This window comes from Erinaceus europaeus, chromosome 20 (genome assembly GCF_950295315.1).
Source record: "Erinaceus europaeus chromosome 20, mEriEur2.1, whole genome shotgun sequence".
Classification (NCBI taxonomy): Eukaryota; Metazoa; Chordata; class Mammalia; order Eulipotyphla; family Erinaceidae; genus Erinaceus; species Erinaceus europaeus.
The window spans coordinates 16001711-16103756 of record NC_080181.1 but is presented as its reverse complement, the minus strand read 5'-3'; the positions used below and the strand labels follow the sequence as shown (position 1 = coordinate 16103756).

The following is a 102046-nucleotide window of genomic DNA, read 5'->3' as shown; positions in this document are numbered from 1 at the left end:
TCGAAGGGTGGAGGGCCATTCCTTTTGTTTAAAATCTCAATGGGTTGATTATTGATGATTATCTGATATTATTCACAGTAATAAAAATTTATGGCCAATAAATCGCCGTAATTAATCCACGTTACTGTAAATTCTGTGAATGGTCTTTCTCATATTCTAAATTTAAAACTTTCTTTTTAAGTCCTAACGGCTCCATAACCATCTTGAACTACAGATCCCATAGTGCAACGGGACACGTGCTGCAAACCTCTGCGAGCGACGGGACTTCTGACCAATCCAATGCCAGAACTCTCATGCAGCAACCTATTGGCTTCGAGCAGAGGCGGGACTTTTAGTTGCTAGGTTGTTACCCTTTCCGGACGTGGTTGTTGGCCTCTGCAGGGCAACACCCCGGCGTCCCTAGAAGCGGGGAGCCGGGGTGGTGCTGGGGAGGGCACGCAGCTGCCGGAGCCGTCGTCCGGAGCCTCCAGGGGTCGGGGACAGGTGAGGACCTCCCCGAGGGAGGGGTTGCGTGGCTGGTAAAGGACGACAGCGGGAGAGCTGCGGCGTGCTCTGTGCCCGCGGGTGGGATGTGCACGACTGTAGGCGGGAACTGGAGGGAAGTGAGACCACAGGGAGCGGCGGCTCCTGCTTCTGTCCCAGTGGCTGCTCGCCGGCTCCTGAGGGTAGCGGCGGCCCTGGCGGGGCGGGGCGGGCCGGGCCGGGGGCGCTGATGGGGCTGGGAGTTGAGAGCTGGAACTGCTGGGGCGCTTGCCATTTGTCAAGCAAGGCCCGGCTTGTTAAACCGTGCTCGGACATCCTTGCTGGGGCAGTTTTTCTCCGGCCCCAGGGCAGCTCCTGGCCAGGCCAACCTTTGTGCCCAGCTGGGCAAGTTAAGAGTTTTTTTTAAAGATACTATTTATTTATTAATGAGAAAAATAGGAGAAGAGAGAGAAAGAACTAGACGTCACTCTGGTACATGTGCTGCCAGGGATTGAACTCGGGACCTCATGCTTGAGAGGCCAATGCTTTATCCACTGCGCCACCTCCCGGACCACAAGTTAGAATTTTTTTTCTGCTTCTCTCTCTCCCTTCCTTCCTGGTACCTCATCTCTCCCTTGGCTCTTCTGGTCCTCCAGACTCAGCCCTCCTCCCCTCCTCCTCCAACCGCCTTTGCAGACCCGTCCTCGCTACAGAGTTGGACTTAACGGTCACTTCCCAGACTGTATCTCCCGCCAGGCTTCTTGTCTAAGCTCAGACTTGCTTATTCATCCTCTCGAAATAATATGGTTCCGCCGCCTTCCCTGTCACCCTTCCACCACTCCTTCCCCCCCCCCCCCAATCTTTTCCTCCTCTTGTAGTTCCTGTTGCAGCAAAGGACTTTCTTGACTGAGTCTGCCGCAAACGTTTGTTGGCATGTCCAGTATTCTGGGCATTATGCTGGCTGGGGCTATCAGGCAAGCGACACAAGTGGAAATAGCGCTTGACTGGCAGAATATCAGGCTTTCATGTCTAGGGGATCCCCAGTTTGATCCCCAGCATCAGCATGTACCAGAGTGGTGCTCTGGCTTGTCTCTTGTTTCTCCTCTCTGTGAAATTTCATTTTCTTTTTTTTTTTTTTGTTTCATTTATTTTATTTAATTATTTTATTTTATTTTATTTTTTTCCTCCTCCAGGGTTATTGCTGGGCTCGGTGCCTGCACCATGAATCCACCGCTCCTGGAGGCCATTTTTCCTCCCCTTTTGTTGCCCTTGTTGTTGTAGCCTCATTGTGGTTATTATTATTACCATTGTTGATGTTGTTCGTTGTTGGATAGGACAGAGAGAAATGGAGAGAGGAGGGGAAGACAGAGAAGGGGAGAGAAAGACAGACACCTGCAGACCTGCTTCACTGCCTGTGAAGCGACTCCCCTGCAGGTGGGGAGCCGGGGGCTCGAACCGGGATCCTTATGCCGGTCCCTGCACTTTGCGCCACCTGCGCTTAACCCACTGCGCCACCGCCCGACCCCCCATTTATTTTATTTTAATGAGAGCAAGAGATACAGAGAGACCAGAGCACTGCTCAGCTCTGGTTTATGGTGGTACTGGGGAATTGAACCTGAGACCTCAGAGCCTCCAACATGAAAGCCTTTTGCATAACCATTATGCTGTCTCCCCAGCCCGAAATTTTATTTTCATATACAATTAACTAAAATGTAAAAAAAAAAAAAGTGTGGGGTGGGGGTAGATAGCATAATGGTTATGCAAAGAGGCTCTCATTCCTCCTGAGGCTCCAAAGTCGCAGATTCAGTCCCCCTGCACTACCATAAGCCAGAGCTGAGCAGTGCTGTGGTGGAAAAAAAAATGGGGAGGGGACAATCTAGGACTTGGTGACTCCAGGAATAAGACAGTGAGGGGTCCCTGTGCACCCATTGTCCTGTGGTGACCTCTGATGGAGCCTGTTTCCACAAGATCATAGGCTGCACTTTAGCCAAGTGGCACCAAATATAAAAGTTTTTTTTTTATGGAAAACAAAAAGTGGACAGGTAATCACAGTCTTCTTGCTTCAGTGCCAGGATTCCACTCCTCCCTCTCCTTCACCTGATGTAGACACAAGCCCTGCCCCAGTTAAGCGCATATAGTAGAGTGCACATAGTACTAAGCAAAAGGACCTGCACAAGGACCATGGTTTGCGACCACACTCCCCTAATGTAGCTGAGACTCTTCACAAGCGGTGAAGCAGGTCTGCAGGTGTCTTTCTCTCTTCTTCTGTTTCCACTCTCCATTTCTCTCTGTCCTATCGATGAAAAATAAAAATCCAAAAACCAGACACAAGCCTTCTAACCCTTCTAGAATCTGACCCTTGCTTTCCATTCTTATCATCACTGACTCAGTCCACAATCCCATCCCTGGTTTTCAGAATAACTTCTGAAGTGGTCCCTTGGCCTTTGATTCAGCCTTCTTCTTAGCACTTTTGCATTACCTGTAAGAAGCATCTTTCCAAACTGCAAATCTGACCCCATCAGTCTTTGTAACACTTGAAATGGCTCCTGACCTGCACAGGACAGGATACAGCTTCAGTCCTTCCTCTCTTGATAATGTGTCCCTTGCCTTCCTTAGAACTCCTGCCACCCTCCCGTGCCTCTTGCATTCTGGTCATGCCAGAGCACTTAAAAACTAGGGTTTTGCAGTGTGTATGTGTGGATGTATGCACAATCTATAGTGTCGTGAACTGTGAAACCTTGGACAAGTGTTTTTTAACTTTACTTGCCTTACTTGAAAATAAAGATATGTACAATTCTGTAGCTAGCTGAGAGGGTGAGGTGAGAATACATATGCAAACTGTTCATCCAGTTCTTAGAATGTTAAGGGTGCATTGACAGTAGACTTTTTTTTTGTAATGGTTTTCTGCACCTACCGTGCTTTTTCCTGCCTCTCTGCCTTTGTGCTTGCTGTTTCTTCTGCCGTAAACTTCCTCCCTCCCTCATTCTGGTGAGCCCCTGCTTAGCATTCAAGAACCATCTCTGGCCCTCTATTCTGTGAGACCTTCCCTACCCTTCCAAGGTTCATTGTCCTTACTTTTGTACCTGTTTTCTGTTGCTCCTTTTAGTGAGACCAATACCTTTTGTAATCATGTGTTTACATCTTTGGCTTCTCAACCAGGATGAGCTAGGTTTGTAACCAGGTTTGTGACCCAAATAACTCAGTGTCTTGACATGGGACAGGCAGACAGTAAGTGGTTGTTGAATGATGGCCTAAGCTTACATTCTGCTGGAAGACCTGTCCTCTGGAGAATGCAGAAGTCCTTTAAATATGTGACTAGTGATAATAACAACGCTCAGTGCTTATTGAGATCCGATTATGCTTGAAGCATTTCATCTTTCCCGCCCTTTGAGGTAGACATTGTCTTTAAAAATTTTTTTAATCTTTATTTATTGGATAGAGACAGTCAGAGATCAAGAGAGAAGGGGAGATAGAGAGGAGAGACAGAGAGACACCTTCGGCATTGCTTTACCACTCGAAGAGCTTTCCCCCTGCAGGTAGGGACTGGAGGCAGGAACTTGGGTCCTTGTACTGTGTAACTAGTGTGTCAACCAGGTGGGCCACCATCCAGCCCCTGAGGTAGACATTGTTAGTATTCATACTTTCTGGACATGGAGGCTGCTTCCTTAGCTGCTAATTTTTAGAGAAAGGGTTAAAGCCATAAGCCTTCTAGAACCTGAGCTCATTACCATGACACAGTCAGCTCTGATGTCTCCCCTCTTCCCGCTGAATATTTTCAGTATTTTCAGTGGTGGGAGTAAGGTGGTGGCACACCTGGTTGAATGCACATGTTATTTTACAGTGTTGCACTGACTTTGTGTTTGTTCAGAATAGGTGGAAGAAACAGGGAGCCAGGGCCATGCATATGTGTGTGCTTGCTCTGTTACTGCACAGCTGTGTGAAACTTTTTTTTTTTTTGCCTCCACGGTTATTGCCGGGGCTCAGTGCTTGTACCACGAATCCACTGCTCCCGGAGGCCATTTTTTCCCTTTTGTTACCCTGGTTGTTTTACCATTGTTGTGGTCATTATTATCATTGTTATTGATGTCGATGTTGTTGGATAGGACAGAGAGAAATGGAGAGAGGAGGGGAAGACAGAGAGGGGGAGAGAAAGATAGACACCTGCAGACCTGCCTCACCGCCTGTGAAGCGACTCCCCTGCAGGTGGGGGGCCGGGGGCTCGAACTGGTCCTTGCACTTCGCGTCATGTGCGCTTAACCCACTGTGCCACCACCCAACCTCCATGTGAAACTCTTAATTGTGCAGGCAGTTGAGCCTTCACAGGATGGTTGGTAAATGATGGCTTGCACTGAATAGGAGACTGGGGGCATTTGATTGGACTAGGGACCTTTGGGCCAAACAGGACAGATTGTGTGTGCAGGGAGGGAGGAGCCGGGAGATTTCCCTAAAAACTTGAGTTTTGACTTAATATGAAAAATGCCTTTTCATAGTTAGGAACGACCTAGCTGTGGAATGGCAGTATCATCAGTACGTTACTTTTACTAACGTGTACTGTGTACCAGGGCTGTGCTAGGCATTTTGTCTTGTTTTCTTTGATGGGGGAAAAGTTAAGAGAAATTATTAACTTGTATACCTCCTGTACACATGGGAGAGGCCCAGCAAACCTTAGTAACCAAACGAGTGGTCTCAGATTCCATCTTTAAATGGCTTAGCTGACGCAGAGGACTTTGGGAAGCAGAAAGGTCAGGTCAGTCAGGAGGGTTATGAGAAGCAGCTGCCAGCTCCAGGTGACAAGGATTACGGTGATTGCACGGGGCTTGCCAGGCTCAGGCAATTGACCAAACTTAGCTTCAGGCCGTCCGGCTGGTGAGAGCGCGTGGGTTTGAATGGAGGTGTTCTTGACCTGTTCTGTTGTTCTGACCACCAGGCTGCCACTGAAAGCTGAGAGGCAAAGTGTGGCCCAGGAATGCTGGGACCCCTGACCCCCTGGCTTTTCTGGCTTGAGAGTCCTTTCTGTGTGTAGGACACAACACTGAGCAGGCTGCTACACCTCACTTTAGGCTCACTTGGAAATACAGACAGAGGTGGCATGGCCCTGAGGACTATCTGGCTTGACAGGGAAAGGTGGGGCATGTTTCTACGGGGGAGGGAGGGGGGGATAGAAGTGATACTGATATAGAAAGGTGCCAGTGAACACATAGGAACTGTGTCCTTGGTGCCGAGGAGCACAGGTTGAGGTCAGTCAGGGAGGGCTTCCTGGAGAAGGTGTATATAAGAGTCTCTAGGTTTTGTTGTTATTGCTAGATCCTGGGATTGACAGGAGATGGTTGAGTGCAGTTGGTGACCTGCTCCCACAGTGACTGACAGGGTCTCAGGCTGTGGGGAGTGCAGTGTTGATGGCTCTGGAGCCATGACTGAATAGCCAGGGTCCTCATGTGTTCAGGCTTGGAGCAGATGCTAGGACTGGAGTCATGCCTTTGTCACCAGTCACCCCAGAGCTGCCTTCCAAAGGTCAGTCAGTCTGTCTCTTTTCTCATTTTTTATTTGTGATTAATAGTGAGTTACCAGATTATAAGATCACAGGGTATAGTCCCACACTACACCAACCACTAAGTCCTGTATCCTGCCCTCCCACTTCCCAAAGTTAACCACCATAGTTCTCATACAATCTTAGAAACTTTGTTTGCTCTAGTGTGTGTGTTGTTGTTGTTATGCTTTGCTTTGCAAGTTCATGTGCGTGAGTTCTCTAGATATCACACATGAATGAAACCATCCGGTAGTTGTCTTTATTCTCTTTACTTGTTTCATAAGCATAGTCACCAGCAGAACCATCCATTTTATCCCAAAGGACACAATGACATCTCTTTTTTTTTTTTAAAATTTTTTATTTATTAATGAGAAAGGAGGAGAGAGAGAAAGAACCAGACATCACTCTGGTACATGTGCTGCTGGGGATTGAACTCAGGACCTCATGCTTGAGAGTCTAATGCTTTATCCACTGCTCCACCTCCCAGACAACGACAATGCCACCTTTTTTGATGCAGAGTAGTATTTATTCTATGGAGTATATATCGTAGAACTTCTTTAGCTGAAGGCCTCTTCTTGCCCACTGTCACCACCCTCATCCCAATTGTTACCCTCTCACCTCTGCTGACCCAGGATTCCTGCCTTGCTTCCTGCAGCCACTCTGACCCTCTTCCTTCTGCTCTGGCTGGCATTGCAGCCTGTATCCCCAAAGGCTAGAGAGGTCCTCCCCTTCCTGCCCCTTCCTTTATTGTATAGAGACAGAGAAATCAGGAGAGACAGAGACGGGGGGGGGTAACTGCTTTATGGCTCATGAAACTACAGGGATGGGGATTTGAACTTGAATCCTTGTGCATGGTAATGTGTGCTCTACTGGGTATACCACTGCCCAGTGCCTTTGGAGAGACCTTTCTCCTGGCTTCCAGTGCTCTGTGGCTGAAGGTAGTGTTTCTAGGGGGCTTAGCGCAGCCCACCTCCCCAGAATCTCTAGCTATGCTGCTTCCCTAGTGGGGATTCTTGTTGAAGAATGTTTGCACTTGCTGCTGCTAAGGTTTTTGTTTTTAGATTTACTTATTCTGAGAATAGGAGGGGAGAGATAAGAGGACCGGAGTACTGCTCAGCTCTGACGCAAGTGGTGTAGGGATTAGCCAGCAGCCGCAGGCATGCAGTGGGTGCCCTGACAGGCTGGTCTCCCTGGTCCACGCTGATGCTTCTGTTAGAGCACATTTCCTCCTCTCTCTGCACAGTGAGTCCCTTCAGTATGCAGCCCAACCTTTATCCAAAACAGGCTCATTCCAGAGCTCCTACTTCATCTCTAATTATATACTGTAATTCTCTAGTTATGGTTATCTGTGATGGGTAGGCTTGCCTCCAGGGTAGCAGCCACCGAATCTGTTTCTAATCACTACTGTATACCCAGTGCCCAGTTAGAGCTGCACTTAGGTGCTCAGCCAATCCTCCTTGAGTGAGTCAGTGTTCTCTGCCACTCTTAAGCAATATGGTTTCTCCCTCACCCCCCTCTCCCCCCAATTCCTCTAATTTTCTGCCTTCTGACCCTGCCTTGCCTATCTTTTCTGCTTGCTGCCAAACAAGCAAGGAAATAAGGTAGATTCTGTCCACCTCTTTTCATGTAGTTTTCTGGCAGAAGGTTTGTTTGATAGCTGAGTGATCCACAGCTTCAGAATTTCCTTGACTTTAAGGTAAGATTAGTGATGAGTGAGGGTCACTGGGCACAGAGGACGGGGACTTTCCCAGCTGCTGGAGATGGGCTGACTGTGCACTGCTCAGTGAAGGAGAGCCCTTCTTCCTGTGCTCTTTCTGCCTGGAGCCATTGCAGCAGGAATGAAAGCAGGCAGAGCCTGGCCTCCTGGGAACCCCTGGTCTGGCAGAAGGACCCATCCCCGGACATCTCCTCAGCCTGTCTCTGAGCCATCAGGCTGTGTCAGGGCCTCCTCTCCAGGGCCCTCTGGAGCCACCAGCTCCTGTCATTTCCTCAGCATTCATCTCAGGCCACAGCCCTGTCATCCTCCATGATGACAAGGTCTTGCAGTTCACATCCTGGCCTGCAGAGGCTTGTGCCATGCTTGCTGCTCCAGAGGGAACAGTGACAGCCTCGGAAGAGGTCAGGCCTTGCCCTTGGTCACCCTGAGTGGGCAGCATCTCTTGGCCTGGGGGTGAGATTCTGAGCAGGGCTGTCCATATAGCCACTAGGGTGATGTGTCCTTGTGTCATTGGGAGTCAGGGTGAGAGATGCTGGGGGTGGGTGGAGTTGCATATCTGGGGACTCCGAGGTAGTTTCAGGAGGGGGGAGGAAGAGAAATTCCAGAGCTGCCCTGGCCTGTCACTTGCTGCATAGCACAGAGCGGTGCTATGTCCTGCAACCAGAGGCCTGGGACTGATCCTCCCCTCCCCCCTTCACCAGAGCACTGCTCAGCTCTGACTTATGATGGTGCGGGGTATTGAAGCTGGGACCTTGGAACCTCAGGCATGAGAGTGTTTTTGTTCTTTCTTTTCTTTTCTTTCTTTCTTTCTTTCTTTCTTTCTTTCTTTCTTTCTTTCTTTCTTTTTTAAAATTTTCCCTAGGCTTGGTGCCTGCAAGATAAATATACTGCTCCTTCTTTCTTCCCTTTTCTTTCTCTCTCTCCCTTTTTCTTTTTTCTTTGTTTCTTCTCCTTTATATTGATAGGACAGAACTTGAGATAGAGAGAGAGAAAGAGATACCTGGAGCACTGCTTCACCACTTTTGAAACCATTCCCCTGCTGGTGGGGACCTGAGGTTTAAACCAAGGTCCTTGCACATGGTAATGTGTGTGCTCAACCAGCTTTGTCACCACCTCTCCCCTTGAGACTCTTTTTTGCATAACCATATTGCTGTCTCCCCTGTCCCTGCCCCTGCCATTCTTGGCTTCCAAGTCCTGGCTTGCACAGCCTACTGTCATAGCACTTCAGGTTGTGTTCCTGCATCTCCATTCCCTTTGCTTTGTCCCCATCAGGTGTCAATTCTGTCCCCACCTCAGTTCTCTAGTTCCTCCAGGCCACTCCTGCCACAGCTCCTCATCTGAAAGAAAGGCCAGTCTGCCAGCTTTTTCTCTTTTCCCCTTAGTCTTTTTTTTCCTTCCTTCCTTTCCTTCCTTTTTTTTTTTTTTTTTTTTTACACCATAGATTTAGGAGCCTCCTCACACATGAGATTCTCTTTGCATAACCATTATGCTATCTACCCCTACCCCTGTCTAGCCCTCAGTGGTATCACACTGTTGGGGCAGAGTGGAGTTCTCTGTCCTGGTCCAGCAGGATCTGCGACCAGCCCCTATCCAGTTTTCCACCCCAGCTGTGTGTCCCCAAACCTGCCACCTCCTGCATGTGGATGGACTTCTGCTTGCCTGTCAGACTCCTCATTCACAGTGTCAGCTCCTTGACGCAGCCTTTTCCACCCCTTGGTGGGAATGAGACTTCTCTCTCAGTCTACCCCAGGAGGCTGGCTTCCCCTCCTCTCCCTCTTCAAGTTGAGGAGCCACTTCCTCTACATGTAAGCCACCTGAGGGTACTGCTGACCTTGGTGAGGTCTCTGCCGTCTTGGCCTGTGGGAAGCGCACATGTTGCCAGTCACTGGGTGCCTCAGCAGGGAGTTTTCTGGTGGAGGGCCCTGTGCTGTGAATTCTCTCCTATGGGGTGGGGGTGAGCTAGGAAGTCAAGCCATTGACACAGGCTTCCAGATCTTCTGTGGTCCATCAGGTGTTCATCAGGCTTTGCTTTCAAAGTATCTCAGAGTATCTGGGTCTCAGGGCTTTTCCAGGTGCAGATCCTGAAGGGACTGAGTTAACTGAATCAGCTGTTCTTGGCTGAGATGACTTTACAAAGTTTTATGTGATCCCAGTGCTGCTCTTACAATCCAGCCTCAGGTTTTGCCTTTATAACCCAAGTCTCTCATGTTCTCTCTGGATCCGGCATCTAGGCATTAGAACCCAGACCAACCATGGCGGGAAGACCCATCCGCATAGGAGACCAGCTGGTCCTGGAGGAGGATTACGACGAGACCTACATACCCAGTGAGCAAGGTAAGGCTGTGGCCGAGCTCAGCAGGAATTCGTTCTGGTCTGTGTCAGGTAAAGTGTGGCACACGAACAGACTGCTCAGTCTGCCTGAGTTAGGTCATCAAGGGTTGGTTAACCTGACCTGCTGTTTGTTTTTGTAGTTTTATCAGAAAGTAGCTACACTTACTTGTCTGTGAGCCACCTAGGTCTGGTGTCCTGCACAAGACTAGCACTGAGCAGCTGTGACAGACTCCAGAAGACCCACAAAGCCAGAAATGGTTGCTGGCCCTTGACACAGTCTGTTGACTGGTTGAGATCAATGATTTGTTTTATTCTTTTTTTTTAAATATTTATTTATTCCCTTTTGTTGCCCATGTTGTTTTATTGTTGTTGTTATTGATGTCGTCATTGTTGGATAGGACAGAGAGAAATGGAGAGAGGAGGGGAAGACGGGGAGAGAAAGATAAAAACCTGCAGACCTACTTCACCGCCTGTGAAGTGACTCCCCTGCAGGTGGGCAGCCGGGGGCTCGAACTGGGATTCTTATGCCGGTCCTTGCGCTTTGTGCCACCTGCGCTTAACCTGCTGCATTACCACCCGACTCCCTGTTTTATTTATTTATTTTAATATTTATGTATTCCCTTTTGTTGCCCTTGTTTTATTGTTGTTGCTATTGATGTTGTTGTTGGATAGGACAGAGAGAAATGGAGAGAGGAGGGGAAGACAGGGAGAGGAAGATAGACACCTGCAGACCTGCTTCACCACTTGTGAAGTGACTCCCCTGCAGGTGGGGAGCCAGGGGCTCCAACCGGAATCCTTCAGCTTTGCACCATGTGCGCTTAATCCGCTGCTCTACTGCCCGACTCCCTCCCTGTTTTATTCTTAAGTTTTATTTTATTTATTCCATATGGAGGGAGGAAGGAGATAGAGAGAAGGGCCCCAGAGCACCACTTCTGGAATTGAACCAGAAGTCTGAGGCATGCAAGTCCTGTACTCTGCCCGCTAAGCTCTTCATTACCCACTTTTGTTGTTGATTTAGTTGAGGTCAGCAGAGGCAGTATAACAGGGTAAGGGATCAAGAAGAGAGGCATCAGGAAATAGAAGCAAAGTTTCAAAGGCTTTGGTACTGGGAAAATACGGATTTTAAAGAGAATAGGGAAAGTTCCTTATGGTCTTAGAGTTTAAAGAGGTAATAAATAATTACTATTAAAACCATGTTAGTTAGGAGCTTGTTTTTCTTTGAAAAAAATCTCATATTTAGGGTTATCATACTATATTTGTCCTTACCATGCTTTATGTCAGTTAGTGATGCCAACTTATAACAATACCTTTGATATTGACAGGAATAAATGATTCTGATCTATCTGGTCTAAGCTATATATGTAACTTAGTTCTTTTTAAAAAGTTATTTTTAGGTGGGGGTAGATAGCATAATGATTATGCAAAGAGACTCTCATGCCTAAAGCTTCAAAGTCCCAGGTTCAATCCCCCGCACCACCATAATAAGTCGGAACTCTGGTTAAAAAATAAACAAAAACCCAAACTTATTTTTGGACATGTTTTAATAATTTAAGGCCAGTGTCAGAGTTCAGTCAGTTTACAAATTAGAAACATTAAATGCTTAGATTAAAGAAACATATACTCCAAAACATATACTAAAATCTAGGCAGAGAACTTGAAATATTCTATTTCCCCCTGACATATTGAATTAATAGTGGATTTTAAGATTATGAGTTAATAGAGGTATGGTATGGTTTCATACCACTCCTACTACCAAAGGTCTGTGTCCTCACTCCCAACCCCCTATGGTGATTCTGAAAACTCCTCCACCCAGAGTCTTTTACTTTGGTGCAATACACTAAACTCAGTCCAAGTTCTGTTTTGTGTTTCCCTTTATGTTCTTATTTCTCAACTTCTGCTGTCCATGAGTGAGATTATCCCATATTCATCCTCCTTTTTTTGGTTTAACTCACTTAATATGATTCCTTCAAGTTCTGTCCAAGATGAAGAAAGGAAGGTGACTTCATTATTTTAATAGCTGAGTACTATATGTACCTCAACTTACTCACCCACTCATCTGTTGTTGGGCTCCTGGCCTGAATCTAGGTTTTGGCTATTACAAACTGTGCTGCTATGAACATACGTATATACACAGATTTCTTAGATGGGTTTATTTCGTTCCTTAGGATATATGCTCAGGAGAGGAATTACCTGGTCATAAGGCAGGTCCATTTCTAGCCTTGTGAGGATTTTCTAGACTGCTCTCCATAGGGTTGGACAAATTTACATTCCCACCAGCAGTGCAGAGAGTTTCTTTACCCCCACAACCTCTCCAGTATTTGTTGCTGCTATAATTTGTGATGTATGACATTCTCACAGGATTGAAGTAGTATCTCTCTCTCTCTGTCTTTTATTAGTGTTTTAATATTGATTGACAAAATTACAAGATAACATAGGTACAACTTTGTACCATTCCCATCACCAGAGTTCTGAATCCCCAATCTCTCCATTGTAAACTACAGCAGTTCTCCTACGGTTGCAGATATGGGCTAACTATTATTTCTACAACTATCTTTCTATATTTGTATATATTTCTCCAATTAAAAAAATTTTTCCCTTTTGTGGCCCTTGTTTCATTGTTGTTCTGTTTATTGTTGTTGGATAAGACAGAGATAAATTGAGAGAGGAGGGGAAGACGGGGGGAGAAAGACATCTGCAGACCTGCTTCACTGCTCGTGAGGCAACTTTCCTGAAGGTGGGGAGCTGGGGGCTCGAACTTGGGTCCTTACGCCGGTCCTTGTGCTTTACGCCATGTGTGCTTAACCTGCTGTGCTACCACCCGACTCCCCATATTTTCCCATTTTCTAAGGTCCTATCTTCTCTTCCTTTTTTTTTATTTAATTTTTTTAAAAAAATTATTATCTTTATTTACTTATTGGTTAGAGACAGCCAGAAATTGAGAGGGAAGGGGGAGATAGAGAAGGTGAGAGACAGAGAAAACTGCAGCCCTGCTTCACCACTTATGAATCTTTCCCCTTGCAGGTGGGAGCCAGGGGCTTGAACATGGGTCCTTTTGCACTATAACGTGCACTCAACCAGGTGTGCCACCACCCAGCCCCCCTATCTTCTCTTCCTTTCCAAGTCACACGTAATACCTATTACTACATCCAGATGTCCATCCCTTTTTCCTCTTCTCACTCCAAGTCCTGGGAGTTCGAGTTCAGAGTCCTCTGTCTTCCTCCCTATCATTTCTCCTCCACTGGGATCAAAATTCTTTTTGGGGGGGGAGTTGGGCGGTAACACAGTAGGCTAAGCACAGGTGGTGTAAAGCACAAGGACCGGTGTAAGGATCCCAGTTAGAGCCCCCAGCTCCCCACCTGCAGGGGGGTCACTTCACAACCAGTGAAGCAGGTCTGCAGGTGTCTTATCTTTCTCTCCTCCTGTCTGTCATCCCCTCCTCTCTCCATTTCTCTCTGTCTTCTCCAACAACAATGACATCATCAACAATAATAATAACTACAACAATAAAACAAGGGCAACAAGAGGGAATAAATAGATAAATATTAAAAAAAAATCTTTTCAGAGTACAGAAGGTAGGAATTCTGGCTTTTTTTTTTTTTTTTTAATTTAACTGTTCAGCTCTGGCTTATGGTGGTGCGGGGGGATTGAACCTGGGCCTTTGGAGCCTCAGGCATGAGAGTGTGTTTGTATAACCATTATGCTATCTACCCTCTGCCTGAATTCTGATTTCTGTAATAGCTTCTCTGCTGGACATGGGTGTTGGCAGGTTGATCCATATCTAGCCTGTTTCTTTTTATTTTATTTTTTTATTAGTGATTTAATAATGATCAACAAGATTGTGGGATAAGAGGCATACAATTCCACACAGTTCCCACCATCACAGTTTCACATCCCATCCCCTCCATTTGAAGCCTCCCTGTTCTTTATCTCTCTGGGAGAATGGACCAAAGATCTTTATGGGTGCAAAAGGTGGGAGGTCTGGCTTCTGTAATTGCTTCCCTGCTGGACATGGACATTGACAAGTTGATTCATACCCCCAGCCTGTTTCTTTCCCTAGTGGGGTAGGGCTCTGGGGAGGTGGGGTTCCAGGACACATTATTTAGGTTGTCTACCCAGGAATCAGGTTGGCATCATTTAGCATCTGCAACTTTATGGTTGAAAAGGATTAAGATATAAAGCAGAACAGTTTTAATAATAAGGGACCTAGAGTTAAAAGTGTAGCAGATGAAATTTGTCGTCTTCATGTTAAAGAAGCTAGGAACTCTAATTTAGGTATATTCCAAGGGGCCCATTACTTTACTAATTTTTGACTGAGTCCAACAGCTAACATGCAGGTGGGCTAGGAGTATTGTCTGGGAAGGTGGTGTCAGAGTCGAGGATAGGAATGGAACTAGAAAGCTGGATAAGGGCAGAGAGAAGCTCCCATATATGGGAAAAGTAAATAAATACTGTTAACTGTAAACCCTGTCAATCTGACCTATGGCCCATGCCTATTTATATTTAGCACAGGAGTCTGTGTAACTTCTGCATCCCTGTCAGTCTGAGCTCGCATCATGGTCATAGCTAGGAACATTCTGGGCTGCACTCATTTCAGAAGCAGTCTTCCTTGAGTGGCAGAGTATATTGACCCAGCCTCCCTTTGGAGAGGGGCAAGTTCTACCAGTGTTGCTTAATATTGAGGGCAAGGTCCTGTATAGGCCCACAAGAGAGTTTTTGATGTTGTTCCTGATGGAGATGACCAGTGACAGTGGAGAGAGGAAATCTGCTAGAGTTCTAGGCCCATTATATCTGTGTGGGAATCCTAGGATTTCCTGACTAAGGCCTGAATAATGGAGCGGCCTAATAGTGACCAAAAGGGCCATTGTTAAAGTATGCTAGTCTCTTGCCTTTTTCCAGCTTTTGTAGTCCTTACTTGATCTGACAGAGCAGGCTTAGAGTGACAGAAGGAAGTGAAATAAGGAGTAGGTGGGAAGGGTATCTAAGTAGAAGATATTTGATTAAGTACCTTATGGTGTCTTTTTTAGGTCTTTCTACTTGTTTGTTGCACTTACTGAATCACTGTTAGGCTATTGTGCACTTATACTTTAAGGTATATATTTCCCCCCCAGTTTATGAATACATGTGCACATGTGCCTTATCTCCTGGGCCCTGGTCTGTATCTAGGTTCTGTAACTTGGTTAGGAGGTATGTCACCTGAAATGGAATTAAGAAGTCCTATGAGCTAGGAAAGGTCTCACCAAAGTATTGGAGCCAGAGGATTGACATCCCATGCCTAGTGTGTCTGGACACAGTCTGAAGTGAAACATGCCGAGGTGGTACTGCTTGCACTGATTTGGTTGAGATTAGCAGATGCAGTATCAAATGTTACAGGTCAAGAGAAACATGAAGGAAATGAGCAAAATCCCAGAGATGTTCCAGGACTTGAAGAAATATGAGATTATAGAGAATGAATAAGGTTCCTTGCTGTCTTAAAGTTTAAGAAGGCAATAGATGGGAGTTGGGCGGTAGCACAGTGGGTTAAGTGCAGGTGGTGCCAAGCACAAGGACCAGCTCAAGGATCCCGGTTCGAGCCCTGCCTCCCCACCTGCAGGGGAGTCCCTTCACAGGCAGTGAAGCAGGTCTGCAGGTGTCTGTCTTTCTCTCCCCGTCTTCCCCTCCTCTCTCCATTTTTCTCTGTCCTATCCAACAATGATGACATCAACAACAACAATAATAACTACAACAACAATAAAACAACAAGGGCAACAAAAGGGAAAATAAATAAAAATAATAAAAAAGAAGGCAACAGATAATTATTATTATAATATGTTATTTGGGAACTTGATTTACTTTGAAAATCCCATGGTTAAGATTTACTGTACTATCCAAGACCTTACCATTATTTATGTTATTTAATACTATTTACAAATCTATATCTTAGATACTGGCAAGACGATTTACTTCTGGTCTCCTTGGTCTAAGATTATAAGTGATTTAATATTTCAGAAAAAGTTATTCTTTCTTTTTCAATTTTTTTATTACCTTTATTTATTTATTGGCTAGAGACAGCCAGAAACCCCGAGGGAAGGGGTGATAGAAAAGGAGAGAGAAATAGAGACACCTGCAGCCCTGCTTCATCACTTGTGAAGTTTTCCCCCTGCAGGTGGGGACTGGGGATTCAAACCTGGGTCCTTGCATACTGTAACATGTGTACTCAACCAGGTGTGCCATCACTCGGTCCCCAAGAAAAAGTTACTCTTTTTAAAATATTTATTTATTCATTCCCTTTTGTTGCCCTTATTGTTTTATTGTTGTAGTTATTATTGTTGTTGTTACTAATGTTGTTGTTGGATAGGACAGAGAGAAATGGAGAGAGGAGGGGAAGATTGGGAGAGAAAGATAGACACCTGCAGACCTGCTTCACCGCCTGTGAACCGGGATCCTTACGCCGGTTCTTGCGCTTTGCGCCACATGCGCTTAACCCACTGCGCCACCGCCCGACCCCCTTCAATTTACATTCTCACCAGCAGTGCAGGAGGGTCGGGTCCCTTTGCCCCCACAACCTCTCCAGCATTTATTGTTGCTATCATCTCTGATGTATGACATTCTCACAGGAGTGAGGTGACATCTCGTTGTCTTTATTTGCATTTCTCTGATAATCAGTGACTTGGAACAATTTTTCATATGTCTATAGGCCTTTTGTATCTCTTCCGTAGTGAGTATTTTGTTCATATCCTCTCCCTACTTTTGAATTGGGTCATTTGCTTTTTTGTTGCTAAGTTTGGTGAGCTCTTTATATATTTTGGTTATTAGCCTCTTGGCTGATGTATGGCATTTAAAGATCTCCCATTCTGTGAGGAGTCTCTTTGTTTGGGTGGTGGTTTCTTTTGCTGTGCAGAAGCTTTTCAATTTGATGTAGTTCCATTGGTTTATTTTTTAATTTTTATTTATAAAATGGAAATATTGACAAGACCATAAGATAAGGTTTATTTTTGTTTTCCTCTTCCTTGCAATTGGATCTGTATCATCAAAGATGCCCTTGAGATTTATATGGAAAAGAGTTCCACCAATATTTTCCTCTAAGTATTTGATAGTTTCTGGTCTAACATCCAGGTCCTTGATCCATTTGGAGGTGACTTTTGTTTTTGGTAAGATAAAGTATTTCAGTTTCATTCTTCTGCATGTTTCAATCCAGTTTTCCCAGCACCACTTATTGAAGAGACCCTCCTTTCTCCATTTAATAGTTTGGGCTCCTTTATCAAAAATTAGATGTCCGTAGGTTTGAGTGTTTTATTTCTGGACTTTCAGTTCTGCCCCACTGATCTGTGTATCTATTTCTGTCCAGGTAGTTTTGATTACTGTGGCCTTATAATATAGTTTGAGATCTGGGAGTGTGATGCTTTCATTTCTGTTTCTTTTTCCCAAGATTGTTTTGGCAATTCTAGGTGTTTTCTGTTTCCAGATAAATGTTTGTAATTTTTGTTCTAGTCTCTTGAAGAAAATTGGTGGGACTTTGATGGGTATCACATTAATTTTTTTTGAACATTTATTTATTCTCTTCTGTTGCCCCTGTTCTTTTATTGTTGTAGTTATTATTGATGTCATTGTTGTTGGATAGGACAGAGAGAAATGGAGAGGGGAGAGGAGGAGAGAAAGATAGACACCTGCAGACCTGCTTCACTGCTTGTGAAGCGACTCCCCTACAGGTGGGGAGCCACGGGCTCCCCTGGGATCCTTATGCCGGTCCTTGCGCTTTGCGCCGTCTGTGTATAACCCGCTGTGCTACCACCTGACTCCCTCACATTAAATTTGTATATGGCTCTGGGTAAAATATTCATTTTGATGATATTATTTTTCCAATCCATGAGCAGGGGATACATTTCTACTTCTTTGTATCATTCTCTATTTCTTTGAATAGCAACTTATGGCTTTTAATATACAAGTCTTTCACTTTTTGATTATGTTTATTGCTATATATTTCATTGATTTTGCTGCTATAATGAATGGGAGTGATTTCTGGATATCTTCTGTTTTAGTATTTGCGTAAAGGAGTGACAGTGTTTTGTTTTGTTTTTTTTGTAAATATTTATTTATTTTTTTCCTTTTTGTTGCCCTTGTTGGATTTTTGTATGTTAATTTTGTAGCCATCCAGTCTTGGACTTTTTATTGTTGGGAAGGTTCTTAATAACTGTTTCGATTACTTTGTCTATGATAGGTCCATTTAGGTTTTGTAGTTCTTCCTGGCTCAGCTTTGGAAGGGTAGATGTTTCTAGGAATTCTTCCAGGTTCTCTAGCTTGGTGAAATATAGTTGTTCATAGAAGCTGTGCATGATATTTTGGATTTCTGTGGTGTCTGTTGTGATATCTCCCCTATCATTTACCATTCTATTTATTTCAGTCTTCTCCCCCCCCCCTTTTATTTTTAGTGAGTCTGCCCACAGCCTGTTTCTATCTTTCCCTAGTGGAACAGGGCTCTGGAGGTGAGGTTCCAGGGCACAATGGTGAGGTCATCTGTCCAGGGAAGTCAGGATGAAATCATGATAGCATCTGCAACTTGGTGTTTAAAGGTGGCAAGATATAAAGCGGGACAAAATTGATTAATGAAAAAAAAAAATTAATGAACAGGAACCAAAAAGTAGGACAGACTAGATAAGAATAGGGATCTTGGGAATCGGGTGGTAGCCCAGCGGGTTAAGCGCACGTGGCGCAAAGCGCAAGGGCCGGTGTAAGGAACCTGGTTCCGGCCTCCAGCTCCCCACCTGCAGGGGAGTCGCTTCACAGGCTGCAGGTCGCTGCAGGTGTCTGTCTTTCTCTACCCCCCCTGTCTTCCCCTCCTCTCTCCATTTCTCTCTGTCCTATCCAACAACGACGACAACAAGAATAACTAATAAAACAAGGGCAACAAAAGGGAATAAATAAATATTAAAAAAAAAAGAATAGGGATCTTAGGGTGGAAGAAAGATAGGAAGTCTATTTTAGGCATGTTTCTAGGGGCCCATGACTATCACCAATTTTGCTCAAGTTTGATAGCTAAAATGAAGTTGGATAAAAATATTGTCTGAGAAGATGGTGTCAGAGTAGAGAACAGGGCTGAGAAGTTGGGTTAGGGCTGAGTAGTTCTCAAACTTGAAGTAAATTTATGAATAATATTAAATGTTTGGGAGTTGAGCGGTAGCGCAGTGGGTTAAGTACACGTGGCGCAAAGTGCAAGGACCAGCGTGAGGATCCTGGTTTGAGCCCCCGGCTCCCCACCTGCAGGGGAGTCACTTCACAAGCAGTGAAGCAGGTCTGCAGGTGTCTATCTTTCTCTCCCCCTCTTTGTCTTCCCCTCCTCTCTCCATTTCTCTCTGTCCTATCCAACAATGATGATGACATCAATAATAATAATGACTAGAACAATAAAACAACAAGGACAACAAAAGGGAATAAATAAATATTAAAAATACTATTTATTTACAGGACAGAGAGAAATTGTGAAGCGGAGGGGAGATAGAAAGGGAGAGCCCGGGGGCCTGGTGTTGGTGTACCTGGTTGAGTGCATATGTTACAGTGCACAAGGACCAGGGATCAAGCCCCTGCTCCCCACCTGCAGGAGGAAAACTTTACAAGTGTTGAAGCAGTGCTGCAGGTGTCTCTCTGTCTCCCCATTCCTCTCAATTTCTGGCTGTCTCTATACAGTAAAGATAATAAATAAATAATAAGTAAAGAGCCCTAGAGCACTACTCCACCTCGAGTAATGCTTCCCTCCTGCAGGTGGGGACAGGGTACTTGAATTTGGGTCCCTTTATATTGTAATGTGTGTGCTTAACCAGGTGCACTGCAGCCTAGCCTAGGTACAATTTTTTTATACATTTATTTTCCCTTTTGTTGCCCTTGTTGTTTGACATTGTTGTGGTTATTATTGTTGTTATTGATGTTATTGTTATTGGATAGGACAGAGAGAAATGGAGAGAGGAGGGGAAGACAGAGGGGGAGAAAGACAGACACCTGCAGACCTGCTTCACCGCCTGTGAAGTGACTCCCCTACAGGTGGGGAGCCGGGGGCTTGAACCGGGATCCTTAAGCTGGTCCTTGCACTTTGCACCACGTGCGCTTAACCAACTATGCCACTGCCCGACTCCCCTAGGTACAATTTTTTATTATTATTACTATTTTTATTTTTTATTTTTTAATTAAAAATTATTATTGGATAGAGACAAAGAAATTGAGAGGGGAGGGGAGGTGGAGAGAGACAGAGACAGAGACAGACACACACACACTTGGAGCACTGCTTCACTGCTTGTAAAGCTTTCCTCCTGCAGGTGGGGAGCAGGGGCTTGAACCCAGGTCCTTGCACACTGTAGTGTGTGCGCTTAACCAGGTGTGCCACTCCCTGGCCCCTTTATTTTTTCTACCAGAGCATTGACAGGCTCTGGCTTATGGTGGAGTAGGGGATTCAGCTTGGGACTTTGGGGCCTCAAGCACGAGAGTGCCTTTGTATAACTGTTTTCTCCCCCGCCCCAGTATTTTAATTTTAGATAGAGAATGAGAGACAGAGTGGGAGAGGTATAGAGATAGAGACTGAGACAGAGAGACAGACCACAGCACCATCAAAGCTTCCTTCAGGGTTCTGGGATTGGGCTCAAACGTGGGTCACACATACAAAGCAGCACATTGTCCAGGTGAGTTATTTAGCCAGCCCTATCTTTTATATTTTTCGAAAGAGGAAGAGACAGGTGAGGCACCATTGTACTGCTCCTCCTGGTGTGCAGGCTCTAGTTCTTCTACTCAGTGCCAGCACTTGAACTCAGGGCCTCACACACTGCCAGGCATGTGCTCTGCTGCGTGACCTAGCTCTTGCTTTCCAGAGGTTCTTTTTGATTCTGTTTTTTGATCACCCTTTCCCTGCCCCCCTTTTTTTAGAGCACTGCTCAGCTGTGTATTATGATGATGTGGGGGATTGAATCTGGGACTCCATAGCCTCAGGCATGAAAGTCTCTTATGCTATCTATCCCACCCTCCTTTCATTTCATTCCTTTCCTGTTTTCTTTTCTTTCTTTCTTTTGCCACTGGGGTGCTGGCACTATGAACCCACTGCTGCTGGTGGACATTTTTCCTTTTTATTTTTTCTTTCTATTTTATTCAGTAGGGCAGAGAAGTTGAGAGGGGGAGATAGATAAGAGAAAGAGAAAGAGAGAGAGAGAAAGATAGACACCTGCAGACCTGCCTCACTCCTTGTAAAGCATCCTCGCTGCAGGTATGGAGTTGGGGCTCAAACCTGGGTCCTTGCAGGGATCCTTGAGCTTAACTGGGCGCACCACTGCCTGGCTCCCTTGATCACCCTTTTCAGAAGGAGTGTCCCATTGCCTTTGACCTGTACCTTCTCATGACCTTGCCCAGAAGCTTTGAGTCCTCTGTTTATCTGTTCACTTTTTCCTGAGTGTAAGCCTTACCAGCACAGAGACCATCTGTCTCTTACTCATGGCATGGAATGACTGGCACATAAAGAGACACTCCAGTCATTTGTGAAATCAGTGAATAAATTAGTCACTGGCTAGCCATGTTCCAGCTGGTCCTCTGAAGAAGTGTGTTTTCTTTCCTATTTTCCAGGTAAGTCAGTCTCCTGATTCTCGCTGAGATGACCCAGTTTGGTAGTGCTCATGTCTTGATGCCCATTGATTGGTGATAGCATCGTTTCTAGTAGCTTCAGTGACATCTTTTACCTCTCCTATCTTTTCCCCTCTTGACTAAATAGTCTTTTTTTTTTTTTTTTTTTTTTGCTTCCAGGGTTATCGATAGGGCTTGGTGCCTGCACTCTGAATCCATTACTCTTGTGGCCAGTTTTTGATTTTTTGGATAAGACAGTGAGAAATTGAGAGGGAAGGGGGAAGATAGGGGTAGAGAAAGACAGACACCTACGGGCCTGCTTCACCACTTGTGAAGTGACCCAGGTGGGGAGCCAAGAGCTCGAACTGGGATCCTTGCACAGGTCCTTGCACTTTGTACCTATGTGTGCCCAAGAGCACTGTGTAACTCTGGTTTATGGTAGTGTTGGAGATTGAACCTGGGTCCTCAGAGCCACAGCGTGAAATTCTTTTGCATAACAGTTAAGCTGTCTTCCCACTCAGTTATCTGAAGGCAGTTTCTCCCCTACTCCTCTGACAAAAAAGCTCTACTATTGATAAATGCTTGGCTCTGGAACATGATAGCCGGTCATAGAAGCTATCATGTCATAGAAGCCATAGTAGATAGTAAGGTTGAAAAAGGAGAAGAGGATTTGCTGATGGAGAAGACTGCTTTCCTCTCACCCCTCTACTCAGATCCTCTCACCTCCTCTACTCAGATCCCCCTGGTCCAGGGCAGAAGGAGAGCTGACTTTCTCTGTTTCCATGGCAACAGCACTCCCCTCTCCCTTCTCCCAAATAGCACTTCTCACCTGGCTGTTCTCTGTTGGGGTGTTGGAAAGGGTCCTGAGGCTAAGTCATCTGTACTTGTTGGGGTGATGCTTGCTGACTGAATGGTGAGCACTTTTTTTTTTTTTTGCCTCCAGGCTTATTGCTGGGGCTTGGTGCCTGCACCATGAATCCACTCCTCCTGGAGGCCATTTTTTTCCCTTTTTGTTACCCTGGTTGTTTTACCATTGTTGTGGTTATTATTATCGTTATTATTAATGTCATTGTTGGATAGAACAGAGAGAAATGGAGACAGGAGGGGAAGACAGAGAGGGGGAGAGAAAGAGAGACACCTGTAGACCTGCTTCACTACCTGTGAAGCAACTCTCCTGCAGGTGGGGAGCTGGGGCTCGAACCGGGATCCTTATGCCGGTCCTTGTGCTTTGTGCCATGTATGCTTAGCCCGCTGCGCTACCGCCTGACCCCCTGGTGAGCACTCTTGTATCAAGATCTTGTAAGCCTTGGGTCTTGGCCAGGCTGCTCTCCATTCTGGATGTGGTAGTGGGGGAGCTTTCTGAGACCCTAGTTCCATTGAAGTCTTAAAAAAAAGACTTGTCTCTTTATAAAGGAGAGAGGAAAAAAAACCAAAGCATCACTCGGGCACACACAATGCCAGGGCTCTCACTTGAGTCTACTGGCTTACCAGTCTGGGTTCTTCAGCTGCTGCTTCACTTCCCAGGCTGCCCCCACTGAAGTCCTGATCTTAACATTTTCTCCCCTTTACCTTTGCCATGTTGGCTTCAGATTATATTCTTGGTGCTTGATTTCATATATGACATTTTCAATGTAATTTCAGAGAACAATTAGATATGTCAGATTTAGAAAAGTAAAACTGCAAGAACATTGAGAGAAGAAAGGTAGTGAAGTGAAAACAGTCATTTTTTTTTTCTTTATTCTCACAGGCATTCTTCTGACACCAGATGAGGGTTTTTTTTTGACACACCACTTCCCCCAACACCAGTTGGGTGTCCTATGGTACAGTTCAACTCCGGTTCTCTGTCTGGAGGTTTGGTCACATTCACAGATGCCAGCCACAGGTCCCAGGTGACCCTGATCAGCAGTTGGCAAAAGAGGTCCTAGGACACCCCCACTGTGGTCCCTCCCATCCTTTGCTAAGAGCAGTTCATGAAACTCAGGGAAATCACTGCTTATTTTCACTGGCTTATTGTATAATAAAGGGTATGCTGTGGCCCAGGAGGTGATGCAGTGGATGAAGTGTTAGACTCTGTTTACATTTAGCATGGGCAAGTGTGCCAGAGTGATGCTCTGTTTCTCTGTCTCACATTTCTCCCTGTCTTCTTCATCTTCTCCTTCTTCCTTTCCTCCTCCTCCTCTATTCGTTTTTTAAAATTTTTTTATTTATAAGAAGGAAACACCATGGTCCTGGAGGTGGTGCAGTGATAAAGCTTTGTACTCTTTTTTTTTTTTTTTTTTTTAAAAAAGATTTTATTTATTTATTAATGAGAAAGGAAGAGAGAGAAAGAACCAGACATTACTCTGGTACATGTGCTGCCGGGGATTGAACTCAGGACCTCATACTTGAGAGTCCAATGCTTTATCCGTTGCGCCACCTTCCAGACCACAAAGCTTTGGACTCTTAAGCATGAGGTCCTGAGTTCGATCCCCGGCAGCACATGTGCCAGAGTGGTATCTGGTTCTTTCTCTCTCCTCCTATCTTTCTCATTAATAAATAAATAAAATCTAAAAAAATATATAAAGGAAACACTGACAAAAACATAGGAAGGGGTACAGCTCCACACAATTCCCACCACCAGAACTCCGTATCCCATCCCTCCCCTGATAGCTTCCCTATTCTTTATCCCTCTGAGAGTATGGACCCAAGGTCATTATGGGATGCAGAAGGTGGAAGGTCTGGCTTCTGTAATTGCTTCCCCACTGAACATGGGTGTTGACAAGTTGATCCATACTCCCAGCCTATCTCTCTTTCCCTAGTGGGGCGGGGCTCTGGGGAATTAGGGCTCCAGGACACATTGGTAGGATTGTCTGTCCTGGGAAGTCTGGTTGGCATCACGGTAGCATCTGAAACCTGGTGGCTGAAAAGAGAGTTAACATATAAAGCCAAACAAGTTGTTGACTAATGATGAACCTAGGGAGTCGGGCTGTAGTGCAGCGGGTTAAGCGCAGGTGGCGCAAAGCACAAGGACCGGCATAAGGATCCGGGGTTCGAACCCCGGCTCCCCACCTGCAGGAAAGTCGCTTCACAGGTGGTGAAGCAGGTCTGCAGGTGTCTATCTTTCTCTCCTCCTCTCTGTCTTCCCCTCCTCTCTCCATTTCTCTCTGTCCTATCCAACAACAACAACAACAATAACTACAACAATAAAACAAGGGCAACAAAAGGGAATAAATAAATAAAATAAATATTTAAAAATAAATAAATCAATTTAATGATGAACCTAAAGGCTTGAATAGTGCAGATGAAGAGTTGGGGGGGGGTGTCTCCATTTTGTAGATAGTTCTATTCCAAAGGGCTTGTGACTATACTAGTTTTTTTTTTTTTTTTTCTCCAAGCCTGAAACCTAATATGCAGGTGGATCCAAGTTATGGTCTGGGGAGATGATGTCATGGCTGGAAAAAGGACCAGAAAGCTGGATCAGGGAAGAGAGTAGCTCCCAAATGTGGAAAGGTGTATAAATATTGTTGACTGTAAACCCCATCGATTTGATCTGACCTGGGGTCCCAATAACCCAGGAGGCAAAAAAAAAATGAGGACAGGGATTTTTTTTTTTGGGGGGGTGTTATCACTGGGGCTTGGTGCCTGCACTACGAATCCACTGCTCCCAGAGGCTATTTATCTCATTTTATTGCCCTTGTCACCCTTGTTGTTATTGTTCTTATTGTTATAGCTATTGTTGTTGGATAAGACAGAGAGAAATTGAGAGAGGAGGAGAAGACGGCGGGGGGGGGGGAGAGAAAGATAGACACTTGGAGACCTCCTTCACCGACTGTGAAGCGAGCCGCCTACAGGTGGGGAGCCGGGGTCTTGAACCTGGATCCTTATGCTGGTCCTTGCGTTTTGCTCCATGTGTGTTTAACCTGCTGCGCTACTGCCCAGCCCCTTTTTTATTGCCACCAGAGTTATCTCTGGGGCTTGTAAGATATGGGACCCAGATGTGCCACCTCCTGGCTCCTGTATTTCAGAAAATTCTAAGGGATTTAGGAGCTTTGAACTATAGCCAAAGACCAAATTTTTTAAAAAAATATTTTTATTATTTATTTTCCCATTTGTTGCCCTTGTTGTTTTATTGTTGTAGTTATTGATGTCATCATTGTTGGATAGGACAGAGAGAAATGGAGAGAGGAGGGGAAGACAGAGGGGGAGAGAAAGATAGACACCTGCAGACCTGCTTCACCGCCTGTGAAGAGACTCCCCTGCAGGTGGGGAGCCAGGGGCTCGAACTGGGATCCTTTCACCAGTCCTTGTGCTTTGCACCACCTGTGCTTAACCTGCTGCGCTACTGCCTGACTCCCACTCTATTTATTGTTATGCTGTCATTGCTGTTGTTGTTGTTAGATATGACGGAGAGAGGAGGGGAAGATGGGGAGAAAAAGAAAGACACCTACAGACTTGCTTCACTGCTTGTGAAGTGACCCCCCCCCTTCAGTCGGGGAGCCAAGGGCTCAAACCAGGATCCTTAGCCTGTCTGTTTGCTTTGTGCCATGTGCCCTAAGGCCACTGCCCTACCACCCAGCCCTGAGATCACTATCTAGATGTCTTATTATCTCATAAGGCTGACTGATCTTCTTTTCATTCTTGCCCACCTCTTCCTTCCCTGCCCTTTTACCTTTCTCCTCCTCCTCCTCTTTTAAAAAAATATTTATTTATTTATTCCCTTTTGTTGCCCTTGTTGTTTTATTGTTGTAGTTATTATTGTTGCTGTTATTAATGTCGCCATTGTTGGATAGGACAGAGAGAAATGGAGAGAGGAGGGGAAGACAGAGAAGGGGAGAGAAAGACACCTGCAGACCTGCTTCACTGCCTGTGAAGTGACTCTCCTGCAGGTGGGGAGCCGGGGGCTGGAACCGGGATCCTTACTCCGGTCCTTGCGCTTGGCACCACTTGCATTTAACCCACTACGCTACCACCTGACTCCCGCCCTTGTTGTTTTATTGTTGTAGTTATTGTTGTTGTTATTGACGTCGGCGTTCTTGGATAGGACAGAGAGAAATGGAGAGAGGAGGGGGAGAGAAAGATAGAAACCTGCAGACCTGCTTCACCACCTATGAAATGACCCTCGCCCTGCAGGTGGGGAGCTAGGGGTTTGAACCGGGATCCTTACACCAGTCCTTGTGCTTTGCGCCACTTGTGCTTAACCCGCTGCGCTACCGCCTGACTCCCCCTCCTCTTGTTTTTCCATTGGGGTTAATGCTTTACAATAAATACAGTTGTTGATACATGTGATACATGTATAAAATTGAGACATTTTCTGCAAACCTACCCTAAGACCCAGAAATTCCTCTCCTGGGGCTATATCCTAAGGAACCAAACACACCCATCCAAAAAAAAAAAAAATCTGTGTATACCTATGTTCATAGCAGCATAATCTGTAATAGCCAAAACCTGGAGGCAACCCAAGTGTCCAACAACAGATGAGTGGCAGACAAGTTGTGGTCTATATACACAATGGAATAGTACTCAGGTATTAAGAATGATGAACTCGGGAGTCGGGTGGTAGTGCAGTGAGTTAAGTGCAGGTGGCACAAAGCACAAGGACTGGCATAAGGATCCTTGTTAGAGCCCCTGGCTCCCCACCTGCAGGGGAGTTGCTTCACAGGTGAAGCAGGTCTGCAGGTGTCTCTCTTTCTCTCCCCTTCTCTGTCTTCCCCTTTGCTCTTCATTTCTCTCTGTCCTATCTAACAACGACGACATCAATAACAACAACAATAGTAACTTCAACAACAATAAAAAAATAACAAGGGCAACAAAAGGGAATAAAAAAAAAAGGATAAATTTACCTCCCTGCCTTTCTGCCTTTCCTTACAGAAATTCTTGAATTTGCCAGAGAGATTGGTATTGACCCCATCAAGGAACCAGAGCTGATGTGGCTGGCTCGGGAGGGCATTGTGGCCCCACTGCCCATGGAATGGAAACCATGGTAAGTGGGCATGGGCATGGCCCAACAACATGTCCCATTGCAGGCAGATGAAGCCTGACCACAGAGGGCAGCTGTGTTGTTTTATATGATGCTGCAGAATGCACCCAGGGCCTTGTGCATGTGTGATCTCTCTGAGTGGCTGCCCTGATCCAGTCTCCCCCCTCTCCCCTCCCCCTCCTCTCCTCCTCCTCCCATCTTCTAGCACTGCTTTACCATCTGTGGAACTCCTGGTCCTGCCCATGGTACTATGGTACTTCCTTGTAGTGCCAGGGTTCGAACCCAGGATCTCATGCACAGCAAGGTGTGTATGCTACTGGGTGATTGTCTTCTGGCCTCTGGAGGTGAGCTCTGCAGAGTTGGGGACAGCATAGGCCACCTTTCTGCTCGACTGCAGGTACTTTGGACCTGAGCAACGGCACCTGAGTGGTCTTTGGGAGGGGTCCACACTTTACCCAGAGTCCTGGGTGCTGTTGCTCTGGGCCAGGCCTGTCAGCTTCACTGAGGACATGGTGTCATCATCCCTTGTAGACTAATAATGACAGTGATTATATATACATATATATTAGATTTCATTGATTTTATTTATTAATGAGAAAGATAGGAGGAGAGAGAGAGAACAAGATATCACTCTGGTACATATGCTGCTGGGGATTAAACTCAGGACCTCATGCTTGAGAGTCTAATGCTTTGTCCATTGTGTCACCTCCTGGACTACAGAGTGATAGTAATTATTATTATTATTATTATTTGCCTCCAGAGTTATCGCTGGGGCTCAGTGCCTGCACTACAAATCCACTGCTCCTGGAGGCCATTTTTCCCATTTTGTTGTCCTTGTTTTAGTTGTTATTGTTGTTGCTGTCATTGTTGTTGGATAGGACAGAGAGAAATGGAGAGAGGAGGACAGAGAAGAGGAGAGAAAGAAAGACACCTGCAGACCTGCTTCACTTACCCTGCTGCACTCCCCCAAGAGTATTTTTTTATGACCTTATTGAGATAGAATTGACATACAGTACAGTGCAAGCATTTAAAGTGTACAGGTTCAGGTTCCCTTTCCTCCCTCCCTTCTTTCCTCCCTTCCTCCCTTCCTCCCTCCCTCCTTCCCTCCCTCCCTTTTTTCCTTCCTTCCTTCCTTCCTTCCTTCCTTCCTTCCTTCCTTCCTTCCTTTCTTCCTTTCTTTCTTCTTCCTTCCTTGGCATATTTATAGTGTTAGACAACATTGTTGCCACCTTACCAAGACCCTATAGCCACTGGCCATCACCCCAAAATTACTTCTGTTCTCCCCAGGCCCAGATAACTGCTGGTACACTATCTGGAGAGTGATGGTGTCTTGTTGAAAACAGCCTGGAGCTTGTGGAGCTTGTGGAGCTTGTGGAGCTTGTGGAGCTTGTGGAGCTTGTGGAGCTTGTGGAGCTTGTGGAGCTTGTGGAGCTTGTGGAGCTTGTGGATGACTGGTTTAACTTAACTTCCTGGGTTCACTCGCATTCTCAGTGTCAGTGTGAGGTGCAGACATGCAGGCACTTAGCTCAGGGAAGTAGAGGTGCTGTGGTGGAAACAGACTGGCCCTGGCGGAGGAGCTAAAAGAAGTCATGGCAGCTACCGGGGTCTCCTCCTCCGCAGCACTGCAGCCTACCCCACCCAAGGTGGCACTTTTCTCTGCTCTGCTCTGTCCTGCGTAGAGCTCTCCCTTCACCAAGTGCCCTGAGCACACGCCCATGGCACAGGATTTCCCTGTGACTGTCCCAAGCTTGCCCCAGATGTCTCAGGGGCCCCTCCTCTGCCAGGAGCCTGTGGCTTTTGTGGACATGGTACAGTTCTGCTCTGAGATATGAAACCTGTTGGCTGTCCTTCAGAATGACAGTCAAGAGCTGCAGTCCTTTTATGTATTGACAGCTTTTCTGTGCATGGCAGGCTCCCTGCACTCTGATCCCTGTAGCTGCTCTTCCCTGGACCATCTCCAGCTTCATGACATCCTTTGTGTAATAGCCACATCAGCCTTGCTCCCAGAGTTCCGGGTGCTGAGCTTGGAGGATGCTGGCGTCCACTCTGTCTGTGGCTCTCACCCTGACCCACATTTGCCTGACATCTAGCATCTCAACTCCTCTCTCTGCATCTTTTTTTTAAAAAATTTTTAAACTTATTTATTCTCTTTTGTTACCATTGTTGTTTTATTGTTGTAGTTATTGTTGTTGTTGGATAGGACAGAGAGAAATGGAGAGAGGAGGGGAAGACAGAGAAGGGGAGAGAAAGATAAGACACCTGCAGACCTGCTTCAACACCTGCAGGTGGGGAGCTGGGGCTCGAACCGGGATCCTTCCGCCAGTCCTTGCGCTTTGTGCCACCTGTGCTTTACCCGATGCGCTACCGCCCGACTCCCCCTCTCTCTGCATCTTGATGAGTTTGTCTGCATCCATCCATGTACTTTGTTTTTGGTACCTTTTCTGTTTAAGAAGCACAGGAGGAATATCGTCAGTATAGTAAGACCTGGGTGAGCACATGCTACATAGATGGTTGTCATGATGTTTTTTTAAAAAGGTGGCTGGCAGGCAGGGAATGTTGGTTGGTTACATGCCGGCTGTGCCAGTCCTGTGACAGCTGCTGTCATGCACTAGCTAGTGGTGGCTCACACTCCCATGTCCTGTAAGGAAAGTGTCAACAACTTTTCCCCCTTTCTTTTCTTATGCCTGGGATCGAGCCCAGGCCCTCACATATGTAAGGTACTTTCCCAGCTCTGTATCTCATTATTTATTATAATAAAAGTTCTTAAATTTTAGATAGGGGCTGCTGAAATACCTGATTTAGATAATTCTGTTCTTGCATCTATTGCCTACTTTTACAACAGTACTATACTCTCTCTTTAATTACCACCAGGGCTATTGATGGGGCTGGGTGCCTGCATGACAGACCCACCACTCCTGGTGTCCTGCTTTCTCTTTTCCTCTTCATCTCTCTCTTCCTCCCTCCCTCCCTCCCTCCTTTCCTCTCTTCCTACCTACCTACCTACCTACAGAAATTGAGCAGGAAGGATGAGATAGAAAGAGAGACATCTGCAGTACTGCTTCGCCACTGTGAAGTCTGCCCTGGGGGCCTGGTGGTTAAACCTGGGTCTTTGAGCATGTGCCACTGCCTGTCTCCCCAGAATTATACTATCTTTTAAAAAAATATTTATTTTATTTATTTATTCCCTTTTGTTGCCCTTGTTGTTTTATTGTTGTAGTTATTATTGTTGTTGTCGTTGTTGGATAGGACAGAGAGAAATGGAGAGAGGAAGGGAAGACGGAGGAGAGAAAGATAGACACCTGCAGACCTGCTTCACCGCCTATGAAGTGACTCCCCTGCAGGTGGGGAGCCGGGGTTCGAACCGGGATCCTTATGCCGGTCCTTGTGCTTTGCGCCACCTGCGCTTAACCCGCTGCGCTACAGCCCGACTCCCAGAACTATACTATCTTAATTACCGTAGCATTATTATAAATATTAAAAAATAAATATTCACATTTTCAAGGGTGATTTTTATTAAACCAAAAAATTTACTTAAAAAATTCAGTATGTTTTTATTTATTTAATAGGACAGAAAGAAATTGAGAGGGAAGGGGGAGGTAGCGAGGGAGAGAGAAACCTGCAGACCTGCTTCACTGCTTGCAAAGCACGCCCCCTGCAGGTGGGGACTGGGGGCTTGAACCTGGGTCCAAGCACATGGTAATGTGTATGATAAACCAGGTGCACCACTGCCTGGCCCCCATTTTATTATATATCTTAAAGCCATTTGGGGTAAATCTGCTGCCAACTTTGCTCTCCATTTTCTCTCTCTCTTTTTCCTTCTCTTTCCTTCTCTCTCCCTTTCCCTCCCTCTCACTGCTTTTTACAGGTTTTTCATTTTCACAATTATAGGTTCTTTGCATTTCCATACGGATTTTTAGAATCAGCTTGGCATTTTCTTTTTAAAGATTTGATTTTCCTAGGGGGTGGTGCAGTGGATGAAGCATTGGACTTTTAAGCATGGGGTGCCAAGTTTGGTCCCTGGCATCCCATGTGCCAGGGGCTCCCTGGGCTGGTCTGTGGTTTATGCAGTGCTGGACATCAAGCCTGGGACTTCATGCATTCCAATTCAGTGTTCTACCCCTGTGCCACCTCCCAGACTCCTCATTACTTCCCTCCCTCCTTCCCTTTCTTATCCTCTCTCTTTCCTATTTATTTATTATTAAAATTTTTTTTATTATTATCTTTCTTTATTGAATAGTGACAGCCAGAAATCGAGAAGGCAGAGGAGATAGAGAGGGAGAGAGAGAGAGAGATACCTACAGACTTGCTTCACCGCTTGTGAAGCTTTCCCTTTGCAGGTGGGGACTGGGGGCTTGAACCTGGGTCCTTGAGCATTAAAACGTGTGCTCAACCAGGTGTGCCACCACCCGGCCCCTCCTTATTTTTAATTTTTATGAGAGAACAGAACACCACTTAGGTCTGGCGTATGGTGGTGCTGGCTGTGGAACCCGGGACCTCTGGAGTTGAAAGCTTGCCAGCCTGGTGCTTTGCTGCTGTGCTATCACCATAGCTGATGATTTTCTTTACCTTTCTTCCTTTTTTTTTTTTTTTTTTTAGTTTTTTAAATTTAATTTATTCATAAAATAAAAAAATAGAAAATATTGACAAAAACCATAGGATAAGAGGGATAAAATGCCATACGTTTCCCACCATCAGAGTTCTGTATCCTATCCCCTCCCTTGAAAGCTTCCCTAATCTTTATCCCTCTGGGAGCATGGACCCAGGACCACCTTCTGGGGGTGCAGAAAGTGGAAGTTTTGGCTTCTGTAATTGCTTCTCTGCTGAACATGGGCTTTTTTTTTTAAATTTCTTTATTGGGGAATTAATGTCTTACATTCAACAGTAAATACAATAGTTTGTACATGCATAACATTCCCCAATTTCCCATATAACAATACAACCCCCACTAGGACCTCTGTCATCCTTCTTGGACCTGTATTCTCCCCACCCACACACCCACCCAGAGTCTTTTACTTTGGTGCTATACGTGGATTTTTTTTTTTTTTTTAAAGAGTTTTATGAGACTCAGACTCTAGGCTAGTTTCCACTTCTAAAATAGGAGACATAGAGTTTCTTTTTTCTTTTTCTTTATCTACTGGATAGAGACAGCCAGAAATTGAGAGGGAAGGGGGAAATAGACACCTGCAGCACCTGCTTATCTCTAAGATAAATTTAATAGTGTACATGTCTTGCCCATATCTTGTCACTTTTATTCCTAAGTAGCTCATATTTTAGGGTGTCCTGTAATAGTGTGTATGTATATATTTTTTGTCCATTTTATTTTTAATTTCCTTTTTTATTTTTTATTATTTTTAAATATCTTTATTTTCCTTTTTGTTGCCCTTTTAATTTCCTTTTTTTTTTTCTTTCTATTTTTAGTAGATAGGGCAGATAGGGATTAAGGGGGAAGGGAGATAGTGAAGAGTAGGGAAAGGTTGAAACCTGCAGACCTGCTTCACTGCTCATGAAGTGTTCCCCCAGCAGGTGGGGAGCAGGGGCTCGGACCTGGGTCCTTGTGCATGGTGATAATGTGTGCTTAACCAGGTATGCCACCACCTGGACTCCTGATTTTTTTCCCCACTAGGCTTATTGATAGGAGCCCCCCTTTATCCTGGGAGCTCCCCCACTTTATCCTAGTCTCTATCTTTGACAGAGGTAAATGGGGAGAGAGACAGGGGAGACACCTGCAGCACTGCTTCACCTCTCATGAAACTTCACTTCTGCAGATGAGGACTGGGGGCTTGAAACCAGGTCCCTGAGTGATGATGTGTGTGTTCTTCTTGGTGAGCTACCACCTAGTAGCCCCAGCTGATTTCTTCTTTTATGTGTTTTATAGTTTGAGGTGCAGTATCCAGGTATTTGATCTATTTTGAGTTGGTCTTAATATTTGGTGTTGAGTGATGGTCTGTCTGGTTTCTCTCTTTTTTTTTTTTTTTTTTTTTAATTTCTTTCCCACATATGGCTGTCCGTTTTCCCAGTACTGTTCTTTGTCTGGATGAGGAAGTCCCCTTCCATTCCTATCTTGTTGAGAGCTTAAATCAGAGACAAATATTGCATTTTATTTTTCCTGCATATATTGATAGTATTATATGATTTTTATATCTTTGTCAGTACACTTAATTGATTTTTTAAATGTTAAACTGTCCTTCCATTTTGGGAATAAATTCCTCTTGGTCATGAATGATACACTATTGGATTTAGTTTTGTAAAATTTTGTGAAGTACCTTTGTTCCAAAACAATAGTTTGGAGATTAGGCAGATGGAGCTTGGGGAAGATATATGTTCTTTTCCTTGAGCTAAGCTAACTAAAAGAGGAGTTGTTTTCACATGTTACGTTCTTTCTCTTATTTGGCTGGCTCTTGTCACACAGAGGAAGGCAGTGCTAACACTGAGAGAAAAAGTTTTTTTTTTTTTTTTTTTAAATATGATTAGACATACTCCTTGCTCTACAAGTTGTGGTTCTGCAAGTGATTCCATTTATTTGCGTTCTGTAAATATCCTGTGTGTTTGGTAAGTGTGTGAGGTTTCTGATTGTGGAGCATAGTCTTCTGAAAATGCCCTTTACATGAAGCATGCTCATGTTTCTGTCTCTCTGCACCCTTCGTGTTTTTGGTCCCTAGGAAGAGTAACTGCCTGCCACACAGGGCACAGGTTTGAGTCCTGGCATCACATGGGAGGTACCACAGCACTGAAGGCAGCTCTAGTGCTGTGGGGTCTCTCCCCACTTGTCTCTCTGAATGAATGAAAAGTAGTCTGAAAATGTTGAAATATTGCGTGTGGAAGGCCCTGGATTGGATTGTCAAAACAAAACAAAACAAAACAAATCAAAACAAAACCAACAACTGTTAAACAGCCTTTGGACAGATTTATATGCCCATATTTTCTGGCTTCTAGTTTTGATGATAAGATGTTCTCTTGGTTCCATTTATTGTTCTTTGTGGGTAATCAGTGTTTTTCCATCAGTCATTATTTTTACTGTTTTGTTATATATTTGGTGTAATTTCACTACAGGTGTTTTTCTTTTATTGTTTCTTAATATTTTATTTATTTATTAATGAGAAAGATAGAATGAGAACCAGGTACTGCTCTGGTACATGTGCTGCTGGGGATTGAACTCAGGACCTCATGCTTGAGAGTCTAATGCTTTATCCACTGTGCCACCTCCTGGACCACTATAATGTGTTTTTCTTGGTGACCTATACAACATGTAGTCATAGTATAAAGGGAATATACAGAAGGAATCAAAGGCAGAAAGTGTTTAGTATTGCCAGTGCCTAGTCATAGTGTCACTGTAGAAACAAAGGCAGTTAGAGTCCGAGGAGAGTGATGGGATTAAGAGCATTTAAATTCTGTTCTCTTAGCAAATATCAGGAATACAAACCAGTGCTAACAACTTGAATTTGTTTGTTAACTAGATGGGAGAAGTTAGTAAACTGTATGTGTGTGTAATGAACTTGTATACAACTTTATTTGCCAGTTATACTTAAATAAAGCTGAAGAATGACGGCCTTTGAGAAAAAAGTTACTAAACCAGGGGGTGGGGAATCTAGGTGTGGGTTTACTTTTATTAGCCATGTTCTGGATTTGGAGTACTTGGAGGATTTATGTCTGTCTTCAGTTTTACAAGACCAGTGCTGTAATTCCTGAGCTATAGGGTGCCTGATTTGTCATGCATGAAACCCAGTTCCTCCCTTCCTCCCTCCCTCCCTCCCTCCCTCCCTGTCTCCCTTCCTTCCTCCCTTCCTCCCTCCCTTCCTCCCTTCCTCCCTCCCTTCCTTCCTTCCTTCCTTCCTTCCTTCCTTCCTTCCTTCCTTCCTTCCTTCCTTCGATTTAATATTGATTTACAAAGTTACACGTAACGGGTATAATTCCACACCATTCCCACTACCAGAGCTCTGAATCCCCAATCCCTCCATTGTAAGCTACCGCAGTTCTAAGGTTGCAGACATGGGTTAACTATCATCTCTACAACTATTTGTCTACATTTGTACATAATTGCCCTCTTCTTCTTCCAGGTCCAGTCCTCTCTTCCCCTCCAGGCCACTCATGATTCTTATTACTACATCCAAATGTCCATCCATTTTTCCTTCTCTCTCTCAGGGTCCTGATGGAGCTGGAGTTCAGATCCCTCTCTTCCTCCTCTCCCTCCTCCTATCACTTCTCCCCCCCCAAGAGTGTGGATCAAAATGTTTTTTTTGGGGGTGCAGAAGGTAGGATGTCTGACTTTTGTAATTGTTTCTCTGTTGGATATGAGTGTTGGCAGGCCAATCCATAGCCCCAGCCTGTCTCTTATCTTTCCTTAATTGGGTAGGGCTCTAGAGAGGTGAGGTTCCAGGACATGTTGGTGAAGTCGACCACACAGAGAAGTCAGGATGGAGCTGCAGATGGTAGCATCTGCAACTTGTTGTCTGGAAGGTGGCAGGGCATAAAGTAAGACAAAATGGTAAAAAAAAAAAAAGGAACAGGACCGGCGTAAGGGTCCCCATTCGAGCCCTGGCTCCCCACCTGCAGGGGAGTCTCTTCATAAGCGGTGAAGCAGGTCTGCAGGTGTCTTTCTCTCACCCTCTCTGTCTTCCCCCTCCTCTCTCCATTTCTCTCTGTCCTATCCAACAATAATGACAGCAATAATAACTACAACAATAAAACAAAAGGACAACAAAAGGAATAAATAAAATAAAATAAAATATTTAAAAAAAGGGATATTAGGGTGGAATAAAACTAGGAAGTCCAATTTAGGCATGTGTCTAGGGACCCACAACTATGGTAGTTTTGCTTGAGTTTTATAGCTAGCATGAAGTTGGATGAGAATATTTTCTGAGAAAATGGTGCTGGAAAATACATATATATATATATATTTATTTTATGGTACCAGAGATTATATATAATATATATATATATATATATATATATATATATATATATGGCACCAGAGATTATATATAGCATATATATAATATATATAATATTGTTTGAGGAAATGGTGCTGGAATATATATATATATATATATATATATATATATATATATGGCACCGGAGATTATATATAGTGTATATATATATAAATATATAATATATATAATATCATCTGAGAAAATGGTGCTGGAATGAATATATATAGCACCAGAGATTGTGTAACCTCTAAGTCCCTATTGGTCTGAGCCTGCAGCTCATGGTCACAGCTGGGAACATTGTAGGCTGCACTCATTTTAAGACCAGCCTTTGGAGACTGGGGCAGTCCTTATCATTATTTTATGGTGAGGGCAAGGTCCTGGGAAGGCCCACAAGAGGGCTTATGATGACATTCCTGATAGAAGTGACTAGTGGTGTTGCAGAGAGGGGTCCATTAGAGGTCTAGGCCTATCATGTTTGTGTGGGGATCCAAGGATTCCCTAACTGGAGTCCCAGATGATGAGGTGGTGTGATATTGACCAAAAGGGCTGTTATTAAGTGAGCCAGTCTCTTGCCTTTATCCAACTTTCGTAGTCCTTTTTAAATGACAACCTTAGACTTTCTCCCAGTTGTTTAAGCACTAAATGTTATTTTTTAATTGTTGTTGTGGTTATTATCATTGTTATTGATGTAGTAGTTCTTGGATAGGACAAAGAAATGGAGAGAGGAGGGGAAGACAGAGGGGGAGAGAAAGATAGACACCTGCAGACCTGCTTCACTGCCTGTGAAGCGACTCCCCTGCAGGTGGGGAGCCGGGGCTTGAACTGGGATCCTTAAGCCGGTCCTTGTGCTTGGCGCCACCTGCGCTTAACCCGCTGCGCTACTGCCCGACCCCCTAAATTTTATTTGTTGAACCCAGCCAGAATTAGTTTTTTGAAATCTGTCTTCTTTGGGCCTTTCTGCTAGATTGCCAAGCTAATTTGGTCTAATTGATTAGAGAATTTATGATGCCTTCTTTAGACACTTTAACTAGGATTCCAGGTTTATTAGGTCTAGGGCTAATCGCCGAAGACTACTGAGTGCTTTTATTTTGAATTATATAATTGCCCCTTGGTTATGGATACATGTACACCTGTACCCAGTACCCTAAACCCTAGCCTATATCTACTATCTGTAACTTTATTAAATGTAGTGCCATCTAACCTGGATGTTAGTCCCACATGTTACAGAAGGTTTGAAGTGTCATACAGCCCAGTTTCAAGCCTAGTCTCCATCCCACTAGGGAAATCGCTGGTACTGTGAGGTCTTTTGCTTTGTCTGTTTCTGAAAAAGTCAGCCTAGTCTAAGGCCATACCACCCTGAACACGGCCGATCTCATCTGAAAGCCCTGGTGACAGAAAAAAAAAAATCCCGGTGAAATATATGTAATGGTAAAAATGTATGGTTTGAACTATTTTCAGACACCTATCTCAGTGGTATGTACACTCACCGTGCTGCACAACTGTAAGCTCCGCACATTCTAGAACTTTTCAACTTAACCAAACTGAAGCTCTACATACCCATTAAACAGCAATGACTCATTCTCCTCTTTGCCCATCTGCTGACTGCGAATCTGTTTTCTTTCTTTCCTTTTTTAAAATTTCTTTATTGGGGAATTAATGTTTTACATTTGACAGTAAGTACAATAGTTTGTACATGCATAACATTTCCCAGTTTTCCATATAACAGTTCAGCTCCCACTAGGTCCTCTGTCATCCTTTTTGGACCTGTATTCTCCCCCCCACCCGCCATCCACCCTAGAGTCTTTTACTTTGGTGCAATACGCCAATTCCAGTTCAGGTTCTACTTGTGTTTTCTCTTCTGATCTTGTTTTTCAACTTCTACCTGAGAGTGAGATCGTGAGATCATCCCATATTCATCCTTCTGTCTCTGACTTATTTCACTTAACATGAATTTTTCAAGGTCCATCCAAGATCGGCTGAAAACGGTGAAGTCATCATTTTTAATAGCTGAGTAGTATTCCATTTTGTATATATATCACAACTTGCTCAGCCACTCATCTGTTGTTGGACACCTGAGTTGCTTCCAGGTTTTGGCTATTACAAATTGTGCTGCTAAGAATATATATGTACACAGATCTTTTTGGATGGGTATGTTGGGTTCCTTAGGATATATCCCTAGGAGAGGAATTGCAGGATCATAGGATAGGTCCATTTCTAGCCTGAGAGTTCTCTAGACTGTTCTTCACAGAGGTTGGACCAATTGACATTCCCACCAGCAATGCAGGAGGGTTCTTTTGACCCCACAACCTCTCCAGCATTTGCTGCTGCTACCTTTTCTGATGTATGACATTCTCACAGGAGTGAAGTGGTATCTCGTTGTTGTCTTTATTTGCATTTCTATGACAATCAAAGACTTGGAGCATTTTTTCATGTGTTTCTCGGCCTTTTGGATCTCTTCTGTGGTGAATATTCTGTCCATGTCCTCTCCCCATTTTTGGATGGGGTCATTTGTTTTCTTGTGGTTGAGTTTGGCAAGCTCTTTATATATTTTGGTTATTAAACTCTTGTCTGATGTATGGCATGTAAAGATCTTCTCTCATTCTGTAAAGGTCTCTTGGTTTGGGTAGTGGTTTCTTTTGCTGTGCAGTAGCTTTTTAATTTGATATCATCCCATAGGTTTGTGCTTGCCTCGAATCTGCTTTCTGCCTCAAGTAACACCTGTCCTTTTACATCTGCATCATATCAGCAAGGTTGATCCATGTTATAGCATGCATCAGAATTCAGTGTTCTTATGTATGCAGAGACTGTACTTCATCTGTTCAACTGTTGATGGATACCTGAGCTGTTTCTCCCTTTTGGCTGTTAAAAATAATGCTGCTATGAGAATTGGTGTGCACAGATCTCTTCTGACCCCTGCTTTCCATTATCTTGTCTTATATATCCAGAAGTGGGATGAACAGATCATGTGCCAATTCTATTTTTAATTTCTTGAGGAAATGCCATACTGTCTTCACAGTGGTTTTACCATTTTACGTTCCCAGCAGTGTACAAGGTTTCCAATTTCTCCTCCTCCTCTTTATTTTCTACTGTTTGGATCATAGCCACGCTAGGGGTGGGAAGTTATATTTGGTGTGATTTACTCTGCATTTCCCTGATGTTTCCTGATGTGCTTGGTTATGTCCTGTGGTTATTTAATTTTTTTTAATTTGCTTATTTTTTCTTTATTGGAGGATTAATAGTTTACATTCGACAGTGAAATACAGTAGTTTGTACATGTGTAATATTTTTGTTTTCCACATAACAATTCAACCACCACTAGGTCCTCCTCTGCCATTTTAATTTGCTAATAATAGAAGGTTACAAGTTTGTAAGGTTGTAGTGTTTAGTTCCACACCACACCCACCACCAAATTTCTTTAATCCTACTCTCCTACTTTCTTTGAAAGATAACCACCATAATCCTCACAAGTTTTAGAAATAGTTTGCTTGCTTCTATTTTTTTTTTTTTATGTGTATCTGATCTCTAGATTCCACATATGAATGAAACCTTCTGGTAGTTTATTTTATTTTATTTATTTTGGTAAGTTTAATCACCTCCAGTTTATCCCAAAGGACACAATATCATCTTTTTATTGCATAGTAGTATTTCATGGAATATATATCCCATAACTTCTGTAGCCAGTCATCTCTTGATGGGCATTTAAGCTACTTCTGAACTCTGGCTATTATGAGTAATGCAGCTGTGAACATAGGGGTGCATATGTCTCTCTTCTAATTAGTGTTTCAGTGCCCATTTTAAGAGTGATATTGTGGTGCATTGCACCAAAATAAAATACTCTGAGGTGTGGGGGGGATTCTGGTTCTGGTACATGATGACAGAGGAGGACCTAGTGGGAGTTGAATTGTTATGTGGAAAACAGAAATGTTACACATGCACAACCTACTGTATTTTGCTGTCTCAGTAAACTATTAATTCCCCAATAAAAAAGAAAAAAAAAGAGTGGTACTGCTGGATCATAAGGTAATTAATTCCATTTTTGTTTAAGGTCTCTCCATATAATCTTCCAAAGGAACTGTGCCAATTTGCATTCCCACCAGCAATGTAGCAGAGTCCCTTTCCCCCCACAGCCTTGCCAACACCTGCCATTTCTTGGTTTGTTGACATAAGCTATTCTCTCAGGTGTGAGATGCATTTCTCTAATGATACACGAATTGGAGCATTTTTTTCCTCTGTGGGCCGTGTGTATCTTTGAGAACTGTCTGCTTAGTTCATTGGCCTTCTTTTTTATCTTTTTTTATTTTTGGACAATTATTTTGTAGATCTGTACCAGTTCTGAATAGATGTTTGATGTTAGCGCATGTCTGATGTGTGATGTGCAAATATCTTCTCCTATTTTATTGGGTTGAATGGTTATCCTTGTGTAGTTTGCTGTTGATGTGTAGAGGCCTTTTAGTCTCATTTCATCCTATTTATTTACTCATTTTCATTTCCCTCGCCCAGGGGGTTAAGTCTCCAAATACACTTTTTTTCTTCCCCCCTAACCAGAGCACTACTCAGCTCTGGCTAATGGTGGTGTGGAGGATGAATCTGGGACTTTGGAGCCTCAGTCATGAGGCTCTCTTTGCATAACCATTATGCTATCTACCTCTTCCCTCTAAATGTATCTTTTAAAAAATATTTATTTATTCCCTTTTGTTGCCCTTGTTGTTTTATTGTTGTAGTTATTATTGTTGTTGTTATTGATTTCATGGTTGTTGGATAGGACAGAGAGAAATGGAGAGAGGAGGGGAAGACAGAGAGGGGGAAAGAAAGACACCTGCAGACCTGCTTCACCGCCTGTGAAGTGACTCCCCTGCAGGTGGGGCGCTGGGGGCTCTCGAACTGGGATCCTTATGCCGGTCCTTGTGCTTTGCACCACGTGCGCTTAACCTGCTGTGCTACCACCCGAGTCCCAGTATACCTTTTTTTAAAATTCTTTTTTCTTTTCCTGCCTCCAGGGTTATCACTGGAACTCGGCGCCTGCACTAAGAATCCACTGCTCCTAGAGGCCATTTTTCCCATTTTGCTGCCCTTGTTGTTATTGTTGCCATTGCTGCTGTTGTTGTTGGACAGGACAGAGAGAAATGGAGAGAGGAAGGGAAGATGGAGGGGGAGAGAAAGAGAGACACCTGCAGACCTGCTTCACCGCCTGTGAAGCAACCTCTCTGCAGGTGGGAAGCTGGGGCTTGAACTGGGATCCTTGAGCCAGTGCTTGTGCTTTGCTTCTGTGCATTTAACCTGCTGCACTACCGCCCAGCTCCCCTCTCCAAATATACTTTTAATGTGAAGTTCCTGCAAGGTTTTATTAATGTTTTCTTCTATAAATTTTAGAGTTTCTGGTCTAATGTCCAGATCTTTGGTCCATTATTTACTTGACTTTGGATGCTTGCTTGACTGTAGGTGGTGATTTAGTTTTACTTATTCCATGTGGCTGTCCAGTTTTCTCAATACCATCTGTTGAAGAGACCTTTTCTCTATTGAATGGTTTTGGCCCCTTTGTCATATATTAGGTGGTTCTTTTTTTTTTTTTTTTAATTTTTAAAAAAATATTTATTCCCTTTTGTTGCCCTTGTTGTTTTATTATTGTTGTTATTAATGTTGTCATTGTTGGATAGGACATAGAGAAATCAAGAGAGGAGGGGAAGACAGAAAGGGGGAGAGAAAGATAGACACCTGCAGACCTGCTTCACTGCCTGTGAAGGGACTCCCCTGCAGGTGGGGAGCTGGGGGCTTGAACTGGGATCCTTAAGCTGGTCGCTCGAACTGGGATCCTTAAGCTGGTCCTTGTGCTTCGTGCCATGTGCGCTTAACCCGCTGTGTTACCACCCAACTCCCATTAGGTGGTTCTGTATGTGCGGCTTCATTTCTAGGCTTTTAATTCTGCTCCATTGATCCAAGTGTCCGTTTTTTAATCTAGCACCATGCTGTTTTGATGACTATTACTTTGTAGTATAGACAGAAGCTGGGGAGCAGATACTTCCATAGCTTCCCTTTTTTCCCTCAGAAGTGCTTTGGCAATTTTTTTTTTTTTTTTGTGGTTCCACACAAATTTTTGGACGAGTTGTTTAATTTGCTTGAAGAATGCCACTGAGGTCTTGATAGGATTTGCATTGAAATTGTAGATTGATTTTAGTAGAAACAAATTTTTGAAATACACCTACATATTGTTCTGTTGTTACCCCTCTCCCCAGTTTGGATTATTATTTTTTGGAAATGTGTAATGATTTGCAAAGCCAGAACTCCCACAAAGCAATTTGTTTCTCAGACCACTTAAAAAAAAATTAATCAAGGCCTATTCTCCCATTTATTGCTAAGATACAGTCCCTATCCATATAAATACAGCTCTAGAATCAACTTCATTCCTACTCTAGCATGAATTCCCAAGAGCCACATGATTGCACATCTTTTTTTTTTTTTTTTTTTGCCTCCAGGGTTATTTCTGGGGCAGGGTGCCTGCACTATGAATCCACTGCTCCTGGAAGCTATTTTTCCCATTTTGTTGCCTTTGTTGCCATTGTTATTGTTATTGTTGTTGTCATAGCTGTTGTTGTTGGATAGGACAGAGAGAAATTGAGAGAGGAGGGAAAGACAAAGAGGAGGAGAGAAAGACACCCACAGACCTGCTTCACGCTTGAGAGGTGACCTCTTGCAGGTGGGGAGCTGGGGGCTCAAACTGGGATCCTTACATCGGCTCTTGCACTTTGCACCATGTGCACTTAACCCGCTGTGCTACCGCCCAGGCCCTGATTGCACATCTTTTTTAAAAAAAATATTTTATTTATTTTTGTGAGAGTTGCGGAGGGAGGGAGGGAAAGGAGGAGGGAGAGAAGGAGGGAGGGAGAGAGGGAGAGAGAGAGAGAGAGAGAGAGAGAGAGACACCAGAGCACTACTCAGCTCTGGTTTATGGTGGTGCAGGGGATTGAACCTGGGACTTTGGAGCCTCAGGCATGAGAGTCTGTTTGTATAACCATTATGCTATCTCCCCCGCCCCTGATTGCACATCTTTATCTAGAGAAGTCCTTAGGTATTTCAGTTCTTTGTCTTTATATCTAAGTGAACTCCTTATTCATTTTGGGTCTATTTTATTTTTCATCAGTGCACCTCTCAACTTTGACTGTTGGTGGTGCTTGGGGTTGAACCTGGGGCCTCTCTCATTCAAATTCTGTGCTGTTTCTCCAGCCCTTCATTTCTTAGTTCTGACCATTTCTTCATTTCTTAGTTCACTCCTGTCTTAATTCTTTCCTCTCTTCCTCTTCTCTCTCATTGCTTCTCCTCTCATCTTCTCTTTTCCCCTTCTTCCTTTTTCTCCTAATCTGCCTTTTCTTACTCTTCTCTCTCCCCTCCCCCTTTATTCTTAAGTAGCTTTGGATGTGGGTAAGGGCTAATTACATCTGACCTCTGCTGCTCCCCAGCCAGGACATCACAGGTGACATCTACTACTTCAACTTTGCCAACGGGCAGTCCATGTGGGACCACCCATGTGATGAGCACTACCGCAGCCTGGTAATCCAAGAGCGAGGCAAGCTGTCAGCTCTTGGGGCTGTTAAGAAGAAAGACAAGAAAAAGAAAAAGGAGAAGAAAGACAAGAAGGACAAAGAGCCACCCAGAAGTCCCCTGGTGAGTCAGTGGCTGCTAGCCCAGGAGAAACCAAGGCTGAAACCTGAGGGGTGGTAGGAACTCCAGATGTTTGCAGCTGGGAGGGTGGGGAGACTGGCAGTGATGCAGCCATGCTTGGTGGTGCAGCATCTGAACTAGGCTTTGTCTCTAAAATAATTCCTTTCTCCCCTCTTCAAAATGACATCTCCACTTGGATCAGTGTGCTGCTTTGCCTTGTATATAACCCAGGTTTGAGCCTGGGCCTCATTGCATTAATGGAAGCATTGGTGCTGTGGTCTTGGTTGGGGTCTCCCCCCCCACCCCCCGCACACCTCTCTGCCTCTGTGACAAGAAGTGATGGCAGCTGCCCCCTGCAGAATCAGCCAGCTCTTTTCTCCTATAGGTTCATTATTATTCTCAGGGGCATGGATTTCTGTATTTCCGGTGCAGCCATAATTCACTTCTCAGCATACTAGGGCCTTCAGGATCCCCAGAGAAATGCTTTGGCCTTTGTCCACTCCTATGGGTTGTCCTTGTTACTGGTGTCCTGGTTGAGTGGCAGATAACTGGAATTCAATCTCAGTGTTTCCACCTTGGTCTCAAGCAACATCTTCCTTAGTGTTGAGTGTGCTCTCCCATTGCTGTCCTGTGTCTCCCCTGGGTCTGGACTTGGAAGGCCAGAGCTCTTGTCCTCATCTCTAGAGCTGTTCTGAAGGCAGCCCCAGGCTTTGCAGCCACACAAGGAGGAGCTGGGGGCACTGGGAACTCTGTTGAGCTAGGTGTGGAGTGCTGGGAATAGCTTTCCATCCCGTCCAGTGGCCCAGCTGGTTTTTCTCTTTTGTCCACTGCAGTCTATTTCCCACCTGCTGTTGTTTCTCAGTGGAGACTTCAGTCTTACTTCCTCCTCCCTTCTGTCCATGTCTGTTCTGATGTTGAACAGTTGCTGATGAATTATCATTCCTAGGCTCTACAGGGATGCCTTGGCCTGGTCTGTCCCTTCTCCCATGTCTGCCTTCCTGTCTGCCTTCCTGTCTGCCTGTCTGTCTGTCTGTCTTTCTCTCTTTCCTTCTTTCTTTCTCTCTCTCTCTTTATCTCCCTCCCTTCCTTTTTTATTAGTGATTTAATATTGATTTACAAAATGACATGTCAGCGGGTATAATTCCATTCCATTCCCACCACTAGAGCTCTGAATCTCCAATCCCTCCACTGCAAATCACTGCAGTTCTCCCAAGGTTGCGGACACGGGTTAACTATCATCTCTACAACTATCTGTCTACATTTGTACATACTGCCCCTTTTTTCTTTCAGCTTCAGTTCTCTCTTCCCCTCCAACATACACATAACCCTATTACTACATCCAAATGTCCCTCCCTTTTTCCTCCTCTCTCTCCCCAGGTCCTGATAGAGCTGTAGTTCAGAGCCCTCTTATCTTCTTCCTCCTATCACTTCTCCTCCCCTGGGAGTATGGATCAAAATAGTTTTTGGGGTGCAGAAGGTAGGAGGTCTGGCTTCTGTAATTGCTTCTCTGTTGGACATGGGTGTTGGCAGGTCGATCCATGCTCTCCCCCCCCCCCCATCTCCCATGCTTTTCTAATTGTGGTTCTGGAGTAATAGAGCAAGCCATGTCTCCAGAGCATGAACAGGGGAGCAGCCATTTCCAAGTAGGGCATAGTTTCTCATGGCTCTGTTTGAAAGGCAAAAGACAGCAATGGCTTTTTCACTCTCCCATGTGGTTTCAAGTGGGAATCAGCAACTGGGCAGGCTCTGACTTCATTTAAGGTAAGGAGGGGAATGAACTCAGGATTCTGGAGTGTAGACTTGGGGAATAGACTGAGCTCCTGGGGCTTCCCTTTAAGAGGACTTTGTGTTTCAGGAGCTGAGGGCAGGTGCAGTGGCTGGGCTGCTGGTGAGGATCTTAGGGCTCAGGAGGGCCAGATTCCGGTGGCTGACATGGACTCAGGTGCCGGAGGCTGTCTGGAGTCCTGTGCTCAAGGGCAGAGTGGCATTGGCACAGGTGTTTTCAGGGTATGGTTGATCTTTGGGTGGATTTTATCTCTGAGATTCTGCGAGTGTGTGGACCTCTAGCACCAGTGCCGGTGCCTCTGCTAGAAGACCTGGCTAGAGCATTCATGGCTCAGCTCACTGGTTCAGGTGGTCCATGGTTGGTGGATTTTGTAGAAGGGACTTGTGATGGAAGTGAGAGCTTATTTCCTCAGGGATTATTTATTTGGTGGTGTTCACACTGTGTTACTGTCTGGCAGCTCTGTCTTCCAAGTCACTTCCTCCATGAGGCCCATTACAGAGAGAAGAAGCCAGTGCTGGGGGTATGGGTTGTGGTGACACTCCTGGCCCCTCACTTCCCTCCAGCTGTGTCCCCAGGTGTTATGTGGAAGTGAGCCCAGGTTCCATGGAGCGTGGCTTCTAAGCCACTAACTAGCCCAGCTTCCTCTCGGCCTAGGAAACCTGGGTCCAGAGAACAACGTGTCTTCACCCCCAGGGAGTTTCTGTCTTTTCTGCCCTCTATGGTTCGGGTTTTACTTTGAATGAGAGGGTGAGCTTGCACTAAGGGCAAGTGTAGGCCTGTGAGTTTAATAAGTGTAAACCAGAAGTGCCTTGTCTTCATTTTCCCTGCATGTTTATATGCCCATCTAGGAAATGCAACCTGAGCAGGGACTTCTGCCGCCCTCCTCCTTCCTCCGTGGCCCGTGCGCGCTCCCAGTGCCTGGGCTTGCTGACCTGGACCTAGACCGCGAGATGCAGGCCAGGAGTGAGAGCTTGTTTAGGAAAGCACAGAGCCCGTGCATGCTGGGGGACCACCCCTGGCCCCTCATGGACACCCTGCCCAGCAAGCTGCAACCTCTTTCCAAAAACCAAGCTTCCCTGTCCCCCCAGGTCTTTGCTGACATGGAGAAAATCTTAGTCAGGGGCCCCGCTCCATACAGGTCATTAGGGGACCCCCAGGACCTGGAGAGGCCCCAGATGCTGGCAGAGAAAATGTACCTGGGGTTTTCAGACCCTGAAATAGAAGAGCTGGAGATGAGGGCAAGGCAGCAGAGGCCAGGTCTGCTGGGCCCCGAGAGCAGCAGGCTCCCCTTGAGTGGGGAGGGGATGTTAGAGAGCCCAAGCCAGGCCTCCATCCACTCTCGGCTCCTGGGCGCCCTTAGGGGGAGCCTGCCACTGAAAGGGGAGCAGCACAGCCCCGGCCTGGCCCCCTTGAGCTCCACGGGCCCCGGGGGGGATAAGGGCCAGAGCCTTACACCCTTGGTGTCCCCTGAGCAGCAGCCTTCCTTATCCCCCTGCTCCTCTGACCATGTGCTGCCCACCCGCAAGAGCAGGCTATTCTTGTCAGATAGCAGCCCTGCAGAGGACCAGAGCTGGCAGGGGGTTTGTGGGGAAGGTGGGGGTCTGGGCAGGGGGAGGAGGAGGAGGGAGCCCCCAGAACTGTGGATGGGTCAGGTCTCCCAACTTGTCAGCAAGCATGCCCCCAGGAGCTGTGAAGACACAGAGCCGGGTGATGCTGAGGCTCCGGGCATCACTCCCCAGCTCTGCATTCCCTCTGCTGGGCCCCCACCTCAGGGACTCTTCCTCATGCCCCCTCACAGCCTAGCCTCAGAGCCTGCTCAGAGAGGCCCTTCCGGGACTGCCCAGGCAGCCTCCCCCAGTGAGACGAGGCAACTCGCAGAGTCTCCAGAGTCCCCTGAGAAAAGCATGAATCCCAGTGTGTCTGGGCCTGACTTGGAGCACAACCTGGCCACCAACCTAGGCTTGCAGATCCTGGGGAAGTTGGGCAGTTTCCCTTGGGACGTGGAGGGTGCCCTGGCCTCTGAGCAGGGCCTGGATCTGCTGGATCCCAACCCCAAAGAGCAGCACGGCAGCCCCTCCTCTGAGCCCCTACTATCCCACTTGCCGAGTTCCGGGGACGAGCAGTCTGACAGCGAAGACTACTCGGATGACCGGCGGTTCTACCAGCACATCCTGCAGATGGTCAAGATTTCCCGGCGGCTGGAGGGCCTGGGGCTGCCCGGGAGCGTGGGGCAGGAAGTGCCGTGCAGAGACGTCGCCAGCTTGGTGTGCTGCATGGCAGCTGAGTCTTCCAGGCTGCTGGGCCAGGGCGAGCACGAGGCCATCAGAGCTGAGCAGAGGGACACAGGGTTTGTGAGCTGGGGACCAGAGCTGCCAGAGCCTCCTCCAGAGGCCGCCCTCAGCTCTGCTGGGCAGGAGGCCTCCCCACAAGCTGGTGCCCAGCCCAGCGGCAGCCCCTTCGGGCAACAGGGGCTAGACGAGCCGAGCCCCAGCAGAGGGCCCACTGCAGAGCCAGGCAGGACACAGCTTCTCAACCAGGTAGGCGTCTTAGATTGCAGGCCCTTGGGCCGACTTGGCAGGGAGGAGGGAGCATCATGGGCCTGCAGCACCAGGGCTGCCCTCCTGTCACTTGTGCTCATGGGCTGGCATCCTTAGCCACCTGGGATGCCCGTCTTGTGGATTGCACTGCCCCCTGCAAGATAGGGCTGGGGTGTCTGGACTTCTCTTATCCTTGTATAAATCAGAGTGGAGTGGGGTCCACATGCTTAAAAGATGATCAGTTAAAAAAAAAGGTGGATGGTATCGCGGTGGGTTAACCGCATGTGGCACAAAGCTCAAGGACTGGTATAAGGAACCCGGTTTGAGCCCCTGGCTCCCCACCTGCAAGGTGGTCACTTCACAAGTGGTGAAGCAGGTCTGCAGGTGTTTCTCTGTCTTCCCCTCCTCTCCCGATTTTTCTCTGTCCTATCTAACAACAGCAATAACAAGGGCACAGCAAGGGCAATATAAATGGGAAAAATGACCTCTAGGAGCAGTGGATTCTAGTGCAGGCACTGAGGCAAAAAAGAAAAAGAAAAAGATAAAAGGAAAAAGACCTATTAAAAGATGACAATTTAGGACAAAACTGATGGAGCTGGAGGTGGTAATGCTAAGTGTGGTAAGAGGTGAAAGACAACTACTTGTGCAGGGATATAGTTAACTAAAGCAAGCAAACCTGTGAAAACAAACAAAAACCAAATTCCAGTGGTAACCAAATAGACACTTGGCCTCTGAAAACTGATGGTTACCAGCTGGGGGAATAGGTGCTGTAAGATGTATATATACCATGCATACAGGTGTGATATGAGTACTCCTCAAATCTTATTATAAACCAATATGAAATCACTAAGAAAAAAAAATACAGTTTTGAGGTGAAGCTGATATACAGGGTTGGTTGTTCCAAGGGTATAATTTCACATCTCTTCCTATGCTGTTACCATACCACCCTCACCTCCAGTGTACCAGTATTTCTCCACCAAAGTCTGTTGGACACCCCTGCCCCCCCAACTTTGGAAGTCAGAGTCTAGGGCTGGTTTTCCTTTGTCCCCTGGCTGTGCTGCTTTATGTCCCTCATGAAAGCATGAGGAGGGTGAGCAGGCAGCCCTGTCCTCACGCAGGATCCAGGTACCCTTCTGGAGATTTGGGAAGCCCTTCCCATTGGTAGAGTGATATCCTGCCTCGTGGCTCTGAGCTCAGCCCCTTCTTGGCATTATTTGGAGTTCAAGGCTGGAGCCCAGAACCTCACTGCCCTCATGAGCTGCTCAGGCTTCTGGCAGCCCTGTGTTCCTATACACCGTGTGGATAACCCAGATCAGGCTCGTACAGACTGTATTTTTACCTTCACTGCCCCTCCCCTGCTGTCATTCACCAAAGGGCTGGCTTGCCCTGTTTGCCCCTTTGAAGAGTCACATCACACTCTTCCTTCAGAAGAAGTCAAGTTGGAGCAGAGACCACGGGGGTCCATCTGAACTTCCCGGCTGTTCTTTTGCTGCTGCCCAGCTGTGGCTTTACCCAGTTGTTACCTCTGGTTCCTAATTGCTGGCGTGCTCTGCTGCTCCCTTAGCTTAATGACTACTGTAGCACTATAAATATCAGATAAGCTGCAGATTACCCTGGAAGTTTTAATTAGCACAATGGCAGCAAGTTTATCCGCTCCAAAGGACAACGCCACACACAGCCCATAGTCAGAGTTAATGGCCATCTATAGAAGATGATCAGCCAGGCGCCAGGAATGTATAATTTCCCTGCTAACCACTGATTTGGTAAAGGCCTGGGAGAACAAAGCCCTCAGCAGGCCTGTCTCCCTTCCTCCAGCCCCCAGCACGTTAGCAGATTAGCTGTGTTAGGAGTCTGTAATTTTCCATAAATACATCGTGGGGAGAATCCTGCTCGCCCTTCCACTGCGGCTGGTAGGAAGGGCTGAAGCGGGAGGAGAGGCCGAGTTTGCAGGAGTCACTTTCCTGGGCGTCTGCTTCAGCTCAGCTGGCTGAGAGCTGGCCCTGGCTTCTGTGATTCTGGGCAGCTCTGTTTGCTAATGTGGGGGATTTTGAGAGTAAATTGAGGCAGGGCATTCATACTGCCTGACCCTGTGTTTGCCAGCTGCCTGGGTGATGTTGGCTAGTGGGGTTATTTTAATATAATTTAATTAAAAATTTTTTTTCAACTTTTCCATGTTATTTATTTATTTATTCCCTTTGGTTGCCCTTGTTGTTTTATTGTTGTAGTTATTATTGTTATTGATGTCGTCATTGTTGGATAGGACAGTGAGAAATGGAGAGAGGAGGAGAAGTGAGAAGGGGAGAGAAAGACAGACTCCTGCAGACCTGCTTCATCATTTGTGAAGCGACTCCCCTGCAGGTGGAGAGCCGGGGGCCCGAACCAGGATTTTATGCTGGTCCTTGCGCTTTGCACTACATGTGCTTAACCCACTGTGCTACCGCCGGACTCCCCTCATTTTATTTTTAAAACCTATTTATTTTATGTGATAGAATTTCAGATAAGAGTGAGTGGGAGAGAAGTCAATATTCTCTGCTACATGCAGCACCAGGGATTGAGCAAAGCAGAACACCAGGCACACATGCCTTTTAAATTTTAATCAGTTTACTTTAAAATATTTTATCTATTTATTGGATAGAGAAATCAAGAGGGAAAGGGGAGATAAAGAGGAGGAAGATGAGGAGGAGGAAGAAGGAGAGGGAGAGAGAGAGAGAAAGACAGAGAGAGACCTGCAGTGTTACTTCACTGCTCAGGAAACTTTCCCCCTACAGGTAGGACCAGGGGATTGAACCTGGGTCCTTGCACATTATAACATGTGCGCTTAACTGTTGTGTAACAGCCCAGCCCACACCTTTTAAATTGTTATCACTGGCAACTTCCTGCATAACAAAGACCCTCCATGATGGGTTAGATGATGGGGCTCTTCAAAGGTTCAGGAAACAGAGCTGTGTCAGCTATGGGATACCCTCCCCCTGCAGACACAGGCCCTGTTGAGAACCTGCCTGATGGTCTGGCACCTTGGCCTAGGCTGGAGGAGGGGAGATGGGCCCTCCCCCCATCTTGGTCTCTGTGGGTTCTCTCCATCTCTCAGGTGCCTGTGGGATTATTATGCCACTTGATACATTTGGTGTTTGAGAACTGAATCTGAAAGAGCCCTTTGTAAACTGTTCCTGGAACACTGTCCTTGCCTCTGTTCCTGCTGAGCTCCAGCTCTTGGGTGTGAATCCCTGAGCGAGTGAGTGACAAGTGATGGCAAGTGTTGGTGTGGCCCAAGCTTTGTACATCCATGGTCTCCCCAAGCCATCAAGAGGTGCAAGACACACACCATCTATGCCTTGCAGACTGGGAAACCAAGGTCACCTGCAGACTGGCTGTCAGCCTGGCTTCTTTCTGTTCCTGGCTCTTTCTGGCAACAAGCCTTCTCTTGGCCTTCCTGACAACAGGGAGAAGGGCTCGCCTGGCTTGACCAGACTTTTGACCAGGCTCCTTCCAGCCTCCTCCATCAGTGTAGCGGGGAAAGTTCATTGTGGCTCCTATATGTTTTTCATAGTTGATGTTTCATTATAGTTGACTTTTTTTTTTTTTTTTACCCCTTATGGTGCTAGGCCCTCGTGTATGTCTGATTTCACAGTTACTGGGCTGTCTTTTTTATTCTTTATGCTTGAAGGAGTGAGAGAGGAGACATTATAGCTTAGAACATCCCTTAGTGCCATGATACCATGATATTCTCTGTGGTGTCCAGGGCTGGAACCCGAGCCACGTGCCTATCAAGGCATACACTCTACCAGGTGAGCTGGCCCTGTTGATGTTGTTAGTCAGTAGTACACCCTGTAGTCAGACAGAGCTAAGCAGCACAAAGAGACATACAAACAGACTGCTTCCCCAGAGGCCACCACTTTCTTCCAGTACTTATGCCCATATTTGCAAATGACAAGCTTAGCCTGTTTTTTCCTTGGTGCATCGGCCTCCAGCACTTCCTGTTGCGACATCTCCTCTTACTAGATGAGGCCTTTGTCTCTGCTTTCCCCAGTCCCCCTCCAATGCCTGTGTGGTTTCTGGAAGGAGGCTGAGCCCCAGGCAGCATCTGCCAGATGTGAGTGAGCATGGGTATCAGGAAGCCAGCCTGTGACTGCTCACAGTGGTCATTTCTGGGTGTTGTGTTTCGCTGTTGGCCTCTTAGTTTAAATTTGAACAGGTAGGCTTTAGAGGTCTTATTCTAGCACTCTGAGACCTACACTGTCTCCTGGGTTTGTAACTCAGTGTTTTTGTTGTTAGGCCCCGGGCTCCTCGTTAGCCCCGATCCACATTCCCCCAGGGGGCCTGGCTCCATTACGAGGTCCCGTGGATGGCCCCCCCTCTGCACTGCGCGGGCCTCAAAGCTCAAGCCTGGGCAACTCGGTGGAGACCAGGCAGCCTGAAGAACACAAACTGGTAAATACTTTCTCTTGTCTTCAGGACAAAAAAAAAGCACTTTTTCTTGTTTCTGAATGACTTCCCCCACACCAGGCTAGGAACTCGGGTGCATGGATGAGAAGTTCAGGGCCTGGGCTGAGCCCTCAAAGCTTTCACTCTGATTGGGAAGACAAGTCAGACCTGTTTGATGTTGAACTTGTACTCTAGGCAGAGGGGGACAGACCTGTGCCTCTCCCCGCCCCAGAGCACAGTGCCCACTTCTAGTCCGTATACCCTGGACAGTTGGGTTGGAGGAGGGGAGGACCAGCTTTCCTGGAGCTGATGGATTTGGTCTGGAGATATTCAACCAGAGGGGAGTGAGGAGGGGGACCATTCTGTATGTCATTTAGACGATCCTCCTAGCAAGGCATTTAGTTTCCCCTTCTCTGTTCTGGAGCCTTCACAGGGTCTCAGGACTTCTGCTTCCCAGAAGGATCTCCTGGACTCCATGCACGAGACCAAGAATGCTCTGGGCCTTCTGGCATTAGGGGAGGAGGCCAATGAAGAGGATGAAGTGGAGAGTGACAACCAGGTAAGAATGAAAGCCCTCTTAGTGTGTGTGTGTGTGTGTGTGTGTGTGTGTGTTTTGATTTTTTATTGTGGTAAAGTATGTCTAGCATGAACTCCAGCATATTAACTGCTTATAGTGGAGCTGTTTTGTGGCTTCTGCTCTCAGTGTTGTGTGATCATCACCACCATCCAACTCCAGAGCTTACCTTCCCAAACAGAAACTCTGTACCCACGAAATGAAACAGTCATTCCCCAGCCTCTGCTCTCCATTCCCTGCAGGTGTAGCACACGTTACAACTTCGTTCCTTCTTATAGATGGGCAGTACTGGGCTGTCAGAAAAGTTATAACATGTTTTTTTTTTTTCTATGCAAAAATGTGGCAGGACTTTTCTGACAACCCAGTATTTCACTCTGTGCACAGTCATGTTGATTAGCCATGTTTTAGTCAGCTGGTCCCCCTGGGCTGGGTCCTAGAGTACTGGGTCACTTGATGTATTTCTCAGGTCATGTCTCCTTCGTTAAGTGACATGTGACCATATTCCACACTTTGTTTTTTTTAATTCCTCAGTGAATGGGCACTTGGCTGGTTCTCACCTCTGGCTTAGCTCTGTTACTTGGGAATGGCTGTCCCACCTGCAGCTTCATCTCTTGTCTAGTCTACGTAGCACCTCAACCTAACCCAGAAAGCAGAACCCACCCGAGCTTCTGCTATGGCCCTCACCCTGGGCTGACCCAGCTCCTTTGACTTAGCCTCTCAATAATTGTTTTTGTTTTCAGAGTCTCCGCAGTTCCACTGAGCTCCTTAAGAACCTGCACCTGGACCTGGGGGCACTGGGGTGTGACTTTGAATATGAGGTAAGAGTGTAAGGTCCTGGCAGGCACCTGCCTTGGCCTCCTGTAGCCTCCTTCCTTCCTCCTGTAGCCTCTGTATCCCTGTGAGATGCGTGCTTGCAAAGAGAACCACTTCTCTGGTCCTGCCCTTTGGAAGATGGGGCTTTCAAGGGTGTGGGGAAGGACGAGAGGCTTCACCCCTTAACCAGATAACTGCTATCCATTGGATCTCTGTACGGGTGGCAGGGAGTCTTGGTCCTTGAGTCTTGAGTAGGTGAGTTTTGGATGTGGAGGGTGTCTGAGGCGAGTGAAGGACATAAGCATTGGTGTGAGGGTCAGGAGATGAGAATACAGGTGGGAGCAGCATCCAGAATCCACCCCCATAGCCTAATAGTTCTGGTTTCTTGTTTATTTCTTTGTAGCCGGGGCTTCACACATGCTTGATCTCACTGCTCTGGGCCACCTTTTCTCTCTTTTTGAGAGAGAAAGACACACAGAGAGAAACACCACCGTACCTGAGCTTCCTTTGGTGCTGTACCTCCATGTGGTGTCAGCTTTTAGACGTGGACTGTGCCCTTGCACTGTGGCCGACTCAGTGAGCTAACCCTCTGGACCCCTGCTGCTTCTGATTTGGCCCCCTCCCAGCCCACCCCCATGGCCTGTCTTCCTGTACTATCAGAGTATTTTTTTAAATTTTTAAAAAATTTTTGCCTTCAGGGTTATTGCTGGGGCTCAGTGCCTGTGGCACAAATCCACTGCTCCTGGAAGCCATTTTTACCCCTTTTGTTGCTCTTGTTGTTTTGTCATTGTTGTGGTCATTATTATTGTTGTTATTGATGTTATTGTTGTTGGATAGGACAGAGAGAAATGGAGAAAGGACAGGAAGACAGAGGGGGAGAGAAAGATAGACATCTGCAGACCTGCTTCACCGTCTGTGAAGCAACCCTTTTGCAGGTGGGGAGCCGGGGGCTCAAACCTGGATCTTTATGCCAGACCTTGTACTTTGCACCATGTGCACTTAACCTGCTGCACTACCACCCAGTCCCCCTATCAGAATGTTTCAAACAATAAGACCCAGAATTTATCTTGTAGTACCTAAAAATTTCTGACACATTTTTGTATTGAAAGGAACATTACCTACTATACTGTGCCCAGTGTCCATGTATAATTTAAAAAAGGTTTGTTTGTGAGAGAGGAGGAGGAGGTGGGAGAATCAGCATCACTCTGGCACAGGTAATGTCAGGGATCAAACTCAGGACCTTGTGCTTGAGAGTCTAACACTTAATCCACTGTGCCACCTTCTGGGTTGCCATACATATTTCTCTATTCCTGAACCTGAAGTATGCATGCAAGTAGTAGATCATGATGTCACCTCAGATTTCTCCCAACCATTAAATATTGATTGTGAAATTAATTAAATTTTTCCCAAATCTGACATGTCAATTTTTAAAAAATACTTTAAACTTATTTTTTATTTTTCTACCAGAACATTGCTCAGTTCTGGCTTGTGTTAGTGCTAGGAACTTGAAGCTTCGGTCACAGAATTAATCATTTTAAAATGAAATGAATTACTCATTTTATTTGAATGATTATAAAACTGACCTCAAGGATGCATAGTAAGTAGAGCACTGAACTTTAAGTAGGAGGTCCTGAGTTCGATTCCCAGCATCATGTATGGCAGAGTGGTGCTCTGGTCCGTCCTCTCTCTCTCTCTGTCAAATAACCTTTAGAAATAAACCTGACCACTCAGACAAAAGGGCCCATGTTATGCATTTAAAATGTTATCTCTTATCATCTGTTTGTATTATCTCTTGTTGTATTCTTATTATTTCTGACTGATTCCTTGGTCACGTGAGAGTCAGGGTTAAGGCCAGTCTGACCAACATTGGGGGTTGACTGACAGGCTCTGGCTTGGTGTTGGGATGCAAGTTGTAGGTGGTTCTGGATCTGATGCTAGATGCTGGGCAGACCCCGCCCTCCAGTTTGCTGCCCTGGGCACTGTCTGGGTCTTTGGCTCTGCACATTCAGATATATTGTGACTGTGACTTTAGCACTTTCTGCCAAAAGTAACACGTTACTCCCCCAAGTCTCCTGGTTGGTCAGCCAGATCTGTGTCTGCTTTGAAACTCTTCTTTCTCAGTAGGGCCAGGCCTGGTTGGTTTAAACTCAGACTTTCAGTCTGTTGGTTCCCTGTAGTGACACCTTAGCTGCTGTCTACCTGCCCCCAGGAACTGATATTCTGATATTCTGACACAGGCAGGAAAGATACACAAGTTTGGAGCCTGGATGAATGGGCACAGATAGCAAGGGGGGTGGGGAGATGTCAGGAGGATGCACTTGGGTTTTGGAAAGAGAGGTTTTTTTTTTTTGCCTCCAGGGTTATTGCTGGGGCTTGGTGCCAGCACTACGAATCCACTGCTCTTAGAGGCCATTTCCCCCATTTTGTTGCCCTTGTTGTTGCCCTTGTTGTTATTATTATTGTTGTTATAACTGTTGTCATTGTTGGATAAGACAGAGAAATTGAGTGTTGTTAAATTTCGGACGGCTCTAGCTGGCCGGGCTAGCTTCACGGGCGGGTAACAGAGACGACCAGAGATAACGGCTGGGCAGGGCAGCTGTATTTCTTTATTCAAGAACAACGATTCATAAACTAAACCAAACTAATCACCAAACAGAACTCTTCTGCCTCTTTCCCCGCAGCAGCGCCAAGCACTCTCTCTTACTCTGCAACTCTGAAACTCTCTCTTACTCTCTGAAACTCTGAAACTCTGGCGGGGTTCCTTCGGGGCGGGGCCAAGCAGGCCCGCAAAACTAACTGGACTGATCCAATCCTCTTGGCGGGGGAGAACTACCCAATGTAAAGCATACAACAATTGAGAGAGGAAGGAAAGACAGGAGGAGAGAAAGATAGACACCTGCAGACCTGCTTCACCACTTGTGAAGTGACCCCTCCCCTCCCGCAGGTGGGGAGCTGGGGGCTCGAACTGGGATCCTTATGCCAGTCCTTGTGATTTGCGCCATGTGCACTTAACCCACTGCGCTACCCCCAGCCCCCAAGAGAGGGCATTTTGAGGGTAGAGGCTGTGCTCAGTTAATGTCTGTGTGCCCAGTGCTTAGCCTGCTGGCTGGAAGCGGGTGAATGGACTTCTCTCTCTTATGCAACAGAGAGGATAGACAGGCTGGAGAGTGAAGGCACTGCCTGGGACACAAAGGGTATCATGGCAGGTTGCCTTGCTCTAGTTTCTTTGCCTGGCTTTGCCAGGTCCTGGGGACAGTGGTCACTTGGGCCATGCTGCCAGGGGGCAGACAGGCTGAGGATCTCGGTGTAGACCCGTCACAGTGCACTTGACCTTGGCAGTTTCTACTCATAAGGGATTGTAAATGTCACAGAGAGCAGTTTTCTTCTCTGACTTGTCTGGATTACCAGAAGTTTTTCCCTCCAATGAGTGGATGCTTTTTGTGGGGAGTAGGAACTTTACACATACTTTTTTTTTTCTAACTTTTTATAACCTCTGGCCTATAAATAGGCAGCCCAGCGTGAGGCAGGAAATGCCTGCAGTGGGAGGTGTCAGTACACCTCCCACCCCATCTCCAGCATCCCAGCAGATTTAGTTCTTTTTGCCACAAAGTGTTGGGTTCCTGTGATCTAACCTCAGGCAGGAAAGAGAACTTTGCCAGGTGGGGCAGGTGGGTGGTGGAGTTTCAGGACGGAACTGCCCCTACTTAGCCTGTGCCTTTGTGTGTGACTTGTGCCCTCCTGGTGCCCACAGTGGAGCCGCTGGTGGCCCAGGCAGCCCTGGCTGGACACGGACTGGCTGTCAGCAGGCACTTTGCGGGTGAATCCATGAGGGGGCAGTAGGAGGGTGAGAATGCTGTGCTGCCCCTTCCCCTGCCTCCCCTCCTGCAGCTTAAAGCCACTTCTCACTTCTCGTCTATTATGGAATCAGAAGGGACAGGTTAACGGAACAGACAGGGAGCATGGGTATGAGTGCAAGCGAGCTAGCAGGGAGGCTGCAGGGTAGGCGGGGCCTTGCTGAAGAAGAAAAGCCCTCAGCGGATCAAAGCGGAGGGAGGGAGCTGGCTTGTGAAATAACAGATGATGTCAGCAAGATCAGTTAAGGACTTGCATTCACAGAGGAAGGAGACCCACCGGGTGTGAAGAGACCTGTAGAATCAACAACCTGATGGCTGGCATGGTGGTGCTCCCCCAGAGCTGGCTGGCTTTAGGATCCCCTGCCTTTGTGCCCAGGCTGGACAAGGGAGTGCCTCCTGATGCCTGGGGACTGTTAAATACTCATGCACAGGCTCTCACTGGCTGCTTCTGCACCCCTTCCTTGTGCAGATGGCAAGGGTTTCTCTCACTTTTTTTTATTAATTTTTAAAAAAAATATTATCTTTATTTATTGGATCGAGACAGCCAGAAATTAAGAGGGATGGGGTGATAGGGAGGGAAACATATATCTGCAACACCACTTCACCACTCACAAAGCTTTCCCTCTGCAGGTGGGGGTTGGGGGATTGAACCTGGGTCTTTGTGCACTATAACATGTGCATTCGTGCACTCAACCAGGTATGCCACCCCCCTTTTTAAAGCAACAGGAATTTGCTCTGAGTCATGGACGTGGGGTCAGGACAGGAGGCAGGAGCAGAGCACAGATAAGTGATGTGAGGGCTCAGTTTCCATCCTTTCAGGGACTGCACCCATTCCAGAGAGTGCTTCCTGTCTGGGCCTTGGGCCTGGAGGGAAGAGGAGTGATGAGTTGGATAGGGCTCTGCAATATGAACTTGTGTTCACGGCACAAGTGGGTGATATGCTGGTGGCCCTTTCCCTCTACCCACGGCTGTACTGTTCTGCTAGAGAAAATGAGTAGGAAAGAAATGGCTGCACTGAGGCTTTCCCCAGTGCTGTGGGGGCCAGGCTCAACCTAGTCACATTTTTTTTTTTTTTTGCCTCCAGGGTTATTGCTGGGGTTCGGTGCCTGTACTAAAAATCCCCTGCTCCTAGAGGCCATTTTTCCTCTTTTGTTGCCCTTGTTGTGTATTGTTGTTATTGTTATTATTCGTTGTTATTGCTGTCATCATTGTTGGATAGGACAGAGAGAAATGGAGAGAGGAGGGGAAGACAGAGAGGGGAGAGAAAGATAGACACCTGCAGACCTGCTTCACTGTCTGTGAAACCGGCCCCCTTTTAGGTGGGGAGCTGGGGGCTCTAACTGGGATCCTTATGCTGTTCTTTGTGCTTTGCACCATGTGTGCTTACTCCACTGTGCTACCTACCGCCCACCTCCCCCCAGTCACATTTTTAATATGTTGTTAAGTAATCAGTCACATTCAGATAAGCTTCATCCTGTGACAACCTTCTTTTTAATTTTTTTGTTAGTGATTTAATACTGATTTACAAAATTATGATGTAACAGGTATAATTCTGTACTGTCCTAACCACCAGAGTTCTGTGACCCCACTCCTTCCACTGGAAACTGCAGTAGTTCTCCCAAGGTCATAGATAATGGGCTGACTATCTTTTTTTTAATTCTTTTAAAAAAATATTCCCTTTTGTTGTCCTTGTTTTTCATTGTTGTTGTAGTTATTGTTGTCGTCGTTGTTGGATAGGACAGAGAGAAATAGAGGAGGGGAAGACGGGGAGAGAAAGACACCTGCAGACCTACTTCACTGCCTGTGAAGCGACTCCCCTGCAGTTGGGGAGCCCGGAGCTCGAACTGGGATCCTCATGCCAGTCCTTGCGCCAAGTGCGCTTAACTCTCTGCGCTATCGCCCGACTCCCGGGCTGACTATCATTTCTGTAACTATCTATACTTATATATTATATTTGTCAGTTTTTTTTCTATGGTTCTGCCTTCTCTTCCACTTTAAGTTACATCTACTAAATGTGTTACTGCTTCCAAATGTCCTTTCTTTTTTCCTTTTCTGTCTCCAGGTCCTGATGGGATTGGAGTTCAAAGCCCTCTCGTCATCTTCCCAAACATTTCTCCCCCTCTGGGAGTATGGACCAAAACTTTTTTTGGGGTGCAGAAGGTGGGAGTTCTGGCTTCTGTAATTGCTTTTCTGCTGGACATGGATGTTGGCAGGTTGATCCACACCTCCAGCCTTTTTCTACCTTTCTCTAGTGGGGTAGAACTCTGGAGAAGTGAGGTTCCAGAACATGTTGGTGAGGTCATTTGGCCAGGGAAGTCAGGATGAAATCATAGTAGCATCTGCAACTTGGTAAAAAGGTGGTAAGATATAAAGCAAGACAAAATGTTTAATAAACAGGAACCAGAAAGTAGGAATAGAGCAAATGAAAATAGGGATGTTAGGATGGATAGACGCTAGGAAGTCTATTTTAGGTATGTTCTTAGAGGCCCATGACTGTAGTGATTTTTGCTTGAGAGACAGAAGAGAGAGATTGAGAGAAAGAGACACCTGCAGCACTGCTTCACTGCAATCAAAGCCCCCCCCCCCAACCCCATGTGGGGACCTGAAGATTGAACTAGGTCCTTGGTTGCATACAAGGGGTACACCACCACTTTGGCCCTCTCCTTGCTATCTTTTAAAAACAAATACTAGGGTCTGGGGGTGACTCAGTAGTAGAACAGCCACCTCCCACACATGAGGCCTGACTTGGGTTTGAGCCCTCGCACCATATCAGAGCAGCAAAGACAAAACCAAGTGGGACTTCATAGCTGCTGGAGTCATGCTTAGTGGTCTTTCTGCTGCCTGTGAAATAAATGAAATGTGGGTCAGGGAGGAGGCTCAGTAATAGAGTGCATCTCCACCTGCACAAAACCCTGGGCTCTATCCCTGGCATCACATTAAAAAAAAAAGTGAAATTATAGAGATTCCATACTTTGCTGCTTTTCTCTCATTGTAAATAAACATTATCTCAGTCTGCATTCTTGATTTTAAAAGTTTTAAAGGATTTATCAGTGATAGATTGAAAGGAGAAAGAACCAGAGCATCACTCTGGCACATGTGATGCCAGGGATCAAACTCAGGACCTCAGGCTTGGAAGTCCAGTTCTCTACCCACTGGGCCACCTGAATCTTCAGGTTTGGCCAATGGGACTGAATGGAGCAGGTGTGCTACTGGAAAACAGGAGAGGCAGTGATGCAGCTGACCGGCTCTGGGCAGAGGTTTCCATGCCCGTTAGTGGCTGGAGCTCAGGTGGGAAGTTCCCAGATCCCCATGGAAGTTCCATGGAGGAAGACTGGGGATGGGCCAGGGACCTGTGCATTGGTTGACCCAAGTGTCAGCATGGAGCACTGGCCTATGGGCGTAGGGCTTGGCTTTCTGGCTGGCAGCACTTCTCCAAATCCTTTTAAACTTTCTACCACCTTCCTTCCTGACCTGGCCTGTGTTCTCTAGGAGTCCCCACGGACAAGCCGGCCGGAGGAGAAGGACGCGCCTCTCAACTCAGATGTTGCCGGCCCCCCTACTCCTGGCAAACTCTTGAGCCACTCTATAGATAGCAGCCTGAGCAGTGACGATGGCAGAGGACGACAGGAGAGGGTGGAGAGGACCTGGCCCCCTGCAAAAGAAAAAGAAAAGAGCGAGAAGTATGACCTCGGGACTCCTGGGAGCCCTGCGACTCTGGGGGTGGACCCCAGGGATGATGAGCCTGGCAGAGTCAGCGTGGAAGTGGCCCCCGAGGCCCCAGTGGTTGCTGTGGAAGAGGCTTCCAGGAAGGAAGCAGTGGCAGAAGAGCCAGTGAGGGAGGCCTGCACCCCCAAAGAGTGCCAGTCGGATGGCAGTGAGGTGAGTCTCTCTTCCTGGGTGCCTGCTGTTGCCACTTTTCCTGAGCCCTCTGCGGGCGCCCTTCCCCTCCCTTCCCCTCCTTTTTATCACTGATTCAGATGCTGTCAGCATCCGCCAGAGCCCTTAGTTGTGGCAAAGACTCTTGGATCCAGCAGGCAGTGAACTCCTGAATGAGGCTCCCTTCCTGCTGGTGTTGACATTCAGAGCTGAAACATGCCTCTCTGTTGGCTCTCCTTACCACCCCCACCCCCACCCTCCTGCCATCAGTCATGGCTGTTGAGAGAAGAGAACATTGTAGGGGGACATGACAGAGGTGTCCTGCTCCAGCCCTGGTCATTGGGTTGCATGGCGCTTTCTGAACCAGCCCGAGATCTGGGAGTTGCTGCTTTGGTGAGGCTGGGCCTGTGACCCAGCTGTGGAGGCCTTGGCCTGCTCCACCTCCAGCCTCCAGTTCCACTGCTCCAGGCAGATGGTGAAGGAAACCGACTAAAGAGCTCTCAGCTGCTTCCTGGAGAGGCACGCATGCACTCTGTGGGCTTTAGGATGGCTTCAGAGTCCCTGCTGCCTCTCTGATATTCTCCACTCAGCTCTCCTTATGCCTGCGATCTTTGAGGGCCTGTGGCAGAGTGTGGCATTGTTAATCTCTGTGCTACTGGGCTGCTCAGCCCGAGTGGGATATTGGCACTGTGACCTGAACAGAATTATTAGGGTGACACCCCTTGCCCCCCAGCCCTCCACTCTGCCCTGGGTGATATCTTTGAGGATCTCTTTCTGCAGGTGTCAGACATTAGTGAACTTGGGAAGAAGCTCCAGCGCTCAGAGTCCTCTGCTTCTGACTACAGGTCCTTCCTTGGCCGGGTGAGTTGAGATGAGGCTCAGCAGGGTGGTGGGCACTGAAGTGCTGAGTCCTGTGGTTAGTCTGCCATGTCTCACAGGCTTGGGAGTGGTGGAGCATGATGCAGGTGTCGGTCTTGTCTGTGCCAAGGTTCTCTAAGGACAACCACTACCTACTTCTTAGGCTTGTGGTGAGAAGAAAGGGCGTAAGGAATGTCAAATACTGGGGACTGGGAGCTAGCTCACCCAGTAGAGTACTCACTAAATGGCTACCATATGGGAGCGGACAGTTCGCAAGCAGTGGAGGACTGCTGTGGTGTCTCTGTCTTCCTTTCTACCCTTTATCTTTTTTCTGAAAAAGGGAAAAGAGGGTCCACTGGAAGTGGTGAAATTGTAGGTGGAAAGTCCTGGGGACACTCCCCCCAAAGTATGTCAGATATTAGCATGTAAACATTGTTAGTTCATATGACTATTACTACTGTGTGGACTGTCTGTGGGCTGTAGTGAGAATATTACTTGACTCTGGGGGAGGTGGGGAGAGTGTGTGTCTGTCTTCCTGTCTGTCTTTTTGGGATCACTGAACTGTGGTGAGGACGGGTATCCTAATTAAGGAGCTTACAGACTAGTGGTGTGTATGTATGATGTGTCCATGGGTTGCAGACTGGTATGTGTGAGCTTGTGTTCATGGGATCACTGGGCTGTGGTGAGGACCAGACCTCAGGCTCTGGCCGGGAGGGATCCTGTGGTTTCATTTCCAAAAGTTAAGACTGCTCCAAAATGTCAACAAGTACGGTTTCTTTGTCCCAGACCTTCCGCCCTGCCTGCTGTGTTCCGGCTTCACTTGCCAGGACTGTCTGAAGGGAGTCATTGGGTGCTTTCTTGGCAGAGCATCACCTCTAGCAGCCGTGCTCCATCTGTTTGCAGGAGCAGATGAGAGGGAAGGGATTAGTGCGAGACGGCCAGGGATGAGCAGTAATGACGCGAGGGGGTGCAGAAGAATTAGGAGGCTGTGTGCTCTAGCCCCTCACAGAGCCAGGGGCTTAGGAGGCAGATGGCAGCTGCATTAAGTGGAGTAGAACTAAAATGCAAAGAAAATGTCACCAAAGAAGCAGCACCCCCTGCCCCCCCAGGCTAGGATGCAAAGGCAGAAAGTCATGGTTGGCAGAATCCCTGGTGAAGAATGGCCGTGCCACAGTCTTTGGAACACAGCTCCCTTCCAGAGGAGCCACATGTGGAGCAGTGTACCCATCAACATTTTTCTCCTCCTCCTCCTCCTCTTCCTCCTCCTCTTCCTCCTCCTCCTCCTCTTCCTCCCCCCCCCCCCCCGTCTCCAGGGTTATTGCTGGGACTCAGTGCCTGCACTATGAATCCACTGCTTCTGGAGGCCATTTTTCTCATTTTGTTGCCTTTGTTATTGTTCCTGTTATTGTTGGTATTGTTATGTTAGATAGGACAGAGAGAAATGGAGAGAGGAGGGGAAGACAGAGAAGGGGAGAGAAAGACAGACAGCTGCAGATCTGCTTCACTGCTTGTGAACTGACTCCCCTGCAGGTGGGGAGCCAGGGGCCCGAACCGGGATCCTTACTCTGGTCCTTGTGCTTTGCGCCATTGTGCTTAACCTGCTGTGCTACCGCCCAGCACCCCCAGCCCCCCAACCCCCCCAGCCCCAGCATTTTTCTTCTCCATGGGAGTGGACAGAGGAAGCCACTGCCAGCAGGACTAGACATTGGCCGGATAGCCCCATCTCTCAGGGATAGTGACAGAGCTGTCCCTCTGATCCACCACTTCTTAGTCTTGGAGGGGGCAGGATCCCATCTTGGGGTAGTCAGAGGGCAGCGGGGGGCTGGCGTTGCCTGTCCCAAAGACAGCCCCACTGGGCTGAGAGTGCCCACATGGGAAGGGGGAAGAACCTCTTGAGGTACCCTCCATGCCTCCTTCCCAGGCCTTCAGGGTACCCCCGCTCCCCTCCAGGGGCCTTGGCTTGGCCCTGGCTAGAGGGAGAGCTGGAAGCTGACAGGTTCTGCAGCATGTTTCCCAGAGAGCTCTGGCTTTGGCTTCCCTGCCTTTCCCTGCCCCAGGACCCCCCTGCCCCTACCCCTCAGCTGACTCAGTTCCTCTGCGCTGTTGCTGGGGCCTGTTTCCTCCCCTGGGGAACGTGTGTCAGAGACTCAGTCTCGAAGGCTGATTTTGTCCCCATGATTTGGTTGTGGAGATTTTGAGGCTCCAAGATAAGACTGTCACAGGGCCTGCTCAGCGTGTGGAATTGGTGGTGAGCACTGGCTCTGACTGTCACCTTCCACCTAGGGTGCTACACCAAGGAGAGGGTGGCAGGTTTAGCACGGTGCCTGGAACACAGGGTGTTGGGTGGTTGGAGTTGGGGGTGCTGGGTGGTGACTTCTCTTTTGTTTTAAGATTTTTTTTTTAATTCCCTTTTTGTTGCCCTTGTTGTTTTATTGTTGTAATTGTTGTTGTTGTTGTTTTTGGATAGGATAGAGAGAAATGGCGAGAGGAGGGGAAGACAGAGAGAAAGAGAGACACCTGCAGACCTGCTTCACCGATTGTGAAGCGACTCCCCTGCAGGTAGAGAGAGCTGGTGGCTTGAACCGGGATCCTTATGCTGGTCCTTGCGCTTTGCACCATGTGCACTTAACCCGTTGCGCTACCACCCCACTCCTGACTTCTTCTCTTATATCTGCAGGACTTTGGCTTCCGGGGCCTGCTGGACGTCAGCACGCTCTCTCCGGTCCAGGATGGAGCTCGCTGGGAGGTGAGTCTCGCCGGGCCATGGACTTAGCTGTGCTTGGTGTCACCCAGAGCTGAGCCTGGATTACTCTGGGGTGTACCTCTGGGAGTTCCCTTCCCCCTGGTCAGTAAGGCCTGGCCCTCACTGTGCCTATGAATGGGCTCTTCCTACTCTGCGACTCAGTGGGGCTGCAGGCATTTTGTCCCTTGCTTTCTTTGTCCTCCCATTTAGCTGTGGAGGGTGGCCCACCTGCTCCGGTGTGTAGCCGTGTAGACTGTTTGAAGGCGCTTCCCAGCCTGGCCTGTGCAGCCTCACCCTCAGTCACCACCCACTGTTCCTGGGGGCACTAGCCACCACCTTCTTCACTCCGCCTGCCTGTGGCCTGCTGCCTTCTCCACTGAACTCTTTCTGGTCATGAAGCCACCTCCTCCCTTAGGACCCCTCCTGTACTGCTGCTTCATCTATTGGTCCTGTGCCTTCCCTGCCAGATGTCAGCTCTGTGTGGGCAGGGGCTATGGCTGGCATCTGGCCCAAGTAGGGCACATGGAGGACCCAGACACTGTGCACAAGGAGTTTAAAGCCAAAGAGATCACCTGTGGGCTTATTAGGAGAGTTTCTGGCCGTCTTTGCATAAAAAAATTTATATATTCACAAGAGAGAGAGAGACAGAGAACACACACACACACACACACACACACACACACACACACACACACACACACACACACACGTGAGAGAGGCCAGAGCAGCACTCTGACACAGGGGACATAAGGGATTGAACTCAGGACCTTGTGCTAGCTAGGCTGTGTCTCTGCACATTTAAAGGGAGGAAATGGAAGTCTGTGGGGTGGAACAGAGGCGGCGTGTGGTGAGCACTGAGCCTCTGCCTACCGTGGTGCAGTGAGTGTAGGGGCCAGGCCAACCCACAGGCTCCTTTTGGCTCGGGCTGGGCAAGTTTTCACTGGCCCTCCTTGGCCTGTGTTGCCCCATTTGTACCGTCGGAGGCCTGAAACATGACAAGGCAGGTGGTAAGGGACTAAGCTGGCAGGTGAGCTGGAGCTCCCCTCCTCTGGCTCTAGAACCTGGTTAGAACCAGAATTCCTTGAGGGCTTTGAGAAAACAGGTACATTTTGAGGTTTGACCTAAGATCTAATGAGACCTGCAGCTTCTGTGGGTCATGCCCCTGGGTGTGCAGCTAAGCTGCCTTTTCTGACCCGCTTGGGGGCGGAGGTATGGGAGGAGCAGTGTCGGGTTCCTGTGTGTCCATCTTGGCCCCTGGGTGGGGCTCAGGCTCCAGCTCCTCCATCTTCAGGCAGGGAGCCAGCCTCGGTGGGGTGGGCCAACATGGGAGCAGTCCTCGCTTACCTCATGTCATCTGCCTCTCCCTCAGGGCCAGGGCAGATTGAGAGCTAAGCCAGATTCACTTTTGCTCACATAGCATTTGTTTTTGCAATGCTGGTGAGAATAATTGTGAGAGTAAATTGGATGACTCATCGAGAGCATAGCACTTGATCAGTTTTATCATGCCCCTTTCAGATCCTCGCCATGGTCAGGATCATGATCGTGGTGAGTCCTAAACACTGAGTTTTAGAAGGAACGGCCGAGCTTAGGTTGTGCGTTGCAGCCTTCCTTGCCTGCCTCCTGTTTGATGCCTTTTCTGGGGCAGATGAGTAGGAATCAAGTGAAACTCTGCTTACAGGACCCTCTGTCAGTTTCCCCCAGGCAGCTCTCCTCTTCTCTGCCGGGAGGTGAGTTTGGCTTCTCGCAGAGGTGCTGGGATGTAGCAGAGGGAGACTGGGGACGGTAACTGGGCAGTGCAACACGTGCTTCCCATGCCCGGGGCCCTGGATGCCTTCAGTCCCTGGCACCATGTGGAAGCACTGTGGGTAGCACCCAGGACAGAAGTGGTGGGGCTTCCTTTCTCTGCCTCTAGCAACGAAGACTAAAAATTGGGCCAAGAAGGTGGCTCAGGGTTAATGTGTATGAGGCGCTGGTTTTTTCACCTAGCTCCACATTAAAAAAAAAAAAAGAAAGTAAAGAAAGGAAGGAAGAAGGAAGGAAGGAAGGAAAAGAACAAAGAAAAACAAAAGCCTTTGTCTGGAGCAAGTCCTTTCAGGAGCTTCCTCCCCTCATTTTTGTTACCGTCTTCCCATTTCATTGCCATCTTCTGTTGTGCTAAGTGCACTGGCCTGTGCGGTTTTGTGTCTGGAGACGGAGCATGATGTGACCTGCTGCACGCTGTGTGGCTTGGCTGAAGGCAGGTTGTGAGTGGGGCACTGCCTGGGCTGACGGATGAGGAGCGGTGGGCTGGGGGGAGCCTGTCTGCTGCGGGCCAGGGAGGCACTCATGGGTAGTGCATCTATTTTTTTTTTTTAATATTTATTTATTCCCTTTTGTTGCCCTTGTTGTTTTATTGTTGTAGTAGTGCATCTATTTTTTTAAAATTTATTTTTAATATTTACTTATTCCCTTTTGTTGCTCGTTTTACTGTTGTAGTTATTATTATTGTTGTTATTTATGTTGTCAGATAGGACAGGGAGAAATGGAGGAGGGGAAGACAGAAAGGGGGAGAGAACGACAGACACCTACAGATCTGCTTCACCACTTGTGAGGCAATTCTCCTGCAGGTGGGGAGCCGGGGGCTTGAACTGGGATCCATATGCTGGTCCTTGCACTTTGCACCACGTGTGCTTAACCCGCTGCACTACCGCCTGACTCCCAGCGCATCTATTTTTGATGTGACTTGGGGGAGCTGATTGTTAGCTCAGGCCCTGCCTCCTCCTCATCCATCCGGATGGCAGAGTTGACCTCAGCTGCTGGGGCTCAGGCGCAGGACTAGGTCCCAGTGGGGTGGCAGCCTGGCCCGCCTCTGCCTCTGTGTTAGCCCCTGGGTCCTCAGCACAGGCCCGAGACCTTGGGTGAGCACTGATGGAGCTTGCTTTGCCTTATGCTGGGGCCCAGGGAGAGGAGTGAGAGTGCCGGTGAGCCTGTGACCTGCCTTTCCTGGGCCCAACGGCCTGGTCTCAGGCCCACACAGACCCCTGAGCTGCCGTTCACTCTACCTTGTAGCAGAAGAGACAAATGCCCAGGTAGGAAGTGCTGGAACAAAGGGTTGGATCCAGCCCACTGCCCTATTGCATCCCTGCGGCCCAGCCCCTAGAGGGACTATCAGAATGCCCCAGATAGCCCTCTCTCCTGCCAGCTTGCTGAATGGGTCTAGAAGTCAGTGTTAAAATGAGTGACAGGCTTTCTTCCCCCTCAGGTGGGTAGTGATGATCAGGGACAGGGAACGGTGTCTCAGTGCTGGTGGGACCTGGGTGCTTGGGGGGTTTGGAGTGCAGCAGAGGGTTCTCCCCGCTCCCTTGCATCTGGAGCAGAGCCTCCTCTTCTCACTGCAGCATGTGTCTCCCAATCTGCCACTTAATTAGCATCTCCGTGGAACTTTGGCACTAGAAGTTGAGGACCCTGTGGATGGGGGGTTGTTCACAAATGTCTTTGCTTTCCCTGTAACTGGCCATGAAAGCTCCCAGCAGCAGGAGGCAATATTGTTTTTCCTGGCTTCTGGCTCTTCCTCGATGGCACTGGCTTATCTTCCTGCCAGCAGGGCTGGCCCAGGGGCAGCTGTGGGTCCGGGGTTTCGCCAGCGCTGGGGAGGCTTCCCTCTGTGTGCCTCATCCCCACCCACCCCAGAGCCACCCCTCCATGCTCCCTCCTGCACATGGGCTCGAGGGCCCCAAATGCAGGCCCTCCAAACACACACACTTCCACTGCTTCCTGCTCACAGGCCCAGAGCTTGGGGAGAGAAGATAAGGAAGACAGCCAGGGCAGCCCGGATGAGCAGCACAGCCCGCGGCCCGGAGGCTCGGAGAGGTAGTGTGCGGGCACTGCCCTGGAGACCCTGGGTGGTGGGGACTTGGGCAGAGTTGCTGATGTGCTGCTGCCTGAGGCAGGTGATGCAGTCGTGTGTGTATGTGTGTGTGTGTGCTTACGTGTGCACACATGACTGATTCTGCCTCAACACCGGTGGGTGGTGGTGCTGATGCATTTGTGGGCCTGTGCATGTGGCTCTGGCCCCTTCACTGGGTTGGACTGAGCTGAGTGTGTGCAAGGCTGATGCATCCTGCTGGCCCTGCTGAAGCTGAGCGCCAGGGTTGACCACTTGGAGTTGTGACACAGGGCCTTCCGTGCCTTGTAGAAATGACTCCAGCCAACTGTATGCATGTGGCTCTGGGTCCTCTAGCTCCAGCTGTGATAAGAAGGGCCACTGCCCTGGGAGGGGAGGTGGGTGGCCATTCCACCTTTAGATATTAAAAAGAGCTGCCAGAATTCTTCCTTAAAGTGATGACTCTGTGCATTTTCTAGACCAGGGCTTGAGTCTGGCTTCTTTACTTTTTTTTTTTTTTAAGTTAATTATTCTTATTGCCACCAGGGTTATTGCTGGGACTCCGTGTTGGCACTATGAATCCACCACTCCCTGTGGCCATTTTTTTTTTCCTTTTCACCTTTCTATTATTCTTGAGAGGACAGAAATTGAGGGAGGGGGAGATAGAGATGGAGAGAGCAAGATAGACAGCTGCAAACCTGCTTCACTGCTTGTGAAGTGCTCCTCCCTCCTCTCCCCCCGCAGGTGGGAAGCAGAGGCTCGAACCCTTATCTTTGTGAGTGGTGATATGTGCACTTAGTTAAGGTGCATTATCGCCTGGCTCCCTTTTTGCTACTTTTTTTTTTTCCCTCCAGGGTTATTGCTGGACTCGGTGCCTGCACCATGAATCCACCGCTCCTGGGGGCCATTTTTTCCCCCTTTTTGTTGCCTTTGTTGTTATAGCTTCGTTGTGGTTATTATTATTGCCATTGTTGATGTTGTTCGTTGTTGGATAGGACAGAGAGAAATGGAGAGAGGAGGGGAAGACAGAGAGGGGGAGAGAAAGACAGACACCTGCAGACCTGCTTCACTGCCTGTGAAGCGACTCCCCTGCAGGTGGGGAGCCGGGGGCTTGAACCAGGATCCTTACGCCGATCCCTGCACTTTGCACCACATGCGCTTAACCCACTGCGCCACCGCCTGACCCCCTCTTTTTGATACTTCTTCCCTCCCTTGCTCTGGCCCCTGTGATGGCAGCCCAGGGACTCAGCAGTGCTGCAGCTCTAACAGTGGAGCTGGGCGTGTGCTACACAGGGATGGGGAAGGGCATCTGTGCAAGGGGTCGCCCCTCCCGCTCCCTGGCTGCGTGGCCATGTGGCTTCTCAGGCTTCAGGCCAAAGAGAAGGATCAGATGCAGGCACCCACTTTGTGCTCTGAGATCCTCTTCCTGCTCTGTGGGGTGAGGTGGGGGGTGCGGGTGTGACTCAGCCTCTGGTCTGTCCAGGCTGTCCTCTCCACTTGTGCACGAGACATGGCTCCAGGGTCCCCTCCAGAGCCAGGCCAAGGAGGACGGGCCCGAGGGGCAGCCCGAGCAGAACGGGGTGGAGGAGCCCGAGGAGGACTCTGCAAGCAGCCCTCTCTTGCCGCTCTCTCTGCAGAGGTAGGGGTGCGTCACAGCCCCCGGGGTTGGGGCAGAGCTCCATGGAGGGGGCTGAGGGGGTAGGTGGCCTGCAGAGCTGGGCAGGTTTGCAGCCTCTAAGCAACAGCTTCTTCCTCACACTCAGTGTGTAGCTCAAATTGGGGTGCAGAGGCTGATCAGGGAGCCTTAGAATGTCCCAACTGTGGAAGCATCTCTTCTGACCTGGCTATCTCCCTGCCAGGGGCCGCAGTGCTGCCTGTGGGATCTTGGGCGGGCCATGTGCAGCACGTTCTCCTAGTCCCTTACTCCCAGTCATCACCCCACCTCTGCTGGGTCAGCAACCCATGGGAGTCCGATGTGTGTAAGGCCCCAGGCTTCCCCACAGGTCCAGGCCTGGTGTGCACCTGGCGAGGGCTTGCTCCAGTGCTTGGGCTGAGCTGCATGAAGCTCAGTGCTTAGAGCTCCGGTGATGCAGGGCTTCAGGGGAGCAGGGCTTCAGGGGAGCAGGCCCTCAGGGCTTCAGGGGAGCCAGGGCCTCAAGGCTTCAGGGGAGCAGGGCCTCAAGGCTTCAGGGGAGCAGGGCCTCAGGGCTTCAGGGGAGCAGGCCCTCAGGGCTTCAGGGGAGCAGGGCTTCAGGGGAGCAGGCCCTCAAGGCTTCAGGGGAGCAGGGCTTTAGGGGAACAGGGCTTTAGGGGAGCAGGGCTTTAGGGGAGCAGGGCTTTAGGGGAGCAGGGCCTTAGGGGAGCAGGGCCTTAGGGGAGCAGGGCCTTAGGGGAGCAGGGCTTTAGGGGAGCAGGGCTTCAGGGGAGCAGGGCCTCAAGGCTTCAGGTGAGCAGGGCTTGGACACCAGCATCCATGGCCTGGCTGTAGGTCCTGACACTGCCAAGGCTGCCTCCCTGGGCCCTGTCACAGCTGTTGCCCACAGCAAGCTTCTTGCCTCTCTGCTGCTTCAGCTCTGTTGTTTCCTCATTGCTGTCCAGGGAGGAAGCCCCCAGCCCATCTAGTGATCCTGAGAGGGGCATGGAGCAGCAGCCCCAGGCAGAAGAGTTCGAGGAGAAGGAGGCATTCAGCCTCACCCCGCCTGACTCGCCAGACTTGTAAGGGGCAGCTTTAGTGTTGTCCTGTTTCTGTCCCCATCATGGGAGGGTGGGGTGGCTGGATTGCCCATCCACACTGTGTGGGAACGGGGCGCTGCATAGGGATAGGGGCAGTGAGTGAGCCCTCAGTTCTGGGGCAGCCATGAGAGTTCTCAGCATGGGCACTCCTCCTCCGTGGGGTCAGCTTAGCTCCCCGGAATCTCCTCTACCCAGTTGGGGACCCCTCTATCCAGCATGGCTTTTCTGTCTTACTGAGGGTGTTAAGTGCACCCAGCTGGGAACATGCTGCCCTCGGCTGTTGGCACATGTGTAAACTGCTGATAGCCACTGCCTCAGACTTGAACAGCTTCTCTCCTGTGAACAGCCCTGTGCAGTCCAGTCTAGCCCTGCTCCCTGCCCAGCTTCCTGGGAGTGGAGTCACAGCGCACAGTACTTGCTGTGTCCAGCTTCAGAGCCCGCTGGTGTCACACCAGCTTTTACTGCGTTAGAAAGTGTTAATGAGAGAATGGCCAGAGCCATTCTCTCTGTCTTAAGTGGCACCTGGATGAAACTCAGGATCCCAAGCATTTGTCCTGTGCTATGCTGCTGCATAAGCACCTTTTAAAAAATAATTTCTTCATTTTGAATAGAGACAGAAATTGAGAGGGAGGGGGAGGGAGAGAGGGAGAGAGAAAGAAATCTGATGACAGTACTGCTTCACCAACTGAAGCTTCCTGCAAGTGAGGACCATAGGCTTGAACCTGAGTCATTGTTCACTGTGATGTGTGAGTTCAGCCGGGTGCACCACTTCCCACCCCCTGCACTCCATATGTTTCTCTGTGTCCTTTACTACCTGCCCTCTCCCCCTCACCAATTTATTTTTAAGAGAGACTAGATCACAGCTCAACTCTGACATAGAGTGGTGCTAGGGATTAAACTGGGGTCCCAGGCCTGCAAATGTGATGCCACTGTGCTGTCTCCCTGCCCTCCACCAGTAGTTGCGAAACGGAGTAATCATTTTAGCTTCTTCCTCTCATTCTCTCTCCACCCGTTCTTTTTGTCACGAGGGTTATTACTGAGACTCAGTGCTTGCACGGCTCCACTATTTCCTGTGGCTTCTTTCTTTCTCCCCTCCCTACCATCTCACTCTTTTCTTTTTTCTTTCCTTTCTTTGTTTTTTCCCTTTATTTTTTTCTTCATTCCTTTTTTTCTTTATTTCTTGCAACCAGGGTTATCGCTGGGGCTCAGAGCCAACATTATGAATCCATTGCTCCTGGCAGCCATCCCCCCCCCCCCCCCCGTTTTATTAGATAGGACAGGGAGAAATTGAGAAAGGGGGAGATAGATAGATAGTTAGATAGAGATACCGGCAGAATTACTTCACTGCTTGTGAAGTGTCCCCTTTGCAGGTAGGGCGTCGGGCTTGAACCTGGATCCTTGTTCATGTCCTTGTGCTTAGTATTATGTGTGCTCAACTGGGTACACAACCACCTGGCTGCCTCCTCTTTCTTTCTGATAGAGGGTGACAGGGAGAGAGACACCTGCAGTCCTGCTCCACTACTCAAGGAAGTAGTGCAGGTGGGGACTTGCGGTTTGAACCTGGCTCCTTGCACATGGTAACATGTTCTTTCTACCAGCCATGCCACCACCTGGCCCCTCCCTCTCTACCTCCTTTACAGATCAGGCAACTGAGCTTCAGAAAGGTGAAGTGAGTTGGCCGGTCAGGTCCAAAATTAGGACAGGATCAGAGCATCTGTTGTGGCCTCTGACACTTTGCTTGGAGAGCAGGGATTGGGTGGCGAGTTCTTCCTCTGTGAGGCGAACAGAGCAGAGCCACTGTGGGGCGGGGGCAGGGTGTCCAGGGTGTCCCCCAAACTCAGTCCCCTGCCTCCACCTCAGCACTGCAGGCGTGATGGAGGGAGGGGAGCCTATTTTTTTGGGTGAGCTCCCTTCCCTCCATCGGTGCAGTGTCCACTCTGGGTGGCCCTGGTGCCTGTGCACTGCAGCTCAGGGTGCTTTCTGTGAGTACAGGAGGGGTTCAGAGGAGTGACATGGGCAGAGGTCAGTGGGGTTCCTTCCCATGGTCCCTGGGAGGGAAGTGGGGCTCGTCTGGCTGCCTTGTGTCTTAAGTCCTCCTTCCATTTTGCTCCCCTCCACCCAGTGAGGCTGCCCTCCACCCCCATCTCAGAGACACAGCTCTTGGCCTTGCGGTTCCAGTTTGCAAGTGTCTTAGCAAATGCTTCCCCTCTCCCGAGTCTGGTCAGGCCTGTGACGTCCCTCTTAGTAACTGTGACAGCCAGACCAGAAGTGAGTCACTATTTGATTTTGGTGTCTTGTTTGTACTTGTTTGTTTGGGGTTTTTCATTTGCAGAGGTGACTGAGGAACAATATAAAAGGGCCAGTGCCATTTAAAGGTCAATGTGCTCCTCATGTCCCCAGAGAGAAGAGGGCATGCCACACAGTGCTGGGCCACCCAGGGAGAGAGCAGAGCTGGCCAGGAGAGCACGGCCCCCAGCCTGTGTCGGAGCTCCCCTGGGAAGGGCTGAGCAAGGCAGGGTAAGTACCCTGAGTGAGTGTGGGATTCACTACTGGGGATAGTTGGGGTTGGTGTCTGGGTGTCTGTGGCCTGGGAAGGTAGGAGTCAGGCTGGGTTTGAATTGAAAGGACATGCTTACTTGCTTGCTCTGTAGGCAGGAGCTCATGCTATAAGATTTATTACATGCACACACACACACACACACACACACACACACACACACCCCACCCCACCCCACCACGGCAGAGTCAGTTCCCAGAGATTTGAGTCTGGGGCTTCTGGCCTTTCAGCCCTTGCACCAAGCTCTCCTCCCCAGTGCTGCCTGCAGGCTTCTGGACAAATCAACATATTAGGAAATGCAGCAAATAGGGCTGGCTAGGTAGCTCACCTGGACAGCACACCTGCTCTGCCAAGCGCATGACCCAGGCCCGAGCTGGCCTCCACTGCACAGATGAAAACTTCTTTGCTGTTGTGTCTTTTCCTCTCTCCTTCTGTCTCTGAGTCTGAAAAAGGTTGGCTTTATAGGCTGGGGAGATGGCACAGTGGTTATGCAAAAAGGCCTTCTTTGCGCCTGAGGCACCAGAGGTTCCAGGTTCAAGCCCCGTCACCACCAGAAGCTAGTGTTCAGCAGTGCTCTGGGGTGGATAAACAGAACAAAGAAATGAAACTGAAAAATGTGAAGCCCTGGCAATGATTAAAGGAAAAAAGTAGGAAATAAACTAGTAGAATCTACCATTTTCACAGATGGTGTCAGATCATATCAGTAGGAGTTGGGAGCAATGGGCAGGCGGGAGAGAGGGGCAAGGAAGTCTTGCATCTGGGACCCAAGGCGCCCTCCTGTTACTGTAGCAGCTTGAGCGAGGTGTTTGTCAGGGTAGATGAGTCAGTCACCACGGACTACTGAAGAGCTGCTGGTTCTCATCTGCTTTGAGTTGTGGGCCTTCCACTTGGGCCTGTTGAGTACCACTCTTCTCTCTCTGTCTCTCCACTCTTCCTCCCTCCTGCTTTCCTGCAAATATGTGTTTAGGTCTGTCTGATGGTCACCCTGAAATGCTTCCTCTGAAGCACCCTGGGCCATGCACTGGTGTGGACTCATTGAGGAATGGCCTGGAAAATGGGCCTAGTGCTGCCGCCGCTGTCATCATCGTCTCTTCCCCCTCCTCCTCCATCCCCCCTGCTCCTCCTCTGGGTGTGCCTCCTCCCAGTCCCCACACCGTCTCTGAGGACCTTCAGCTGGGAGCCCAGTGAAACACCCCCCCAGGCAGGCCCGCTGGTGCGTGTCACCCAGGAACAGAATGCCATGTCTGATGTCCCATCTTTCCACAGCATCTGTCCCTAGGGCCCCACACAGTGACACAGCTCATAGGGGAGACACATTAAAAGGTACCGTCTCAGGGAAAAGAGATGTTTGAGCCAAGGTCGGAAATGTGTTGGAGGGCTGACGAGGCAGAGAGCTGCTGAGGGGAGCTCACGGCAAGGGCGGGAGCGGGAGCCTCGCTGGAGGTGGCGGCCATGTCTCACAGCGGCCTGGTGGGCTGCAGGGACACCAGAGTCGGGCATGAAGGCCTCACTCACGGTAGCTGTACTTACGATTTGTAGGGAGGGAGAGGGAAGATCTAAAGGTTTTTCAGAGATAGCCTGCCCTGTCTTCCTTCTTGCTCTGCTCCTAGGGAGCTGCAATGGGTTTCCACGGTGGTGGTGCTGCTGCTGCTGGAGTGAAGAGGAGGGGTATGTGTTCCAGCAGAGGGGACTTGGCCCTTGTTGGACTCCTGCCCCAGTCTCCGTGTTACTGTTCAGGTTGCAGCCCGGGCACTGTGGAGAGTGTATGGTCAGACCCATGTTTGCATCGGATTTGGGGACCCCAGAGTGACCATGCCTTTAGGAAAACTGCTCTGGGAGCTGAGATGCGTTCTCTCTCAAGTGTTTGTTGGTATTTTCTTTAAGAACTGGAATGTAAGCAACATAATAACCTTCATTAGCTTATTGACACCCTTTACTTCTGATGTTTTATTGATTTAATGTGGGGTTACAATATTATGATGTTTTAGGGACATGGTTTCACACATACGTGTATATGAGACTTAGCACACCCACCACCAAAGTTCCTGTGCCCCCTCTTCACTTCCCTGACCCCTCCTATAACCGCCTTAGTTTTCAGAGTCCCAGCAATCAGTCTAGTTGTTGCTATGTTTGTTTTAGTTACTTGGCGTAAGTTGAAGCCTTCTGGTGTGTCTTTCACTTCCTTCTTTCTAGTAGCAGTCACCTGAAGCTCCATTTATTTGGTCCTGGAAGGCGCAATGTCATCCTTTTTTACTGGCTGAATAGTACTGTGTTTCTTTACCCGGTCTTTCGACGGATATCTGGTTAATCCCATACTTTGGGTATTGTGAACAGCACTGCTGTGATTATAGGCAGTTTATAGACTTTTATTGTTGTTATCATTTTTTTGCTGGGGCTTTACTGTTCAGCATTTTTTCAAATAGAGATGGGATGGGGGCATCAGCACTGGAGCTCCCTCCACTATGTTGGGCTGGGCTCTAACCTGGGTGTGTCCAGGACAAAGCAGGTGCACTAACCATTGAGCTCTAAACCATTAGTGCTGTTCCTCACCTCCCTTCCTGCCTCATGCATCCAGGCCAGTTCTGAGTTCCTCGCATCCTTTTTCAAATTTTAGAGTCGCTCTATGCAGATGCGGGGACAAGAGGCCTTCCTGCTCTCGCTTCCTCCCTGGGCTTAGGGGTGCGACTCCTGTGGCTGGTTTCCTTTTCCAGGAATTGGCGGGGCGGGGGTGCCATGCTGATTCTCTCAAGCTGCCAGCTGGGCCGGGGATGTAGCTCAGTGGCAGAGCGCATACCTTGTTATGTATGAGGTTTTGAGTTCAATCCCTGGGACACCCCCACCCCCCAAAAAAAATCATTCCAAACTGCGGGCCCTTGTGGGAAGACTGGCACGGGAGGAGCTCTTCTAGTGGGAACTGCTCGTTCCTGCTGCAGCCGCCCTGTTCCTCAGCTGGAGGGGCCTTTGGCAGCCACACAGGCTTGTCCCATGGACCAGGGGGACTGTGCTCTGTAAAGGGCGACCTCCACTGGGATTCCACATGCGATGCTGTCTGCACCCCATGTGACATGCTGCTCCCCACCCCCACAGGCAACCTGCAGAGCCTGCCGCCCCCCCTCAGCAGTTGTCAGTGGCTGCTCTCAAGGCCATGGAGGAGGTGGTGGCCCGGGAGCTGGAGGAAGAGCAGCAGCGGCTTCTGGAATTGAAGCACGAGAAGTTGCGGCAGCTGCGGGAGAGGCTGTGGCGGGAGCAGGAGGAGGAGGCGCTGCAGCTGCACCAGCAGAAGGAGCAGTCTCTCAGGTGCCCCTCCCCTCATGTCCTCCCTCCCTCGGTGGTAACCGGTAGCCAGTGTGTGAGGTTCTGCTGACACCTGTGCTGTCTCTAGATTTGTTTAGTCCTTAGAAAAGCTCTTATGGTGTTACCAACCCCACTTTATAGAATCACAGATGAGAACCCGAGCCAGAGAGGTCTAGTCTTGTCTCCCACAGCAGAGCTAATAAATGGCAGGGTTGAGATTGACCCAGGTACTTGGCCTCCAGAGCTTGGTTTCTTCCTTTTCTTTTTCTCCCCCTTCTTCCCTTCCTTCTATTCTTGCTCTCTCTTGTTCATTTTTTTCCTTTTACTTTTTTAAGATAGTGATCATTACAGAGGGAACTGGAGCATCCTTCCAACACACATGGTGCCTAGGGGTGGAACTCGGCGCCTTGCACCGGAAAGTCCTGGCCCAGGGCCTGTCTCCCTGACTGCTATGTCACCCTCCCTCTCGGAGCCCTGTGCTGACAGTGCCTCCTCTCCGAGGAGCTGGCCAGGAAGCCCCAGATAAGACTTGTGAGCCTGGGCTGGTCCTGAGTGTCTGCTGTGGAGACCAGTCAGAGTTTTGTCTTTCTGAGACTGGGCTGGCCAGGTGACACAATAGAGTATGGGACTCCTCTGGCCTTGAGTCCCTCTGCCTGCACGCAGGGCCTTCTCACAGTGCAGCACAGCCACTGTGTCCATGCTCCCAACAGGAAGCCTGAGGACAGAACTAACAGGCTAGATCACAGACCCCTTTAAAGGAGTTTTCCTGGAAAAAGTCCCATTAGCATGACAGACACACACACATCCCTCAGTTGTAGGTTCTAGCTATAGAGCCGCCTCGCATGACAGTGAAATCAAGGATGTTAGGGAGGGAGGGTCTAGGAGGAGACATACAGAGCAGGCAATGCTCTCTCACTCTCTCTCTCCCCCAGTCCCCAGAGAAAGGTGCTCTGAAGAGCTGCTAAGTACACTTAACAGCTTGAAGGCTAAACCATGTCATCTTGACTGGAATATCTGAATGGTAGAAAATGATTCTTGCCTTTACAGCACACACTGCAGAGTGTGTAAAACATCTACACTTCACCTAGAGAAAACAGAAATCTAGCACCTGCTACTCAGCCCTGCTAGCTGTCATGACCCCCACAGGAGCTATGACTGACACTCCTCCCCCCAGAACTGACCCCCACAGCAGCTCCTCTTCCAGCTGGCTGTAACTTGGGGCAGGGTCCACCCAATAGGTGTGACCTTGTTTACAGGAGAGGTACCCCAGGAGAAAATTCTGGTGGTTTCGGCCCTCCCCCGGGCTGCTCTATCTCCTTTCTCCCTGGGCTTGGCTGACTATCTTTTCATCCTCCCTCCAAACCTCCCAGGTCCAGAGGGGACTTTGAACAGCCTGAGGTTGTAGAGAACACCAGCATGGCAAAGGTACCTGACTCAGAGCCTGGAGCATGGTAGTTGCTCGCTGAATGCAGCTCTTGTTCTTCTGAGACGAGCAGTGTCATCCGCCTTGACCAAGCGGTCTGTCCTGCCTGACTCTGTAGAGTAGTTTACCTGGAGAACCTGCTTCGTTTACACAGGAGTCCTTCTGAGGGGTGGGGCCTTCTCCCTACTAGGGCTAGAGAGCTTACACTTGGGAAAACTTCTGGACGCCTAGGCTGACCTGGTGGCAATTATTTAGTGAAAGAGCCTGTGTGGTGTTAAGATGAAGGGAGCAGTAAAGGAAAGACATAATCTCTGATGTTCCAATGCTGGCAGCCTATGTTGCTGTGTAAAATTTACAGACACATTTCATATGAGGAGTGATTAGGCGGTGGCATATTACAGTGGCAAGGACCTGGGTTCAAGCCCTTGGTCCCCACCTGCAGGGGAGAAGCTTCACAAGAGGTGCAGCAGTGCTGCAGGTCTCTTGTTCTTCCCCTCCGTCCCCCCCCTTCATTTCTATCGAAAATAGAGTATATATTTTGAAATAGTGACAGGAACAGAGAGGCTGTTTGAGGAACTTGGAGTTGGGAAGATGGCTCTTGAGAGCAAGGATCTGGGTGCCGAATGACAATGTGTATGTGGGCTTGTCAAGTCAGAAGAGGAAGTCCAGGCAGCACAGGCAGGGGACAGACAGAAACAGAGTGCACCTCGCCATGCATCTGACTGAGGTCCAAGCTCTGGTGCCACAAAGGGAGGTCACAGCACCAGGATAAGCCTGTTGCTATGCTCTCTCTCCCTTTATCTCTGTAAATAAAGAAGTGGCCTTGGAGTGGTAGAATTATACAGAACAAGAAAGAAAGGAAGACCACCACCACCACCCAGCTACCCACACACACACTGCTTGTTCTGGGGAGAGAACTTGTTGGCAGAGCACAGGATTTGCACCCATGAGGTTCCAAGTTCAGTTCCTTCTACTGCATTTGCCATAACTGAAAGGTTGCTCTAATCTCTCATAAAAATGAAAAATATTTTAACATGATTTTTATTAAGTTTGGCTATTTTTAAAATATATTTTATTATTGGATAGAGACAGAAATTGAGAGGGGAGGGGAAGATAGAGAGGGAGAGGTGCAGAGACAGCCGCAGCTCTGCTTCACCACTCATGAAGCCTTCCCCCTGCAGGTGGGGCAGGGAGGCGCTGGGACCCAGAGGTGGAGGCTGGTCTTTTAAGACTTCACAGCCGGCCACAGGCTGGAGACCTGGAGTTGGGATTGGGCTAGAGGAAGGAAGCCCCTGTGGTGGCGGCTGACCTGCCTTTCCCTCGCAGTTTCCTCAAGGAGCGGCTGCAGAAAGCCAGCGAAGAAGAGGAGGCTCGGCTGAGGGAGGAGGAGAGTCAGAGGCTGTCCCAGCTCCGCTCACAGGTCCGGTCAAGCGCAGAGGCCGATGAGGGCCTGCTCAGGTGAGGGGGTGCTATGGGCGCCCGGTTGGGGGGGGGATTGTGTCTCAGCACCCAGGCCCACCCTGTGCTCTTCTGCCTGCCCAGGGCCTCGAAGGAGGCTTCTCTGCAGAGGTTGCGAGAGGAGCTGGAGTCTGTGCAGGAGGCCGAGAGGGCCAGCTTGGAAGCAAGGAACAGGCAGGTCCTAGAGCAGCTCCGGGGAGAGAGAGAGGCGTCGGAGAGGAGAGAGCAGGCTGCTCTTGAGGCTGAGAAGGAGAAGGCCCTGCAGCAGTTGAGGGAGCGGCTGGAGACGGAAAGGAGAGAAGTGAGTGACCCAGATGAGGAACTTGGGGCTTGTGTCCATGGCAGGGCAGAGGGATGGGCACGTGGCAGAGGGTGTTGTCGGGCAGAGAGAGCTTAGCCCAAGCCTGGGAGGTGGCTTACCTGGTAGAGTACATGCCTGTGTAGGAGGCCTGGACACCAAAGGAGCTCCACGCATGGTAGAGCCGGGCTGTGGCGCCTCTTCTCTAAGTGCATAGAACCAACACCCCAAAATGGGGTGGGGTGGCTGCTTGACTATGTACCAGATATGCACGGCCTTCAGCTCATTCCCTGCTGGCGTGCAAGGAAATTGGTGACAAAAAAAGTGATATGACCAGAAGCCCTGAGACAAGAGTCTCCTGTTCTGAGGGTGGCTGCAGTGACCTTTCTCCTCTATCCATCTCATAGTGAAAGGTCAGCTCACTTAAGGTGCTTCTCACACCTCTCTTTCTATAGTCCAAGGGGTGATGTCTAGGCTCAAAGCTAAAGTCACTTATACTCAGGCTGTGTGGAACCTGGCTTTCTCTTTAGATCTCTTCTTTCTCCCTCCCCAGAGCACTGTTCAACTCTGGCTGATGGTGGTGCTGGGAACTGAACTTGGGACCTTTGGTGCCTCAGGCATGAAAGTCTTTTTGTATAATCATTTATGCTATCTCCCCTACCCTAGATTTATTTCCATGAGGGAGTAGCCAGGGCACCGCTCAGCTCTGGTTTGCGGTGGGGTCAGGGACTGAGCCAGGGGCTTTAGGCTTGCACATCTGGTGCAGTGTCACTGCCCATCTCCCAGGCTGCAAGGGCCAGAGCTTCAGCTCATAGTCCTGGAGACCACTCGCAGCAAGTGTGGGGGGAGAACCTCCCTGAACTGCACCCCCGCCTTGGGCTTGGGTTCTGTTAGTGGTGCACTGACCCTCACTTGGACCTTCATTTGCTGGTGGACTTCAGGGCCTGGGCTGTTCTCTTCTGGGAGCTAGGGGTGGTCTTCTGGGCTCTTCTTTCCCTGCTCTGAGTCCATCACAGGTATTTTGTTGTCTGCCAGGCAGCAGCCGTGCTGGAAAAGGAACATCTGGTAGAGCTGGAGCGGCTGTCTTCCTCCTTGGAGGCCAAGCACAGAGAGGTGAGGTGCAGCCGCTGCACGGTTGGGCATCTGAAAGAGGCACCATCACCTCTCGGCAGTGTTCTGAGGGTCATGTCTCCGCGCACCCCTGCAGGTGGTCGCTGGCCTCCAGAGGAGGATGGAGGAGGTGCAGCTGCAGGAGAACCTGGGCTGGGCGGGGCAGCGCGTGCAGCAGATGCTGGAGTATGGGCAGGAGGTGAGTGGGTGCGTCACTACACTGTGTGACAGGTATACCTGAGGGATGGGGGAGTGTGACGCCCCCTAATTCCTGCGTCTGCCCTGTAGCTCAGCGCCCTGATGAGGGAGAAGCGCCAGGAGGTGGAGCGGGACCATGAGAGGAAGCTGGACAAGATGAAGGAGGAGCACCAGCAGGTGGTGGCAGAGGCCAGAGAGCAGTACGAAGCCGAGGTGACCCCAGCACACACTTCCAGGCCCCTCCAGCTACAGGGCAGGGGGCCTAGCTGTCAGGGATTGTGTTTCTATCCTGAGCACCATGCTGTGGGTGGCCAGTAGTGGTTTTTTTTCCAGGAAAATTGAGAACATCCAGCACGTGGGCCAAGAGCGAGCAGTAGTGGTACTACAGCGTTCTCTCTTCCTGCCTTGTAGTTAACAGCTCCCTACTCAGTCCTCACAGCACTCGTGAAGGTGTGTCCCTTCCATTCCCAAAGGCAGGATCCTGAGGCCTGGCTTGTACCAGCAGCTCCCCAGCTCACAGGCAAAGATTCCAGTGCAGAATGCCTCCAAGTTGGTCACAAGTCTAGGATGCCAGGGGAGACTGGCAAGAGCTAAGCAATGTTGACCTCTTGTCTGCCCACCTCCAGCCTCTGTGCTCACGGAAAGGCTCAGTGAGCCACCCTGGTTTGGGGGGAGCAGTAAGTGGTAGCTGCAGAAACGACCTGCACCCCAGATGCCTTGGTGAACTGTGGGTGACTACCTTGCCCACCCAGTTGTGGCTGTGAAGAGGAGTCATACTATTTCCTCCTCTGAGCACAGCCTCAGGCGTCTCAGATCTTAAGGACATGGGCTGTGGGGCGACGGCCATTTCCCAACACTGCCCCCCACCCCATTACAGGAGAGGAAGCAGCGGGCTGAGCTCCTGGGGCACCTGACGGGGGAGCTGGAGCGGGTGCACCAGGCCCACGAGCGGGAAGTGGACACAGTGCGGCGGGAGCAGGAACGGCAGCTTGAGGACCTGCGGCGGCGGCATAGGGAGCAGGTGAGGCCTCACTGCTACTCTCTGGGCCCTGAGCTGCTGGGGCCCGCTCCCCCTTTCCGCACTCAGAGCTATTTTCCCCTTTCCTCCTCCACTTCTGTGCAGGAAAGGAAACTCCAAGATACAGAGCTGGAACTTCAAACCAGAACTACAGATGTCAAGGCCAGGTTGGCTCAGCTGGATGTGCAGGTAAGGCAGAGAATGGGAGCCCCACCCACAAAGGGGAGGGTCTGGAGAGCATCCCAAGGCCTTGTTACTTCCTTCCCAGGAGGAGAGTGCCCGGAAAGAGCAGCAGAAGCTCCTGGACTTGCAGAGGCAGGTGGCGCTGGAGAGCAAGGTGTGTTCCCCATAACTGACCCTGCAGACAATCTTAGCTTTTAAAGATCTTTTTATTTACTGAAGGAGGGGACCAGAGCATAATTCTGGCATAAGGCATTGGTGCTGGGGCTTGAACCTGCAGCCTCCGGGATGGACGATGGTGCTCTGACAGGCTGGGCTGTCTCCTCTCTTCTGCTCCCAGGAAGCCCTGGCCACCCACCAGCTCCTGGAGGAGGAGAAGAAGGAGTATACCCACCTGCTGAAGTCAACCCGGTATCTGCGGGCCTGCAAGTTGGAGCTAGAGACCCAGGTGGGCGTGCTGCGGAGACAGTGTGAGCAGCTGCAGACATGCATCAGGTGGGTGGCGTGGCTGGGGGTCCTAAGGGGCCCCTTGTGTATCTGCTGGCGGATCTGTATCATCGTGTGACCCTCTCCCCTCCACCAGCGACCTGGAGGCTAAAATTCAGAGGATGCGGGAGGTGTCCCTGAGGTGCGAGCCCAGTCTCCATATTGAAGACCTACAGAAGCCCCTGGAGACGGTGAGCTGCTCTGTGCCCCCACCTGCTCTATAGACAAGCCTGTTGCCATCTACTCCCCTTGAACTCAAGGGTCCCTTTCTGCACCCTTAGAGCAAAGAGGCTCCCTCTTCTCTTACCCAGAACCAGGAGACCGACCTGTGTAAGGACAAGTAAGTTCTGACAGCCTGTCTTCTTTTGGGGTGAACGTGACGGTGGTCACTGGTGGGGGCAGGAGGCTTCTCGCTCACTAACCCCTCCCTGCCTGCAGTGTCCAGCACTACCTCTCCACAGAAGGGCTGGCCCTGCGGAATGCCAAGGAGTTCCTGGCGTGGCAGACACGTTCCATGAGGAAGCGGCAGACGGCGCTCAAGGCCGCCCAGCAGCTCTGGCGACAAGAGCTGGCCAGTGGCCAGGATGGGACCATGGACCCATCGGGCATCCAGGCCCTGGAGGAGGTCAGGAGCTGTCCCATCACTCACCTTTGACCTCTCCTCCAGCAGTCGTGGTGAGGGGGCTCCCTGGATGGGCAGCAGAGTGTGTACACATCCTGTGTGAGAGAGAATACAAGTGAGGCTTTCATTCCACCTGTCCATCTCTTCACACTGAATTTTTTTTGTCTCCAAGGTTATCAATGGGGTTTGGTGCCTGCACGAGTCCACTGCTCCTGGCAGCCATTTTTCTTTCTAAATTAATAGAACAGAGAGAAGGACATTTCGAAGACCACTTCACTACTTGTGAAGAGTCCCCCATGTAGATGGGGACCCAGGTCCTTGTGTGGTCATGTTTGCCACCATTTGGCCTCTACATAACCCCTTGGTTCAGAAGTGAAAAGGCCTTTGAGCACAAAGCTGACTTCCTTCTCTGATGCTCTCAGGGGTCTGGCAGAGGAGCATGTGTAGAACCTCAAGTATTCAGAGCTGGGGAGGGACCACACTCCTGGTATAAACAGAGGACAGGCCCCCAAAAACCCTTCCTCTGCTGAAGCAGCAGTACTAACGGCCATTTGGTTAGTGCTAAGCATGCAACATACTCCATCTCATTAAGCCTTCATGACTTAAAAGCATCTCTTTCAGATGAGACCCCAGTAAAATATTTGTTCACCTTACCACCCACTGGCAGAGCTGGGGTCACATCTCCCCTCCCTGACTGCAGGAGAACAGGCACCTGAGTGAGATGAAGTCGGCTGTGAGGAGAGGCCACAACCTGCTGAGGAAGAAAGAGGAGAAGCTACACCAGCTGGAGTCGTCTCTGTGGGAGGAGGTACTGCTGGGCTCTTTGTGCCGGCGGCCTAGCTGCCCAGCAGGGAGAGGGTTAGGGCTCCTACTGTCCCCCCCACCCCTGCAAGGATCCTGAAGAGCCTTGGTCTGAATAATGTTACCATGTGTGAGGACTTAGCTGCAACCCCCCTTTCCCTGGGGGGGGGGCTTCACTATATGTCTCTCCGTATATATGTATTTCTTTTTGTCCCCAGGGTTATCGCAGGGGCTTGGTGCCTGCACAGGCAGTCCACTGCTCCTGGAAGCCACTTATTGGATAGGACAGAGAGAGGGAAAGATAGACACCTGCTTCACCGCCTGTGAAGCTACCCCTCCCTGCGCCTACTGCCTGATGCCCCTCCATATATTTTTATCAGAGAAGGGGAAAAAAGTCTGGTGGTGGTGAACTCTAGTGGCAGCAACCACCACTTCTCCCCCTCAGGTGACAGAGGACGACCCAGACCTGAGAGGAGCCACCAAGAAGGTTGTGACCTTTGACCTCAGCGACACAGAGGACCCGATCAGTGACAGTTCCGAGTCCCTGAAGCTACCTCAGAGTAAGTGGTGGGGGTCTGTGGGGCTTGGCAGAGGGGATGCTGACTGAGTGGTCCTTCCCTGCCCCGCAGTGAGCGACCACCTGCACAGCTCTCTGCAGCAGATCAGCAGCCAGCTTGCCAACGTGCTCAGCCTTCTGGGCAGCCTCAGTGCCCGGCCACCACCCTTCTGCTCCACGCCAGCGCCACCCCCTCCCCCCCGTGCCTCAGCCTCCACCCCTGCTGCTTCCATGTCCAGCCGCTGGGCCTGGTCCCCGGAGATGAGCCCCCAGCGCTCCCCCTCCATCACCCAAACTGTGGACGACTTCCTGGTGGAGAAGTGGCGCAAGTACTTTCCAAGTAAGCCTGCCTGTGGGCTCCCTCCACTATCTGGGTGCCCGGTGGTCATTTCCCCTTTTCATATGGTAGGACAGAGGGAGAGACACTCCTGCTTCACTGCTCGTGAAGTGTCTCAGCTGCAGGGGCTTGAACCCAGGTCCTCATCACTGTTATTAAACAGTGCTAGCCCAGCTGTTGTGACTCCATAAATTCCCCCCTCTACTCCTGGGCCAGCTGGAAGTTGGGAAAAGTTTTAGCAAAAACAAAGCCTGACCTGTTCAGGACAATTCCAGCTCACCTTTAACATCACTCCCTGCACTGTCTTCTCCCTTTGCCAGCTGGTGTCCCACTCCTCAGCTGCGGCCCTGCCCCCGTGGAGAGCAGATTGGGCTACGTGTCTGCCAGGTAGGCCTCCCAGTGTGCACAAGCCCCTGGCCGCAGAGGCTGACCTACCTAACTGGCTCTAGCCGGTGCCTTTGTCTCTGCCATCCAACACTGTCCGCCTCACCCCTGTCCTGCTGAGCAACATCTGCAGCGAGAAGGGTGCCCTGTGGGAGAGACAGATGGGCGATTATTTAAGCCAGTTATTAATTTTCCCTTCATTTTGGCCCTTGCCAAATGTACCCCCATGACAGACCCCCATTCTAAACCCCCCCCCCGGCTCACTTGGCAGCTCCAAAGTGCTAGAGACCCCAAAAGGCTGCAGCTCTTCTGAGGAAAGGGCAGTGGACACCTGGCCTCCATTGCGGTGCCTGACCCCTCTCTGCCTCTCCCCAGGGACCAGCTCCGCCTCATGCAGCGCCCCCACTCCCAGGCACCCCCTGGGAGCAGTGCCAACTTTCAGGGCATGTTGGAGGCCAACCGGAAGTGGCTGGAGCATTTTAGGAATGACCACAAGTCGTATCCTTCTGGCTGCACTCCCAGCCCCTTCCTCCTGTAGATGCGGTACTCGTGGGACCCCGTTTGGTGACCTCAGTTTTCCTTCACTTTGTCATGATCTCTCTCCTCAGTGCCCAAGGCCACCCCAGGCCTCCTGCAGCTGGGCCTGGATGATCACAACAGACTGACCGTATATCACTACAACTGAGGCCCCAGGTCCCCACTGATCTCCCCTACCTCAGCCTGCGGAGATGGCTTTTTTTAATGTTCCCTCTTAACTCTCTCAGGATTGGGCTCTTTTGCCCAGAACTGGAGGCTGCAGGGCCTCCAGTGAGATTCTTAGGTCTCAAGCACACAGCCTTTGAGGAAGCCGGTGAGCTGTCAGTAAAGGTGGTTCTTGGCTTTCTTTTTTTTAATCACCCTGGTGGGCTGGCTCGACCCCATTTCTCTGCCCCGTTGTTTAGAGACAATAGTGGAGGCTTTCTGTTTAAACAAAGGGGCCATTCTTACAACTGCAGCATATCGAAGCCAGCTCACTACTCTGTCTCCTACTCACTCCTTTGTAGGTATCTGTCTCCCACACCTAAGGAAAGTCCCTGTAGTTCTCCAGTTCATTCTGTGTGCCTTGGGACTAGCTCCTGTGTATCCTACATGAATTAAATCTCTGCAGGTCCGTTTTCTCCAAGGCTGTTAGTTGTGTGGCTTACTTGTGAGGGGCATTGAGACAGGGGAGGTGGGGGGCTGAGTCCTCTGTCCTGGGGAAAAGAGGACGGTTTAATAATCATGGCACCCCTCCTGGGTCTCAGATATGGCGGTCACAGCAAATATATGATGTAGAGCTTTTCAGCTCCATTTCTAGGGAGAAAACTCGGCCCCACCTCAGGCCCCTCTGCCAGTTCTGGGGGGTGCTGATGCTGGCTCTCTGCTGCCTCCCTGTGAGAGGCCCAGCCAGCCAAATAGGTGGATTTTCCTGCTCCAGTGGTGTGAGCAGCTGACACCCAGACATGGATCTGTAGCAACAATAATTCTGGAGACCCAGTGGGAACGGAACTGAGTACCCCTACTCTGTGTTCAGCTTCCCGACTGCCGGGCTGAACAGAGGCAGTGAGCTAGCATTCTCCAAATGCCTTCTGACGTGCACAATTCTTCCTCACACAGCCTGGGAGGTGGGCTTAGTTCACACTCACACTCAGGCAGAATGCCTCCAGCTGAAGGCCACCCAGGACTACAGGGAGGAGCTGCTCAGAACTCACTCACCACCAACCATCTGGTCTCCTCTTTGAATCTCACACACACCATTCCAACTCTAGTAGAGTTTATATGAAGACAAGAGTGGATGCCGTTTTATTCTCCCTTTGCTGGTGGGGGAAGGACCCTTCCTTCTTCAGGTCAGTTCAGAGCTTTCTTTGCCAGAGCTTTTCGGGAAGATGGCTGCTAGGCCTCCCCACTGCTATGCACATGTTCTCCACAAGATGGCAGCATGGGGGCTGGGCAGGACACTGGCCTTTAGTTCAGGCTCCTGAAACCTCTGAGGCCTGAACAAGTTCACTCTTTGTCAAAAAGCTCCAGGCCTCAAGTCTACTCTGCTAGGTCAGAGGCTCACTGCCTGGCTCAACTTTGGTGACTCTGAGGGGTCTGCCTTGCGTGGGAGTCAGAATGCCTCCTGGGACCTGGGGGGTGGTTACACCACCAGCTTTTTCTTGGGGGAGGAGCACGGGACAACCGATGCTCTAAAAACTGGTGTATCTGAGGCCGGCCAGGCAGGCCCCTACCATGCTGGGGGAAGAAGCTTCAGTGTTGTGGTGTCTTCACTCTCTCCTTGACAATGCCATCCTGGGGGCCAGGAGACAGCTCACCAGGTGGAGCGCACGTACTGCCACATGCACAGACTAGATTCCAGCACCGACATGGGAGCACGATAGACTGTGGGGTGGTGCTGTGGCCTCTGCTTCTCTAAACAAAAGTCATTCTGGGAGCAGTGGAAGGAGTTTCATCAGCACTACCTGATGTCCTGATGAATCAAGATGGTTCCTTTATGTGGTGGGGTGTGTGCGTGCACACTAGTTGCAGGCCTCACCCCCCCCCCCACCATCTTGGGCAAGTGGTGGCAGAGCCACACTCAGCTGTAGGGACTGTGGCAAGAGAAAAGCACAGGCCTGCCCTCTCTGCACCCCTGAATCCCCACATGGGAACTCTAGCTGACACAGGGAAAGCTGGTGCTTTGGGTGACAGGCACCACTCCATCAGAGTGGGCTTGGGGAGATGGCAGACTGCAAAAACTGTTTATGACCCAGAAATGGCCAATGACTTTTATGTGGTGGGAGAAGCAGCAATTAGAGGTTCTACTTCAGATGATGCCTTGACAAGATGGCACATGTGCAGACAGACTTGCGCCCTCAGCCCCACTGTAGACTAGAAAGCACGGTGTACCATTTACCTTGTATGAGGACCAGACCCTGGCCACCACAGAGCAGCAGCATGTAAGGGGGGGGGCAGAGAGAAGCCAGGCCTTGTCACCTCACACTGTCCCTGGCAAGCTTAGAGCCCTGTAGGTGATCTGACTTTAGAGAATCTGAGAGGCTCCCCCAGTAGGATCTCCCTCTCGAACTCAGGCTGGGGTCCCTGACTGCCCAGAGCACAGGGGCTGGCACTTGAACCCCAGGAACTCCAGCCCCAGCTGGCCTGAGAGGAAGGCTCTCCTCACCTGGGCCACATCAGCAAGTTCAGGATCAGGTCACCTTCAGCTGGGTCTGGACCTGGGACGCTGGGAGCTTCTGGGTTCACGAAGGCAAGGGGGCATCTGGGAACTGAGCAGCCAGTGAAGGGCAAAGACCAGCCTGCCTTAGCTCCTGGTTTGCTCCTCCCTGGCACTGGCTGCACTGGTGTGAGCTATGGCTTCCTTCCTTTTTTTTTTTTTAATGTCTTTATTTATTGGATAGACAGAGCCAGAAATTGAGAGGAGGAGGGAAGAGAAATAGGGGGGAGAGGCAGAGAGACACCTGCAGCCCTGCTTCACTGCTCGCAAAGCTTTCCCCCTGCAGGTGGGGACTGGGGGCTCGAACCCAGGTCTTTGTGCTCTGTGACATGTGTGCTCAACCAGGTGCGCCACCACCCGGTCTGTATGGCTTCTTTCCTGTGTGAAAGAAACTCTAGCTCCTGTGAAATGAGATATTTTTCTCCGATGGCTATTGTCGGGGTTCTGTATATGAATGATTCCGCTGCTCTCAGTAGACTCCCTTTTCAGAAAAGGGGCGTGTGTGGGGGAGAGAGATCACTACACTATCCCATGTGAAGCTTCCTCTGTGCAGGTGCTTCCATGTGGTGACTGGGGATTCGGATCCAGGTCCTTGTGCATGGTGTCAAGTATGTGCTCTCTGCTAGCCAAGTGGCACACTCGCTTGAGTCCACAAGTTATTATGCTCAAGGACCTGGGTTCGAGCCCCTGGTCGCCATCTGCAGGGAGAAGCTTCACAACAGGGGAAGCAGGGCTGCAGGTAATGTCTTTTTCTCTCCCTATTTCCCCTCCTCTCTCAAGTTTTCTCTGTTCTATCAAATAAAAAAAGAAAAATGGCCACTAGTAGGAGTGGTGGATTTGTCATGTAGCCATCAAACCCTGAGCCCCAGTGATTACCGTGGTAATAATACAAAACAACAATAACAAAAGTGGACTGAAAACAAAAATGGCTGAAAAATTCCCTTATGGCCTCAAACATCTCAGATTTCAGCAGTGCCACACCAAGGCACATTGTAACTGAATTGTGAAAAGAAAGAGACTTTATTTACTTATTTATCAATCTCTTTTCCTACAGCACCACTTACTTAGCTCTGGCCACTGGTGGTGTGGGACCTGGACTGGCAAGATGGCTCACCTGGGAGCTGCCTGTCCTGTCACATTTTCTCACTGCATCAAAGGGCTGGGGCACTGCAGGAGGCTTCAGTGTGTGGCCTCACTCTCCCATGTCTGTGTCTTGAGATCTCTCTCTCTCTCTCATAATTTAGCCTGGAGTAGCACATAGCCGCAGCAGTGATAACAATAAAAGAGGGCCGGCAAAATCACTCTTGGATAGTGCTTTGCAATGTGGATGACCGAGGCTTGAGTGCAGGCCCCACTGCATCCACTGGTGGTGTGGTCTCTTTCACTCTCTGCTTCTGTCTCAAGAAATAAAAGAACTAGGGTTGGGTGGTTGTTCATCTAGTAGAATACACACATTGCCATGCTTGAGGACCTGGGTTCAAGTCCCCAGCCTCCTCCTGCAGGTGGGGGGAAGCTTTGTAAGTGGTCAAGTGTGTTGCAAGTGTCTCCCTCTCTGTCTCTTAACTTTCAGGGGAAAAAAAAAAAGGCCACCGGGTATGGTGGAGTAGTGCAGGCACTAAGCCCCAACCAATAACCTGGGGGCAAATCAACAAATGAACCTGAAATCTCTTGCATGCAAGTTCTCTGCACAATCACTAGCTATCCCCCACCACACTACACTGTTATTTCATCTGGGTCAATTTTTCAGATAGAGAGCAAGATAGGTCTCCCACCAGTTATCAAAGTTCCCCCTCCATGAATAAGTATCTTATAGACTACAGAAAGAAAGACTATTATATTAGATGAAGTTAAGAAAATAACATACAGCAAAATGACACATCCAACAAAGAAACAGAAACCATGCAAAAACCAAACCAAACATGGACCTCTAAGTTACATTAACTGCTGAAGTGTCCCGCTATATGGTATACCTGTGAGAAAAATTTAAATCAGTAATAGAGAACAGTCATGTAGTAGGGAACCCCAAAGATCACAAGCAGATTTTCCAATAGAAACTTCTTAGGTCAGGACAAACTGAGGGATATATTCAAGTTATTGAAAGGAAAAACACATTGTAGGAAGTCCATCACCACTCAACCCAAAACCTGTGCTTTAGAACTGAAGGACAGTGGTCTGGGAGGTGGCGCAGTGGTCAAGTAAAATCTTAAAAAAAAAAAAAAATTAAAAAAATAGAACTGAAGGAGAGACTTTCATGAGAAACAGCCAGGGATTCGCACACTGGACCCGGCTCACAGAGACACTGCAGTGCTCTGTGGGTGAAGCCATGCTCACCACCTTGTGGAACGAGCAGTGTGCAGGGTGTGGCTGACAAATATATGCTCGGACGGGATTCTGGAGTGTGGCAAAGGTGGCAGATAATTCACTTACAATACTAGTTAACATTTAGCAAAAAGCTGGGGAGGGTGGTGGCACATATGTTACAGTGCAGGACCTGGGTTCAATCCCCCAGTCCCCACCTATAGCGCGGGAGGCTTGAGTGGTGAAGCAATGCTACAGGTGTGTGTCTCCCCTTTCTCCTCTCTTGATTTTTCTGTCTCTTTCCAATAAAATAAAATTGAAAATATTTTTAAAATCAAAAAGGATTAACAAAAGAGCATATTTCAACTAATGTGTCATAAGTTGCATAGTATCAACCTCTAGTGGTAGGGAAAGGTAAATGAAACCATAGGTGGAGCTTTGTGATTTTATTAAAATTATTAGTAACAGTGTTGGGCTGGGGGGCAGCCCACCAGAATCTCATGCTGGAGGCACCAGAGGTCCTAGGTTCAATCCCCAGCACCACTGTAAGTCAGAGCTGAGCAGTGCTCTGCTAAAATAAAACTGGGTATTATGACTTTAAGGTATTTGTGCAAGCAAGACTCATGGCAACCACGAGGGGAAAGCCTGTGCTAATAACAGAAAGAGCAGGATAAAATCAGCCAAAGCACGCTGGTACCAAAGGACAGCACAACATGACACAAAAGACCGCAGACTAAGCAAGGAAGAAAGTCCACAGAATTACAATAAAGTTCGTATACACTGACAACTAACTACTTTATCTCACTTTCAGTAGAGTTCTCTTTATTTTGCATTGCTAGGGCCTCGTGTGTGTGTGTGATTTCACTGCTCTGGGCTGACGTGTTCACACGCATGCAGAGACAGAGACAGAGCACCAGAGCTTCCTCCAGTGCCATGACACTCCCATGTGGTATGTAGGGGCTCAGACCCATCTTGCTTGGCTACCAGCTGGGCTGTCTCTCTGCTCCCATGATGTCCCCCTGGTAGCAGGCAAATCCTGTGCACTTCCGCTGAGGTCTATGCCCTGCCCCTTAGTACTTGTTTTAAATGTGAATAGATTAAATTTTTCATAAAAACATAAAATGGGGCCAGCAAAAGATCTCACTTGGATAGTATACTGCTTTGCCATGGGCATGACCCAGGTTTGAGTCCAGCTCCACTGCACTGGAGGAACCTTTGGTTTCTCTGTATCTGAACAAAAGAACAGAGCGCTGATGCCCTGTAGGTGACAAAAACAAGCAAAGAAATGCCAAAAGACAGAATGGCTGACCGAATGAAAAAAGATCCACTGACATACTGCCTCCAAGAGACTTGCAGTACTAAAGTCTCACACTGAGGCCGAAGTAGACCCCGGGTAGAGCACACACTTCACTGTGCTCGGGGATGGAGGCAGAGGCCAGGCAGGCCCTGCTGTCACAGGAGAGCAGTTGACAGGGCAGCAGGGGGAGCTCCCTGAATGAGGGAGCAGTGCTGTGATGTCTTTCCTTCCCTCTCCCTGAAATAAAAAGGGGGGAAAACTGCAGGTAGCAGAGGAATTGTACAATTGATGAACTCTGACACATACACACACACGGTAAAATATTTCCTCTCTCTAGTGACAGAGGAAGTGAAAAGAACGACCACTAAAGCTTCCTTCCTCCAAGGTGGTGAGGCCCACTATGGGTTGTACATATGATAGAACAGGCACGCTATGCAGGTGAGCTATCTTGCCAACCCTGGTAAAATATCTCAAGCAAATGGCAACAGAAAAAGAGATGGAGAGGGGCTGGGTGGTGGCACGCCTAGTGAGCCCACATTACAGCGCATAAGGACTCAGATCACCTGTGGGAGGCAGACTTCACAAGCAGGGAAGCAGGGCTGCAGATCTCTCTCCCTTTCTATATCCCCCTTCCCTTTCAATGTGTGTCTATCCAAAACAAAAAAAAAAAGGGAGAGCTACCAGAAGCAACTGGTCATGTCACTATATAAGATACAGCTATACGTAAATAGCATTAAATGACAGAAATCATGGTGAGTTCTTGTATGATTCAGCAAATCTTAGCCATGGGATTTTCAAAGTAAACCAAATTCCCAAGTATCTAGGTTATAAAAATAATTATTTATTGCCTTCTTAAACTCTAAGATAGCAAGAACCTTCCCCATTCTCTACAAAACCCTTATTTCTCCCAGTCCTGGACCCTCTGGAGTGTGGCTCGTTCTCCTGCACGCTTCCCTAGAGCCACACCGTTGATACCACAATTGCTGATCTCAACCAAATCAATGCAACCAGTGCCACCTCGACATATTTCACTTCGGGTTGTGTCCAGAGATGCCAGGCATAGAGTATCAACCTTTCAGCTCCATTCTCTGGCGAGACCTTTCCTAGCTCATAGGACTGCACTTCCTAACAGTCACAGAACCTAGATATAGACCAGGGCCCATGACACAGAGCACATGTGCGCATGTATCCATCCGTAAGTTATGGGAAAATATACACCTTAAATTAAAAGTGCTTAACAGTTTGTTATGATACTGGTTTGACTCAATAAGTGCACCAAGCAAGTAGAAGGACCTAAAAAGACACTTTAAAAAAAAATTGAAGTACTTAAGTATTTTCTACTTAGACCTAGATATCCTGCTCATCTACTTCCTATTTCACTTCCCTCAATCACTCCAAGGATAACCTTGTCAGACAAAATAAGGACTACACAAGCTGGATAAGGGCAAGAGGCTGGCATACTTTAATGATGGCTCTTTTGGTCACCACCAGGCCACCCCATCAACCAAGGCCCTAGATAGAGAATCCTGGGATTCCCATATAGACTTGATGGGCCTGGACCTCTAACAAATCCCTCTCTCTGCTGTCACTGGTCATCTCCATCAGGAGTGACATCACAAACCCTCAGTGTGGGTCAACAATAGTAGGGACTGACCCATTCTCTGAAGGGAGGTTGTGTCAAAACACTCTGCCACTTGAGGAAGGTGGGTCCTGCAATGAGTGCAGCCTAGAATGCTGCTTACTATGACCACAGAATGTGAGCTCAGACCTACAGGGATGCAGAGGTTACACAGGCTCCTGAGCTGAATATGGGCCCCAGATCAAAATGATGGGGTTTTCACTTAATGATATTTATATACTTTTCCCATATTTAGGAGCTACTCTCTGCTCTGACCCTGTTTTCAAGTCCTATCTCCAACTCTGACACCATCTCCCCAGACAATACTTTTAGCCCACCTTCATGTTAGCTGTTGGGCTCAGGCAAAAATTAGTAAAGTCATGAGCCCCTTGGAATATACCTAAAATAGACCTACCAGCTTTTTCCAAAACAGAGACCCCAAATCTCATCTGCTATATCACCTTTAGGTTCCTGATCATTAAGCAATCTGTTCCGCTTTTTATCTTCATGCTTTTTCAGCCACCAAATTGTAGATGCTACCATGACACCAACCTGATCTCCCTGGGCAGATGACCTTTACCAATGTGCCCTGGAACCTCACCTCTCCAGAGCCCTGCCCCATTAGGGAAAGACAGAAACAGGCTGGGAGTGTGGATCCCATGTGCAGCAGAGAAGCAATTACAGAAGCCAGACCTTCCACCTTCTGCACCCCATAATGACCCTGGATCCATGCTCCCAGAGGGATAAAGAATAGGAAACCTTCCAATGAAGGGAATGGGATGCAGAAGTCTGGTGTGGGAATTGTGTGAATTGGACCCCTCTTATCCTACGGTCTGGTCGACTACTAAATTTAAAAAAAGTAAAAAAAAAAAAGCTAGACAGATAGTATGAACTTTATTTTTTAAAGATTTATTTTATTTGATTCATATGAGCTAGAGAGAGAGCAAGAAGCTACGCACCACCCTGGTGCCTATGGTACCTGGGATGCTCACAGATGCCTCAGGTGTGCAAGTCCAGCTCTTTATTAGTCAAGCTAATTTTCTGTCCACAACAAAATACTTTTTAAACTAAAATGATTAGAGACTAAAGAGGCCACTACAGTGGCAAAGGAATAAGTCATTAAGCCATTAAAAAGAGGTAACAACTGTAAATAAATGCATGGTCAATACTGGGGTATATAAATACTCAAACAAAAAAAAACTGAGCTAAAAGGAGCAAAAACAGCATGACAGTGAGCACTGGAAAGCTTAATACTCCTCTCAGTGGTTGGATCATATGACAGACTAAATAAGGAAAAATAGCACATCTGAATAACACTGTAGACCAAATGAACCTAACAGACATGTACAGAATATGAATTCTGTCTGACAACAGCGGAATATACACTTTGCAAATCACATTTTTTAAAGGACAGGTCAGATACTAAGCTACAAAAATAAGCCATCTTCTCTGAAAACAATATATAAAACAATAAATCAACAAAACGAAAACTGGAAAATTAACAAACATGGAAATGAAGCAAAACTCTACTGAACAACAAGTCAAAGAAGGATGAGGAAAAAATTTATCTTGGGACAAACAAAAATGTAAACACAAGAAATTAATGTGTGTGGGCATCTGCAAAGGCAAATCTGACCAGGGAGCTCACTGCAAGGAACATTTAAAGTTTTCTTCTTCTTTTTTAATCTTTATTTATTTATTGTATACACACAGCCAGAAATTGAGGGAAGGGGATGATAGAGAAGGAGAGAGAGAGAGAGACACCTGCAGCCCTGCTTCATTACTCATGAAGCTTTCCTCCTATAGGTGGGGACTAGGGACTTGAACTGGCTCCTTGCACATTGTAATATGTGCACTCAACCAGGTGCACCACCACCTGGCCACTGAAAGAATCATTTATCCAAAGAAGAAAGACTCCAGATAAATAGCTTCACTCTATGCCTTAAGGAACCAGAAAAAAAAAATAAGAAAAGAACAAACCTAGCCCACAGTTAGCAGGAGGAAGGACATTAACAGATTACGACAGAAGAAAATGGCAAAGACTAGGAAAACAAAAGAAAAGATTCAACAGTGCAAGGCGACAGCATAATGGTTCTGCAAAAAGAAAATAATGTCTCAGGTAGCAAAGGTCCTGGGCTCAATCCCCAGCACCACCATAAACCAGAGCTGAGCAGTGCTCTAGTAAAATAAATAAGTAAAATCATATACCAAACTCAGATTTGTTTCTTTGAAAGAAAAAAAAATTGACAAATTTTTTCTGGACTAACCAAGAAAAAAGAAGGCCCAAAATAACAAAACTGTAAATGAAAAAGGAGACATGAGAATAGGTATCATAGAAACAGAATCATAAGGAACCACTGTAAACAACCATAAGCCCATACATACACAGGACAACCTAGCATAGAAAAATTCTTTTTTTTTTAGTTGGATCGATAGCCAGAAATCAAGAGTTATATATATAGAGAGAGAGACAGAGAGACACTTACAACCCTGCTTCACCACTTACAAAGCTTTCCCCATGAGGGTGGGGACTGGAGGCTGGAACCTGGGCCCTTGAACTTTGTTAACATGTGCACTCAGCCATGTGTGCCACCACTGGCCCATAGAAAAATTCTTAGAACACATATAAAACCACCAAGTTGAAATCAGGAAGGAATAGAAAATCTGCATGGAATTTTTTTTTTTTTTTTGCCTCCAGGGTTATTGCTGGGGCTTGGTGCCAGCACTACGAATCCACTGCTCCTGGAGGCCATTTTTCCCATTTTGTTGCCCTTGTTGTAGTTGTTATTGTTGTTGTTATTATAGGACAGAGAGAAATGGAGAGAGGATGGGAAGATAGGAGGAGAGAAAGACACCTGCAGACCAGCTTCACTGTGAAGCGACCCCCCCCCTACAGGTGGGGAGCTGGGGGCTCAAACCGGGATCCTTACTCTGGTCCTTGGGCTTTGCACCATGTGTGCTTAACCCGTTGCGATACATAAAGCCCAGCCCCCTGCATGGAAAATTTACTTGTCAGGTTAATATGTGTTATAAAAGTAATCTCCCAGAAATGAAGAAAATATTCACCACAGAAGAGATCCAAAGGCCAACAGACATATGATAAAATGCTCCAAAAGTCATTAACTGTCAGAAATGCAAATAAAGACCACAATGAGATACCACTTCACTCCTGTGAGAAAAGATACACATCAGAAATGATAGCAAAGGGGCTGGATGGTGGCACACTTGGTTGAGCATACAAGTTACAGTGAACAAGGACCAGGGTTCAAGCCCCCAGTCCTCACCTGCAGAGGGAAAGCTTCACGAGTGGTAAAGCAGGGCTGCAGGTGTCTGTCTCTCTTCCTCTCTATCTCCCCATCCCCATTCCTTTCAATGTATGGCTGTCTCTATCCAATAAAAATAAAAAAATAAATGATAGCAACGACAAATGCTGGAGAGATTGTGGGGGAAAGGAACCTTCCCTCCTACACTGCTGGTGGGAATGTCAATTGGTCCAACCCCTGTGGAGAGCAGTCTGGGGAACTCTCAGAAGGCTAAAAATGGACCTACCCTATGACCCTGCAATTCCTCTCCTGGGGATATATCCTAAGGAACCAAACACACCCATCCAAAAAGATGGGTATACACCTATGTTCATAGCAGCACAATTTGTAATAGTAAAACCTGGAAGCAATCCAAGTGTCCAACAACAGATGAGTGGCTGAGAAAATTATGGTCTATATACACAAAGGAATACTAGACCACTGTGAAAAAAGATATATTCACCTTCATCATCTCATCTTGGATGGAATTTGAAGGAATCATGTCAAGTGAGAAAAGCCAGAAAGAAAAGGATGAATATGGGAAGATCTCACTCTTGGACAGAAGTTGAAGAATAAGAACAGAAATGGAAACACAAAGCAGAACTTGGACTGGAGTTGGTGTATTGCACCAAAGTAAAGACTGATGTGGGGGCAAATGTTCAGGTCCTGGAACATCATGGTGGATAAAGACCTGGGTGGGGGGGGTTAGTGTGATGTGGAAAACTGAGAAATCTTATACATGTACAGGACACATGTACTGGTTTTTTACTGTTGACTACATACCATTAAGCCCCCAATAAAGAAAAAAAACTTACTGGATAAAAAATCTAAGGTGAATTAGAAGAAAAAAAAAGTAATCTCTCCTTGAAGAAAACCCAGGATAGGATAGCTTCACATCATGAAAGTGGGCCATCAGGCGCCCCTCCACCAGATCCTCAAGACACAAGCTCAGTAGCACATGGGAAGGAGAAGGAACCTTCACTGAGGTCCAGCAGGTGATCTCTGGGGGCGGGGAGGGACGCTCTCCTCGTGCAAATGGGGCCTGGAGGGCTTGCCACCGTCACCACTGCACACTCTTGCAGCCACATGGAGACTTGCTGTGGAAATGGGCTTGGGGTACACATAATAAAGCAGAGGACTCAGGCAAGGAGGACACAGACACACCCATCACCCCAAAGGTGATTAGCTAATGAGCTGCTTGGGGCTCACCCCTGGTCGGCCCACCGAGCCCCTCAGGTAAGCAGGCCTGGCTGGGAGAGAAGAATTCAGACCCAGGAGGGAAGACACCAGAGTGACAGCACCTAGAGGAGCCAGCAACACCCAGTAACTGATGCAGCAGAGAGGAGAGCAAGGCAGCCACAGGATTCAGAGTAACTCTCCTATAGACGAGTGACGCAGACAACTAAACGAAATTAGGAAAATAAGACACAGACAAAACGACACATTCAGCAAGGAAACAGAAACCACAGAACATCCTAGAACTAATGATCACATTAACTGCAAAGCTTCTCCCAGGCCGAGGTCCTCTCATGAGAAAACAATTTAAATCAGCAGGAGCAAAGAAGTCATGTAAAAGGAAAGCCCCATATGGATCAACCTGCCAACAACCATGGCCAGTGGAGAAGCAATTACAGAACTCCCACCTTTTGCAGCCCATGAAGAACTTTGCTCTATACTCCCAGAGGGGGAGAAATATTAGGGAAAGATGACCAGAGGGCTCTGAAACTCAATTTCATCAGGACCTGGAGAGAGAAAAGGAAAAAAGGAAGGACATTCAGAAATAGTAATGGGTATAGGTGTAACTTAGAAAGGAAAAGAAGGCTCACTAAACTCAGCAGCAGCAGCAACAACAAAAGACCCCATCCATTGGATGGAGCTTGAAGGAATCATGTGAAGTGAGATAAGCCAGAAAGGGAAGGATGGCTATGAGATGACCCCACTCATAGAAGTTGAAAAATAAGAACAGAAGGGAAAACACAAAGCAAACTCGGACTGGATTTGGTGTAGTGCACCAAAGTAAAGATTCTAGGGTGAGGGGAGCTTTCAGGTCCTGGTGCATGATGGTGGAGGACCACCTTGGTTGGTGGTGAGTGTGTTTTACAGAAAACTGAGAAATTTTACGTATTTACAGTATATGCATTTTAGTATATAATTAATCCTTCTAATAAAAGAGGCATAAGACTATTAGTTACATAATATGAAACCTTACCTAAATTGTAATCACAACCTGGAGTAGTAGGGGAAGGAGAAGTAAGTGAGCTGAGGAGTGTGAGAAAGTGTGATGGCTGTACAAAAGATTTTCAGGCCTGAGGCTCCAAGGGTTCCAGTCCCAGCACCACCATAAACCAGAGATGAGAGGTGATCTGCTCCCTCTCTCTATCTCCATCGCCCTTTCTCTTTGTATCTCTTTCATTAAAATAAAAAAATTAAAGTTTAGGTATGCTACTGAAGTTTTATAACAGGATGTTATAATATGATACTGTGCTGGGGAGACAGCCCACCAGAAACCCGGTAGACTCTCAAGCCTGAGACAGCAGAAGTCCCAGGTTCAATCCTCTCCATCACCATATGCCAAAGCTGAGCAGTGCTCTGGTAAAATAGCAAAACAAAACAGGGTGTTATACTTTTAAGATTTCATATAAATCTCATGGTCACAAAAAGAGAAAATTCCCTGGTTAATAACACAAAAGAACATGATAAAATAAGTCAAAGCATCCTGGTACCAAGAGATACACAGCACAGAAGACAGCAGAGTAAGAAGGGACAAAGAATCTGAAAAATTACCAGAAAACAAAGAATACAGTCACAATAGTAAGTTCTTATATATTAATATTTTCTCTTAATTAAAAAGAAACATTTTTATATTTATTCTGTAAGGTCTCACATACATGTGGATTCACTGCTATGGGCTGGATTTCTCAAGCATATACACAGAGAGACAGAGACATGGGCTTGAACCTGTCTGTAGGTAGGGCAAGGCAGGCACCCCACACAGTGAGCTCTCGCTCTGGTTTCTTGACCACCTTTCATCAGAGCTCTGCTGGTGCCAAGAAAGTTGTGTGAACTTCTGCTAACCTATCTGCCCAGTTATTTTAACTTAAAGATTTATTTATTAATGAGAGAGGACCAGAGTGTCACTCTGCCTATGGGATACTGGGAATCAAACTCAAAACTTCTTGGCTGTTGAGTCCAACACCTCCTCATTCACTGTGGCACCTCCCAGGCTGTAGTTATTTTAAATGTGAAAAGATCACACTCTATTTTTGAAAAAGGATCCAACAGTGCTATTATAAACCATGAATCTCCAAATAAATAACAAATAAAAGATGCAACAATATACTGCCTACATGAGACCTGTAGTACTAAAGGCAGTAATAG

General features: G+C 48.2%; 1 protein-coding gene across 1 annotated transcript; it reads left to right on the top strand.

Moving 5' to 3' along the window:
- The first annotated feature begins 356 nt into the window (after positions 1-356).
- On the top strand, positions 357-88083 carry CEP164 (centrosomal protein 164). Its single transcript, XM_060179999.1, has 33 exons — positions 357-483; positions 9938-10040; positions 27450-27561; positions 43940-44144; positions 46776-48464; positions 52737-52892; positions 53311-53445; positions 54201-54284; positions 61617-62006; positions 62784-62864; positions 65539-65607; positions 69368-69453; positions 70950-71105; positions 72065-72181; positions 74600-74716; positions 77844-78053; positions 80800-80931; positions 81016-81232; positions 82265-82342; positions 82437-82538; positions 82628-82750; positions 83415-83558; positions 83661-83744; positions 83824-83892; positions 84076-84230; positions 84319-84412; positions 84503-84561; positions 84660-84846; positions 85544-85651; positions 86090-86217; positions 86278-86540; positions 86858-86924; positions 87297-88083. Exons 2-33 carry the CDS (start codon positions 9959-9961, stop codon positions 87457-87459), a joined length of 5862 nt encoding a protein of 1953 aa, XP_060035982.1. The 5' UTR covers positions 357-483; positions 9938-9958; the 3' UTR covers positions 87460-88083.
- The last annotated feature ends 13963 nt before the right edge of the window (positions 88084-102046 follow it).

What these genes read in the sequence shown, in the direction of transcription:
- CEP164 (XM_060179999.1), top strand. Translation starts at nt 9,959, where the DNA reads ATGGCGGGAAGACCCATCCGCATAGGAGACCAGCTGGTCCTGGAGGAG. An exon ending in CCGCCTGACTCGCCAGACTT is followed by an intron (nt 72,182 to 74,599) that starts GTAAGGGGCAGC and finishes TCATGTCCCCAG; the next exon opens with AGAGAAGAGGGCATGCCACA. An exon ending in GGCGGCGGCATAGGGAGCAG is followed by an intron (nt 83,559 to 83,660) that starts GTGAGGCCTCAC and finishes ACTTCTGTGCAG; the next exon opens with GAAAGGAAACTCCAAGATAC.